General features: G+C 39.3%; 2 protein-coding genes across 2 annotated transcripts; both read right to left on the reverse strand.

The window, feature by feature from the left end:
• Positions 1-18,185: 18,185 nt before the first annotated feature.
• Positions 18,186-74,315, reverse strand: RAP1B (RAP1B, member of RAS oncogene family). Its single transcript, XM_036760181.1, has 8 exons — positions 74,030-74,315; positions 39,693-39,779; positions 38,103-38,171; positions 35,629-35,685; positions 33,985-34,125; positions 21,554-21,697; positions 20,820-20,935; positions 18,186-19,822 (listed from the first exon to the last, which is right to left on the reverse strand). The coding sequence occupies exons 2-7, from the start codon at positions 39,747-39,749 to the stop codon at positions 20,849-20,851; spliced, it is 555 nt and encodes a 184-aa protein (XP_036616076.1). The 5' UTR covers positions 39,750-39,779; positions 74,030-74,315; the 3' UTR covers positions 18,186-19,822; positions 20,820-20,848.
• Positions 74,316-101,744: 27,429 nt separating this feature from the next.
• Positions 101,745-102,086, reverse strand: LOC118851244 (60S ribosomal protein L34-like). Its single transcript, XM_036760733.1, has one exon. It carries the CDS (start codon positions 102,084-102,086, stop codon positions 101,745-101,747), a length of 342 nt encoding a protein of 113 aa, XP_036616628.1.
• Between the last annotated feature and the right edge of the window lie 42,093 nt (positions 102,087-144,179).

A 144,179-nucleotide genomic window follows, 5' to 3' on the forward strand; every position in this document is an offset into this window, starting at 1 on the left:
AGCCGTGTCATAAAAAAGCAAGAAAAATAAAGAAAGTGAAAAATCATACTTCAGTCTGCACTCAGAGTTCATCAGTTCTTTCTCTGAAGATAGACAGCATTTTTCCTCATTAATCCTTCAGAACTGTCTTGGATCATGGTAGTGATCAGAGTAGTTAAGACTTTCATAGTTGATCATCCTTAAGATGTGGCTGTTCTTGCATATAATGATCTCTTGGTTCTGATCACTTCACTCTGTTTCAGTTCTGTCAACCTCCTGAGTTCAGTCTAAGAAAGACAAACAGAATTAGTTTCTATGTGTGTTTATTTTCTCTCAAAGCAGTGGGCATGCTTGCAGAGCTGCAGTTGGACCTGAGCTCACAGATTATAAAGACAAAAAGAAACTGGAGAGCTGGGTGGGAATGCCCGTGTTATGGCCCACTTGGGTACTGCCACCATCCCTTGAGTTCAGTTTCCATTTTCCAGGGAGGGACCATTTCATAGAGATCATGAGATGCCAACATGGAACAAGGAAGAGGGTCAGGCTGAAAAGTCCCCAAGGATGCTTAAGTCAATTCTGTGGTCACCAGCACAACAGAGAGATTTCCAGGTTCAGCAAAGAAAGACTGCAAAGCACCTCTGGTATGTCAAACTTAAGGGTGGTTTGGTCTGCCTCCTGATTGACTGATTCTGATTCCCAGGTCAGTCCAGCCTCCTCTGGACAGTAAGGGAGCTCAAGCAAATCAAGGTGGTTAGGAAAGTCATTTTTCACCTTTCATATATGTCTTCCCATCATTTCATGCTAATCTTCTTAAAGAAAGTTTTTATATTTTTGTTATTATGAACTTGGCAGTCATCAACAAAAATGAACATTTCTGTATACAAAGATCAAAAAAGAAAATTACATACCAATCCACAAAACTCTATTACTTATAGATTGTTGGTTTATAAATATATATATATTCAGTGGGTTCGTTCCAAAGCTATCCTGCTTTTCTCTACCTTTTTCTGAATTTCTTTCTGTTTTCTTCTGTGTAGTAAAAAAGGGTTCCCTGATCTCTTCTTTTTTGCTCGTTATTTTTGCTATCTCTCCCTACCAACTCTTTCATCTGCCAGGAAAAGAGCCTTTCCTTGTAAGTCAAACCAACAAGCATTTATTATATGCCTACTGTGTCCCAGGCCCTCTGCTAAGTGCTGTTATTTGTAACAAATAAACAGGCCATTTCTGAAAATATACATATTTTAATTTTTTTGCTTTTTTTTTAAACTGGAAAACATCAACAAACATGAACTGCCCATATGCAAAGAACAGAAAAAAGAGAATTGCATATGAAATAGGGAATCTCTATTACATTCAGTTCTTTTAAAAAGTACACATTAAGTTTAACACAGTTCCAACACTGTCCTACCTGTGTATCCTCTTCTGAACTTACTTCTGCTCTCCTGTTATTTTTATTTTATTGAAGCTTTTTTTTTTTTGGCATCACCTTCATTAACCCCTGTTGTCCATCTATACATCCCTGTTGCTCCAAACTTCTATGATGCTAGGCTGCACCAGAGAAGCAGTTTTCCAGGAAGAGTTCAGTGGAACTCTCACTTCTCTGGTCCTTGGACTATGAGTAGCCAACAGAGAGTTAGGGGACATTTTAACAAAGGTAATACATTGTGTGAGGAAAGTCTTCAAGGATGAGTTGTATTACTTTGAGGAAAATACTTCAGTAGATCTATGATTTTACTTAAGTGGGTATTCCATCCATCGATACTAATTTCTGTCCATCCATGACTGCCCATCCATCCTATTGGACAGCTGTGCAAATCATGCCATAAGTTCACCACAGTGAAGATGGCAGGGGCCTTTTCTCACAATCTTTACATCATGAGAATACCAGCACAACACAAAAACTATCCATTAGTTACAACTTACTCTTATCCTTTCGTCATTCCATTTTAAAAATCACACATTTCTTTGGTGACATATTTTGTATTGTTTCTTGTGAGTAATTCCTTGTTTGTAATGTGCTTTAGCACATTGTACCCACCATGTACTTCTTCATTCCATGAATCACAGCCATAGTACATCGCCAGAAGATTGGTAATAAAGGGAGACATGTTTCTGTGAGAAGCTTGCTGTGATTGAAAGAACTTAGCAGTTTTCCCAAAGTCAATTAGTCTGGTTTCCTGTTCAGTTGTGAACCTAATCCACTGTCCATTTTCAGTATCTGTATAAGATACTGTATAAGATACTATGTATCTATTTAAACACATAGATACATACATACATACACATACTCTGATGGACAACATATATTATAAGCTGGCCATCCAACTGCATTGCCAGTCTGGACAATAGGTAGTTTTCATCCACTTTGTTTTTCCTGTTGTATAGTTAATCCAAACTCCTTTGAATACTTTCATGATTTACATTCAGGAGGCTCAGCCATATTCACTTAATGAGAGCAGCACAATGTCATCCACAAAAAAAGGATATTTGAAGACCCTCCTCATCTATTGAGAATCCATCCTATCTGTGTCTCTGCTCTTTCTCCTCCTTGACAGGAGCAAACACCTTTGGCAAACATATCTACTGCCCTGTTTTATGCTTTTCCTGATAATATGATTAAAAGCTTGGTAAACAAGGTTATCTCTGCTGTTATAACTTTCGAGGTAGCTTGTATAATTTTGCGTGGGAGGCAGCCAGTTAGAGTAGAACTTTTAAGGTACATTTAGCTTCACTGCAGTCAAGTTTTTTTTCATATTTCCTTTTTATTCTAAACTTAACACCAAATGAGACAAGCATTTTCATATATAATGTGGAATAGAGAAAACTGTGCATGAAAGTGAAAATTTCTGTCATATGGTACAATTATTCTTCATTTTCATTATATGATAAAATATAATTTTCAAAGTTGTCCTACTTGTCTGAGATTCCTTTGATCCTTCTCTTCTCAATTTTTTTTTAGGTGGGATTCACAGGAGGGATGCTATCCTGAGTATATTCATGTATTTTTTTCTAAATGAAGAAAAATTAGCATAGAGGTATTTTATTCTCAACCTCTTTCAGTCAGTTGTGTGAATGTAAAGGTATGTTCTCACCATGAAATATCACTTTTGAAAGCCTGCTTTATTCCTTTCTCATGTTACCCTTGGTACTTGAACAGATCATTCTTATAAATATTTTTATTATGTAAATTAGAGCTTTTCTTATGTAATTAAAAAAAATCTTGATGGCACAAAGGTATGAGTATAATAAGGACTATCCCTATTTGCAAGCAGCAGTAAATGAGCACTATTTATGGTTCCCACATAAGCTTGCAAGGGTTTTCATGTAACTATGAAGCATTAATCAATAAACATTTATTAAGCTCCTACTATATGCCAGGTACTCTACTAAGCATAGGGAATACAAAAAGAGACAAAAGACAGTTCCCGATCTGAAGGGACTCAAATCTAATGGAGGAGATAACAACTAAACATGTTGAAAACAAACTATTTATGAGGCAGCTTAGGAGATACAGTGGATAAAGTGCTAGGGCTGAAGTTGGGAAGATTTATCTTCCTGAGTTCAAATCTAGCCTCAGACACTTATTAGCTGTGTGATCCAGGGCAAGTCGCTTAAATCTGTTTGCCTAATTTTCCTCATCTGTAAAATGAGCTGTAGAAGGAAAAGACAAACCACTCTGCTATCTGCCAAGAAAACTCCAAGTGGGGTCATGCTGAACGACAACAACAAAGCTATTTACAGGATAAATGGGAAATTGTTGTTGTTGCGTTTGTCCTTCGTTTCAAAGAGGACCATGACATCAGGGAAATGGTGACTTAACTTGCAGTTGACTTGGATTTGAGTGATGGAGGGCTGTGCGAAGTCACCAGCCTCACTTTCTCCTCCAGAGCCATCTGGGTCCAGTGGCCTGATATTCACCAGGATGACTGGAGATGGCCCAAGATGCAATGGGAGACCCTGGCCCTTTCAGGCTAAGGTCTTTTCATGTATTCACTGAGAGTGATAAATAGGAAATAACAAACAGAAAGAAGGCAGAATTAAGAGGGTTTGGGGAAGCTTCCTGTGCTGACCCATATGGAGTGGAGACCCACAGTTTAAATAGCACCGAAGGGGTCTGGAGGGGTGGAAAAAGTTTAAGAAGCCCTACGTGGAAGATGGGATTTTAGTTGGGATTAGAAGAGGCAGAACATTCCTGACATCAAAGCAGTAGAATCTTCCATCACAGATGTTCAGCACTTGCTAAATTGGATTTTAATTTAGAAAATGAAAAAATCAAGATTATACGCACCAGGATCCAATCTTCTTTGTTTCCCTTTAGAACATTTAATGGCTTCAAGATTTTTCTCAAAATAGACTTTGTTAATTTGAGATAGAATCTCAGTGTTCTGGATGCTACAGTCTGGGGAGCAAATAGGTGACTTTATAATCTAATTAGCTAACACAATGATCAGCTTTTGATAGAATGATGATGACTTATCTCCCAGAGGCTTTTATATTTAGGTTTTAATGTTCCTGCTAAAGTATTACTTGCTATAAGGACTGGAGCAGTTTTATTTGGTATTGCAGTGATTATGTAACATGTTTTGAATCCCCGCCCCCCTGCCCCGCCCCGTCACGCTTCCAGAACTAGCTGGAACCAAAAATAGTATTCGCCATACAAAGGTGCCCCCAGCCTTCTCCCATTCCCCATACCCAATCCCAGCGTCACATACTATTATAAACCTATGACTTGGAGGGAGTAGGATTAGGAGTAGAGCCCTGAGGCCTAACTTACTGAGAAATTAAGTCAGTGATTTCCTATGGATCTTATTTTCTATCTGTCAAATAATATAGTCAGACGAGATGATTTTTTTTTTTTGGTGTGTGTGTGGGGGGGTGAGAGTGGGGGGAGGGGACTGGATCTCACCATCTCCTCTACATTCAAAATGGCCATTCATAGGCCCAATTCCACTGCTGAGCCTTATGGAAGCCTTTACTTGCTCCATTTCTGACCTGGGCTGGTTTGTACCTCATATGGCAGCCTGGCACATCCCTCCCTTTCACCATATTGGTATCCAACACCGGGTAGGGTTTCTGACCTGGGCTGGTTTGTACCTCATATGGCAGCCTGGCACATCCCTCCCTTTCACCATATTGGTATCCAACACCGGGTAGGGTTGGTTTTTTTTTTTTTTTGGTGGGGAATGGGGGGAAGTGGCAATCAGCGTTAAGTGACTTGTCTAGTGTCACGCAGCTTGTAAGTATCTGAGGTCAGATTTTGAACTCAGATCCTCTTGACCTCAGGACCGGTGCTTTATCTACTTTGCTCTCTAGCTGCCCCGGATAAATTTTAATTCTACCACAGTTTGAACCACTGGGCTCAAGCTCTTCCGACAGCATCAGTCTCCTCAGTAGCAGGGATTAGAAGTGTGTGCCACCACTGTGATGGCCTTTTAGATTCCTTATAGCTCTTGACGTCTATAATCAGGGATCCAAGACATTGAAACCAACACTCAGGAACTCATTCTCCCATTCCCCAGTTGAGAGCTTTTGTTCTTTATCTATAAATTCCCCAATCTTCCTAAGAGCCAGGTTGGCTTCCTAGATGAAGCAGCCCCTAGAGTTCATGGTGAAGGGCAATAGTTTCTGGGACCAAAGGCAGGTACAACTTTGAGGTTAATGTTTCAATGGGAGGACAGGGGTAGAAGCTGTGAAGACTCCATGGAGAGAGGTGTGAATGGTAAAGTTGGGGAGGAAAAATGCTAGCTGAATAGGTGAGAAGGCCTGGGTCAAGACCTTTAAAGGGTGCTGACTCAGCCAACAACAACAACAAAGATATTTACTGGATAATTAAGATGGGATTTTAGTTGGTGCTTAAAAGAAGCCAGGGAGGTCGGTAGGTGGAGAGGGGGGGGCAGAACATTCCCAGCATCAAAGCAGCAGAATCTTCCATCACAGATGTTCGCACTGGCTAAATTGGATCTTAATTGAGAACACTGGGAGCTTCTCAGTGGAAGGAGAAAAGGGATGAGTTGGATTTGGGGGGAGGCTGTTCAGGGCTCTCATGCCATCTTCCCATCTCAGTGACTTTGCATAGGACTGTCCCCTATGCCTGAAATGTATTTAGGTTTACTTCAGAATTATTTTTTACTCTACCCTACAAATCCCACTTGTCATTTATATACCTCCACAACATCTCTCGCATAAGTCCCCTTCTCTTTACTAGTTCAGGCCCTCATCACTTCCCCCTGAACCATTGCAATCAACTTACTTGGTCTCCCTTCCTGAAGTATCTCCTCACTCTACACAGCTGCTAAAATGATTTTCCCAAAGCAAAAGTCTGTGTCACTCACCTACTCAGTAAATTCCAGTGGCTCTCTCCGGTGGCCTTTTATGATCAAATATTAACTTCTGTTGGGGCTTTTAAAGGCCTTCCCAACGTGACTCCAACCAACTATTCCAGCCTCATCTAACATCATTTCCCTTTCTATGATTCATTCAAAAATTTTATTTGCTTACTTATCCATCTGTCCATCCATCTGTCTGTCCATCCATCCATCCATCCACCTGACCATCTGTCAGTCTGTCCGTCCACCTATCCATCCATTCATCTATCTCTCTATCTATCTACCCATCCATCCATCCATCCACCCGACCATCTGTCAGTCTGTCCGTCCATCTAGTGAGGAATCTTGGTAAAATGGATACAGGTTATTACCAATACATATCAAACTGGGTAAATTTCCACAATGTCAACAGAGCTACTAGAAAAGAAATAATTAACAAAGGGGTCTTCCAGGGTACAAATTCTGTCACTAGTAAGAGGAACTTTAGTGGATGAATAGCCATCCCTCCATTTCTGACTAATTGAGGGCAAGTCAGCATTAGCTTGAATTGAATTGGGCTGTCTAGTCTCGGCAAGGACCCCTATGATGTGTTTTCAAGAATCTTGGTTTCTTTTTTTTTGCAATCACCTTTCATATAAAATTGAACAAGTCTCCAATTGAAAAAGTCTCCAAAATGGAGGGAACAACCGAATAAATCAATAAATGAATGAATGAATGGAATATAAATTCTTTCCAAAATCCTATCTAAAAAGATCTTGGAGTACTGAGAGCCATATTCATATTTTAAATGTGTGAACCACACAGATGGTACGAGTCTCCTACACCATTAATTCCACTCATTAGCTGCAAGCCATTTCTGGAGAGAATCCAACTTTGTTTATGAGAAAAGATTAGAAAACAAAATAAAACAAATCATTATCCAAAAGGCTGGATACAACCAAGTAAAGACATTTGAATTTCATAAGGTGGGGGTTCTATTCCTTTCTCCTTCAACTCCCTCATTCCAAACACAGACAACTCTTTGCAATCAATATTGGCTGATCTTGTCCATCTTCTCCCACTCTGTCCCCTTTTGGAGGCCAACAGCAATGAATAGAACATCCAATTCGGCAGTCAAATGAGATAACGATGTCACTTCAATGAAGAGTCGGGTATAATGAAAAAAAAAACACCAACTCAACAACTCCAGAGATGTTTGAAAACATCAAGCAGAGAAAAGTAATTAAGCATACAAAGTGTGGGCCAAATGAAAGCAGTTCAGTGAGGTGAGAGTTATTAATTTCATTCCCTGGCTGGTTTGAGATGGCTTTGGACACAGGCTGGTTTTAGGAGTAACAGGTCCAGATTAGCCTCGAATTCCTAGAGTGGTCTCAAAGTTTAGCTTTATCTTTGGGTCACCCCATGGTAAGCTCCCATTGGGTGGAGACTCAACTTTCATATTCACATTCCCAGCACTTAGCACCAAATCTGGTACATAAGAGGTGCTTAATACTTCCTAATGGAATGACTGATAAACAGTATAGTCCACCTATAGAGTGCAGGAATTGGAGTCAGTATTCAAATTCTCTGTTCAAATCCTGCCTCAGATCTGTGACCCTCCTGATGTGTCTTAAAAATGAGAATACCATCTGTAGTACCAACTTAAGCTAGGTACTATGGTGGAATTCAGAAAAAACTGGAAAGACTTACATGAACTGATGCTGAGTGAAGTGAGCAGAACCAGGAGAACATTGTACACAATAACAGCCACACTGTGTGATGACTAATTTTGATAGACTTACCTCTTCTTAGCAATGCATGATGGGAAATGCTGTCTACATCCAGAAAAAGAACTATGGAGTCTGGATGCAGATTAGAGCATACTATTTGCTCTCTCTCTCTTTTTTTTTTTGTTTCTTCTTTCTCATGGTTCCTCCTATTGGTTCTAATTCTTCTTTACAACTAATGTGACTAATGTGAAAATATGTTTAATATGAATGTATATGTAGAGCCTATATCAGATTGCATGCCATGTTGGGGAAGGGGGAGAAAATTTGGAACTCAAAGTCTTACGGAAGTGAATGTTGAAAACTAAAATAAATAAATTAATTGATATTTAAACTTAAAAAAAGAGAGAGGTATCATGAGCCTTAGAACTGATAACAAAAGACCCTCAGGCCCCAAAGAACCCCAGGTCCAAAAGAAGCCCTGGAATGAAATAGGCTCCAATCAGTAATACTAAAAGCATTTATTGCCTGGGTAGGCAATCACACCTATGAAACACTTTGTGGACCTTACAGTACTACTAAAAAAGTAATTTACAGGACCTCTGAGATCTCATAATACCTATAGGTTCCTGAGAAGGAACTTTGGAAACCAATTAGTCCAATGCCTCCATTTACAGACAAGAAAAATGAGATCTAGTTTGAGTGATTTGCTGTGGTTCTCACAGATGTGTCAAAGGTGGGCTTTGAAGCCACGTCCTGCAGCAGTACCATGCAGCCTCCACCATACCAGGAAGTGGTATGTCTGAAGAACCCCAGGGCAATTCACTGAGACCTCCAGTAATTTTGGTCTAGAGGGCCTCTTTAGGGAAACCCCACAGTTTGACTTTATCCTGGATATCCAGTGTCACAATAAAGTGGAAAAATACCAGCTTGGCCCTAGGGGCAACCTACCTCCCCACCATTCTTTAGACTGGAATGACCTAGGGGTAGTTATGGAGAAGCAAAGAAAAGCTGTAAAATCATTCCATCTGGGGCACCTAGGTGGCGCAGTGAGTAGAACACTGGCTTTGGAGTCAGGAGAACCTGAGTTCAAATCCGGCCTCAGACACTTGACACACTTACTAGCTGTGTGACCTTGGGCAAGTCACTTAACCCCAATTGCTCTGCTTTCCCCCGTCCAAAAAAAAAATCATTCCATCTGAGGTTCAGATTATGCTATGGGGGGATATTTAAGTTAAAGATAAATTTGGGGGCAGGGAGAAGCATGATCACCATCTTCAAATAATTGAAGGACTATAACATGGAAGGATGAAATTGGGTTTGGTCTAGATATAGAGGTCAGAACTAGGAGCCATAGGCTCTGTGCCACCTTCTAGATAAAAACCTTTACTGATCCTGATCCTAATTCTTCCCTGCTCTCCCCTACCATTCCTCTCCCTCTCTTGCTATTTTCTATCTAGGATTGTAGGGACAACATGATAGTGTAAAGGATGATGAATCTTGAGTTTGAGGAATTGGGTTCAAATCTCAGCACTTACATGACCTTAACTTCTCTGGCCCTAGTTAACTCATCAGTAAAATAAAGGGGTTAGGCTGGATAGCTTTTATTTCTCAATCTGTGATCAAACAATCTGTCCTCTCCTTCATGCACAGATTGTTTCCTCCAGCTAAACTATAAACCCAAGGGCAGGGATTTCTTTTTTTTTTTTTAATTGTAATCTGCAAGTTGTTCAGTCTGTCCAACTCTTTGCAACCCCATTGGAGGTTTTCTTGGCGAAGATACTGGAGTGGTTTGCCACTTCCTTCTCCAGCTCATTTTGCAGATAAGAAAACTGAGGCAAACAGGGTTAAGTGACTTGCCCAGGGTCACACAGCTAGTATCTGAGGTTGGATTTGAACTCGTGGAGATAAGTCTTCCTGATTCCAAGCCCAGTGCTCCATCCACTACACCACATAAAGGTACTAAATAGGGTTGGTTATGCAGCCATCTGAGCCACATCGCTCATCAGACTAAGTTTGGAATCAGCGGACCCTAAAGTTAAAAATCTCAGCCCTTGCCTGACATGGCAGGGCCTGCCTGGAATCCCTGCTGAGGTAGATCCAAGAGCCCAGGAGTGCTGAACTGATGGAATAAGCCATTTTGGTGTTTTCACTAAGTTCAGCAGGAATAGGGTATGCCCCCAGGAGGGCTGGAGGGAGCACCAGATTGCCCGAGAGGTGAGGCGAACAGGCCAAAGGCTCCCATGCTGATTAGAGTGGGATAAGACTTGTGAATACTTCCAGCTTGGGACAGACTGGGAGACCCAGTCTTAAAAACGCAAAATTAAAAAAAAAAAAAACAGAACCTCTCCAAGACTCTATTTGCACATGTGTGATCTTGGGCATACTGCACAGGTGCAAAAAAGCATTTTTTTCCCCTTCTCTGTCCTAATCTACAAAGTGAAGGGGTTGGACTAGGTCATAAGTATTAAAAATGTGACCCTGGAGGATGAGGCCCATCGTTCCCAAGCGCAGCCAGAACCAGATCACAACATAATTGGAAAATATCTAACAAAGTAAATAAGATAGTTTGTGGCTTCCTGCCTGCAGGGATCTTTACGTAGGGTTTAGTAAATCTGTTTTTATTTGAGTTTGACATGAATGGACTATAGATGACCTCCCTGATCAAAATCTATGATAATCATTTTATCAAAGTTGAGGGGGATTGGGCAAACTTCAATGTTACAAAGGCATAGGGCTCTTCGTGGTTAGTTTTTGTAAAGGAGATGATTGCTTGGCTCACAATGCCAGGATTGATATTAGGCAACATTGTTCAACAGATTAATATTAATTTAGTTTTCCCTCTTCGGGCCCATTCCAAAAATTCTCTATTATAAATCACAACCTGTTTTTTGGAAAGATTCTGAGAAACTGTTCCACACAAGAGGCTTCATTTTTGCATTGTTAAGCTACAAAGTTGGGGGAAATCTTTTAGGGAGAAGAGCAGAGGCCAATTTCTGATAAGGGCCCAATGAATACGGTGGTCTAGAAGGGGCCTCCAACATCACAATCTCCAGCAGGCTCACACATCACCACACAGTTAGATTCAGAACTGGGAGTGGAAAGACTCAGTGGAAGGGGAAGTGGTTTGAAGTCATCCTGCTTGGCCTGCCTTGCCTAAGATCATACCTGAGATAAGTCCTTAGAAGCAGAGTTGTTTAACTGGTTGCCTAGGTTTCTAGGGTAAGTAAGCAGCAGCATCTGGGTTCCTTGTGGCTTAGGACATTCAGTCACCATCACATGGAAGGTAAACAAGAGTGTGGTAAGGCCTTTTGGTTTATTCCAGTCCATCTGCTCCTAAAAGCTACTACTCAGAGTATAGTTCCTATGCTGATAACATCGAGCCGTGGCCAAGTCATTAGAATTTATTACAGGATAGAAACCACAGATGGCAATCTTAAGTGACACAGCAATGTAGCAACTGTAGATAACCAAAGATTTGGGCATTTGGAACCCCTTATATATTTTCTTTCATTAGAGATCCCTACCCTCCAGGGAGAGAATAGAATTCTATTTTCTCCAAAAGGGAAAAAAAAGTCTCAGGCCATTAGACACAGCCAAAAAAGCGGCAAAAAATGACATATTTGGGAATTGCACTGTGGCCTGGGGACAGCTACTGTTTTAAATTTTTGTCAACTCTTGCTTGCTTTATGATCTCCCTAAAGCAGCCTTATTAGTCAAGTCAGTAGATTTATTAGTCCACAGAATTAAAATAAATCCAATCCAAGGAGCACCTTGTGCTAAGTAAGTGGTGGGGAACAAATAGTCCCAAGGAGCTTAGATCTGATGTGTGTATATATAACAAACAGAAAAGCATATACAAGGTGTTCCAAAGCACACGCTTAAAGCTTAGAACTACTTAGGACACCTTGTACACAATGAGGAAGAGCCCACGAACAATTCGAAGATAGCCAATATTCTTAATTAGCCCAGTGGCTTGAAAAGATTGCACAGAATTACAAATGTAGCTTTGGTTTTTCTTTCCCCAACCCTCGGTGATACCTGTATTTTCCTCCATTGCCTCATATCCCTGACTTCTGGACTTGGAGCCACCAAGACTTGGGTTCAAATCACACTTTCATGATCCTGGGCTGGTCACTTCCCAAACCGGTTTCCTTTGAGGCTAATAAAACTTGTAGGCCTGCCTGACTGCACTCGGGTTGTTATGAAATGCAAATGAGAAGTAATAAGAAATAATTCCAAAATTCTCCCTATGCCAATATATTCACAGGTTCAAGTTTGTAATGAAGCATGGAAGCCAAAATAGCATGTCTCCTATCTCACTTCCCGCTACTTAAAGCAGTTCTGTGTGAAGACATAGTAGTTTTTATAAATCACAATAGTGCTTAAGATATATTTTTACTAGCCAATGAACATATTTCCTAAGACTACTGTTAGCATCCCATGATGAGGTCAGGTCATTTCCTGCATAAAGTACACCCTCTACTCTTAAGAATCTTCCTCCACTATTTTTCTCCCCAAGGCCCAAGTTATTAGTCATAGAAATTACACGTTTAGTCATCCGTTGTCTCTAAAAAGACGAGACTATAGGAAACTGGGCATTATCAGTTGGAGCCAGAAGCCCCTAAAGTAGGAGTGAGGTATATGGAGGGTATATTTTTCTTGTTTGTTTGTGCAAGTTTTATAGAGAATACTGAAGTCAGTTGAAAGTCCATTGGTTGTGTAACTAAAAGGTCTTTAACATTCCCCTATCTGTGCCTGTAGTAGTCTTCAGAAATGACTTTCTAATGTGCTTCCACAAATAGATTAAGTTCTGTTACCACTTAGGAACAGGAAAAACCTGTAGTTGAACTGAATGAGCTCCTTACGTACTGGTGACACACAATTCTATGGAATATCAGCATCGTAAACCATATGAGTATTTAAATTCAATATATTTTTTTTAATTGAGGATCTACAGGTGCAAGTGGCTGCTTCCAAAAATTTACAACCCACTCAGAGTCAGAGGGTAAATGCACATAAATAAGGAAACCAAAGGTGTTTTGAGGAGGGAAAGAACACACTTATATGCAAAGTTTGATGAGGCTGGTTAGAGCCAGACCATGGAGGGCCTTAAATGCCAATCTTTTCAGTTTGCACTTAGACCTAGAAGCAGCAGGAAGCCAATGTAGGCATTTGGTATTTGAGGGCAGTGCCAAGGTCAAGTTTGTGTCTTACGAAGATTGTTTTAGAAGCTATACTGGAGAATGACTTGGTTGGATAAAAAGGCAGCAGGGAGATGAATGATATTATTACCACAGTTGCTCTTTTCTTGAAATCTAAAACAATTCCAATTCCCTCTATTCAGAACTAGAATTTTAAAGCTTAAAGGAGCATTTGGTCTGTAGTACAACTTCCTTGATTTAAGATCGAAGAGACTGAAGCCCAGAAGATTAACAAACTTGCCCAGGGTCTCAGAGTGATTAGCTGGGACTAGTATCCAGGTCATCTGATTGGACAATGAAGTCCAGGCTTACTTCTAAAATTTTTCTTCATATCCTTTATTTTCACAGGGGCATTAGAAATTTTTTAAAAAGTATATTGAACTTGAAATTTAGAATAAAAATGGTGATCACTTTTCAGTTCTTAGAAAAGATTAATACATCAACATGCAGAAAGACTTTCTGTTCTTCACCAGCACTCAGGGTATCAAACTAGATTCTACTGATCACATTCCTAAGACAGTTAATGAATTGGTTCACCGTTTCAAGCCTTGTCCCAACATCAGTGCCCATTGCACTTCACTTTTCAAAGGCCAGGAAATAATGTTTTAAGAAGTTGAACTCCAAAACAGATTAACTGCCAGGAACTATGCTAAGCACTAAAAAACAAAGAGGGGCATTAAATCAGACCTTGCTCGCAAGAAATATGCATTCCAATGGAAAAACAGAATGTAAGGAAATCGGGTACATAGAACACAAAGAATAAAGGTGTCTGAAAGAAAGTGTTTGTAGGGGAAGAAGGGATGGTGGAGATGGGGGGAGGAAAGAGGGAGCACAGAAAAAGTGCAGAATTTGACATGTCTTTAAGGAAGCCAGGGAAACTAAAGGTGCAGGTGGATGGACAGAGCATCCCAGTCATGATAAACCGGCTGGTTGAAAGGCACAGAGAAAAGGGAGATCTGTGAGGAACACCAAGTTAGGCCAGCATGTCTAGACTGTAGCCAAATACTTGGTAGGAGAATGAGGTATAAGGAATGGATAGGTAGGAAGGGGCCATGTCATAAAGAGCTTTAAATACCTGAGATTTAAATTTGGTTTTAGAAGTTAATAGGGCACTGGAGCTCATTTAAGCAAGAGGGAGATAAGATCAATAGAGTGGAGTGGGGAAATTTGAGGACAGCCAGGTTATGGAAGTAGGCTGGATGAGGGCCTGTATCAGGGTCCTGGTTGTATGAGTGGAGCAAAAGGTGTTATACCTTAAGAAAAGATGTTAAGGTATAAGGGATTGGCTACGTGGGATAAGAGTAAGAAGCTGTGGACAACACTAAGCTTGTGGAACAGGGGTGACTAGAAAAATGGATGGTGGTGTCTTTGATGGTAATTACGAAGGGGAAGGTTGGAGATGGACCAGGACAGAACCTTAAGGGACATTCACAGTCAGTGAGTGTTCTATGTATGAAGAACCAGCAAAAAAGACTGAGTTGATCACCAGATGGAAGTGGGTGTCATGTAACATGACATAGACAAGTGAAGGAACGTCATGATGGATAAAGGCCGTTAGAGCTGATCTGGCAATTAAGAGAGTAGTTTTGGTTTAATTGAGGTTGAAAGCTATAGAGAGAAAATGGAGAGAATTTCTAAACAGAGTAAAGAAAGAGGAGGGATGAATTGTAGATAGATGTCTATCTTAAGGTCAGGGGAGGGGATACAGGATGAGCTACTATAAATGGTCAGATTTTGTGTGTGTAGCTAGGTGACACAGTGGATAAACTAGCCCTGGAGTCAGGAGGACCCCAGTTCAAACCCAGCCTCTGACACCTACTTCTGTTACCCTAGGCAAGTCACCTCTGACTGCCCCACTCCCCAAAAGGCCAGGGTAGTCGTGGGCTTGTTTATAGGCATCAGGCAAGGAGCTAGTAGACAGGAACAGAAGATAAACAAGAAGAAATTGAGGGGATAATATCAAGTGCGTATGTAGCAAGAGAGAGTTATGTCCCTTCTCTTCAGAAAAGAGACATTGGACATCAGAAATGTGCACCCAGAGTTAAGTCAAAGGTGAAGGAATGGTGAATGTAAAGTTGAATTGGTTCACAAAGTGTAAACAGAAAGATTTGGGACAGCTAGGTGGTGCAGTGGCTAGAGCCTAGAATTCCTCCTCTTCCTGAGTTCAAATCTGGCCTTAGATATTTACTAGTTGCGTGACCCTGGGCAAGTCACTTAACCCTATCTGCCTCAGTCTCTCATTGGTAAAATGAGCTGGAGAAGGAAATGGCAAACCACTCCAGGATCTTTGCCATGAAAAAATGGGGCCACAGTCAGCCATGACTGAAATGACCAAATAACAAAAACAAAGATAGGAAAGAGAGAAGAGTCTGTAGCTATAATAAGCAGGGAAAGAAGAGTAGGGGGAATGAAGGTCCCAGTGAGGACAAAAAAATCATAAGGACATATGACAGCAAAAAAAAAAAAAAAAATTGTGAAAGGGTATTTCCTAACTTATAAATATGTAAACAGAATACTTGTGGGTGCCAGAAAAATCAAGGGTAATAGGAATCAAGTAGACCGAGGAACTGTTTAGTTAAGAATATTTAAGGGACTACCAATATGTATTGCTGAAGCCCCTAAGTATCAGGGCTGGAGAGGGGGAGAACAAAGACTGAGCCAAGCACTGAGCTTACCGAGGAAGGGAGAATAATGTCCCAAAGGACCTAGAGATAACTGCCAACAAGACCTGGAATCAGTGATAAATTTGGATAATGTGATGCTCAAAGAAGAGATTGCTTAGTAAAAGGGATTAAGAGATTGTCTGGAGGTGGCAATGTGAACCAAGGAGTAATACAAGTCCCTCACCATGACCACTAAACTGGGGGATATGAGACAAGTAAACTGTACTGGAAAGTGTATTAAGGGAACCAGTGGGGTTAGGAGGGAGTCTTGTCTCAATGAAGGCCAGAATACATAAAAGGGTGAGATAAACAGAAGATTAAATACTGTTAATTGTGGAGCAGGCATTTCAAAGAGCACAGTGGAAGGGCTGGGCAGATCTGGAATGGGACATTGGTGGCTTAGAGTTTAGGTGGATAGGCATGAGGGAATGGGAAGTCAAGGGGAATCATAGTGGGTTACTCATGTCAAAGTCTAAGTAAGTCAAACATGATCACAAGCATCACAAAAAAATGCAAGAATAACTTTTATAACTGAAGATTTTAGAACCAACTCTCTGATACTGTAATCTGGTTTGAGACTTATTGAGAAAAAGGGAAACCTGACTTATAATATTTTTTTATTATTCCAAATGTAAAATAGTTGAAAAATTGCTCAACAGAAAAAGTTAAAGTCCCTTTTATATTTTTAATATTTAAAAAGATGAGAAAGAACAAGGATAATCGGAAATTAAATTCAACTTAACAATTAAAATAAAATTTGAGCATAAAAAGATTTAACACTTCTGTTGCATCAAAAGATTGCAAGTCCTCCAAGAATTTTATAACTCAAGGTTCTCTTAAAAGAGCTCATATTAGGTGAAGTAGCTATTGTGTTCTAACAACAAAAAGCAAAGCTGTGACACATAAATTTTACTATTACATACAATTTAAAAAAACTTTTTAGTAAAATATTTCCTCCTAAAAAATGAAACTACTCCAAGTGTCCTTGGGGATCTGAACATGAATTTATGTATTTTTTTCTAGCTAGTAGAGAAATATTTTATCCATTACCAGGAGATGCCATCTCAAATAATTACTTGTATTCTTAAGCTTCAGTTACTGAGTGGTATGGGAGAGAACAGTGCTTTTTGTCAAACCACAGATCTATTACTATTAGCACTTAAACAAAAAGTTTCTAGAGTATGCAGGTTTTTCCACTTCCTTAAACAATTTGACAAAATGCTTCCTGTAACAGCGGTAGTTATACCTTTGGGTAATCCTAAATTGTAGACCTATAAAAATAGATTCAGATGATTTTAACAACTACAACGTAAGTCCATCTTCATGAACATTAATTCTTCTCCATGAGACAGGTTCTTTTTAGCCATCACTTCTACCAAAAAAAAACAAACCCCAAAACAAAAAACCTCACTATAGTTTATTTCCCCTAACAAAACTTCAGAATACCACCTTCTAAAATCAGTTCAACTATGAATAAAAAAAAAAAATCAAAGCTGTGCTCTCCTAACTTTTCATATTGAAACTTTTTTCTTGTATGGTTAAGGCAACTCCCCACCCCCCTCCCCTCTCCACCACCCAAATCACAGTATTAGTCACCTGTCATGGTAGTAAACTTAGGTTAGAAAAAAAGAGGACAGAGAGGTCACATGCTCTAAACACTCTCTAACCAATCCTATTTTAACAGATGAGGAATCCTAAGAGTTCATATGACTTGACCTTATTTGGAATACATACATTAAGAAAGACATCTGTTATTCTCCTGGGGAGCACTGGTTTTTCTTTTAAAATTTATCTTTTCAATTTGTCCCAGGTGACTGTATGTGATCTTGCTTTTAAATTAGAGCAAATCACTGATTTCTTTAACTAGGTGAACACCTCCTCTTTTTGGCTGTAGGATGGTTACATGGTGCTCAGTAGACAGAAATCCTGAGTTTGAATTTCAACTCTCCCCTCAACTACCACCACCTGGGTGGCTGTGGGAAGGTAAGGAACTTCTCTGGACTCCAAGTTCTCCATCTATAAAAATGGGAGGGTTGGAGGGGATGATTGCTAAATCCCGTCTAACTCTTACCCTATGACACCTAAGCTATGAAGACATCTTACGATGTTCTATTCCAACAGTACAGACATGGAGGCTATGCCTAAATCAGAGCATCTCTCCTAATAGGAGATGATTTTCTTAAACAGTCGACTGCTGTGAAGACTCAACTTGCAGAGCTTTTCACAAATGGGCAATAAATTACAGTGCATCTTTAACACAAAGAAAAACTTGTTTCCATCTTAAAAGAAAGCAGTACATAAGTCCACTTCATTCAAAGACCTTTATAACCGTAATAAGCTAAGTATAACGTCATCCTATATAAAAACAATAAAGTAATGTGTCAGTTATTTGTTACGGCCTATACCCATGCTGTCCAAAATAACTGCCCAACATTACCAAAAACTGTTCATATAAGTGATATTGCTTGAGTTACAAAATGCTTTCCCAGGGAAATTTAAAGGTGGCTATGTGGATACTCAAACATTACTAAGCAAAATATGACATCTTCCATTCTTGCCATTACTGAGAACTTGGCTTGCCCAAATGTTAAATTATGAAACCACACTGTGCAGAATGCACCCATTACATTTAAAAAAGTTAAACCCATATTTATTTACTAGCACTGTTAAAACATTACACAAAACATTCAAGTGGCAGATAATTATAATGCAAGCCCTTGCATGGCAATCCAAATTTATTGAACTACTGATGCTAAGTTATACAAAATTGCACCACTTTAATTAAGGCTTTTAGTTTACATTTGGCCACCTCAAAGTAGTTGTAACATTAGGTTGGTCAATTTAAATACTGTGGCTCCCTGTTGGATATACACACAATCTTTACACCCAAACGTTAAATGCATACAAAGCAACAAGGCATTGTTAAATAAATCAGCAAAAAGTTAGTTACTGCAACTTAGGCCCCGTGACCAATTACACATGATTAAAATTACTTTCCACATTCACATCCACAGTACTCTTCCACCATTTAACATCTCAACCAAAACGTTACACATGTGAAACAATCACTAACAGGCAAAAGTACTAAACCTGCATATTTGGTATTGCAAATACACTTATGCATGAGCAAGCAGGGGATTCACAGTGAGAATCTACAGCTGCAGAAGCCTGGAAATGATTTACAAAATTGTTAAATCATTAAAAAATTATCTGAAAATATACACTTCTTGTTGTAGACCCCCACTGTACACACAACTATAAACATTGTTCCCTATGTAAACAAAAAGGAAACATACAATAAAAGATTGAAAAGTCTGGACATTTCCTTCCCAACAGATATTAAAGGCAACGTCTTTTATCTAAGACATTATACTGAGAGGACTATCTTATTTTTAAAGACAAGATCACTGTCTCCACAGGTTTTTCAAAAAATTAAAAAAACTATATAGCTGTGTTAATCAAAGCGCTTTTGTACAACGATGATGACCTTGTATTTCTTTAAAAAAAATTACAATAAGCTACAAATATCAAAGAAGCAAAGTTATCTGGAGTAGTCTATATAGGAGCTCTTTGGACTTTCTTTTATTATGCTAAAATAGTGGTGCTTTTAGGATTTACATTATTGTACTCTCCAATAGAAAGCATGGGGCATGTTAAAGTATACAGTACAACATTTTCATACATGTACAACATCGGTGGATGAACAACGTCTCTTAGCAATAATACTGGATGTAGCCTCTGGTTTTACCAGTTGCATACTCAGACTACTTTAAGTACAAATCTCTCGTGACACTGCAAAGTGATTAGAATGTGCAAACTGATATAGTAGCTTTCATCCACTTCTTAAAGGGTACCACCACAGGAAAGTCCGCTGAAGATGTTGGTAGGTTTAATAAAGTTGGAATGCTGCTGGCACTGTTGAATTGGGCAACAGTTCTTCAGACCTGAAAGAGCAAAGAAAAGATCTGAAAACACCTGGAGAAAAGCTAACAGCCCTAAGTGTCACATTAAAGCAGTGACAGAAAAGGTTTCAGCAACCTGAGTACAAGAATCCTATCCTTTTTGTATTTTTGTACTTACGGTATCTACTTGTAGAGTTAACATGAAAAACTGAGTAGTTTTTTCATTATCTTACTGTCTAATCTACCCTCACTGTGATTTGGCATCATAAGCTGTCAGTGCGGCAAAGAAATAAACCTGGATTTGTATTTAGAAGACCTGGTTAAGGTACTACCCTCTACGGCCTTGGGCAAGCCAAACTCTGAGACTTAGCTTCTCCATTTCACTTCTATATCCCATTATCACAGGAAATAGTTTTCAATATTTCATACTTTGGAAGGCGGGGGTCTATATTTCTCAACATCTAAACATGATCTTAATTACTTGATTAGGTCAAATGGAAAGTTCTGGCACAGGACACAGCAAATAAATTTAAGTGCACTATCAAAGAATGTGAAATCATATATGACAATACTTAAAGGCTATTCTCCCTAAAAAGCACAATCAGCTATAGAATGTTAAAAAAAGAAAAAACCGAACCCCACCAAAACCCTTATTATGGAAATGCATGTAACTAGGAGACCATTAATAACAACTTTACAAACTCCAGAAGAACATCAGTAATATAACTGATATTACACAAGATATTTTCTATTTAAGAAATCCAGGAAGTATAGAATAAATTTTAGAAAGACTTGCAGTAATTGTTCTGGTGCCTGAATGGCTAAGCTTCAGCTATCTTATCTGGGAGATCAACTCATGCACAATACCTCAGCCTTGCCACTTGTCAGACAGGACCTCCTGCTTTGCTCTGCTGGTGAAACACCACACCAGTTTAACGATCATTATTTTTGAGGTAAAGAAATCTTTTAGTTAGGCTCTTGATATAATAGTACTTTATGAGACTAAGGCTGAAAGATAAAGAAGTGTCACTGGACATACCTGGCTCAGAGCTACAATGCATCTGTTTATTAAAGCAATTGACATGACGACTTTTTACGTGCCTTCCCAGGCACTGGAGTTTTTCTGTTAATTTGCCGGACTAGGTCATAAAAGATCTGGAAAGACAAATGTGTGACTCAGTTGACAAATAAAAAGGAAAATGATGCACAATTTGTTCATCATAATATAACTGACCCAAGAAAGCAAACATTTATTTTTAACAACATGAATGTAAAACTAAGTACTACAGCAGCCAAGTTTCTCTGAATACTCTAAGACATCCTGAAGAGATCATCCAATTCAATTAAGATGTTGCCTAGGATCATAAATTTGGCATTCTAGGGGAGTATTTATGGTCTCTTTTAAAAGAGGTCTAAGGAAAGAATTCCTTCTCTTGATGCTTCACTGCAGTGTGAACATCATCTGTTCTCACAGGCTATGCTAGACAAACTAAATCTGTTAGACCCAATCCAGGGAAGTCTGTTGGTGCTGGAGGGTAGGCTGCTGGAAGACAAACCTAGCTAAGTTCAGAGAGGATCATCACCAAGTTGAGGATGATTTTTTTTGGCCACTGCCTCTTATCCTAAGTTGCAGTACAAATTAGCTGAGGAAGCATCTACACCAACAAATCACTGATCCTTGAAGTACTGAGGTATAAGGGAAAATCCTCAAAAGCTCTCTAAAAACTTTACTGATACTTACATTAAAATCCAGAACACAGGCATCAATCTTACCTCATTAACATTTATCTTTGATTTAGCAGAAGATTCTAAGAATGCACAGTTGTTCCATTGTCTTGCTAGGTTCTGTCCTTGCTCTTTTCCTACGACTCTTTCATCTTCCAAGTCACACTTGTTACCAACAAGAATCATTGGTACCTGAAAAGACATTTTTGAGAGATTTGTCAAATGGACCCCAACAAGTATCAAAGCAATGAAGATCTCAAAGTTTTAAGTCTCTAAGCTTTTAAACATTAGTTTAGACCAAGGAGGCCTCTAAATGGACCACTGCTCTTAGAAACATTTTCACTACAGGTATAAGATTGTAGCATTTAGAGTTAGGAAGCACCTGGAGATCATTTTGTCCAAGTCCCTTCACTTTATAGATGAGGAAACTAATACCAGAGGTGAAAGTACGTCCTTCTCATCCCACTAGTAAGTAACACGGATGGAAATCAAACCCAGGCCTCACAACAACTTCAGAACATTTTCTACCATACTGTACCATTAACATGTTTTAACAAGTTCATTTGTTTTTTATTTGGATTGTAAACTACAAATCTGAGACCATACAACTTGTTAACTGACTTAGTAACTGACAAAGCCACTGGTATTTTGGTCAATGAGATGATATATTTAAAGCACCCTGGATACCATATGAATATATAGCACAATGTATAAATATTAATTATAAACAATAATAAGCCCTAAGAGTTATGGCTATTCCCTTTTTCTGTTGCAAAAGACAGAGAAGAGAGCTCCTGCCCGCAGTTGGGCACTTTTGTTGCTATGACCGACGTACAAGATCAAAGTCAGGCTGCTCCACAGCTTTGTAGGACAGTTAAAAGAGATATGCTCAATCTCAAGGTGAGGGTGGCAAACCCTCTCCCCATGCAGCTGCATTGCTTTATTGTGGCAATTAGCCTTTTCCTTTCCAGATAAGAATAAATTTGGCTAGAACAGCAGACTCCCTATCTGCAACAGGGCTATACTTCAGGGAGACTCACAGTAATTCATTCCTTCTTGAGCCTGAAGAAGTAGGCTTATTGGGCACTACTAAACTCGTAAGTGCTTAAATATATATTTATAATCTAGTAAGAAAATCCAGGGGGATTATGCAACATTATACATGAAAAATAAGCATGCCATTTATAAAACATCTGACTTGCCCTTCCCCAGTGCTGGAACTCTTTGTTGCTACGATGTGAACCAATTCACACATGGGGGGAAGCTTCTAGATACCCTGGGTTCAGGAGTGGAAGAAAGGAGGAATCTGTAAAGAATGGGAGCGTCTTAAACTAATTCTGGGGTCAGATGTCTCTATGTGATTGACCTGCCAATGGTTGGTATACTTTCTGCTTAAGGAATCCCCCGCCCCCGCCCCTCCCCCCACTCCCATTCATTAAACATTTATTTAATAGAAGAGTGTATGCTCTCATATTGCTAAAAATAAGAATTTGGGTCAATTGGCATCCTCTTTCAAGGAGTTTACTTCCATTTAATACACAGAGACAACACAAATAGGCAGTTTCCAGCTGCGAGTCAGAGGGACAAGCCCCACTGTCCTAAGGGTGGGGAGGTAAAGCAGATAGCAATCTATTAACCATATTGGTTTCTGATACCAAACTATTTGACAGTGCTGAGGGGTTTGGTGGAAACAACCTTCTCTGCCAGGTCTTTAGTAGCTGTGACTCCCTCCTCAATGATGGCTATAAGGACTGAGTCAGAAGGACTGCTGGTATGGTCAGCATGGCTACTTCTGGGGCTTGGGCTCAGTGGCTATTTCAACCAGGCTCTGAGGGGGAGGTGGTGGCTTAACCCTTCTGGCAAAAACTACCTCCTTGTCTCCCCCTCAAGATGCCTTGATATTTCAGCTAGGCTACCTTGCCTGCCCATGGGTGGCAGACGGCTTCAGTGGAGATGAGGACCTCCCTTTGATGGCATGGGCCAGTGGGGGCAGAGAGGTGCTATTTCCAGGGTTCTTGGGCTTATGTGAACATCAGTGGCAGTTGGTCAGTGGTTAGTGACAGTGTAGATGGTGCACCCTTTCCCCACAAAGGTTGGTCCCATCAAAAGTTACAAAGGCTGAACTGGAAGGTTTTCAAAAATATTGAAAAATTTTCCTTTGACTGGCCCTGTGCCTAGAAAAAAGCGGAAATCCCTCTTCCTCCTAATACTGTTCTGTGCCCAGAGAAGGGAGGAAACTACTTCTTCCTAAACTGTATGGCCTTCCTGTTTCTAGAACTCAAGTTCAACTGCTTCAAGGATTAAATAGGCTTTTGTAGACTAGCCTGGAAACCTAACCATAATTTACAACATCCTTTCTTTGAAGAAAATGCATTCAGAATCCTCACCAAATGACTTGAAATTTTCTTTTGCAATATAATTCTTGTAAATTGGGAACTGCTTATTCATTCACAATCATGTGCTTTCACCACCTCCCTGACCCCAGCAATCTGCTCTTACACAACTAGCTGGGATAAAATTCAGAGATTATTCTGGACTAGAGAAGCAAGGATACTTTGAGAGAAAATAACTTTTGAATGTAGTCAAAGAAAACAAAGATTCAAATCTAGTTCGATAGTAGAAAAGGCTTGACTAAAGTTAAAAAACAAAAAACCCAACCAACACCTCACAAAAGGAGTTTCAGAGGGAAGGGATCAGTCTGCATTAAATCTTAAGTCTAACAGTCTTTTAGGATAAAAGTCAAAGATTATTTTCAAAGGATTATTCAGTGTCTAGCAAGCTGGACAAATCAGATAAAAATTAGGCAGGACTTAGAAATGACAGTGGGGACTTGCTGAACAGTCTCCCATTAAAAAATGAAAATATACCATGTGCCTTTAGGAGGAAACCTGGTAGTGAAAAATCAACATTTCATAGTTCACATAGTTCAAGGTTAATTAATTCTTCACGTTCCTTTACCATTTAAGTTTGCTCAATGAACGATTCTTTCCACTACTCCTAACTTGATATTATGACATCCCTCCAGTAGAGGTTGGTCTTCCTAATCAAATCAGCTTTACTTCTACTTCTTCCCAGCCCCCTGCCAACTCGGTTCTTCTTCTGTGCCTTTAGATAAACTCCTCCCATATTCTTAGACTCTTATATGCTAAATGTTTCAAAACACTCCTGTTTCCCTGCTTTTAACTTTTCTCTAAAGATACCACATCTCTCAATAACCTCCTCAGTATTGGAAACAGTGCTTTCTTCCCTGAGGTAGGCCAGCAGAAGCTTATGTCATTTGTACTCCACAGCTGGAGCAATATGAATCCTTGACAATCCTTCCTCTTTCAAAGTCCATGGAATTACTGATTCATCCTGTCTCCCAACTTCCTTGTGGTAATCTTCTGCCAATGCTGCTAGCCTTCAGGTCACTGTCTGCTAGGACTTCGGCACCTAGACCATAACCTCCTCCCCTCACTACCTCTAAATCCTGATATCATCATAGGGGCTTCAGTGTTCATGTACTGGCGACCTAATAGCCTAACCAGGGGCGGGGAACCAGCCGCCTCAAGGCCACACGTGGCCTTCTAGGTCCTTGGGTGTGGCCTTCTGACTGAGTCCAAGTTTTACAGAACAAATCCTTTTATTAAGAGTATTTGTTCTATGAAGTTTGGATTCAGACAAAAGGCTGCACTTGAGGACCTAGAGGGGCACATGTGGCCTCAAGGCTGCAGATTCCCCACCCCTGCCCCAATCTGACAAATGCTCAACCTCCTTTACTCCAATGACGTACATATAACACTTGATAGCTCAGCCCCACAAACTGTACAATTGTACTAACATTCCCCATGGCTCACAACAAACCTGATTTATACCCCAACCTTGACTTCCAGACTTACTCTCTCCTCCTATTCCCAAAGTCCATTTTTTCTGCTACTCTGGCTCCATACCTAGTCTTGACTCCTTCTGCCCTAGACCTTTCATTATTTCCAACCTGCTAATGCCCCATGCCTGTGTTACCCCTAAAATTTAATTCTTCACTACAAATTTTTAGTGTATATGACCTTACTTAGAATACTCTTCAGTTTTCATAGAAACTGAGCTATAAAGGCCCTCAGTGCCCCATCTTTCCTACTGAAACTCAAACAAGAGTTCCCTATACAATACGCCTAACAAAACAGTAACAAGGGGGAATCCATTACTTCCCGAGGCAGTGCATTCCATTTTGGATGGCTCTAATTGTTAAGGTTTTTATGTTAAACAACTTCTACTCATTACTCCTAGTTTTTCTCCTCTTGAGGACAAACGAAATAAGTGGAATCCTTCTTTCATATGACAGCCCTTCAAACACGACGGCTGTCATGTTTTACTTCAAGTATTTTCCCAGCTATTCCTCCAAGTAGTCGGTCCTTCTAGCCTACTTATTAGCTCCCACAATCCATATTTTTAGCTTACTTTTCCTTTACTGAAGACTGAATGGGCTTCTTCATTTTTCCCCAGTTCTCAGCCATACAGCATATTTCTCTAATCAACAAACTATCCCACTTTGCAGGAGTTTTTCCTTAATCTTTTCATCCCCTTTCAAGCTTCCCATAGTTCTCTCAGCTGATAGCCTTACCCCATCCCACTCAGGTGACTTTTGCTACCATCTCTTCCTTCACCTATCTCACACAAAGTAATCCATTTCCTTGCCAAGGCAAACCTCTCTCCATGCAGAAGAGGCGATCCTATTCATTGCCTTCTCCAGCAGATCACCCCCTCTGTTATCTCCATTCTCTCACTTATCTTCAATCTTTCCCTGACTACAGGTTGCTTTCCTACTGTCTAAACAGCCCATGTTCTCCCCCATCCTCAAAAAACTCTTAACTTGATCGGGCTATCATTCCATATCCTTTCTCCCCTCTTCACGGCTATCTACACTCAGTGACTCTATTTCTTCTCATTCTCTTACCTCTCTACAGTCTGACTTCTGACCTCATCTTTAAAATGCAAATCTCTCCAAATACATCAGCTCTCTAACTGCCATAGCTAATGTTTTTTTTTTTTCCTAATTCTCATCCATCTTGAACTCTCTTGCAGCCTTTGATACCACTGATTGCTTTCTTCTCCTGGATATCCTTATCTTTCTAGGTTTTTGAGACCTAAATATTTATATTCTCATCTATTTACTGACACTCCCCACCCCACCCCCCCAATATTTAAAGCATATGCTTTCTTTACTGAAAGGACTGGATGAGCCCATTCGGTAGAAAACTCTTAATTTCTCCCAAGTTCTCAGCCATACATCCTATCTCCTTAATCAATTCACTATCCCATGCTGTTCTCTCTCGAGCTCTCCTCCTCCTGCATGAACACTCCTCAGTCAACTTTGCTGGATCTGCATCAATTAAAAGGTGTCTCATCAGCTTCTATGGATTAAATGATCATCTCTATGCAGATTACTCTCAGATTTGTCCAGCCCTGACCTCCTGACTTCCATTCTTTTTGTTTCCAATTGCCTAATGGGATGTCTCAACCTGATATTTTTCATAGTCATCTTAAATTCAACATTTCCCGAAGTGAACTCAGTACCTTTCCCTTCCAAACCCTTTCCTCTTTCTAACTTCCCTATCAGTATCCAAGGCAACATAAATCTCCCAGTCACCCAGGTGTCATTCAAGACACTCCATATCCAACTGTGACCAAGTCCTGTTGCTTCTGCCTTCTGACCTTGGTAACATCTCTTGTATACTCCTCCTCTGACACTGGAAGCACCACAATCCAGACCATTATCTCATGCCTGGACTATTGCAATAGACTGCTGGGTGGTCTCCCTGCCTCTTACCTCTTTCCACTCCAGAATGTGCAACCACTCAACTGTTGAAGTGATCTTCCTAATGCAAAGGTCTGTGTCACCTCCTGTGTCACCAATCACATCAGGATTAAATGTAAGATCCTATTTGGCTTCTCAAACCCTTCATAACTTGGCTCCTTTCTACCTTCCCAGTCTTCTTACACCTTAATCTTCTCTATGTTCTTAGCAACCTAGGGACAATTGGCCTTCTTGCTATTCTTCCCATCAGACGCTTTGTATCCCAGACCTGGGTATTTTTGCTGTCCCCCGTGCTCAGAATTCTCTCCTTCCTCATCAGTGACTTCCCTCTGAACTTAACTCTATACTATTTTTATCTTGTTTGTATATTGCTATTTGCATGATGGCAAATTAGACCACGCACACTTTCAGAGCAGAGACTTTCCCCCTCTCCCTTTCTTTGTATCCCCAGCACTACCACAGTGCCTAGCACACAGTAGATACTTAACTGCTGACTTGACTTTCCCCCCCCTCCTTTCTCAGGACATGAGGTATTTAAAATCCTACCATTCTTTGGGACCCAAGATGGCAGCTGGAAAGCAGGGACTTGCCTAAAGCTCTCCCCCAGGGCCCTCAACACCTATAAAAATGGCTCTGAACAAATTCTAGAACTGCAGAACCCACAAAATAGCAGAGGGAAGCAGGCTCCAGCCCAGGATAGCCTGGATGGTCGCTGGGTAAGGTCTATCACATGGCGCTGGGAGCCAGGCAGAACAAAGCCCAGTGTGGGCTGCGCCCGGACCAACCAGACTAGGAGCTGGGCAGAACAGGCCCTAGAGTCCTGAATCAGTGAGCTGTGGCAGTTACCAGACTTCTCAATCCACAAACAGCAAAGACAACAGAGAGGTTAGTGGGAAAAGCTGCAGGGACAGAGTGAAAGGAGTTCCCGGTTTGGCCAAATGGAAAAGGAGGTCTAAAGACCACTGAAGAAAGTACTGCCTTAAAAATTAGATTGGAGCAAGTGGAAGCTAGTGACTTTATGAGAAATCAAGATATTATAAAACAGAACCAAAGGAATGAAAAAATAATAGACAATGTGAAATATCTCATTGGAAAAACCTCTGACCTGGAGAATAGATCCAGGAGAAATAATTTAAAAATTATTGGACTACCTGAAAGCCATGATCAAAAAAAAGAGCCTAGAAATCATCTTTCAAGAAATTATCAAGGAGAATTGCCCTGATATTCTAGAGCCACAGGGCAAAATAAAAATTGAAAGAATCCACTGATCACCTCCTGAAAAAGATCCCCAAAAGAAAACTCCTAGGAATATTGTTGCCAAATTCCAGAGCTCCCAGATCAAGGAGAAAATACTGCAAGTAGCCAGAAAGAAACAAGTTGAGTATTGTGGAAACACAATCAGGATAACACAAGATCTAGCCCCTTCTACATTAAGGGATCGAAGGGCTTGGAATATGATATTCCAGAAGTCAATGGGGCTAGGATTAAAACCAAGAATCACCTACCCAGCAAAACTGGGTATCATGCTCCAAGGCAAAATATTGACTTTCAATAAAATAGAGGACTTTCAAGCTTTCTCAGTGAAAAGACCACAGCTGAATAGAAAATTTGACTTTCAAACACTAGAATCAAGAGAAGCATGAAAAAAGGTAAACAAGAAAGAGAAATCATAAGGGACTTACTAAAGTTGAAGTGTTTTGCTTACATTCCTACATGGAAAGATAATGTGTATAATTCATGAGACCCTACTATTAGGGTACCTGAAGGAATACACACACACACATACATACATACATACATACATACATACAGAGAGAGAGACAGAGGGCATGGGGTGAGTTGAATATGAAGGGATGATATCTAAAAAAAATAAAATCAAATTGAGGGATGAGAGAGGAATGCATTGAGAGAGGGAGAAAGGGAGAGATAGAATGGGGTAAATTAGCTCACATAAAAGTGGCAAGAAAAAGCAGTTCTGTAGGAAGGGAAGAGGGGGGCGGGTGAGGGGGAATGAGTGAATCTTAGTCTCATCGGATTTGACCTGAGGAGGGAATAACATACACACTCAATTGGGTATCTTACCCCACAGGAAAGGAGGAAGGAGATTGGGGGGGGGGGGGTGACGACAATAGAAGGGAGGGCAGATAGGGGTAGGAGGTAATCAAAAGCCAACGCTTTTGAAAAAGAACAGGGTCAAGGGAGAAAACTGAATAACATAAACAATAAACAAAGTAAGGGAAAAGGGGATGGGGGGAGTGGGGTGACAGAAGGGAGGGCTAACTGGGGAACGTGGCAATCAGAATATACGCCATCTTGGATTCGGGGGGGGGGGAAGGTAGAAATGGGGAGAAAATTTGTAATTCAAACTCTTGTGAATATCAATGCTGAAAACTAAAAATACTAAATAAAAAGAAATCCTACTACTCACTAAGCCTCATCTACTTGCAACCTTGATTCTATCTCTTCTCAACTCCACTAGAACAAGTTACTAGAGCCATTTTCTCTCATGCATTCTAAATCTCTTCCTCTCTTCTAGCTCCATTTCCATCTCTTGACTATTTACTCCACTTACCTACTTTCAACTGTGTCCTCTCACAGCCAAACTTCTTGAAAAAGCTGCTTTTCCCAGTGTCTTCAAACCTTTGCAATTTGGCTTTGTCTTTTTTATTCTTCTTCAATTGCTTTCTCAAAGGGTTGCTACAGACCTAATAATCTCAAAATTCTGTTATCCCCACTGAATAAACATCTCCGGCTGCCTTAGTTTCAAAGATACCCCATCCCTTGTTTTGTTATCTCTTTAATTCTATCTCTTCATCTTCTTTCCAAACCCCTTAATATGAATGTTACAAAGCATACAACTTCATTTTTATTTCCACAGCTTTAACCAATACCTTTAGCTAAATGACTCAAATATTTCTAGCTTCAATTGCTTGACAAACCTGTACCACCAAATTCCTATAGGACTCCTCTAACTGAATTTCCCGTTGAATTCTCATGTTCAACTTGCCAAAACTGTATTTTGGGGCAGCTAGGTGGCGCCCTGAGTAGAGCACCGGCTCTGGAGTCAGGAAGACCTGAGTTCAAATTTGACCTCAGACACTTGACACACTTAACTAGCTGTGTGACCTTGGGTAAGTCACTTAACCCCAATTGCCCTGCCTTCCTCCCTCCAAAAAACAAAACAAAAAAAAAACACCAAACTATATCTTTCTCTACTGCCAGCTCATCCTGGAAGTTCCTTTAGTTCCTAGTACCTCCTTCCCCTAGAACATCTTAACACACATATGGCCTGTTCATGCTGAATATTTCCTTCATATTATCTCCTTTCATTCTCCTCCTAACTCCCTCTCACTTTTTGGACTCCAAAATTATGCCTCCTCTACTGCTGACTAACCATGGAACTTCCCTCAGTGCCTGAGGACTCCTTGCCTAATAGTTCTGTGGCCAGGTCACCCTGAAACTCTCCTAAGACCAGCCCTTTTCTCCCATTGCTGAGTTACTTCTGGATTCTATTCATGGAAAGGCCCAGGCTAGCTCGACTTCAAAGACATGCCCCAGTGCGGGATATCTCCCCAACACAGCTTCTCTAGCTCCTGTTTGTGTTGTCTCCCCCCATGATGACGTAAGCCTCCTTGAGAGCAGGGACTGTCCTTCCATGCTTACGTTTATATTTCCAGTGCCTTATTAAGCATACTAATGAACTGTTTAAGCATTTAATAAATACTTGTTCCCTTCTTTCCACAGAAACCTTTTTTTCTATAGATTCATTTCCTTTTTACTATTAACATCTTGCACCAGTGTCCCATGTTTGAAACCTTACTGTGAATTCTTCCCTCTTCTCCCCTCTCCTATAAAAGTCACCAAATCCTTTCAATTATACCCCAACATCTCACATCTATTATATCTACTGCTTTGATAGCACCAATGGCTACCCATTCGCACAGACTATTTCAACAGCCTTCTAACATACCTTCTGTTTCCCCCTACTCCTGTCCTCCAATGCCGATAATTATTATTCATATATCTGGTCACAGTCCCCCCTCAAAGGCCCTACTGTAAAGAGAATACATTTCTAATTCAGTATGGCATTTTAGACAATTCCCAGCCTTATCTCATAAGAATAAATATTGTCTATGCCAAGCCCAACTCTTGTTGTTCCACTTAGATATTCCTAGGCTCTAGCATGACAAATTCCTATGAACACCGACCCAATGCTGTTTTTTCCAGGAAGCAATCGCTCCACTTGTAATTATACCCTGTACCCCCACCCAACTCAGCTCAGATTACATCTCTCGTTTCTTTCATGCAATAATTGTCTTTAGTCTTGTACATGTCATGAGCTAATACTATACTTTAAACTTTATTAGGGCTGGGGATATTTTATTTAAATGTCTTATTTCAACTAGCCCTTATGCTCCATGTTCCCTAATGCTTTAGTTATAGACCTTTCCAGATAAATAATTTAAAAGGTTCAGCACCATCTTACAAGAGACAAAAACAAAACACTTAAGTACATACGGAAGAGATTCCCAACTTTTTTAACAGAATCTTGCAATTTCAAGAGGTGACAGCACCAAATAAATGTTCATGATAATAGCAGAGCCAACATAAATAACCACACAAGCCTTTGCACCAGGTAAATTTTCAGCAAAAATACACAAAGTTTGTGTTAAATTTGTTTTTGCCTATGAGGTCATTAACTAGAGCTTAAGGTAAAGAAATATGAAAAACAAAAAAAAATTTGTGTGATAATTTGATAGCAAATGAATTTTCTGGAGAAATAAAACCTGTTCTTATATTTAACTTTAGTATCCAATAATTCATTTATATAGAAAAATGAATTAACCAAAAATTAGCTAGATGGTTTAAAAAGCGGAAAACAATTCCTGAATCGTTTCAGGGAAACATATTAAAACTAAATCAAAGTTAATATGAAATGAATAATAGCAATTTATATACAGTGCTTTTTAAGGTTTACAAAATGTTTCCTCACACTCAATCTCCACAATAATCTCATGAATTATTTTGTCGTCGTTCAGTCGTTTCAGACATGCCTGATTTTTTGTGACCACATTTGGAGTTTTCTCGGCAAAGATGCTAAAGTGATTTACCATTTCCTTCTCCAGCTCACTTTACAGATGAGGAAACTGAGGCAAACAGGGTTAAGTGATCTGCCCAGGGTTACACAGAGGCATCTTCCTGACTCCAGGCCCACCGCTCTTATTTTGCAAGTTGAGGAAACCAAAGTTTAACAGTTTAGAGGATCTGTCTTTGATCCTGCAGACCTGGGAATCAGACCCAAGTCTTGTGCAAGTCTAATGCTCTTCATGCACCGCCATTATGCAAAGAACAGAAAATTTTGGCCCACTAAACCTTGACTTGACTGCAAGTAAAACTAAGTAAATACGTTCTAGGAGTTAATCTCAGGATTATTTCCCATACTTTGAGTTAATTCAATCCCTGTCTTGACAATCTAAACAAAACAAATACTGTTAAGTCTATAGCATTTACCTTAATTGAAACAATTTAACCCTTAAGTTTTGGCTCATACTGCCTTTAAAGTCTTCTCTCCTTTTAATACTCCTAATAATAGATTTCACAAAGATGACACCAAAGCTAAGAAGAAAAGAGTGAAAGTACTCCCATAAGGGAAGTTAAAACTGATTTGGGTTTTAAGAAAACAAAACTATCCTATGGCAAACTTAATTTCAGGTAGTTTTCAGATTATGAAATGTCAATGTTGGAAACAAATATAAACTTGAAATAAATCCAAAAAACAGAATCATAGATTATATATTTAAAGCTGGAAGAGACCTTTGAAGCCACTGAATCAAACACCCCATTTTATAGATAAGAAATGCAACAGTTAGCATTTACATAGTACTTGAATGTTTTAAAAATCCTTTATGGATGTTATCTTCATCTGACTCTCCCAACTGTAAGGCAGCTGCTATTTACATGCGAGGAAGCAAGACCAAGAGAGCTTAGGGGACATGCCCAGGGTTACACAACTAAGAGGAGGCGGCAAAGTCTGGCCTCAGGTCCTCTTCACTTCAAGCCTAGGGCTACGCCGACTATACCTGATGATTTCTGACTCTTGTTAAATTGAACAAAATGTTTATCATGGAAAAGGAGTGAGTGCAAGGCTCCACAGTGATGGTGGAGCCCATTAGTATTTTTAAGTTTGTTACAGAAGGGTGTGACATCAGGATTTATTCCTCTCTCTTCCTGTCTTGCCTAAGATTACTACATTATATCAACTTTATAGGAGAAAAACTGTTTACTTGTAATTTAAGCCTCAAAGTGAAAACTTTTGTAATTTCTTATATAGTCATTATTAAAAAGGTTAGAAAGCTAATTTTATTTTAAAACATTGAATTATAACTTCAGGATTATAAAAAGGACTTGTGTAGTATTAAAAATTCTTTGAAATTTGCATTTAAATTGAGAGAATAAGGCTCATTATTCTGCTGCGTTTTGCTAAGAAATCTGCTATAAAATCCTTTATTCTGGCAGGAATACATCTTGGGCATTATCTTGGTCCTAAGAAATAGCAGTAACAAAAAGCCAATGCTAACACCCTTTGCAAATAAACAAAAAAGTGGTCATACTTTACAAGACCCCACATTTTAAAAATAATTTATATCAGATTTTAAAATAAAACTAATACATTTGGAAGCCATCTTACATCATCAGTGTCTTTAACTCGAAGTATCTGTTCTCGAAGATCTTGTAAATCATTAAATGTGGACTGTGCTGTGATGGAGTACACTAATGCAAAGCCTTGTCCATTTTTCATGTACAAATCTCTCATTGCTGTAAATTGTTCCTATGGTGGAGGGAAAAAGCAGTAAAATATGATACTGTCTTGACAACTGATCTTACTGCTCTAGAGTTATCAATAAAACTGCACAAATCACCAAAATACTATTATACCGCACAATATTTCTTTAAAATAGTATTTTATATGTAAATCACACAACACAATTGAAATTAAGCATGTAACAGGAAGATACTTGAATGTGAAGCAAATATCTTTATCTCCAAAAGCACTTATTTTAAATTTAACTATAACAATGTCATTAGGAGTAAAGCAACTTGACAATGCTATTTAAATACCTGACAGCTACTAGGTTAGACACCAAGTCATCCCCCAAAGACCATTTACCATTTCACCTAGAGAGGACGACAAATTGATATGAAAGAAACTAAAATTTTCAATCAATGAAGTATTTATTAGGAAACTATTAATTTAAGTACTTTGATTGTCAAGCCACAGTGAGGTAAGTGGTATGAGTATTATTTCTCTACGTGACAGATAACCCAGACCACGGATACCAGAGATCCATTACTGTTCCCGCCCTAACACCTCCAACCATGCTAGCAAACTTCTAACTCTATTACATTTTCACTTTTAACAATAAGGATAAAATCAGTCACTCAAGACTTCTCTTCTCAACAGGATCATAGTTTTAGGGCATACAGCTACCTTGGAGTTCCTTAGCAGAATTGTCATTCAAACCTAGGTCTTTTGGACCCCAAAATCCAATGAGTCTTACCTTCTAGGTATTTTCCCTTTTAGTAACATGTAATCTTATTAATAAAAATATAAAGAATTTGACTTGTTTAAAAATAAATTTTTTGTTTTGTTCCTCCATTACTACAAAATGCTATGAGGAAAATACATATGAAGAAGCAAAACACCTGTGATTATTTTCTACTTGGGGAAATCTCAGGTTAGAAAACTTTTGTTTCCAAAGCTGACCAAAACACCATCCATGAATTAGAGATGATAAACCCTGGGCCATAGAGTCTGAGGCACAAAGGGGATCAGTGAAACAGCTTTTTTGATAAGATTTATTTTAATACAATACATTTCCTTTATAATCTTAAGTACTTTATGCTTTTTAAATACACTGTTCTGACAATGGGTCCAGAGGTTTGACCTGACTAGTGAACAGGCCCATGACAAAAAAATACCTCAGCCAACGTAAGAGGCAGAATTTGAACTTAATTCTGACATGCACATTGTACTGCTGCATGCTGCCTCTGAAAGACATGTAGGAAGAAAAACTGAGGAATAATAAAACTTCAAAAAACATCAGTGCCACGAGTGATTTAAGAAGTCTATTTTAATAACTGACCAATGGCAATATAAACAATGGTAAGAACAGCCTAGTCTGGTCTAGTTGATCAAGGGGATTTCTTCACAAGGAGTTCTTAATATGATGAAGTCACAGGTCTGCACAAAAGCATCATTCAAATAACGACAAAACGAGTTTCTTTGGAATGTAGGCAAAATTGAAAAACAAAAACCAAAACCACCCCATACCGTTCCTGCAGTGTCCAAGATCTCGAGCATGCATTGTTGAGCATCTACTTCAACTTGCTGTTAAAAGAAAAAAAGCAAAAACAAAGCCCAGTTTTAGGAAAACTATTTCCATACATATGGTAATAAAACTTTTAAAAAAAGGTCACTCAACAAATATGTATTAAGCATTTACCATGTGCATAAACACAACAAATCCAACAGTCCCTGTGTCCTCAAAGAACTTCTACTATTCTATCAGTGTAAACAATCTATACCCGTAAGCATCTACAAAAGACATTAAAAGTGATGGGGGAGAGGTGTTGCTATATTCTATATAATCAGTAAGTTAACTAATAGCAGAAATACTAGCTAAATTTTAAAAGTATGTTAAAAATCTTATTTACTCATTGTATTTAGAATACTTAGGAAGCATATTTAGGGCAATTTTCTTAGGGGCTGGGAAGAGGAAGAAGGAAAATATCATTAAACACAGTATTTTGTCCCTTTTCATATTATGTCCTCTCTTTACCTAGAGTGAGCATGTGAAAACTCTGTCTATAAACTTATAATTAAACAATAGTTAAAAACAAGAGGGAGGGAGGCATAAGAAGACAGTTGCTAGGTGGTCCAAGTTTCGGATCGTCACTAATTCTAATTACAGCATGAAGACAACAAATAGCACAATCCACTTTCAGCAGGAATTACACCCCATTTAGTTATTTTATGTTGCTTATTATTTGCCATTTTAATTTACGCAGAACACAGTATTTAAAGATCTATTATTCAAGTCAGGTTAACCATTATTAGTGTTTTTGATGGAGTAGTATTGATGCTTTGAAGGGAAAACCTCCCTAAATACTAGAATTGTAAAAAAAAAATGTAAAATTTTTAAAATGTCACTATTACTAAAGCAGAGTTTTTACCTATAGTTCACCACCCCAGATCTAATTCTCTTCATGACACTGTCCCTACATGTTCTTTTATTTTTCTGTGTGATTTTAAAATCGATAATAAAACTTTGTACAAGAGAAATCTGAGGAACACCACTGAACTTCCCTGGGCTTTAGTTTCCCCATTCGTAAAGGGAGGGAGAGTTGGAATAGATGCCTGACATCCCTTTTCCAGCTCTAAATCTATGAGCTTAGTTCATAACACTCCAACTCTTTTTGTTCTTAATGAGACACTGTACAGAGAGTTTCCTTTCTTTGCAAGATACTTAAGCATTTCCTTCTCAGCCCAAAGACAGATCTTTGGTAGAAAAGGAGGCAGCCAGCGAACAACAGCTACCCAATGACTCCTATTGCTACCACTTCTCCCCTTTCTCCTTAAGAAGTATCCTTGGGTCCTATAACAAAACAAAGCATTTCCTTATTTATTCCTTCAAACATTCATTAAGCACCTCTGTGTCAGGTGCTGTATAAAATAGCTAAATCGGGTACTGAACTACTCCTGAACACTGGATGGTGATGCTGTTTTCTTCATACTGTATTGACAACTCAGAATGTTTACAATTGGTGAAGATCTGTGACTTGGATCACCTAGCAGTTGAAACCCTAGCCAAAATGGAACCATTCCTACCCTCAAGGAGCTTACATTCTACTGGTAATGTACATAAATGTGAAAAGGACACCAGACAACATTATGCATTTAAAGAAATTCAAAATAATTTTCTAGGGGGCAGGGGAAGGGGACGCAATCAACTGAAATAGAGCAGGGTAGGCAATGTACAAAGGTGGTACTCGAGTTCAGTTGTGAAAGAAAAGCTAGAGACTCTACAAAGGCAGAGGTGAAGGGGCCTGAAAACACTGATGCATAATTTCCTCACCTTGCTCAGAGAGGCTAGCCACACTACATAATAGCCAAGTGTGTTGAGAATTGACTGTCTCTCACCACCACTGTTTAAAAATATCTAAACATTCTTCCTAGTCCATCATATCTTAGTGTTTGTAGAAACAATAACATGGGAGTATCTCACCTCCATTTAAAAGCAAAACCAAAAACCACATTAAAAAAATTCTAAACAGGGGCAGCTAGGTGGTGCAGTGAGTGGAGCACCGGTCCTGGAGTCAGGAGGACCTGAGTTCAAATCCAGCCTCAGACACTTGGCACACTTACTAGCTGTGTGACCTTGGGCAAGTCACTCAACCCCAATTGCCCTGCCTTCCCCCCTCTAAAAAAAAAAATTCTAAACATACAGTTATTTCCATACACATAACACAAAGATGCTTCTAAATGAAACCATGAACCTCCATTTCACACTTTCTTCTTAAAAAAAAATAGTAAATCTTATTTTTATAAATGCCCGATGTGTCCATGCTTCCTTTTTCTTGTTATTTGTTCATATAATCAACTTTGCCTAGTCATCATGTCTATTTTGTAAACATTAAACAAACATAAAACTAGAATCAAGTACTAACTTTGAGGTATAAAGCAAAATTATTCTGAAAAATTTTGTTTAGGCCTTTTAATCGTCAAAAGCAGTAACTTCTTCCTACCTTTCTATATGAATCTTCTATTGTAGGATCATATTTTTCAACAAATATTCCTTGAACAAACTGTACAGTCTGTAAAACAAGCAATTCAATTAATTAGCTGGGTGCAATGTGTGTGTAAGAAACAGGATGCTGTAACAAAAATGGATAGTGCCTGTCCTAAAGGAGCATTCTACTAGAGGGCAGGGAAGAGGAGGGTTATAAAAGTTATACTCTATGATGTGTATGATAAAAAAGAAGATGATCTTGTCATGAAGCAATAGAGATATGAGTAATGCATTAGCATCTATGAAATAATAAAAAAATCTAGAGAAATGCATTTGGGTAGAAATAGTAAGTGACAGAGGTGGGATTCAAACTAAGGTTCTTGTAACCCTAAAAGCCAATGCTCTTTTCACAGAGTCTGGAAATCAGCTTTCCAAAGCCAAGTTTTTTTTTGGGGGGGGGGGGAGGGGGAAAGAAAACGGGTAAGCTCAGAGGTAAGAGAAAAGTGACTTCCAGGAGTAAAATCACCTTCACTTAAACCTTTTTTTCCTCAGTTAACACATAGATACTATGTAGTACTTAACTGCAAAGTCAGGAAACAGATTTGGACAGGCAGTGTGATACAATACGGAACACTGAATTTAGACTTAAGAAGACCTGGGTTTGAATCTCAGCTCTGTCACTCAACCACTAAGTGGCCATGGGAAAGTTACAAACTTTCTGAACCCCAGTTTCCATTATCTGTATGATGAGGGGGTTCTAAATCTATGACCCTATGGCAATTTGCATTAGAATCTGTTTTATTTAAGTAAAAAGAATGTTATATATCTAACTTTTTTTACAAGATGAATTCATTTGTAGACTTTCAATAGTTATATACAAAAAAACCAAAATAGCCCTATAACGTACACACTAACAATATGATTTTTCTCTACTATTGGGAACATTAGAACAATTTGCATGGTTCTAAGGGTGAAGGTTCAAGTATAACATTAAATGGTCAAGGATCTTATTCTTTTCCCTCTTGTTTAATTAAAATTTTAATTATTTAAATTTAAAAGTTTAAGTAAATTTACGACCAGAAACTATCCCTCCACTTCCCATGACTAATGAGAAAATTAAATATCCAGGCATTTATTTTTGGGCCCCTTGGTTTTCCAAAGTCCACGTTATCTTGATACAAGCTTGCTTTTGAGTGTAACAAAAGCACGAGGATAAAAATAATGTGGAACATATGCAAATATTTTAAAAATTATTCACGAATGATAAGGAAAAACATACTTCAACTCCAAACTTCCTTAACCCTACTGTCAGCAACTTGAAGCTCAGTTATGGAGATATTGAAGACTTCAGATGATACAAAGATCATATATTCACATATAATCAAAATTTGCTTTTAACAGAAAAAGAATTCAGAGAAACGTTGACTACTATTCATCTTCTGGTATTAGCCAAAAACTTGATCTGACAAACTGAATGGCAAACAATTAGAAACTTCAAAATATAACATTAAGCAAAAGCAAACACAAAAAGACAATATTCTAATCCTAAACTTTTAAAGACAGTGTTTCAAAATCAATCTGTTCCAACACAAACACTACTACTCACCAGGGCAGACTTTCCAACACCTCCTGAGCCAAGAACAACTAGCTTGTATTCACGCATGGTGGAAGGTTGTAGTAAACACTTCAGTATCTGAAATCCAAAAAATCCACTGTTTAAAATCATATACAAACAGTAACTTGCTATTCACATGTCTTTTGTAATAATTTTAATTAGTTTCTTTACTGAAGACGAAGGACATGAACTTCGGCTACACCATGACCTTAGAATTTGAAAAAAACATCTCTTTACTGTGACAATAAAGGTAATAAACTTTGGGCCCTTGTGAAACATCAGCTGAGAGAAAGAACCCACTACGGCCAAAAACGATTCTAGGGATTGATCCAATTATGGTCTTGTCATATAGCTCTCAGGTTTTAAACAAACATCGCAACCCCCACAAGTACCCAACAATCTTCTTGACTTATATGTTAGCAAAGTCTCGATACCAAGTCCTCCTTACAATGACGTGCTGGTTTTGATAGACAAGGATGAAAAAGCTGATTACCCATGAGATATGCATTACATGTATGGAACATGTACAGTATTATGTCTATAATCAAGTAAGTATATATCTGTAGCTTTATTTATTGGAAAATAAAGATTTTGGTTATTCCATTAATTCATCACAAAGGTTTTCAGACTTGCAGAACCATTTACAATTGTTTTGCATATTCTCCTCCAAATATCATTTCTATCATGTTAACAACTGCAAGTAGCACCAATGTTTCTCTTATTTAATAAGGCTTTTTTACACTGAACAATTTTGTAAGCAAGCATACATGACGGAAGCAAATCTTTTAGTATCAGGCATGGTTTTAAAAAAAGTTTGGGTTTTGTTTATTTAAAATATCTGGAAAAATGATCTTGCCAATGTCATTTAAACTGATTAGATTTCGTGTGATCTGCTGTTAAACAGCAAACACAGAGCTCTTAAATCCAAAATGATTATAACTTGTCTTGAGTTACTTCCATTAAGAAAGAAGTTGGAGGCTCTTTATTCTTTTTTTGAAGTAGGGTGATAGTGGAGGAGATAAATTTATTCTTTTGTACTTGCCAAAATTAATGTTGAGAAATAGAATATAGATAATAATCATTTTAATTTTCATGGCAATGATGATAATTTTTGCATACAGCATTAAAAAAGCAATTTGAAACAAATCTGCCATATTAATAAAGTTTGTTTCATTGGAAAAAAAAGGTAGGTGATTTTGTGTGGGAGGTGTACCTAAAGATATTTAAGGATTTAGGCCACATCTGGCTTAAGTGAATACTGGCTCAGGAGTTAAGAGTCCAGTCCAGGGTTATAGTCCTGGTTTTGCCACAAATCTTTTGTGTAACCATGAGTTGCTCATTATTCTCTGTGTCTCAGTTTCCTTATCTGAAAAGGAGGTGTTAGGATTAGATGTCTAAGGCTTCTAACATTCTATGGCATCTATGTTATTTAAAGGCTAACTCTCCTGGGTCTCAACATTTTCTCTCCACAAAACAGTGGTAAGAGAAAAAGTAAAGAAGATTGTAAAAATATTGTAGAGAGGAATCTGGACCAATGAGTCCGCTGCCAAAGTTACCGCTGTCACTCACTCTTTGAAGTTCCTCGGCTTTAGACCCTCTTTCTTAATTGGGAAAGTCAAAGAAGAACCTCAATGGCCATCTAGTTCAATACATACTTGAAACTCTCTGCAAAATACAGGTCCATCAGTCTTTGCCCAAAGACTTCCACTTTAGCTAGTTCTAATTGTTAGGACTTTTAAATTACAACAATAATTTTCATTATGTCATTAATTTGTCTATTTGCAACTTGTAATTTTACTGTTTTCAGAGAACCCAGGCAAGCTACTTCCCTGGACTTCAATTTCCTCGTCTGAAAAGATGAGCGAGTTGGACAAGATAACCTCCGAGTTCTAAATTTAATTCTCTCAAGTGACAGCCCTTAGAATACTTGGAGCATTCTTCAGCATTCTAGAGGATTTTTTTTGATTTATAGAGATTTTCCACAAAAGTAATTTAAAGTGATGACCTAAAATGGCATTCCACTTAAAGACAGCTATTCTCAGTCTAGAGATCAGTTATTATACTTCAAATGGGCAAACCACATTGCTTGTATGAATAAACTTCTAGAAAAGTCCAGCTTTATGTCTGTCCTGCTGTGATTCCCCTTTTCTTCACAACTGATATAGTCAATGTGTATTATATTATTTTATAGTTAATATTTTGGTTTGTTCAAGCTAATTCATATTTGTTTTATCTCCAAGTAGATTAGAACTCCTCAGAAAAGGGCATGTTTTCTCATTCTATTAAATTGTTCAAAACCTTTAGTAAACAGTACAAAGAATAGGCATTCAAAATGTTCTACATCATTTATTTACTGAGTTTAGAACGCTGAATTTTGGAAAAATGAAAACTTCCTAGTTTGTGGATTATGTTACGACTTCCAATTGTTGATGCATGATTTCCTGAGAAGCAGCAGCAGTATGGCATAACGGATCAAGAACTAGATTGTTATAGTTCTAAAAAACTAGCAAAGACAGGATCTCTCAAATCATAGTATTGTTAATAAATGATAATAATGATAATTAGATATAAAATAGACCATAGTAGGAACACTAGAGTATAGGAAACTTTTCTATTTCAAAGACATAAAGGGCAATATAAATATAAAGAGGAGCGTGGAAAAAATTACCTGCCCTATCTATGGTTAGGATTTGTATAAGTTTGTGGCAACAAGAGATAGGCTCACTGGAGGTAAATATGGACCATTTTGATTATATAATATTAAAAGTTTTTGCATAAACAAAACCAAAGAAGCTAACATTGTAAGAAAAATGGGTGGGGAGAGGAAGTAATCTTTGCAGCAAATTTCTTTGAGAAACATCTCGTTTTTAAAGATACTCAGGGAAAAGAGTCCAATTTCTAGGGAAAACTGAATCCCATGAAGGATATTACCTACACCACAGGAAGAACCACCTTAGGAATTCTTAGGGAAAAAGGCAGTATGAAGTAGTGAATTAAGCTTTGCACCTAGAATTAAGACCTAGGTTTTAATCCTGACTCAGATACTTTCTTGTTGTTTGATTCTGGACAAGTCACTTAAAATTCTGTCTGCTTCAGTTTCCTTATCTAGGAGATCTTATATGTACAACAGACAGTCTAGGTTTATAGAAGGTACTTTCTCTCAAAAGGTAAAAATCCAGGTAATTTAACCCTAACTTTCTTCTAACAGTCATGAGGGAAAAAAAGGAAAGGTACTTAAAGAAATCTAAGTGGCTGTGTAATGAGCTTGGGCTTTTAAAAAGCATGTACAGGGGTGGCTAGGTGGCGCAGTGATTAGAGCACTGGCCCTGGAGTGAGGAGGGCCAGAGTTCAAATCTAGTCTCAGATACTTGTACTAGCTGTGTGACCTCAGGCAAGTCACTTAACCCCAATTGCCCTGCTTTCCCCCCTCCAAAATATATATATATATATATGAAGAGCATGTACAACAAAAAAGAGAGGGACACATCATATAAAAGCCAAAAATAAAGTGGCACAAACCTGCACATAGTGTTTAAAACAGCCAGTGAGGTGAGGCTTTAAAAAAGGTGTATTATACTTTAAAACTTGTAATGTTTTCAACAATTCCAAAACACTGCAAAAGCATACCTCTCACAACATCCTTCCCAGTGTTGCTATTTGACGATTACAAATAAGCTAAATAGCAATGGAAAGACAAATGATGGACACAATCAGGCTGTTACTAATGGTGATTCATGAAAAAGTGCCAAAAATACAGTTAAAGAGAGATGTATTTATGTAACTGGAAAAGAAGGTGGGATAGCCACAGAAAAAGAAAGAAGAAAAAAATCTCAATCCTTCTATTATAGTATGTCAGAGAAGCTAAAGGAATAAGAGGGAAAGAAAGTCTCTAATTCTCTGAATAGTTCTACGAAGAATTTTTTTAAAAAAAAAAAAAAAAAAAAAAGACCAAGAGATGCAGTTGACTTTTTGGTAACTGTCATCCAGTAATAATTCTTCTGCAACTAAAGCACTGATTTTTAAAAAAACTTATGTAGGGCTATTACATATTTTACCTTATAAAATGAGCCTGTCCTAATCTGTCAGGATATTTTTGGATCCTTACTCTACAGTCCAGCTTGATAGCTTCTATCATCTTCATGGATTGATGGGTAACCTAAAATCCTTCTACTTTAATGGGAAGAGGGGACCACCTGCTATTGATGCCTTTACACCCTGCCCCACCAACTCTGCTAGAGCAGAGGGATCAACCACACGCAGCCACAACACTCTTGAGTGCCATAGAACCAGGTTAAAACGTAACTGGGAAATACTTAACAAAATGAATAAAAACAACATGCAGCCTCTGCAGGCAAATGGCCCTGTTCTTACTGGGATCGGCCCTCCTGCACCACTATCCTTTATTCTTATTCTTTTCAACAGTTTAAGATAGTACTCCACCTGTGCTCTTGATTTAATGTTACTACCACCTTTAGGATCTGGCCCCAACAATTATCCCTGTTTTTTTTTGGGGGGGGAGGCGGTCTCCACATAATTCTCCTTATCCGATTACAAAAATGCATTAACAGGCATTGTGCTAAGCCCTGGGGGATCCCAGGGTAAGCAAGTCCCTACCCCCTCCATCTTCTATATTTGCTAACACCAAATGGTCACGAATCTATATTAAAGATAATTAATGTTTAGAGGAATGAGCGTTTAATTTGGAGTCAGCCCTGCTACTAGCTACCTGTATGCCCTCAGGGAAAGTCCTCTAATTGCTCAGTCCCCTCCCCCCCAGTTTCCTAACAGTATGATTTGTAAAACATCCTTTCCATCTCTAAATTCTATGACTCAAGCAAAATAATGTATCTCTAACAATTCAGCTTAACTAAAAATATTTATCGGAAATTTCATTGTTTTAGTCATATTTAAGACCATGTCAAATTTAAGTGGCCAAAAAAATTTCATTTAAATACCCATTACTCTTGCCTCTTCAAGAGCACTATAATAAATGTAGAAGTTATCAATGTTTTGGTAACTCAAGCAATTTCGCAGAGCTCCAAAGTTGTTCAGATTTCTGCAACATACGCTCTAATTTTAAGTTATAAAGGGTGATGAAAATGCTAAGTTAAAACACTTAACTACTGGTTCCAACTGTTGGCTGACAGTTCTCACTGTACACTTTTTGTAGAAGGCAGCTCTGGAGAGCTGATTTCTCCTTTCCGCCTCCAACCCCCAAAGCAGTACTTTTAGCAGCTAGGCAAGACTGTCTCCTCCCTAACATTAGTTAAATTTCGGTCAAATTCCAGAAATATCTAGTACTGATCTTTTGGTCATAGAGGGTTCAACAAATATGAAGATGGAATTTTGGGGGGAGAAGATAAAAAAAAGATTGGGAACAGTAATCTCATTGATGTAAGAAATTCCTCATGAGGTAACTATTTATCAAAGCAGGTTGGCATCTGTTCTGTGCTTTCTAGGCACTGATGTTAAATGTCTTGTCCAGGGGGGGGTAACAAAGGCAAGTAAGTATTGGGTCAAGATGCTGGCACTTGAACCTTTCTGACTGAAGCTGTTTTTTCCATCCACTGTACTACAATGCCTCTTATAAGCATCAGCTCAAAACCTAGAAATTTTTAAAAATACCCTCAGTCAAAATGAGAATCATAAAATTCACCAAAATGCATTAAAAATGATTTATCCATCTCTTTTTTGAGTCATCTGCCTTTCTGATCAGGACAAGTAATAACCATTTCCAACCTTCAACACATTTTGCTGAGATACTGATGAATAAGATTTTAGCAAATCTTTCGTAATTAAAATTTTAGTCTACTACTACTGAAATGAGGAAGGTTACTAAGTCTCAGGCATCCATAACACTAGAGGAAGAGCAGTACCCTGAGCAATCATGCAAACTATACAGGCCTTTTTTCCTGGCCCACACTAGCAACAGCAAAAAGAGTATTTTGATCAAACACTTGTAGAATGATTTAGGAATAGTTTAATCAAAGCAAAAAGTAAATAAAAACTGTTTTTAAAAGGTACTAAATAAGCCTGGATTTCTTAAGCAAGTGGAGTAGAGAAATAAAATTCTCTCTGCTCTTATTTTTGTGGGAATATAAAAAGGTCAGACAACTACTGTTTTGTCATTTTAATATATTTAAATCCTGTCACAAACCGATGTTTGTTCCCTTTAATCAATCACTAACTCTAGAGGCAAATTCATTTGTGTCCTTGCCATTCAAGGCCCCATTTTCCAGTTTTATTATTGCAATTACATCTCCATTTCTATTACTGTTTATTAACTCCAGTATAAGGTTATCTACAATGCAGTGAATGTGGAAAAACCAGTTTTTCTTCACAAATTTCTAAGCCGATTTTCTAGATTAGCAAAGCAGTTAGCTGAAATGACAATAATGAAGAATCCTTCAAATGAAGGTTGCTTCCTTTGAAGACAAAAGAAATTTTTGGGTCTGCAATCCCCCTATTAGTTTCTAACATTCTTTCAATGTGAGACATTTGTATAAGTTATCAGCAGGTACTTTAAAAAAACACTTTCCTAATAATATTTAGGACCTAAATGTACAAGTTAAAAATTTTATTTTTACCTTACAAATTTGTAAGTTCTGCAGCTTTACATTCTTTTCACCAAATCAGTTGTTTGTGATCTCAGCCAAAAAATCCTAATATTTTACTTGAATGCTTTATCAATCAAAGAATTCTGAGACTGAAAAGAATCTGGGTAGCACATTAATCCAACCCAATCACAAAAGGAATTCCGGTAAGAATATAGCCCCAAAGTGGTTGTTCTGCTTCTGAGAACTTGCAAGGAGAGAGGACCCACCAGGAAAACCCACCCCTGGGGAGCTCTAATCATTAGGACGTTTTTCATGACATCAAACCTATACTGACCTCTTTGAAAATTTGCTTACAGCTTCTGGTTCTGCCCTCTGTGCCGAAATCTAATCTGTCCTCATAACAATCTTTCAAATACCTGATGAGAGATGTCATATGACATCCGCTTTCTTGTTCTCCTTCTTCTCCAGGCTATATAGGACTTCAACATATACTCTTAGCCAACCAGTTCTGAATGAATCTTAACTGTATTAACTTTCCTTGGTTATTATATTGAGCCATTACTCCAACTTTTACTTCACTTTCATCTCTTCACAATCAACACTATAATTAACCAATTCAATTCTACACTGTCCTCTACTCTCTAAACTCCTTGTCTGGCAGAAGCTCTGATGAACAAAGTTTCAAGTCAGTCAGGCTACCCAGATACACTACAAATTAATGTTTTCTAACCTCAATGGGTCCTACACTGAAGCAAAACTATCCTTTTGCTCCTCCCAATTCTCTCTTCTTCAAATCTTAGTTGAAGATCTCACCTTTTACTTTACAGACAAAATTCACTGGTGAGCTCTCTCATCACCTCAATCGATAAAGTTGAAGACTCCTTGACACTATCTCCCACCTTTTCTTCCGGTTTCTGATGAGGTAGGTGGTCCTCTTCTCCTTGCTGAGAGCCACCTTTTTACATGCGTCCTTGGTCTTATCCTCTAGTTTTCTCCACGACATTGCCCAAACACTGCTCCCTCTTTCTAATAATTTTCTTTTCATTTAGGGGTTACTTTTCTACTGCCTTCAAATTACAACCAAGTAACCATTAACCTTAAAAAAAAAAAAGCCTTACAAATCCTACCATCCCCTTAGAATATTATCCTATTATCCTTCCTTTTTCACTCAAACTCCTAGGGAAAAAAAAAGCTTTCTATATTCACTATCTGTACTCAGTCCCACCTCAGCCCATTACAATCTGGCTTCTGACCATCACCTGACCAAAACTCTCCAGTTACCACTGACTGCTCAATTGTCAAATCTGATGGTCTTTTCTCAGTTGTCTTCCTTCTTGAGCCCTTTGCTTTATCTGATACTGATGACCATTTTTCTTCCTGGATAATCTCTCCTTTTCGGGTTTTTGTGACCCTACCCTCCTTATTTGCCCACTATTTGAGAAGACTGTACTTTCTTTACAGACATCATCATCCACATGATGGCCCTTCTAGGTGTTCCTCTGTTTTGGGGTCCTCTTTTCTCTGAGTTATCTCAGTGACCCCAACTCCCAAGTGTCCTCCCCTCCCTAAAGTGGTATTACTTCTATATGTGAATATACAGATACGCACATTGTCTCCCTTGACAGAACATAAACTGGAGAACAGGGATTGTTTCAGTTTTTTGTCTGTGCTTCCTGTAAGCTTTGTAAAGTGCTGGGCACACTTCAGAGCTTCATAAAACACTACTGCCAAAACTCACCCTGTGACTCTCACACAGATATTGGTGTTTGTATCAGCACAAAGAAGGCGGGGGAGGATCAGGAATTTTACAAGCCCACAGGACCATGCCCATCATCTGAAGAGCCCAAGAGGCCTGGACAACTTTCTTGCTCCTTGCATTCTGTTTCTCTTCCACGATCCTGCTAGCTGTAACTAATATCATTCCATAAACATTACTATGCGTAAATTGTACATTTTATTTGGTTTCGATTTTTAGTGGTAAAAAGTTAATACTTATGACTATCCATTTAGAGAGCTTTTGCTAAAATGAATATTGAGGAACAAGGAAGAGAGCTAAATTGCATAGTTAACCTTTTAGATTTGACTCCGCACAAAACTAGGATAGGTAGGATGTGAATTTTATTTCTTCTTTTGAAAACTGTTAGTTCATATCCTTTTATCACTTAGGGAATGTATTTTATTCTTCTATGTATTTCAATCAATTTCCTACATGATGGTGGAAAGCAGACCTTTATAAGAGCTATTTGTTACAATGACAAGCCCTTCCCCCATAAAAACTGCTCCTCTTCTAATTCTGACTGCAAAGCTTTTTAATTAGGAAATTGAAATTGTAAGTTTTATCTTTTATCTTTCCCTTACTCAGTTAAGAATTCTCCCCCTTGTCCATAGTCACGAAAGAAATTTTCCATTCTCTAATTTAACATGTTGAACATATCCATTTGAAGTTAACTGTGATATACTAATCTAAATCTAATTTCTGCAAGAATGTTTTCCAGTTTTCTCAAATGATATAATTTTTAAGACCAGAAAAACTGACTTTTGTGAGGATATTCAGATTATAGTAACACAGAAAAAACCTATTGTGTCCTTCATGTTAGGATAACTTGGAAATTTTAACCTCACCTACCATGATTTGTTTCACAAGTATGCTATTCTGGCATGATATAATACAAAGAGAACACTATGAAAGGAAAGAATTCTCACTTATTTTATTCTTCCAATGGTAGCAGAAGAGATCACAGTGGAGAGCAATGAGGCATGTAGCACTGTTGTCAGAGAAGGGATCTGAACCCAAGTCTATTAAATAAGAGGTGTCAAATTCAAGCCTGCCAAACCAGATTAAAATGTAACTGGGAAAGGTTTAACAAAATAAAAAAAGATGATACAACATAATGTTGATTCGAGCTTGACACCACTGCATTACATCATGCTGCCTCTTCATGCAGATATGATGAATTTAGTAGCTATTTTGCACATAACAATTCCAGCTGTGTTATTCAGGGGAGTGTTTTCACCTGTTATATTCAGGTTTCTAATCCATAAATAAGGAAGTTGTCTAGGGCTGTGTAGCAAATAGATTATAAAAATGGGAAAAGGACCCACATATACAAAAATATTTATAGCAGCTCTTTTTGTGGTGGCAATTGAGGGGACGCCCATCAATTGGGGAATGGCTAAACAAGTTGTGGTACATGAATGTAATGGAATACTATTGTGCCATAAGAAATGATGAGCAGGTGGACTTCAGAGAAACCTGGAAAGACTTATATGAACTGATGCTGAGTGAAGTGAGCAGAACCAGGAGAATATTGTACACAGTAACAGCCACGCTGTGTGATGACTAATTTTGTTAGACTTAGCTCTTCTCAGCAATGCAAGGATCTAAGACAAGTCCAAAAGACTCATGATGGAAAATGAAAGCAGACTGAAGCATACTATTTGCTTTCTTTCTCTTTTGTTTCTCCTTTCTTGTGGTTCATCCCATTGGTTCTAATTCTTCTTCACAACATGACTAACGTGAAAATATGTTTAACATGAATGTATATGTAGAACCTATATCAGATCGCATGCCATCTTGGGGAGGAGGGATGAGAGGGAGGAAGAGAAAATTTAAAACTAAAAAGCTTGTGGAATCGAATGTTGGAAAATAAAAATTAATTAATTAAAAAATAAGAAAGTTATACCAGATGATCCCAAAGGTTCCTCTGAATTGTAAATTCTAGGATCAAAAGACTAAGCTATAGCATGTATGAATTTAAAACATAACTTTCATAGGCAAATAGGAAGAACATTTTAGCATTGTTTCTCTAATAAAGGTCTCACGTTTAAGATATATAGGAAATGGCGTCAAATTTATAAGAAATATTCCCCAATGGATAAGTGGTCAAAGGATATGAATAAGATTTTTTCTGGTATCTTTTGTGAAATTTCACATTGCCTAGATTTTTTCCTGGATTCCTCTTTATTCCAGAGCCATTCTTTATAAAAGAATTTAAGGAAAAAAACTCAGTAGAATTGATGCACACATTCAAAGACACATTAAATACTATGTTTCTACACCTGTGAATTCTGACATTTGCAAAGGAATTGGAGGTTAGGAGAGTGTCTTCATAGCTCTCTCTTTGGGGGCCAGGCTTGTTCTCAATAATTTCAGAAGATTGTTTTGTGGCTGTCTGTAGTCACTGTACATTATTTTTTCTGGCTATGCTTACTTCATTCTGTATCAGTATGTATAAATCTTTCCGTGCTTTTCTGTATGTCATGCTCTTCAGTTATTACAATAATATCCTATTGTAATAATTTAATTACCCTTTTTATAGCCAATTGATAGTTACCTATTTTGTTTCTACTTTATTATCACAAAAAAGTGCTGCTATAAAGATTTTGGTGTATATGGAGACTTTTTGTCAATGACGTACTTCGGATAAATGTCTAGCGGTGAAATCTCCAGGCTAAAAGGTATGGACGTTTTAGTCACTTCATTTGCATGTTATAAATTGCTTTAGATAACGGTTGTACCAGTTCAGAGACCCATCAAAAATGCATCGGTATGCCTTACTTTCCATGGTCCCTCCAACATTTTTTTTAATATTTAATTTAATATATTTAGTTTTCAGCAATGATTTTCAAAAGAGTTTGAATTACAAATTTTCTCCCCATTTCTACCCTCCCGCCCACTCCAAGATGGCATATATTCTGGTTGCCCCGTTCCCCAGTCAGCTCTCCCATCTGTCACCCCACACCCCTCCCATCCCCCTTTCCCTTCTTCTCTTGTAGGGCAAGATAAATTTCTACGCCCCATTGCCTGCGTACCTTATTTCCTAGTTGCATGCAAAAACTTTTTTTTTGTTGTTGTTTTTGAATGCCTGTTTTTAAAAATTTGAGTTCCAGATTCTCTCCCCTCTTCCCTCCCTGCCCACCCTCCCTAAGAAGGCAAGCAATTCAACATAGGCCACATGCGTATCATTATGTAAAACCCTTCCACAACTCATGTTGTGAAAGATTGACTATGTTTTGCTCCTTCCTAACCTATCCTCCTTTATTGAATTTTTCTCCCTTGGCCCTGTCCCTTTTTGAAAGTGTTTTCTTTTGATTACATCCTCCCCGTCTGCCCTCCCTTCTATCATCCCCCCTTTTTCATCTTCCTCCTCCTTTCCTGTGGGGCAAGATACCCAATTGAGTGTGTATGGTATTCCCTCCTCAGGTCAAATCCGATGAGAGCAAGATTTACTCATTCCTCCTCACCTGCCCCCTCTTTCCTTCCTAGAGAACCACTTTTTCTTGCCTCTTTTATGCAAGATAATTTACCCCATTCTCTCTCTCCCTTTCTCCCTCTCTCAATATATTCCTCTCTTATCCCTTAAATTGATTTTATACTTTTAGATATCATCCCTTCATATTCAACTCACCTTGTGCCCTCTGTCTATATATATATATATATAAAAATATATATATATCTGTATATATACATACATAGACACATATATGTATATGTATGCATACATATATATATATTCCTTTCAGCTACTATGATACTGAGGTCTCATGAATCATACACATCATCTATTCATGTAAGAATGTAAACAAAACACTTCAACTTTAGTAAGTCCCTTATGATTTCTCTTTCTTGTTTACCTTTTCATGCTTTTCTTGATTCTTGTGTTTGAAATTCAAATTTTCTATTCAGCTCTGGTCTTTTCATGAGAAAAGCTTGAAAGTCCTATTTTATTGAAAGTCAATATTTTGCCTTGGAGCATGATAATCAGTTTTGCTGGGTAGGTGATTCTAGGTTTTAATCCTAGCTTCATTGACCTCTGGAATATCATATTCCAAGCCCTTTGGTCCCTTAATGTGGAAGCTGCTAAATCCTGTGGTATCCTGATTGTTTTTCCATAACTCTCAAATTGTTTCTTTCTGGCTGCTTGCAGTATTTTCTCCTTGATCTGGGAGCTCTGGAATTTGGCAACAATATTCCTAGGAGTTTTCTTTTTGCGATCTTCGTCAGGAGGCAATCAGTGCATTCTTTCCATTTCTATTTTACCCTCTGGCTCTAGAATATCAGGGTAGTTCTCCTTGATAATTTCTTGAAAGATGATATCTAGGCTCTTTTTTTGATCATGGCTTTCAGGTAGTCCAATAATTTTTAAATTATCTCTCCTGGATCTATTTTCCAGGTCAGTGGTTTTTCCAATGAGATATTTCACATTGTCTTCCACTTTTTCATGCCTTTGGTTCTGTTTTATAATATCTTGATTTCCCAGAAAGTCACTAGCTTCCACTTGCTCCAATCTAATTTTTAAGGTAGTAGTTTCTTCAGTGGTCTTTTGGACCTCCTGTCCCATTTGGCTATTTCTGCCTTTCAAGACATTCTTCTCATTGGCTTTTTGGAGCTCTTTTGCTATTTGACTTAGCCTATTTTTTTAAGGTGTTGTTTTCTAAAACATTTTTTTTCAGTATTTTTTTGGTTCTCCTTTAGCAAGTCATTGACTTGTTTCTCATGGTTTTCTTCCATCATTCTCATTTCTCTTCCCAATTTTTCTTCTACTTCTCTAACTTGCTTTTCCAAGTCCTTTTTGAGCTCTTCCATGGCCTGAGACCAGTCCATGTTTTTCTTGGAGGCTTTTGATGTAGGCTCTTTGACATATTTGACTTCTTCTGGCTGTATGTTTTGGTCTTCTGTGCGTTTTCGCTGCCTGGCCATGTTCCCAGCCAACTTACTTGACCCTTGAGTTTTTCATCGAGGTATGACTGCTTGCAGAGCAAAGAGTACTTTGTTCCAAGCTTGAGGGGATGCGCCGTTGATTTCAGAGCTATTTCTGTACAGCCAGCTCTGCCACACCAGCACTCCTCCTTCCCCAAGAACCACCAGCCCGGACCACTACTCAGATCTCAAGCAGGCTCTGCACTCCTGCTCTGATCCACCACTTAATTGCTCCCACCAGGTGGGCCTGGGGCCAGAAGTAACTGCAGCTGTAGTTCTGTAGCTGCATCACCCCCGCTGCCCCTGGGGTGGTGGCCAAACCCTGAACTCTGTCCCTGCAGCTTTTCCCACTAACCTTCTCTGTTGTCTTTGGTGTTTGCGGGTTCAGAAGTCCGTTAACTGCCACAGCTCACTGATTCAAGGCGCTAGGGCCTGTTCTGCCTGGCTCCTGGTCTGGTTGGTCCTGCCGCTGCCCACGCTGAGCTATGCTCCCCTCAGTTCCGTGTGTGATAGACCCCATCCAGCGACCATCCAGGCTGTCCTGGGCTGGAGCCCTGCTTCCCTCTGCTATTTTGTGGGTTCTGCAGTTCTAGAATTTGTTCAGAGCCATTTTTTATAGGTTTTTGGAAGGGCCTGGCAGGGAGCTCACACAAGTCCCTGCTTTCCAGCCGCCATCTTGCCCTCCAACATTATTAATCTTACCTTTTGATAAGCAAACAATTTCAGTTTCTGTGTAAATGTCTAAAGTACAAAAATTCACACAGGTTTTACACCATTCTTTAAATTCCAAACTCTTTGGATTTGCTCTGTTTAGACTTTTGAAAAAAGTTTCTACTCTCTATGGGGGAAAAAATGGACACTATTGCCAATGTTCATTCCCGTTCCAGTTAAGAAGCATGTCTTGTACCCCCCCCAAACAAAACAAAAAACCCCCCAAAACCTAAAAACATCCCACACCAACAAAGCAGGTGAGCAAGATAATGAAGGATTTGTACTTTCACTGGTGTGAACACTTCTTACGCAAAAATGCAGATTAAAATCTAACCCAAAATTTAAAAACCATCCCAGAAACTTGTCAGAGTCTGGACCAAAAAACACCCCACCCATACCCTGTGGGCAATCTGGCCTCTGACCTTTGTTTGAGAATCAAACTATCAATCAGTGGACCCAGAACTCAAAATCTCTCCAGCCTGAACCTGCTAAAGCTCCAGCTCCCTTAGCAAATGCTTTGAATAAACAAGTAGCACTGCCATACCGTTGTGAAGCAGCAGAATGCTACTAAATAAAAAGCAATAATCTGTATGTAGTACTTTAAGCATTTATTGTAATGTGCTATTTAGTTATTATTTTGTGATATAATTGTAAAAGTGAGACAGTCCCTGCCCTCAAGGAGCCATTATTTTACTTGAGGATGAAAGTTCACAGATTAAGTGATTTGGGGACAGGATGGGAGAGAGAGAAAAATTACCACCTGGGGTAATCAAGAAAGTCCTCTTAAAAGAGATAGGTACTGAATTTGAGTCTTGAAAGAAGCTAGAGATTCCATGAGGGAGAGGTGAGAAAGTAGAGCAGTCCACACACATGTGAGAGGTGTGAAGAGGAGACAGAGAATCTGTGGAGATTAGTAAGCTAGCATGGATCCTGTGCATTGCGTAGGAGAAGTATATAGCTGTAGCCAGACTGCCTGGGAGAATGGAATATTCTTGCCAAAAAGAGGCAAGTTTTGGGGGAAAAGATACAGAGTTCTGCTTTGGAATGTTGAGTTTGAGATGCTTATGGGACATTTAGGTCAAGTCCAGCAGCACCTGAAGATTTATTTTGGAGGATGAGTTCCAGATATTAGGACTGGATATAGATCTGAGAGACATCTGCATAGATAACTGAAGCCAAGGAAGAGGATAAGGAGAGAGTACAGAGCACTCAGGACAGAGATGGTGCATCCACATAAGAAGACAGGAGATGAATGACAATTCTTCAAAGAAAACTAACAAAGTTGGATCAAACAGCAAAACAACCGGGAGAGAGCGGTGTTTGTCAAAACCTAGTAAGGACAGATGGTCAACAGAACCAAGTGTTACAAAGAGTCCAGGAAGAATGGTGACTAAGGTAAGGCCAATGTATTGATTTAGCAATAAAAAGTCTACAGAGAGAGCAGTTTCAGCTGAATGCTATAAATTGCTTTACATATCATCTCTGGGAAATAATCTTACTCCGTTATGACTTAGCCTCCCCAAATCGACTTATTACAAAAATTCTACAGTTTCCACAAAGTAGGACAATATTTAATCACAATTATTTGAGAAAGGAGAAAAACTAGAATTCAGAGTACATTATTTAAATCACCATGTAGTAACAGTAACTTTATTTCTAGATGGACTTTTTGGTGGATTCTCCAAGTTATAATGGACTATGTCACAGTTCTGGAGCACATTAAGAATAACTGATACATTAAACATGAAAACACAAGCTAATTACAGCAAAAAGATAGTGCAGTTAAAAGTGCACTGGATTTGGAATCAGAGGACCTGGGTTTAAATCTCACCTCTGTCAATATTCTCATGCCCCTGGTATTTCTTAACTTCTCTAGGCCTCAGTTTCCTTACCTGTAAAATGAAGGTGTTAGATTTGATTTCCTTGTAAGATTCTTGCTGGCTTTAAATCTATTAGCTCAATAAGTATGATAGCTCAGTGGGGCTAGCTCAGATGTGCCATTCACCAACTGTTTCACCCCTTTCAGATTTTAATAAGGATCTACATATTTATGAAGTTGCTTACAGAGGAATATATTCACATTTGACTGAAAATTCTGAGGCTGTTTCAGATTCTGCTAACCTACTGGTTTTGCTTTCAGGAATAACCTCTCTCTTCTATAAATATATGTGTAGGACAATGGGTTCCATTATACTATACAGCTATACCTATTAACATGTACCCAAGAAAAGTATAAATTATATGGCAAAATATTAGACAATTCAGTAGCAGATTCAGGTTCAAGACTTTCCCACAACTTATTCAGTATTTATGGAACTTTGTGATAAACTGTACATTAGCACAAGTGGTTTGATGAGGAAGCACAATATACCTGATCTCTTGGCCAGCCCTTATTTGTTTTCTATGGAATGAATCCACTTCTCTATTCCAAGACCCTTACACAAATCAAGAGTATTTATACCTAATTGAATGTGGTGCTTTGCATAGCCACTGAGTATCACAGGTGTTCAGACACACTTATCTATAAACAGTACTTACTAGTTCTTCAAAATTCGGCTTAGTAAATTGTACTTGTATCAAAAAAAAAAAAAAAAAAAAAAGGAAAAAAAATCACATTTCATGATAAATGCTATCCTCAATCTTAAGAAGAATACACCAGCATCCTGGCTTTGTTCAAAATGCCACCCTCTGAATGAAAGCCCCTCAACCCTTGTCCCAGGTGCTAGTGCCTTCTCCCTCCCAAATTACCTTTTATTTTGTATATACTTAGGACATAGTCTCCACCAACTGAATGTGAATCCTTTCAGAGCAAGGAACTTGTTACTTGATTGTCTCCCCAGTGCCCAGAAGAATGTATGACACATAGCAGGAGTATAATTCTTGTTGACTTGGAACTCTTAAGAAAATGTCCAATTGAAAAATACACTACTGGGAAGACTAAAAGAATGTAAGTTAACTTAATGAAGTTTTGCTAGCAAAAGGCTAAATGACAGAGTTCAGCATTAAAAGAATATGGTGCAATGGATACAGCATTGGTCCTCGAGTCAGAAAGACCCAAGTTCAAATCTTGACTCGGATACTAGCTGTGTGTCCCTGGGCAAGTCACTTAACCTCGGTTTGCCTCAATTTCCTCATTGGGAAAACAGTGATGATAATAATAGCACCCACCTCTAAGACTGTTGTGAAGGACCAAAAAGTGCTTAGCACAGTGCCTAATACGTAGTAAGTACTATGTAAATATTAGTTGCCACCATGGTCATACCACCAAGTAGAAAAAAATAACTGAGCCAACTATTTCCTACCTTCACTAAAATAGGTATTTCTAGGCAAAGATGCAGTGATGAGAAACGAAACTTAGTATAAATATTTCAAAGTTATGATACTGAAGTAATAGCAAGAATAAGCTTGCTATCTACTGCAATCAAATGAGAATCTCTATTATTTTCCTAATTCCCCCATCCCCCTCAGATATGTCCCACACCTGCAGGGTAAACATACAACAGAACAACAGAAATGGAAGATATACACGCATCTGCCAAACACCACTGATAAAAAGAAATTCAGAATGACTAGGACTCAGATATTTCTACTTCTGGTTTTCTGATATAAACTTCCTCTGAATTTGAATGCAATAATCTGAAGCTCAAATGTGTTATATGTTCCTAGTGTACATAAATAAAAGGGCATGTTGGTCAAACCTTATTCTGTAATTTATGTTTCCTGAAGAAATACTGCAGAACAACACTAAGTAACTACCCCAATTCTGCGGACAGAATCTATTATGAAAAAAAAATCTTACAAAAAACTAGCGCAAATAATAGATATGTCTATGATCTGGTTTGTCTTGAGTTTGGGAAATCAGAATTTCAGTGAAATTTCTCAGCCATATTTTAAAGTAAATGTCATTTAGGCTATGCACAAGAATCCAGAATCAAAAATTTCTTTATTCTTCTTAGCTATTAATTAAGTCCTTATAAAAACCACAAGTTTCTTTACCCAAGCATCTATATTGTTTGGTTAAATATTGTTGGGGAGACAGAGTAGGAAATTAATGAAATTGACTTCTCAGAAATCACAATAAAATATGGTAGAAATGCCAACCTGTGCCAGTATTCAGAAAGGAACACAGCAGTAACGTCTCTGAAATAAGAAATAAAAAACATATCCCCTTAGCTTCATTCCATTTCAAGCAAGTTTATAGGCTTTTAAACAGTTAAAAACAAAAACAAAAAAAAAATAAAAACACCCAAAAACCCCCAACACAAAAAACAACCCTCCAAGATATAATCAACTCTCATTAGGAAATTCCTTATTGCTCTGAAATTTAAGGAAAAACAAAACAACGAAAAAACAATCCAACAGCTTTTGGGGGAAAGGGAAGAAAAAAGAGAAAAGAGCCATCCCTAAAGTATTTCTCATCAATCAAGTAACTAGGTGTCAGGCACTGTGCTAGGTGCTAATATTGAAAATTATACAGTGCTCATCCTCAAAGAGGTTACATTCTACATGGAAAAAAAATACATCTAAGTATATTTAAAAAGTAATGGAGGAATGGTATAAGCAGCTAAGGTATCACATGGATACTGTGGCAGAGAGGTAGCATGGCTTAATGGATGTTGGTTTCAAAGTCAGGAAGACATAGATTTAAGTGCTGCATTGGATATAAACTGACTGTTTGACCTGGGCCAAATCTCAACCTCCAGTGCCCAGAGAACTCTATAAATTCTTCAGGTGATCTGTAAGACTACATTGAATAGCATGTGTCAATCTGTATTGGCAGAGTGTCTTCACTGTAAGTTCTATAAACCAATGAAATCAAAGGTCCAGAGCAGAAAGAAAAATGTGCTAAGAGATGAACATGTGGATTTGGGGCCTGGATTCAAACTCTAGCTCTGCTATTTACTACTTGTGTGACCTTGGGCAAACCACTAAACCTCTCCTGGATTTCACTTCCTCATTTATATAAAATGAGGAGGCTGGAGCTCAAGGTCCCGTCTCACTCTAAATCCTGAGGTCTGTGATAAATTTTGACATCAAAGGATTAAAGAACTGATATGAAGAATACTGAGTCAAGCGACTGAGAACTTCACTCAAAGGCATTTTCATAAACTTAATAAATGGTTCCAGTTTTTGCATAGTAGATGGAGAATCATTACTCATTAACAATCAATGTCAATATGCTCTTGCTGCTGTAGTAAGGAATTCTACCACCATTCTACACTTCAGAAATGTGCTAACCAACTCATAAAAACCTCTGGCTCAAACTTTTCCCTCCTCCAAATAGATTAGTTCCTGAGCAATTAGGACAAGTGAAGGATAAAGGTTTGATGAGCTGCAAACATGGTCTGTCTGCTAACTTGAATCAAAAGGGTAAAGAAGAGACAAGTGTGATCATGTGTCACTGAGCTGCTCAACTCATTACCTGCTTCACCTAGAAAACACAAGCATTTACTGCAGGGACAAACAAACTCCAGAAATTTCTTCCTAAATTAAATGCTTAAATATTTTAAAGGCAGGTATTTATCCTGCTATCCACTGAGTGTTATATCTATATCTGATACAGCAACTCATGAAGGCAAAATATTTAGATGCAGAGGATTATGCTTCATGCTAGATGGAGACAGTACCTATAGTGATAAAACCACAAACTTCTTTATTATTGAAATATTAAAGTATTATTTCTACTGCTCCACTAAGATCTACTAAACACCACAAAACCTAATTCTTGTAAATACTTTAAATAAACCCTTCAAATGAGCTGATTCAAATTCCAGTTCTAAATCCTTCTTAAATTAAGTCATCGACTACATCTTTGAACTGACCACTCATGAAATGCTGAATACTCTAAATCTCACCAGTTTCACTGTGTAATTTAAAACTCAATGGATTGCTACTCTAAAACAGAGGTGTCAAACATGTAGCATGCTGGCTGAGTGCATCCTGAACCAGATAAATAGGTAATTAAGAAATACTGAACAAAATAAATAAAAATACAATAAAACATAGATATAAGTGGTTTCCTAAGTCAATATGCAGCCAGTAGGGATCCTTATGTACAATTTAGTGTCTCCCTTTTCTATTTGAGCTTGTCGCCACTGCTCTAAAGCATATAAAAACCAGTTAAAAATTAAAATACTAAGTTAAAAATTCCCACTCCACAACCATTTGTCTTTTCAAAGAATTAAAAAGATTTTTTATTGTGAAACTATATGGTTTCTATCTCTAAATGTTCCTTTCTGTCCAGGTAGTATTCCTCCTTGAGTTAGTACTGAGCAAGGCTCTGACCCTACCCAGTTGTCAGATGATAGAGGCTTTCCTCTATGAAAACAAGTTATGCTAACAAGGAAGAACACAGAAGACCTCCACAAACCTAGACTTAATGTACTTTTCCAGCTTCATCTCTTAACTACTGATTTATTCTGTTGCTTGACCACCTGAGCCTTGTGCATTGTCCAGCCTCAGCACTTTTGCTTCAGCTCTTCCACCTTCCTGAGATGCCCACCACAGTTCTCAGTTTAGCCAAATGTTAACCCATCTTTCAAAGACCTAGTTAAATGACTATTCTGTCTGTAATCTTCGTTTCTACAGGATGTCCCAAAAGTCTTAGTGAAGTTTAAAAGGTTTAATACCTAAAAAATAAAAGCTCTACTGTATTATACAAAAAATGGCATAACAAAGCTTTAATAGCTAATAACTACACTAAGACTTTTAGGACACCCTATATTCTCAACTCCCTGCTTTTATATTGGTACGCTGCATGCCCTCTGCACAGAAGGGCACTAAAAAATGTGCTGATTTGGTAAGGGGGACTGGGCCCTGTGATTTAATGATACAGTGAGAATGCACATGAATTCTTTTGCAACTTAGTATCTGTCAAGAGCTCTGAGAAGTTAAGACACTTGGACTTGTCAGGGGTTATGCCACCTAGTACATGTCAAAGGCAGAATTGGAATCTAGGTCTTCTTTATCTACTACGTCAAGCCGCTGCCGAAGCACAGCAATGAGCAAAAAGGCCTTACTTTAAAATACTGACAGCTAAGTGTGAGTTTAGCTGGTTATGATAGTTTGCTTTGTTGCCATAAAACTGCCTAATTAGGCAATCTCTAAAGTAAAAAGTGGCCACCTGAGACCCACATATTCTTGATGACATGGGAAAGATGGACTAATATCTAAGGAAGATGCTACATAAGACTAACATCTATAGGTCATATGATATATTTAAGACATTAAACATGATCGATACATCCTTGATCAATGGGGAAATCGACCTCTCAACAAACATTTTCTTCTCTTTCCCTCCTCTGGTCAGCCTGTCATTACAGAATTAGCTTTACCCTTTTCTTTTTCATCTGGCAACCAAAGTAGCAGAAATCCCAGCCAATGGCAACTAGTAATTAGTTTTTGTGTTCTGGATTTAAGAATAATCTCAGTATGCAACGCGACAGAGCTCTGTGAAAACAGCTTAATATGAAAAGGACCAAAGTAACTTCCTCTCCCCAGTGGATTATCTCATTTAATGGAGGGTTCTAAAATATTTAAAATCACTGAAGTTCTACAGTGAAGTTAGTATTTTCACACTTGGTCTCTCAACTACTCCACACCTGTCTACTCAGAATAGTACTGTTTAGACTCGATACTCTTTTTCTGTCCTCTCTCATACAAGGAAGCACCCGTGTTACTTCCAGGGTAATGCCTCATTACAACGTAGAGGTGACCCTGGATTTTGGAAGCCCTCGGGCAGGTTCCCGCTAGCTAGAAAAGTTTTAATGTAGTTCTGACCATCTGCTAAGTTAGAGAGGACTTGTAGTCTCTATAAGCACTTCCTAAGAGCACCCTCAATACAGGTTATTTATTAAAGAGTATAAAACAACGATCATTAAATGAAGAAAATAGTTTAATAGTAGTGGGTAAACTACCTGGTGGCCAACACCAACACAACTTCAACTTTTACAGTGGAGGGCTTATCTATTTGAAGTTGGTAATCAGATTCTTAATGTGCAAAATAAACAAAAAAAACCATGAAAATCACTAGCCCAAAATTTGAAAAGTGAAACTAACAAGGATTACTCCTGAAAAGCTCACAGGAAAAAAAAAAGGTATTTCTACTTGATGAATTGGAACACCACATTCTGACCATGAAAGAGTGTATTTGGGTTGGGATATTTTGGGTGGGGGATAAAGGAGATCTATAACTTTCACTGAGAGAAGCATTAAAGCTAACCAGAATTAAAATTTATTCTATTGTCACTTAACCACTAGTATGATACACACAAGGAGTTTAAGCACACAAGAGAGCCTAGTCAATTCATAAGTACTCATGGAATAATGACAACGTTGGCAGGGAATCAGTGGACTTAAGGATATAGTTGCCACATGGGATAAAATGTGTTGGGTTGAACAAATAGAAGTATCCTCTCCAGATGAGTTACAGCTGTATTGGAAAAATCAGTATAGAGAGTCAGAATATCCATTTTCTAACAACTATGGCTAAAGTCATCAAGATCTAATTTCTGGTCCACCAAAATGATGTTACTTTTTAAGTTCCAACTGCCTTTAACTGATCTCAGTTTCACTCATTTTGATAGTGTCCTAGTTACTTTCTAGGCATTGAAGAGCTGGAGAATAAAACATGTTTAAAAACCCTGGGCTTTTGCCTCTTCATAGTATCATTTTCTGTAGCACCATCAATATAATCTGCCGCATATTCAAAGCACTGGGTATACTTTTATAGCATCTGGAATGTTTTCTTCATTTCACTCCCCCCACCTCGCCAACCCCCCCCCCATCAGATGAATTAAGGTAAAATGCAGAAAATGCCATATTTATACTGAACAAGTAGAACAGGTGTTCTTAAGCTGGTGAGCCTGTGGACCTTTCCTCAAAATGATGATTCTGAATGAACAGAGTAAGACATGTAAGACTACAAAGAAAACCAATTATACTGAAATACAGTTATCAAAATATTTAAAAAACAAGTTCACTGGCCATGGTAAAAAACACCTGCATTTCAGGGAACAGTTAAGAGGGAGTGATTGGTTTTAGGAAGGTATTTCCCTAAGGGTGCACCTATTATGACTTCGCTTACTGCTTTGTTTTACTTTGCTGGGTAATTTTGCCCTTTCTTTCATGATTACTATAAAACACAAGTGGAAACTGGGCTGGGGAAAATTCTAATTAGCAGAGGAAACTCTGAACCTCTCTTCCAACACAAATGCAGGTATTATTAATAAAACGTCTCTAGCAGACTGGCTAAAATTCAAAGTACAGCGTTGTTCTTTCATACTCTTTATATTAACTCTAGATATGTACAAGTACATATGTACTTGGCTGTCTTTCCCGTTACAATGTAAGATCCTTGAGAGCAGAGATTACCTGTTTTAATCCGTGTTTGTATCTCCAGAGTCTAGCAAAGTATCCAATCTTAAGAGACTTAATGTTTGCTGACTGACTGTGTAAGAATCCATGTAAGAACTCATGAACTACGTGAAACCTTTCCTGATCACTTGGGCTCCAGCTGCTACTGATAACAACATTAATATAGCACTTAAAGGTTTACAAGGAGCTTTACAAATATTTCATTCTGTTCTCACAACAGAGAGGTAGGTGCTATCATTAATCCCCATTTTACAGATGAGGAAATGGAGGCAGAGAGCCGTTACATGACTTGTCTAGGATCAGCTATTAAGTTTCTGGGGCTAGATTTAAACTTCAGCCTGACTGTGGAGTCAACATAACAGACAGAACGTGTGTTTGGACTTGACAGTGAAAAGCTGACCTGGGTTTGAATCTCAGTTAGAGCCCTGTGTGATTTTGGACAAAGAGGCAACCATTCTACCTCTGAATTTGTCATCTCATGGTTGGCCCTCTCCTTCACGTTCATATTGCTTCCTGCGGGGTAGACTGTAAACTCCGGAAGGCAGAACTGCTTCGCTATTCTTTTTGTCTCCCCAGTGCCCTGCACAGTTCTTGGCACGTTGGTGGGAGCTCAGTAAATGTTCAATCAGACACATCCAGAAGGTGCACACATACTCATTGTCCACCTCCCCTCAACAGTTCAAACGTACCAAGCAAATATATTCTCTAACCAAGAAATGATTTTTACTGAGTCTCTCTAGAGTTGCTCATTAGGATCAGGGAATGTGGTATAGTAGAAACAATTCAGGATCAAAGAGAGAGGAGACCCGGGCTCTGTTTCTAGCTTGAAAACTTATTAGCTAGCTGTGTTCTTGGGAAAATGAATTCATGTTCCTGGGCCTCAGTCTTCCAATCCTTACAACGGAGATACCACCAGCCCTTGGTAAGGGTTCTTGCACGGCTGAGATTCCGTGTGAAAAGTGAAGTACCCTGTTAATATAAGCACCACAGATGAGCGTGGTGTGGTACGGTATAGAGATTCTAGGCTTACTAGAGGACAGGCTTCCTTGTTATTAGAGGTTATCTAGTCTTTCAGCTTCTACCGGAATACTTCTGTTGAAGAGACCTCATAAAAATAGAAACAAAGGCTGTTCAATTCAATAAGAATTTATCTATTACGCGCCAACATGACATAGCACTCTTGCTTCAAGTGTAGTGAGAATAACACTGCCCCCCCCCGCTCCTCCAAGGTGCACACAAAGTAAGCAGGGGGGAAGTACAAATAAATGGGGTAATTTTGAACAGAATGAGGGGTTTCCAAGAGATAGCGGGTGAAGTGAGAGAACATTCTCTCTCGGGCTGTGGCACAAAGTCAGGTGATGGAATTTGAGTATGGGAAACAGCAAGTAGGCTGGCTGAAGAAGGGAAGTACTGCATAGTCAGCCTAGAAAGGCAGGCTGGAACCAGACGGACGGTTCTGAAATAGACACCATGAGTCTGTGCTCTGTCCTAAAAGCACCGGGGTCACACGGTCAGTACATACACATCATAGGGGGGGTTTGAATGGCAGGTCTCAGGCTGGCTTCTTGTCACCATACTAACAGACACAACACTTTGTTGCTTGTTTTAATTTTCTGAAGCAGCAGGTGATGAAGCTTCTTAAGCAGGGAGATAATAGATCTTTAGGATCATCAATCTGTCTGCTGTGTGGAAGACTGACTGTAAAGAGAGAAGAGGCCGGATGTAAGGAAATTAACTTAGAATGTTGTTGCAATAGTACAAGGGAAAGGCGATGAGGGCTTGAATTAAGGTGTTTGGCTAGGAGTAGAGATGAGGATTGATGGGAGAGATATGAAGATAAAATTGACAAGGCATGGCTACCAGAATTCTCCCTAGCTTAAAAACACATTTTAAGGATTTGATTTTTGTCCCTCTGCTGACAGAGATCACAATCCCTACACAATTTAATAATCTTTGAGAATCTCTGTTGCTGAAAAGTCCATCGCCCTCTAGGCAATTTAGTGTGGAACCTTTACATACTCAGTTATGTTGGTCCTTAGATGACACAAATATACTCCATTATCTCCTGGCACTCAAAGGCTTGTGAGGGCCTGCCTGGGCTTGCACTATACTGGCACAGCCTTGAAGAATGCAGGTTCATCTCCAAACCATGATAAATCATCAGAACAGGACTTTAGTAGGTACCAGTCAAATGTATACTGAGCATATATCCCAAGGAGGCCAAAGATGTAAAGACCTATGTAACCAAAAGATTCAAAGCAACACTTTTTGCAGGAGCAGTCAAACACTTATTAAGTACCTACCATATGACTATGGCAGGCCCTGTACCAAGTGCTAGGTATACAAAAAGAGGCAAAAGACAGTTCTGCCCTTAGTAGGTAACCATAAACTAAAGGATAGATAAAATTGTAGTATGTGAATTTAGTGGGACATTGTTTTCTAATAAACAACAAATGAAGAATGGTGAGAAAGATGTGAAGACTTATCTGATGTAAAACAGAACCAGGAGAACAATATACAACTATAATAATGTAAACAAAAAGAATACTAAAAAGAAAGCCCAAGTCTAAGCAATCATAATGCCCAATCTTGGTTCCTAGTAACAGACTATGAAATTTACCTTCTGCCTTTTCATACAAGTGTGGGAATTATGGAGTAGTGCTGCCTTCACTTAGACAAGGTAATTGTATAAGCCATTGTATTGGCTGTTTTTTCAATGCTGTGTGTGTGTGTGTGAGAGACAGACACAGACACACACACACACACACGTACAAAACTAAGTATAGCAACTCTTCATAGTAGCCAAAAACATAACTGAGTCAATACCTACCTACTGGAGAATGGTCAAACAGATTATTGGTTTAAGAATACAATGGAATACTATGTCATGAAAAATGACAAAATGAACAGATTCAGAGGAAACTGGGAGAACCTTTATGAACTAACGCAAAGTGAATGAATAGAACCAGTAGCCCAATTCATACAATAAGATCATAAAAAAAACAACTAAACTCTTCAATAATAAACCATAATGCCAGAGAAAATGAAGCACAATACCCAAGTGCTGCTAGCAGACAAGGGACTTAAAATGAAGAATGAAATATATTTTTTGGACATGGCCAACACATGGGACTTTGTTTTACTGGAATATGTATATCTGTTATGAGGGCTTTCTTTTTTTCAATGGGGAGGCAATGAGGAGAAATAATAAATGCTAAAACTAAGGATGGGGGTGGAGAAGAGACATAGCTAAGAATGAGACTGATGACAAAAATGACATAAAAGACATAAAAATTTATTTCGAAACCTGAATACAGTACATTATAAAGACCATAGTTGGTATGTGTTTGCTGCAGAGAAGGGCTAGGATGACCTCAGACAGCAAGATCAAACAAAATATGAAGAGAAATGAGCACCTGGATAGGAAAAATATGGGAGAGATTCAGAAAAGGAGGTTGAGATAAACACAAATTCTGCATAAGCAATTTTGGTTATAACCTTGAAAACTGAAAATAGTTCTAGAATTTGCTGATTGCCTGAGTTAAAATATTTGGTCTAAGCCAGTTCAGCTGCTTTAATTCAACTCAGTTTTCACCTATCTCATTCCAATTGTCCTTTGTCGTCCTCTGTCCTCCCCCCTCCACGGACACAGATAAACATGAAGATCCAGGTTCAAATCCCACCTTGACACTTAATTGGCTATGACCTTGGACAAGTCATTTGTTACTTTAGTGATCCAGAGAGCTCTAAGAGCATGAGTTGCCAAGCACTTGTGGACCTATGTTGGTCAAGGGAGTGCCCTACACATATGAAGTCACAGGTCTAGACCAAAAATTGCTGAACATGCTCTACTAGATCCATGTAGCCACTTTTTCCCCAGATCTACATATCCAGCTCCAATTTCATATCAATCGCCCAAGGACCATTTAGATGTCCCACAGACATCTCAAACCCAACATGTCCAAAACACAACTTATTCTTTCTTCCCAAACTCAACGCTCTTTTCAAATGTTCCCATATCTGTGGAGTTCACTACGATCCTTAGTCACCCACCAGAATCACAACCTTGGAATTCCCCTTGATGACTCCTCATCCTTCATACTGTTTCCAATTCTTACTGATTGTAATTCCCTCTTTTCTCCATTCATTCAGCCACCACCCTAGTGCAGAGGCCCTTATCACTTCTTGCCAGAATTGTGGCACAATCTTATTTCTCTGCCTTAAAGTATCTCCCCTCGCCAATTCAAATTCTACATAGTTACTAAATTGATTATCCTAAAGTAAAATGGGTCTATGCAACTGTTTAGGAAGTTCCAGGGCCTCCCTCTTGACTCAAAGACAAATATGAACTCTTATTTAGGAATCAAAACCCTTCACAAAATGGTTCTAATATACCCTCTCAGGCTTATTACACATTACTCTCCTTCATAAACTCTTGGAACCCATAAAACTGGCCTTCCTGCAGTTCTTCATACATGACATCCCATCTCCTGTCTCCATGCCCTTCTTTACATGGGCAGCTGCTCCCATGTCTGAGATACTCGTTTCCCTCAAAACCCAACTCAAGTGCCATCTCCCTCCCCTCCCAAGAGGGAAACCTTTCCTTTTTGCCCCAGCTTCCATTCCTCCCTGCCCAGCACCCTGGAAATAATTTATTTACACATGTACCTGTCTCCCCTGAGAGACTATAAATTCTAAGAATGGCAGGCTTTTTTGTATTTGTGTTTCCAGCATACTGCTTTGGCACACAGTAGATGCTTAATAAATCCTTAAATTACACACCCATATCCACCTCACCATCACTATAGTAGTCAAGATTCTCAAGGGATATTTGGAAATAGTGCCCACTTCCAACAGTTGTAAATCAGAACAACTGATTTTGATAAAGCATTTTCAAAGTGATCTACATATATTATCTCATTTCACCCTCACAAAAACAATTTGAGGTAAGCACTACAGCTATTATGAATCCCATTTTACAGATGAGGAAATTAAGGTTAGTCAGTTAACTAATGTCAAGTGGGATTTTAACACAGGACTTCCTTACTTTAAGCCCAGTGGCTCTATTCCATGCTATCTTCTGACCAAAATTTTAGGAAGGCCTAATTAAAACCACCATGAACTGTCTGCCTTTGGAGTGGTAGCTCAGTATAAGAGAAAGAATTGAGAACATAGGAACCCAGCAGACCTGGGTTCAAATCCTCGATGTCAGCAATATGACTTTGGGCAAATCACTTAACCTCAGGATAATGGGGCCTATACTTTGTAATGCTTACAGCATCCTTTGTCCCCACAAAAGGGCATCATCACCTAATTCCTAAAATAAGAGATATTAGCCTGCTGCAATACAGTTCTAACTTTTTAAAGAATTCAAAGCAGAAATGTATTTAATGAAAAAAACTGTTATACCAGTGATTTTTGTCCTTTATTTGGAGGTACCAAAGTCTCTATCAAGGAAGTCTCCGTTGATGAATTTTAATGAATCAAAAACTGTAAAAGAGGTGAATCAAGGCCCTGAAAACTCAACAAGAGTTCACTGTTTAGCCTCCAAAAATTTAATAATATTCTTGGTAAGACTTTAAATATGGTTTAATTCAACAAAAATTATGTTTCGGTGCTATGTACAATACTAGGGAAATTAGAAGATAAATTAAGAAGCAATCCTTACTTTCCATCAAGCTAGAATTTAGCTGACTTACTTTTATTTTTAAAAAATGTGTCAATGTAATTATGTCACTATAATTAAAAACATTTTTGGGCATAAGTCTGGATATTCAAATGGGTTCCCTTGTCTGAACTTAACAGTTAGAAACAAATAAGGTCACTGTTTTAAAACATGCCAAAAAGACTTCTGTAAAATAGTAGGGACTACATAGTTTAATGTCCTGAATTGAACAAAACACACTGATTACATTTGATTTTGGTGAACACCTTCCTCCCTCTAGCTCTTCAGTCTATTTGCCAGTTACAAGCATTCTTCTCATAGAAATACAATTATTCAATAATCTATATGCTTCAAGTTTACCAGAAATTAATTTAATTTTTAGTATATTATTAAACCTGCTTACTTTAGGAGATCTAACAATTTTGAAGCATAAGGTAAGATAACTGCAAGAGTGTTTTAAGTTCAATTTAGAATGATACTGTTGTTAAACCACCACTCAACACTTAAGAAATTTAACTTTTTAAATTTTGAGATGAACACATTTCTAACATCTAAATAATAAACAATGCACATGGATCAAAGAGAATTACAAACAAGTCAAAAGTAGTTCTACTCTAGAATAGTGTAAAACCCAGGGGAACTCTCTGTACCAAATTAATATTGAACATATTTTTAGATATGAAAGTAATTTTTATAAAATCATTTCCCTTAAAGGCCTAATACCTACATTCCCCCTATATGTAGCTAATACAGTTATCTTTCCCTAGAAAGACAAATTTTAAAAAATGGAAATCCCAATAATGCCAAACAACTGAAAATATTTTACAAGTGGTAGTGGAAATAATAGAGACGTATAGTACATGTTTGACCTTCATGATAACTAGATAACCAAAAGTAGTATTATTGTGGCTGGAAGTTTGGAAAGAAATGAAATTCAATTCAAAAGTTAAATTAAGCGCCCAATACATACAAAGCATCAGGTTAGCTGGGTGCTGAGAATGTAAGACAAGGCAAGACTCTACCTTGACTAAGGAGTTTACAACCTAATACAGAGAGAAATTTGAGAGAAAGGAGGGTTTCTTGGGGAAATCTTCAATTAGGAGATGTGTGTGGAATACTTGATCCTTGAAGGAAGGGAGAGGCTTCAGCTAAAGGCGAGAGGGAATCCCAAAAAAGGATTTCAGACAGAGACTATAAACTGGAAAGGGAGGTTCAAGAAAGATGAGAGATCTTTATTATCAGAATATGCAATTTCTGTTACATTCAAATGCCTTTTTGAAGGTTTTTAAAAAGAAAAGTGACATGACTGAAGGAGGGCATTAAGATTGCTTAATATTGATCATCTATAAAGTTTATAAAGTGATTTTATTTGGAATGTTACATTGGCTCCATACAAAACTTTCCTCCACGAAAGACAACTTCGTAACACCTCAAATCAAAGTTTCTGACTCTTGTACAGTATTCAATACATCTCAGAAGGAAGAGGCAGCATGACTATGGAGAGAACACTGGCTTTGGAGTTAGGGGACTAGGGCTGGAATAATGGCTGTTGCCCTTTGCTCATTACCTACCTGCCCAACATCTCAGTTTCCTAGCCTAGGTTTCCTCATGTGTAAAATGACAGGGCTTGAATAAGATGATCTTGTGGTGTCTTCTAACTCTTAATATCATCTCAGGGTGCCATCACAGATTCTAATCCTTGAAGCAATTAGACCTTGGCTTTTGTATTTACCTGGGTGTCTTATATATCTAATTGTAAGCCTAAAGATTTTTTTTAAACAAACAAGTTCTGAAATGGTAAATTGCTGTCCTATATAATGTAGTTCAGAAAACTTGATAAAATAACATATTTATGTATTTATAGAGGGTTACACTCAGGTTTATCTGATGTTATTTGCAAGAAAGAGTCAAGAAAAAGTCAATTCCCAGGCTTGCACTTTTAACTAGTATACTAGCTGGCCTGGGAAACTTTCAACAAATGTGACTGGGAGGTAAAAGCTCTCAGCCCCACTAATCCCCATAGCCATCTCGTCCCTCAACTAGCAGAAACAAAAAGTCATAAATTGTCACAGCTTAAAATAGGGTCCTTTTGCTCCTTCACTAACTAAACCCCTTTGGTGAGGGATGCAAGCAAGGCAGTCTTCTAACCCAGTATCAGCATGTATTAAAGTTTCAAAGCACAAACATATGGGATTCAAGATAGGTCTTTGAATGCTTTGATTATAAGTATCAATATATTTCCAGTGGCACTGAAATCTAGAGTACATTAACTTAGAATTGAGAGGGGGAAGGTACGGGTGGAAAGATGGTAAGCAACAGGGAGAACAACCTCTGGTATTAACATGAATAGAAATAGAAGTACATAACTGTCATTAAGAAAAAACAAGCCAGAAACAAATCAATAGGTGTTTTCATCTGTGCTAAAAGTTCATTTGTAATTTTATTAGTCAAAAACCATACAAATCTGTTAAGAAGTTTGTAATTAAAGCCAAATGATAAGGCGGAGTTGAACATTAGTTTCCTGTTCAATTTCATCAACTTTATGGTGTTAGCAGAGAATAAGAATAACAATGTAATGATACTAGTTGCTAAATTACGAATATGTCATTGGCTATGGCTGTTAAGATGCTCAAGTATATGGCTTGGGTTTTCTGCTGTTCTGACTCCTCGTCACAACTCATTTGTCAAAAAAAAAAAAACTCATTTAGTACAGGAGTAGGTTACACCAGGCACTAATTACGCATTGTTATTTTGAGGATAAAATAAAAACGTAGATGGAAAGCATTTTGAAAATTTACAGCACTGTAAACAAAGGTGAGGGTTTGGCAACCAAGTCTTCATCTGTCTCTCCATTTAAAAAGTTGCTAGCAGTTATCCCAGAATCAAACACAGAAGCTACTTTCATTCCCCAGCCAAGTGGAAAGAGGACTGACTGTGGGTCTCACATATTGGCTGGGTGATCCTGGGCGAGTCCCTAAACCACTCAGTACTCTGGGCAGCTCTCTAAGACTTATGCTGAAGAAAAAGTGCCATCTTGTATAAATAAAGGCCATTTCCTTAGCCAGAAATTCCCTCTATAAATGAAATTGCAAAATCACAAATTCAGACGTGTTCCTGATGTGCAATTTCATTTATGTCAGCCACTTCTGTCTGCAGGGCCACCCGATTTGGTACATCAGCACTGAACCCTGTATTTCTGGGTTTCAAGGCCCTTCTCCAGGCTCATCCCAGACAAGAGCTCTCTAGTTCACACATGGCCAACCTTTCAATTCCCCACCGTATGAGCATACTCAAAGATCAGTTTTGTCAGACAGAATTTGTCATTCCATCCTTTTTGGTAGAGGAGAAACAAAAATCAGGCAATGTATGACCTTGAGTAAGTCATTTCACTCGGAGGTATCTTTTCCTTACCTGGAAAATGAGGGGTTTGTACTAGATAAACTATCCAAGGTCCCTTCCAGTTCTAAAGTTTATGACTACCAATCTAATGTCCAAAGAACGTAAACTTCCCTGATATTAAGAGCAGCACTTCCTCCCAAAGACATTCATTTAAGGGAGAAAGGGGGGGGGGGGGGGAAGAGAGAGAATGAGGTAGGTTAAAAAAAGACCCAACCTATTTTGAGGCTTCGAAGAATAATAGTTTATGGCATTCCCATTTTATTGTGAGCACAGGAATTGGTTTTAATTATCTCCAGTACCTAGTAGAAGTTCTTTTCCCAAAGGACATCCATTTGTGTAAGGAAAAAAAAAAAGCAATGGATTAATACCCCCCACCTCCCTTCAGGTCTTTAAAAACCATAGTTTATCGTATCCCTTTTAGATTGTCGTCTCCTTGAGGGCAGGAATTGCTTTTCTTAGTAGCCCCAGCACCTAGCACAAGGCCTGATACATAGCAGACCCTTAACAAGTCCTGGTTGACTTGAGAGTGCAGTACTTTTTCCAAACGATATCTAGGAAAAAAAAAAGTGGCCCAGCTCTGCCGGAGCAGTTTTAAACAATCTACTTCGGACTTCGGAGCTAAGAAGAATCATAGTTCATTACCTCATTAGATTGTGAGCAGCTGGAAGGCAGGAATTGATTTTCTGAGCCATCTCCAGTACCTGGCACATAGTAGGTACTTAATAAACACTGACTTGGGAGTGCAGTACTTTGCTCAAAGGATATCCAGGAAAAAAAGTGGGCCAGCTCTACTGGAGCAGTTTTAAATAATCTACTTCAGGGCTAGGAAGAATCATAGTTCACTGCCCCCCCATTAGATTGTGAGCAGCTAGAGGACAGGAATTGGTTTTCTGTTCATCTCTGGTGCCGGGCACACAGTAGGTACTTAAACGTTGACTCGAGAGTGTAGTACTTTGCTCAAAGGATATCCAGGAAAAAAAAGTGGGCCAGCTCTGCTGGGGCAATTTTCAATAACCCACTTCAAGGCAGGGAAGGATCCTAGCTTGCTGCACAGTGCTTCCCCCTTAGACCACCAGCTCCTCGAGGGCAGGGGCTCTTGGGCCTTTGGGGGCGCCTCCTGGGCTGGGGGGGGGGGGGGTGACCTGGCTTGACCCCGGGAAGCCAGGAGGGGCAGAAGAGCGCTCGGGGCGGTCTCCCCCGGCGAGCAGGCCCCCGAGGAGGGCGCTTCCTGCCCGGCTGCAGGCGGGGAAGGCCCTTTAATCATCGCCTCCCTCTCCGGGGCTGCGGGTGCAGAGCCGGACTAGGTGGGGCTCGCTCGGCCGCCTTCCTCCTACCACTTCCCGAAACAAACGCGAGTCCTCCAGCCCCGTCGCAAGCAACCCCCACCCCATCCCTTCCCTGTCAGCCTCGCAGCCCCGAGGGGGGGGCCGGGGAGTGGTTTCCCCCGAACCTTCCCACCCCCACCCCCGGATTCGGGGACGGTCCGTCCGGTCCAAGGACAACTTTTCTCGTTTCCGCTCTCCAACTTCCACCCACAGCCCGGGTGGGGGCCGGGGGACCCCCGGCGGTGCGAGGGGGGAGGGGGCGGGCGCGGCGGGGGGTGCGGGGAGGCGGACACACGCCTCAGCCCGGCACCGTACACGCCCGCCCGCCCCGCGCCCACCACCGGGAGCGGGAGCGCGTGCGGGTGTGCGAGGAGCGGGTGTGCAAGGGGGGGTCCTCAAGCTCGCACTTCCTCCGCCATGTTTCAGACATTTGACCCCTTCCGCAGAGAGGAGCGCGGCTCCCCGGCGGCGGCGTCTCGTCCCTCCCCGGCTCTGGAGCGGGCGGCCCCGCCACCTGCACGCCCCTCTCCCGCAGCCCCGCTGCCCCGCCCGGGCCTCCTCTTCCTCCTCCTCCCCGCCGCCGGCCCCCCACTCACTCAGGGCGCTGCCACCGAGTCCCCCGGAGGGCCCCCTCCGCAGAGCCGGGCTCTCTCTCGGCGTCTCCGTCTCCGCTCTCCGGCCGCCAAGGCAGGTGGGTCGCCGGGCTGCTACTGCTACCGCCGCCGCTGCCGCCGCCGCCACCTCCCTCCTCCTCCTCTTCCTCCTCTGCCGCCGCTCCGGCTCGTTCCACGCCTGACTCTGGGCGAGGTTTGGCTGGGTCGCCTTGACGTCAGGCGTTCAGCCTCGCTTTCGGTTCCTTCCGCCGGCGGAGAGGGCGGGCGTGGAGCACGGGAGGGGGCGGGGCCGGGGAGGGGAGGGAGGAGGGAAACGAGGCTGGAGAGGCGGGGCTGGGCGGGGCGCCGATGAGCCTGACCTTTTCTCTCTTCCTCCTCCCTGCTCCCTCCCGGCCAACTTCCCCGCTCTCCTTCCTCCTCCCTACTCCCTCTGGGCCAACTCCCCCGCCCTCCTCCCAACTCCCTCCCTCCCTCCCTCCCACGGCTCCGGGAGCGGAGCGAGGCTGAGTCTGGTCCACGTGGAGCGTGAGTCCCGGTAGCAGGCGAGAAGCCTACTGCGTGCTAGGCACCAAGTGCGCTGAGTACTGGGATGGATAGAAAGAAAGGCAAAAGTCACTCTCTGCTTTCAAGGAGGTCACGGTCTAATACAAACAAGATATATGCAGGATGTATTGGAAATGATTAACAGAGGGAAGTCCCTAAAAAATCAATAAACATTTATTAAGTACCTACTGCTAACTGCTGGGAAAATAAAGACAGTCCCTGCTCACTAGGAGCTCATAGTGTAATGAATCAGTCAACATGGATTAAGCACCTACTATGTGTGTGCTAAGTGCTGGGGGTAGAAAAGCAAAAGAGAGTCCCTGCTCACTAGGAGCTCGAAGTCCAATGGAGGCTAGACAACTATATACCAACAAGTCATATTGATGAGGGCACAGTCTCTGGGAACCCCTTGAACCCTTGAACTCTCCTTGAGTCTTCCCACTCCACCTGGCCTTGGCCTGAGGCTATAACCATTAAGCCCAAATGCCTACCTTGCCCAGTCCTCTGTTGTCCAGCTGTTTCCCACCCTTAATCCTGTTTCCCATCCTTAATCCTGATCAAAATATCTATATCCTAGCTGTTACCCTAGCCCTTTATTGTCTGTCATTTCCATAACCCCAGACCACCCCTCAATCCCTCCCACAATCCTCGTGTATATAATCTCCATTTTGCCTCCATGAAGTTGGTCAGATCCAATCTAGCTCAGATTGATCTGGCTCACTTTCCTTACAGGCGTCGCAAGGGGTGGGATCTCTTGGGGCAGGCCTATTTGGCTAACTCTTAATAAACTATCTTTTCCCTGGGCTGAGAAAGCTTGAGTCGAATTCTTTCGGCAGGACCCGGTGTGTCGGTACTTTGGGGTGTCGAGCACCCCTCACCCCAAACCCTCTTCAATATTTGAGGATATATTGGAAATAATCCAGAGAAGGAAGGCGCCGGAAATGAGGGAAATGAGGAATGGCTTCTGTAGTAGGTGGGATTTTAGCAGGGACCAGAAGGAAGGGGAGGCGGGATGGGGAGGCAGTGAACATGCCCACCTAAAGCCAGAGAGATTCTCCACACCTGAATCTAGTTAATAATCACTTATTAAATTCAGAGTGCAAATGTGAAGGCCTGGGAATACAAAAAAACAAGAAAAAAATAAAGCGGTGGCCCAGAAGGAAGTTATATTCTAATGGAGACTGATAACGTATAAAAGTAAGCCGCAAGGGAGGTAGTAAGCATCGTAGGGAAAATCCAAGAAGAAAGTCTAGAACGCTTTCTGGAGAGGAAGGAACATGCGTGGCTTGGGAATCCTTAAAATGGAGCTTTGGGTAGATAACATCCTTTTTGCCTTTTTGTTCATTCCACTTCAGCTCTCCACCTGGTCAACTGGACTTGCAGATATAGCCAAGTCTAGATATATCCTCCCAGATGTTTGTGATGAATAAAAAAAATCATCGATGCCCCTGCTGGCCAAAATGACTCAAGTTGCATTGATTTGGTTTTCTTGTTTGACTTTGGATTGTATTGGGAAAGGGTGCTCCCTGTGAGAAAACTCCCTCCCTCAATTTAAATTGGATCCTGCTTCGCGACTTATACTTGGTGTCAAGGGTACTGAGGGGTTATGTGAGTCGACTAAGGTCACACGCACTCTTGAGTGAAATTCGGTCACTTCAAGCTATCCATTCATTTCTTGAACTCGAGGGAAGATGACATCTAAGACCGTGGAGATATTCACGAGACGAGCTACCCACAGAATGCTTTCTCACTCAAGCTAGTCAGTGAGTGGTTTTCCTCTTTACTTGATGATCATCTTCTACTGTCTTCTCACAGAATCTGAGTCAGAAGAGACCTCAGAAGTCTTAACAATCATAAGGAAAACTTATAGCAATACACTTAAAAATATATAAAGCACCTTTCTTATATCATTTGACTTTGAGCACCACAGCAATCAGGTGAGCTCAGACGTCTGAGGCTCAGAGAAATGTCAGAACTAGGATGGAAACCTAGGTCTTCTCGGGCAGCTCTGTGGTGCGGGGGATAGAGCACTAGTCTTGGAGTCAGGAAGATTTGAGTTTAAATCCAGACAGACACTTAGGGAGCTGTGTGACTATGGCTAAGTCAATTAACCTGTCTTCTTCAGTTTCCTCATGGGTAACATGGGGATAATACTAGCACCTACCTCCCAGGGCGGTTGTGGGGATCAAGGGAGGTAGTATTTGTAAAGTATTTGGCACAGTGCCTAGCACGTAGTAAACACAATATTGTTCTTGAGTTATTTCAGACATGTCCTACTTTCTATGACCCCATTTTCTTTTATTTTTTTTTTTGGCAAAGACACTGGAGTGGTTTGCCATTTCCTTTTACATTTTTACAGATAAGGAGCTGAGGCAAATAGGGTTAAGTGACTTGCCCAAAGTCACACAGCTAGTGTCTGTGGTTATATTTGAACTCGTGTCATCCTCACTCCTGGGCTGGTGCCACCTCGCTGCCCAGGGTTGTTTTGGGGATCAAGTGAGATAATATTTGTAAAGTGCTTAGAACAGTGCCGGATATATGGTAAACACTATATAAATGTTAGCTATTATTATAGAGCACGGACCTGGACTAAGGAAGACTTGAGTTCAAATCCAGCTTGAGACATTTAGCTAGCTGTGCGACTCTGGTCAGGTCACTTAACTTCTGTCTTAGTTTCCTCATTTGTAAAGTGGGAATAGAAATAGCACCTACTTCCCAGGGTTCTTATGAGGATCAAATAAGATAGCATTTGTAAAGGCTGGCATATAGAAGGTGCTTAATGAATATTTGTTTCTTCTTTTGTTTCTCTCCTTCTTTCCTTCCTTCCTTCCTTCCTTCCTTCCTTCCTTCCTTCCTTCCAGGCCTGTTTGCTATCCACTGTTATACTACAATCCACTCTAGACCTGAGAAGGATTCCCTGACACAACTGGCCTGACGAGTCGGTCCAGACTCTGTTTGATGACCTCCTGGTCCATAGACTAATAGGAATCTTTCTGTTGAGTTTCTTATGCATGACAATCTCAGTGGCAATCAGCCAGTCCTCTGGAAGGTACTTACCGATATGAACAGATTACACATTTAACCCCACAGTTCCAGGCTGTCATCCTCGAGTTCCTCCACAACTGTATATTTCTAGATGCCACCCAGACCCAAGTGACTGTTTAATTAGATCTAGAACATTTTGTTTATTGATATTGGATTGAGTACTCACAGATACTTCATGCTTCTAAATACTATCTGGGAGTGGAGATTTCCTTAAAGGTCCAAAGTTATCAGGGGAAGATGGCCACGCGGAACATTTGTACACGTAGAATTTGAACTCTTGAATATGGATGTCTTCTACTTGTTGGATTTAAGGTATACCACAGTTCCCCCTTTCCAGGGGTTGGTTCAATTTTTCCTACTAAGGCTAGAGGAATATTAATATTCTATTATTTTTCTCTTTTAGCTTAAAGGCTCTCATGTTTATGGGAACGTGATATTTCTTCCTCTATGGAAACCCAAACCTTTCCCCAAATCTCTATCCATTAATCACACGGATAAAGATTAGAACCTGCCAGATTTTCTTTTCTTAAAAAAAAGGGGACGGAGGGGTGTGTGCCAAATAATAGCAATAAAATGACAATGAACAAAAGCAAAAGACATTTCTGGTAGTGTATTCAATAGTTACACTGCCATATTTATTATGGGCAACATTATGTCATTGTAATTATAATGGAGCAGTTAGGTGACCCCATGGACAGAGGCCTTTTAGTCAAGAAGGCTTGAGTTTAAATCTGGCCTCAGATACGACTCTCAATGTGGCCCTGTACAAGTTGTTAACCTCAGTTTCCTCATCTGTAATATGGACATAATACTTGCACCTACATCCCAGGGTTGGTATGAGGATGATAATAATTGTAGTGAGCTTAGCATGGGACCTGGCATACAGTAAGTGCTATATGAATGTGTGTTATTTTAGCAATTTCCTTTTTAAAGTATTCATTTCCTTTATAAAGTATTTAGTTTCATTTTACTGTTCCTTCAGTTTACATTGTTACAGTGATAATCTTTGTGTATACCACTTTCCTGGTTGTGCTTACTTCTCTTTGCATAAGTTCATATATATTTTCCCCATTGCAGCTAATTTTGGGGGATAATTATTGGAGCTTTTTAAAAAAGTGTAGTTGGTAATGTATTGGGGGAAAGTGTGTTAACTTGAAGATACTATTTTTCTATAATTTTGGTTATATGAATGTGTGCATACATATAGCTGGCCACTGTCTTTTCTGATAGGAAACTCTCTATTTTGAAGTAATTGATTTTTTTCAAGAGAACACTTACAAAATATCCTTGCCACTTTAATGAATGGAAACTTTCTGAAAGGCACTTGGGGCAATATTACATATACCGAATTGTCATTTATGATCCTTTTGGAACTAAAGCACTTCAGTCCTGTGGAAATTTGACAAAGAAAATATATTCTAAATACCCGACTGAAGTGTGCTGTTAGAGCAATAGAATCACTGCCTCTTCAGAATTGAAGGAGACCTCAGAATTCATCTAGTCTGACCTGGATCTTTACAACATCCCCAACAGGTCATTCAGCCTTTACTTGGAGCCTGCAAATAAGTTTTGACATAACCACAGAAACTTCTCAAGTTACACTGTTTCTTTGAAGTTGTTTGCAGTTATTACCTTCTATACAAGTGTGACCCAGGAATATGACTCAGTATTGTCTGTCTTAGTCGAACTACAGTGGGACAAGAACTGTGTCTCTGTAACTCACATGACTAATACCCAACATAGGCAATGTCATCACAAGTGTTGGGCACTTGGTAGCCTAATTATGAGTGGAAATATTGATCGACAAACACTTACATCCTGCCCGGCACCATGCTAGGCACTGAGGATTAGTGAGGGGAGAAATCATTGTAGAGAAGAGCTCACCTTTCTCATCACTTCCACCATGTGCTGAGCAGCTGCCACCAACATGTGAATAGGCACAGGAGCCCTGAAAGTGACACCAGTAGTCCTTCAGGATTCCAGCCTTTCCCTTACAGCCATCATAAAGGGAAACAACTGTATAGAGGGGACCACTACCAACAACTCACATGGCAGGCGAGCCAGCCTACCTGAAGCAACAGGGTACCCTGGGGAAGAGATAACTCAGCATGTACAGACAAGTCAAACCACCACCACCACCTTAACTACCAGCTGCACTTAGACTTTGATACACACAGTCTAAGAACCTGAAGACTGAAAAAAAAAGTTCTTGTCTCCAGAGTCCTCAGCACTGGCAAATGGTTCAACATTAGAAACTGATATTTTTGTCAGTGGAAGTGACATTTAAAAAGAGACATTACCATCTATTTTGTTGTATTTTAAGGACCATGGGACCTTTCTGTCTGACTTGCAGCTGAGTACCCCCCATATGTGTCAAATGTATCCCTTATTAGAATGTGACCTCCTTGAGAGCAGGAACTGTCTTTTCTCCTTGTATCCCTAGAACTTAACACAGAGCATTGTACATATAAATGCTTCTTCATTCATTCATACAAAGACCAAGAAAAGAAATAATCCCCGTAAGCATGTGGATAGATGCTAAATTAAATGCATTTGAATTTGATGACCTATATTGCCTTGTAGACAAGGTAGAGTGGTAGTAGCTACCAACAAAATGACCACCAAATTACAGTATCACTTAGATTCTTTAATCAATGACAAGATAATTTCATGATGAAATTGCTTAATAGAACTAAAAAGTTTAGTTGTAGTCCAGATGGAAGTAAATATTTTAAAAAGTATATAATCCAAAAGAGAAAATAAATTAAATATGGCCCCATGCTTCCTGCCTTTGTTACTTTAACTACTAGATACTCAGTTGATTCAGTTAACATTGAGTACCCACTTTGTGTAAGGCCCTGTACTAGGCATTGTTGGAAATTTAGAAATTTAAGTGGAAAACAATTGTTACTTTAAAGATGCTTAAAAATTGAACATAGGAGATTAAATAAATGTAAGATATCTAATAGCAAAAAAAAAAAAAAAGTGATTGGAGGGAGAGTTGGAAGCAGCGAAACCAATTGGGAGGCTAATATCATGGCCAAGGAGGGAGGTATTGAGGGCTAAAACTAATGTGGATCTATGTAAGTAGAGAAAGAGAATACATTCCAGAGATGTTATTAAGGGAGAAATGTGAAGACTTTTCAGGTGATTAGATAGTGAGAGGGTAAGGATGAGGGAAGCATACAAGAAGAACCACTAAAGTTATGAACTTGGGTGACTGGAAGAATGGTATTGTTTGCAAATGAAACAGGGAAATTTGGAGGAATGGTGGGGTTGGAGGGAAGATAATGAGTTCTATTTTGAACACATTCACAGGATTGATGTGAGTAGAACAGTGGAGTCAAATTCAGATGGAAACGGGCCACTATTCTGTGTATAAAGATCATAGCAGGCCGCATACTGACTTAGTTAAAATTTAATTTTATCTATGTAGCATTTTCTATGTTTTATTGTATTTTTATGTATTTTGTTAAATATTTCCCAATTACATTTTTATCTGGTTCTGGCTGGACCAGGAGTGTTGCTCCACGTTTGACACCTCTGGTCTAGAATATTTAGACTTTTGAAGGGTAAACAAAAGAATGCAGTTTTCAAAATGGTTTTCCCTTCCTAATAAAATGTAGATTGAAATGCTAATTCTAAAGTTCTCATATTATTTAGAATCTACTTAACTCTAGTAAGTTATAGAATTATATATTTACACAGTTATGTTATATTATGTATAGGCAAGTTACATATTTACATGTTAAAATATAAATATCAAATGAGAGAATAACAACTCTAAAGGGTTTAGCACAGGGTCTGGCATACCATATGCATGTTAGTTATTTCTATTTAGCTATTTCCTTCATCCAGCATTTGGTATCATTTTATTGTTCCTTCTGTTTATATTGTTATGGTCATTATCTTTGTGTAAAATATTGTTTTCCTGGTTCTGCCCTCTATGTAGTTGCATAGAGCTATAACCATACTGTAAGTCAGTCTTTTGCAGTGGATAGAATGTTGGTCTTGGAGGCAAGAACTAGGTTCAAATTCTATCTCTGATATTTACTGTATGGTGCTGGGCCAAGTTACATACTTAACCTCTGTCTGCCTCAGGAAGCTTTCTGGCATTTATCTGCTAAATCATACAAGGGTTATTGGCTTCTCCTCTGTACTACCATCTCCCACTGATTGGATAGCTCCTCCTATAACCTTGATTGAAGGAGAGCACCCAGGGCAGATTGGTCTCATTCCTCTCCAGGATGTACTTAGGACTTCCTTTACCATGTTCCTCCCGCTGGGGTCCCTTTCTCCCTCTCACCTTCCAGCCTCCTTTTATGTATTGTCTTCACCCGTTAGAATGGAAGCTCCTTGAGGTCAGGGACTGTCTTAGTTTATTTTTTTCAGTGACTGTCTTAGAGTCAACAAGGTGGGACAGTGGATAGAGCCTGGGACTGGAGTAAGGAAGACCCGAGTTTCGATTCAGCCTCTTACTAGCTTACTAGCTGTGTGACTTTGATGAGTCATTTAACCTCTGTTTGCCTCAGTTTCCTTAGCTATAAGACGGAAATAATAATAGCGCCTCCCTCCCAGGGTCATTGTGAAGATCAGATGAGATTGTAAAGAACTTGGAATAGTACCTGGCATATAGTAAGTGCTATATAAATTTTAGCTATTCTTCTTCTTCCTTCTACTCATCTTTGTATTCCCAGTTTTTGGCATATAATAAGAGCTTAATAAATGCCAGTTGACTGACTGATTTTCGTTTGTATTGCTAGAAGGAGTTCCCACGTTGGGACTTCCCTATTTGATAAACTTATAGATCTGTCCCATATTTGCATATGATTTATTTTGGACACTTCGCCATATTTCATCCATGTGAGTCTTCCCTTCAGAGTCTAGCTTATGACCAATCCATGAGAGAAAGACACAATGTGGTGCGGAATATTAAACTGGAAAACAGAGGAACTAGGTGCAAATCCTAGCTATGCCACTTACCACCTGTATGACTCTGGGGTAAGTCACTTTACCACTCTAGACCTCAGTTTCTTCATATGTAAAATGAAGAGGTTGGACTAGCTTATCTCTGAGTCCCAAATCCATAATCCTGTTTTTCAGCTTCCTTAGAAAGTAATCTCCTTAAGGGCAGGGACTATCTTAGAAGCAGAATGGTAGCAGAAGGGATAAAGCCCTGGCCCAGAGTAAGGAAGACCTGAGCTCAAATTCAGCCTCAGATACTAGCTGTGTGACCCTGGCCAAGTCACTTAACTCTGTTTGCCTCAGTTTCCTCATCTGTAAAATGAGCTAGAGAAGGAAATGGTAAACCACTCCAGTATCTTTGCCAAGAAAACCCCAAATAGGGTCACGAAGAGTCGAACATGACTCTATAACATCTCTCATATCTTCTCAAAAATACTCTTTAGAAGATCTGACCAGGAAGCTTTCCTCTGGGATTTAAAAAATTTGTATAAGATTTTGTGGATACCAATATGATCATCAGATTATCTGTAATCATTCATTCTCACTTTAGGACTGGCCCGCGTGCTTTTCTGGTCATATAAGTCCTTGATGATGTCTCTCAGGCCACTTATGACCCACAAGTCATCTTTGCTAATGTTCTGTTGCTGTTTCACATCCATTATGCCCCTTCCCAGTGCCCTCTGGGTCATCTGCACTTGTGATTTGTTGGATATGGTGGTTGCTCATGCTTTTTGGCTATGTAGCGACACCTATAGAATGTCAGCTGTTTGAGAATATTCCAGAAATTACAGCTAACTAAATCTTTAAGGTAGCAATAATTGTCCTTGGCATAAAGTTTCTCATTTCTAATGATGTTTGTTTAAAGTCTTACATCAAATGAATTCTAAATATTTTAACCAATATAAGTGCAGTAGACTATTTTCCTATCAAATATAAGGCTGTCATAATGTAATATTTTCTGAATTAACATTTAATACAATGACAAGGAGTCATACACCTTTACTTCTTTCATTTATTTGTTTATTCATTCATTCATTCACTTATTTATTTATTTGTTTATTTATTTATTTATTTATTTATCTATTTATTTACATATTCATTCATTCATTCATTTATCTATCTATTTATTTATTTATTTAAATTTATTTATTTATTTTTAGTTTACCACACACGGTTCTACATAATTTTGAGTTCCAGATTTTCTCCCCTCCTTCCCCCCTCCCTTCCCAAGATGGCACAGAATCTCATACAACTACCATGTATAATTTCACATTGAATTAATTTATACACTAGTCAAGTTGTGGAGAAGAATTATGACCAATAGAATGAATCATGAGAAAGAAGAAACTGAACCAAAAAAAAACCCCAAAAACAAAAACAAAAGAGAAGCAAAAAAGGCGAGCTTGTGGTACGCCTCAATCTGTATTCAAACTTCATAGTTCTTTCTCTGGATGAAGATAGCATTCTCCATCGTGAGTCTCCTGGAATTGTCCTTGCACCTTAGGTTGCTGAGAAGAGCGAAGTATGTCAGGGTTGGTCCTCACGGAATCCATATATCTGTGGCTGTGTACAACATTCTCCTGGCTGTGCTCCGCTCACTCAGCATTATGTCAGTACACCTTTACTTCTATATCTATTGATGGTTTTTGGTTATCATCTTTGTTAGTATCTCATCCCCAAATGAACAATGCTAAAGTTAAATTTCATAGAGTTTGTAATATATATAAATATATATATATATACATGTATATGTATATGTATCTATACATTTTACTATTACCCATGCTTTTTTTCCTCTTTGAAAATGTTTGCCAATATACTAATACAAAAAATTAAAAATCCAGAGACTATTTTGAAATAACTTACTTTAAGTTTCCTTTTGAAGCTGAGAAAAAAAATGGATGAAATACTGAATTTTGAATTAGGAAGACCTGATTTAGTTTCCTCCCTTTAACACAGACTAGCTGTTTGACCATGGACAAATCACTTAACTTCTCTTTGAGCATAAGTTTTCTCATCTGTACCTCTGAGATAATACCTGAAATACATGTTTCATTGAGTGGTTGTGAATCTCAAATGAGATAATGTACATTAAGTACTTTGCAAACTTTGAAATGCTATAAACACCAGCTACACTAGTTATAGTGTCAGTCAAAAAGCATTTAGTAAGTGCCTCTTATGTGCCAGGCACTGTACTAAGAGGTGGGAATACAAAGAGTGACAAAAGACAGACTCTGTTCTCAAGGAACTCTGACTAATGGGTAGACAACCTGAAGATATTTACGTACCAGGTTTCCCATTGCACCCAGGGCCATCTCCACTTCTGATCTATATCTTGCCACTGGACCCAGATGACTCCAGAGGAGAAAGTGAGGCTGGTGACTTGGCACAGCCCTCACTTAAATCCAATTCACTTGCAAGTCATGGCATCACCTTCCTAATGTCATGGTCCTCTTGGAGAACAAAGGACAAACCCAACAACAATGACAACAACACATATAGACCAACAAAATATAGACAGGATAAATTAGAGATAATCAAAAGAGAGAAGGCACTAGCAACACATGCTATGTGATGTTACATCATTGAATTTGGATGGAATACTTGATGTGAACCTCCTTATCTCTGGAGAGATTTGTAACAAAGTCAAGGGAAGGAGAATGTCTGAACTTAATTTTTTGTTGTTGTTGGGTTATTTCTGTTTTTTTGTTTTGGCAAGGCAGTTGGGGTTAATGACTTTCCCAGGATCACGCAGGTAGTAAGTGTCTGAAGCTGGATTTGAAATCAGGTCCTCCTAACTCCAGGGCCGGTCCTCTATCCACTGCATCACCTAGCTGCCTCTTGTCTGAACTTGTTGAAGTCTTATCCTGGTTTAAATATACTTTGTATAAGCAAATGTGACTTTTGACAAGTTTATTGCTTTGTATCATTTGTTTTTCAGTAGGCATACCATAGTGTACAGGTAGAAAATGGAGGTTATATATATATGCACACTCACATATACACACACACACACACATATATATAAACGTACATATACAAATATACACATAAATACATATACTATATATGTATATGCTTTGTTTGGCTACCTGTAGAATGTTGGCTATTTGAGAATATTCTAGAAACTATAGGTAACTAAAATTTTATGGCAGCAATAATTGTATGCTCCCTTGGCATATAGCTTCTTAGGCTCATAGAGCCCTGAATGTCTTAAGATGTATGACTAGTGGAATTGTTTGACAATTATCCAAATTTCAGAGTAAGACATTATGTACCACAAAATATTTTCCCCCTTACCTTCCTCAGCTCCTAACATAATTTAAAATAAATTATTTCAAGACTTACAAAGTGATCCACAGTTATCCCTTCCACGTTGTGACTTCTCCCATAGCAGTTTCGATGTGTTGTGGGTCAGCATAAGAAATTCAATGGGAATTTTTTGGGAGTTTTGTGGAATCCACAGATGACACATGAAGACCAACAGATGACCCAGAACCTATGACCAAATACTTAACCCAAATTTTATAATAAGGTACTGTAAATGCCCCATAAAAGAAAAAGAAAAAAAAAGCAGACTTTTATGGTTCAAAGGGAGGGCCAAAAAATTTTATGTGAATTTTCCAGATTGCTGTGGGTGCTATACCCCTAACTCCCACAGTATGGAAGAGATAACTATATTGATTTCTCTTTCCCTACCTCCCATTTTTTCCTATTAGATCATTGGAAAACATGTTTTTGGAAAGAAAAATAAAGCACTATACCTAGTAATATGCCAAAATATAGCCTTAAAAGGAGTTCTCAGGTTGCTTTACATTACTGTAGTGATATCTCATGTCAGAATTCTTGAAGTTTCTATCTGGTTTTGCCATGCTTCTGACCCAGGCTTCCTTTAGTATCTACTTCCAAACTCTTTAGCCCAGAATTGGCTGAGGCACAGACTGCCTCAGAATTGGTGAACAGGAGGTAGGATCTGAATTGAGAAGGGAACAAGGGTAAACATAGTCAGGGGAGGTGGTTCTTCCAAGGGCCAGAATCCAAGGGAGGCAAAAAGAGCAGAGTCTTGTGTCTTGTATCGCCTTTCCTTCGATTGAAGTGTTGTAGAACTAGTTTCCAAGTCAATGTATATTAAACTATCTACTATGTTTGTTTACCCCCATCCTAGCTTGCTCAGCGATGTTAATAATAATGAAGAGAGATAAGCTGTCTTGTATAACCTTAGGAGGAACAATTTGTTTTTTTTCCCCCTTACAAGGTTAGCTTTAGGGGGAAAAAAGTTGCTTTGTGCAACTTTGCATGCAAAGATACTTAAAGACAACTTTCAAAATAAATTGTTTTCCTTAGGCTGTAGAGTCTGCTATTTTCCTCATGTGTGCATACAACCTGCTTGTGGCCTCTCTTCTCTACAGCTATAGGAGAAAGCAGTTCTATCTCTCTGCTTGTCTCCTGGTGGTAAAGTATGTGCCTAATATTGGAATGATCTTCATTCTCTTGTTCTGTTATTTTTCTAAGTGGAATGGTTTTATCCATCGCATCCTCTTTCTAAAGGATTGCTGTGGGCATTTGTTTACTAGTTATTTCTATTAAAAACAAAGAAATACTAAGAGCTATCAAATACACAATAAGTAAGTTTCATGAGAGGGGACTTTGCTCCATAAATAACCCACCCACCCCCATTCCTTCTTTATTTTTAATCTCTCCCTTTACAATAGCTTCATCCCCTCTGCCCACAAAAATGTTCACATACAAATGTCTTCCGATCTTTTAAAAAACAGCTTCCTTTAACTCTGCTGCCTTCTTGATACCATCCCATCTCTCTCCTTCCCTGCCATTGATATGTTGTTAAACATATTAATGGATTCTTTATATTGTGTTCACTTCCTCAATGACCACTACCTCCTTAAACTTTTTCACTCTGACTCCCAGTTCTACTATTCCACTGACATTGCTCTTTTGAAGGTGACCCATGACAATAAAATTTAATGGCGGTGGGGCTGTGGAAAAACAGGCACACTCTTATGCTACTTGTATATCTATGAAGTGATGCGATGTTTTTGGAAAGCAATATGGCAAGATATAAATACCCTTTGACACAAAGTTGCCATTACTAGCACGTGCCTTAAGGATGTTATTAAATGAGAAGAAACCCTACAATCATAGCAGTATTTTCATAATAGCAAAAAGCTAGAAACATTCCATATAGTCAATAATTGGGGAATAGTTTAACAGTTCATGTTATATGAGCATAATGGAGTATTCTTACTTCAGTGGGCCTGTAATATCACCAATGCAGGTACTCCTCTGGTGAGGTGTAGGGCGTTCAGGGAAGATTAGTCCCTCTGGTGTGAGGGCTTCTGAACCTTTTTCAGGGCAGCTTTCCATCTTAGGTGTCCACCTGAGTCACTTAACTGTCACCTGTGGCTCCAAGAAACCACCATGTGCAGTGGTCACATCCTAGCAAATCATTTGGACAGATGGGCTAAACCAGGTTGAGGGTAACTGAAGGGTCTCAAACCTGTCAGTGAGTTGGGGAATGTCTACCCCAAGCATGTGAATTCTTCCCTCTGCCCCACAGTAGAGTGGGTGGATGAGAATACTTTCTCCAACAGCCATGAAGGCACTGAAGCAGGCACTGGGAAGCACTTCGAGCTTGGTTAGGCATTGAAGATGCCAAGGTCATCCACTACATCCTGAGTCATCACCAGCTGTCTTGATTTTTGTCCTGACACTGGATGTTCATGACTCTGGAAGAGAGAGTGAGGTTGACAACTTCATGCAACTCTGCCTCACTTAAATCCAATTTATGCTTGTGTCAAAAGACATCATCCATGCCATTTTACCATTTTTACCTACCTCATAGTCCTGTGGTGACAGACAAGTGATGAAGTAGCAGGCGCAGAAACATTGGGAGCTGTAGCCATGACCCTGCATATAGAATGCCTAGGCCATAGGGTCTATTTTATGGAGAACTAACATAAGGCAAGTCCTCATATGGAGGTGAAAAGAAGGGATACGAGGACGCTCTCAAGGTGTCTCTAAAGAACTCTGGAATCAGTTGTGAGATATGGGAGACACTGGCGCGGGACTGCCTCGTGTGGCATGCTCTATGAGCAAAGCAGAATTGCAGTAGCTCAAAAGAAACATAAGATGCGCAAATTTAGAGACATCTCCACTCCAAGTATTCATATGGACTATTTGTGCCCAACCTGTGGTAGAGCATTCTGGGCTTGTATTGGTCTGATTAGTCACCGTCAGGCACACTGTATCTTGACCCCAACATAGTGATATCATTTTGGTCCTCTTCGAGTACAAAGGACAACAACCAACTAACTCTTCCAGGAGTGCAAATTGCAACCAATCTATACCTTCCAAATTACAGGATCTCAGAGTTGGAAGGGATTTCATAGGTCATCTAGGCCAGGGCTTCTTAAACTTTTTCTACTCTGGACCCCTTTTTGGGTTTCAGCAGCAGCAATCGTTGGCATCGTATGGCATGAGGGCTCGCACAGTGCAAAGAGTGCATGCTTTTTGTTCAGAACCAAAGCTGCGGTGAAGTCGCATGATTCAACATGGGCAAGTGCCTCCAGAAACACCTCAAATTCATCACACGTTTGACTTTCAATTAACTTTTGGTCGTTGCACGTTCAGAAACTTTTTACTGTTGCCAAATTTTTCACTACCTTATATGAGGTAACAACTCACAATTTAAGAAGCGCTGATCTAGACCAATCTATACCTGAACAATACCGTATCAGACAAGGGGTCATCCAGCATTTGCTTGCATGCTTCCAGTGAGGGTGAGCCCATTACTTTCCAGCCAATTCTACTTTTGGATAGATCTAATAGTTAGGATTTTTTTTTTGGTAAGCCAAGAGAAATATGCCTTTCCCCTTCTATCCACTGTTCCTAGTACTGTGCTCTGGGCCGGAGCAAAGAGATTCTGGTCCCTCTCCCATGTGCTAGTCCTTCGGGTATTTGAAGAGAGCTACCATATCTTCCCTAAGTTCCCCCTCCCCCGCCAGAAGAAACAAATCCATTTCCTTTAACTCTCTCTCATTTGGCATGAACTCAAATATCTTTTGGGCTAGGTGGCACAGTAGATAGAGGAATGGGCTTGCAATAAGAAAGACTCGTCTTCATGAGTTCAAATTCAATGGCAAACAATTACTAACTGTGTGACCCCAGGCAAATTACTTAACCCTGTTTGTCTCAGTTTCCTCATCTGCAAAATGAGCTGTAGAAGGAAATGGGAAACCTCTCCTGTAACTTTTCCAAGAAAACCTCAAATGGAGTCACAAAGAGTTGGACACAATTAAAATGACTAAACAAGAAGAGCATATGTTCGTTAACCTAATTACCCCTCTCTGGATGCTCTCCACTTTTCAATCTTCTTCCTAATATATTGTTCCCAGAACTTAATACAATGTTCCAGATATGGTCTGACCAGGCTATCAACTACAGATATTGGACACAAATACATGAATGCCTCTCTATATGTAGCCCAAGATTACTTTAGCTTTCATGGATGCTATATCACATTTTTGAATTATATTGAGCTTGGAGTCCACTGAAAACTCCAGATATTTTTCAGATGAACTACCAACCACTACCAACCACCACCACCACCACCACCACCACCACCACCATGTTGCCATACTCCCTCATTTCATATTTGTGAAGTTGATTTTTTTTTAATCATGAGTACAAGATTTTACAATTGACTCTATGAAATTTTATATTATTATATTTGGTCCAATTTTCTAGTCTATTAAAATCTTTTTGAATCCTGACTTTGGCATCTAGTATGTTTTCTATCCAGGGGATTGAATGTAAATATTTAACAACCAGCTCCCTGAAAAAAATTTATACACAACACACCTTTAAAGTTTAATCAGCATTCTTGACCTTTTCTTCATCATTTTCTTAACTGTAGACATTTAATAAAATAATAAATCAAATCTTGATTTGTTCCATTTGTTGATTTAATTGCTCATGCCGAAAATCTAACAATCAGCTCTCTTGAGCCTGCTAGATAGCTCTAGCAGATCCCTGTTAATATTTATTTCAGTTTTGTCTCATCTACCAATTTGGTAAGCATGCCATCTATACATTTATCCAAATCATTCATAAAAGTATTAAGTAAATAGCACAGGGCCAAGCACAGATTGCTGGGGCACTATAGTTGAGACATCCTTCATAACATCAATGATTACTCTTTGGGTCCGGCACATATAACCAGTTACAAATTCAACAAATTCTTCTAACTCACTCCCCTCCCCCTTTTTTTGTCTTTTCCCCTAGAATTAATAGCACTCAAGACTTTGTAAAATGGCATGCTAAAATCTAGGTAAGCTATATAGAGATCATTCTCTGAATTTAGAGTCTAATAAACACAGTTAGAAAATGAGGTTAGTCTGTCATCACCTGTCCTTGACAAACCATAATGGCCCTTTGAGAACACCACTTTTCTCTTCTGGATCTTCCCTCACTACTCATTTAATCATATATTTTAGTTTGGTTGGAATTGAAGTTAAACTCACCGGTATTTAATTTGCTCTCCCTTCTCTTCCCTTCTTTGAAAATTGGGCCATTTGACCTTTTCCAATCCTCTGGTATCTCTTCCGATCTCCGCAATCTTTTAGAGATCACTGATAGTGGTCTAGTAATTACATCTGTCAGCTTTTTTTCAGTCCCTGAGGATTCAACTAATTTGAGCCCAGTGACCTGAATTCATCAAGGACAGTTAGGTGCTCTCTCACCAGCTCCTTACTTATAACTTATGAGTCAACTGCCCATTACCCGTGTTAGTTCTGGGCTTTCCACTTGAAAAATCATTCTCCTTTGCAGAGAATACAGAAGCAAAATAGAAATTGAATAGCTCTTTGTTCTCTCCATCACCAGTTATCATTATCCCATATTTCCTGAGCCAGGGTCTTGTTCCTTCTTTGATTCTTCTCCTTACTGCAATATTATCTTAAAAAAAACCCCACCCTTTTTGTCATTCTCAGCTCTCTCCACAAGCTTTGGCTCATTATGAACTTTAGCACTCCTGACACTTTTCTCACAAGACTGTGACATACTTTTGTATTTGTCTTCTGTTTGTTGCCTATTTCCAACTTCTGTACATGCCTTTAAAAAAAAATTTAAGTTGGTTGGTTAATTCCCTCTGCATCTACGTCGGTCTCTTTCTACAACTCTCTCTTTTCTTCACTGAGGGGTTTTTTTTGTTCTGAACTTAAACATAAAAAAATGATTATTTCCAAACACACAATAAAATACAAAAAGATTTGCATATTAACCATGGGTTTACTTTTTGTACACTTGCTTTTTAAAAAAGTATATAAAAGTATTATGTGTCACTTTCAAAAGTTTGCTTGTCTGTTTTCTTATGAACTTCCTTCTGTACTGTGAGGTTTAATAAATTTTTCAATGGCTCTTTTTTTTTTGCCTCATTATTGCTAACTCCTCCCTCCAATTAAAAAAAATTTTGAAAAAACCCCTTTTGTTAGATAACCATAGTGTGGCTAAACACTTCCAGTGTTGCTGTATATAAAGTATGTCTTTTTCTTTTTTTTTCTTTTTTTATTATTTATTTAATATTTCTAGTTTTCGGCATTGATTTCCACAAGATTTTGAATTACAAATTTTCTCCCCATTTCTACCCTCCCCCCACTCCAAGATGGCGTATATTCTGATTGCCCCATTCCCCAGTCAGCCCTCCCTTTTGTCAGCCCATGCCCCCCATCCCATTTTCCCTTACTTTCTTGTAGGGCAAGATAGATTTCTATGCCCCATTGCCCGTATATCTTATTTCCCAGTTGCATGCAACAGCACCTTTTTTTTTTTGAATGTTTGCTTTTAAAACGTTGAGTTCCAAATTCTCTCCCCTCTTCCCTCCCCACCCACCCTCCCTAAGAAGGCAAGCAATTCAACATAGGCCACATGTGTATTATTATGTAAAACCCTTCCACACTACTCATGTTGTAAAAGACTAACTATATTTTGCTCCTTCCTATCCTATCCCCCTTTATTCAGTTTTCTTCCTTGACCCTGTTCCTTTTCAAAAGTGTTTTCTTTTAATTACCTCCACCTCCTATCTGCCCTCCCTTCTTTCGTTCCCCCTTTTTTATCTCCTTCCTCCTTCTTTCCTGTGGGGTAAGATACCCAATTGAGTGTGCATGTTATTCCCTCCTCAGGTCAAATCCAATGAGAGCAAGATTCACTCATTCCCTCTCCCCTGGCCCCTCTTACCTTCCTAAAGAACTTCTTTTTCTTGCCACTTTTATGCGAGCTAATTTACCCCATTCTATCTCTCTCTTTCTCCCTCTCTCAATATATTCCTCTCTCATCCCTCAATTTGATTTTATTTTTTTAGATATCATCCCTTCATATTCAACTCACCCTGTGCCCTCTCTCTCTCTCTCTCAGCTACCCTAATATTAGGGTCTCATGAATTATACACATCATCTTTCCATGTAGGAATGTAAACAAAACAGTTCAACTTTAGTAAGTCCCTTATGATTTCTCTTTCTTGTTTACCTTTTCATGCTTCTCTTGATTCTTGTGCTTGAAAGTCAAATTTTCTATTCAGCTCTGGTCTTTTCACTGAGAAAGCTTGAAAGGCCTCTATTTTATTGAAAATCCATATTTTGCCTTGGAGCATGATACTCAGTTTTGCTGGGTAGGTGATTCTTGGTTTTAACCCTAGCTCCATTGACCTCTGCAATATCATCTTCCAAGCCCTTCAATCCCTTAATGTAGAAGCTGCTAGATCTTGTATTATGCGGATTGTGTTTCCACAATACTCAACTTGTTTCTTTCTGGCTGCTTGTAGTATTTTCTCCTTGATCTGGGAGCTCTGGAATTTGGCAACAATATTCCTAGGAGTTTTCTTTTTGGGATCTTTTTGAGGAGGTGATCAGTAGATTCTTTCAATTTCTATTTTACCCTCTGGCTCTAGAATATCAGGGTAATTCTCCTTGATTATTTCTTGAAAGAAGATGTCTAGGCTCTTTTTTTGATCATGGCTTTCATGTTGTCCAATAATTTTTAAATTATCTCTCCTAGATCTATTCTCCAGGTCAGTGGTTTTCCCAATGAGATATTTGACATTGTCTTCCATTTTTTCATTCCTTTGGTTCTTTTTTTTTTTTTTTGGCAGAGGAAGGCATTTTATTACGCTCCTTGAGAGAGCAGGTGTAGTGTTCATTGGAACACTCACACCGATACAGCTGCAGGAGCAGGGGTAACCATTCCCTCCACTCCTGCTAGAGTTATGGTTAATTTACAATCTTTATTTTTTACATAGTTTTCCTAGGTTATGTAGTTTATACAAGTAGGATAATAAGGATACAGAAACAAAAGTGAAGTTAATTAGATTTTCCTTGTCTTAGTTTAGGATTAAACTATGTTCTTTTACTTCCCCTACTTTCCCTCTTTAACATATGCAAATTATGCAAATCAGTAGACCTGGATTCTTGACCAAGACCAGACCCTAGATAAGCTTGAACTGGTTCAAGTGGGTTTGGCCTCTCTAATTCCCCAGACTGCCTACTCAAAAAGCATGCACATGCGTACAAGCCTCTGACCTCTCACCTGACTGACCTGGAGGCCTGGTTTCTGCTAAAGCTGGGGTGGGGGAGGGGAGGGAAGTACACCTTTAGTTCTGTGGAAACAAAACTCCTCCCATCTCTTACAATTTCCCCCTCTTCTTTTATTCAAATTTTTGTTTCCACATTTTTAATATTCCCTTACTCTCTTTCTCATCTGAATTTTTCTCCTTAATCATCACCCTTTTAAATATGGGAAGGATTGATCGAGGCATTGACAAATCAAAGGGGACAGTCCCCTTTGTAAATACAGATACAGAGACCCGAAAGAAAACAATAATGCAATTGTCCCTTTAAGATTCAAAAGTCTTCTTCCCATAAGGCTGTCTGGCAGGGAACAACATCAGTGAAGTCTTCTGGTCCTTGGTATTTGTTCCAGCCGTCTCTAGCATCTTCTTCTTGCCTTTTTGTAGGAACCTGCTTTCTTTCCATTCTCCTACAAAAGTTACCTTGGCACAATTTTCTAATACTTATACCCTGATCATTTTTACAAATTCAAAATTGCCATGTTTAAGAAATTTACATCAGAACCCAGTTCCTCATACTTTACATTAACTCTTTACATACTTTACTTAACATATTTTACATTAACATTTCCTCACCAGGGGGATGATATTTCACTAAGGAATTAACAGCAGACTCCAGCACATACATAAATACATTAGATAACCAATTCTTAACACAGTACATGTAACATTATAAACTTTTAGTCATGCCATGTTTCTTTGATGGCATTTACAAAATAAACCACAAGCCATTCTTCTTTTAACATTACTAATTGTAACAAAGCTTTAGACAAGCATGATATTAACCAAATAGCAAAATAATATTCTCACAAGCCCTTGACCTAATTGTCTACACACCATTTCCAAGAAAAAAAAACCTAACTTAACACTAGTCCCAGTCCTATAGTAATCTAAGATGTTCCATAATCAATTATTTTAATAGATTTGCAAAACCTTCTGATTATAGAAATTTGCCACCAAGAGGGTAGGGACTTAGAGTAAGGGGACCATATGTTCCCCAGCTTCCTGTCAACTCCAGGCAGAAGTTGTGTCAAACTGCAAGCTGCATTGAGCCAGGCTTAGTCTGCCAGGTTTCAGTTAAGGCATCAGGTCAAAAGGGTCCCACCTCAGCACATGCTGAACAGTTGCCCCCTCAACTTTGCCAAGAAATCATACCTGCAATTCATGCCTGCCTTCCAACAGGGCTGCTGCCATCTTGGGTCAGCCTTCCTTGATACTCACACCTGGAGTTAGACTCAGAAAAACAGTCAGTTAACAGTCCCATTAAGTCTTTGAATGGCAAGTTCCAACAATCAGTGACTATTGCCTAAGGAACATCCTTAAAGCTAGCTCTAAATAGCTTGCATGCATTTCCTCCTTTGTTCATAAAATCTTCCCATTAAGATCATAACTTATTGCTCTAACACATTTGCATCAGTTTCTCCTCTATTTTTCTATTCTTCTCTAATTATGCCTGATCTGAAAGAATTCAACCATATAACTTTATCTTTATGTTTTAGACGATGAAATGAATTCAAATCCACATTTAACTTTTCTCATCAATACAAAAATATTCTACACTTTATCTCTCCTAAAGAGACTTACATTGAAATTCCTATCCCTAAACTGAAGATGTCTTTGATTTAGTTCCAGTGATTAATTACACTATTTGTATTAATACCTAATTGCTCTTATATCACTTTAAGACATCTAAAACCCTATCTCACACAGATACAATATAACTTTAAATCCCTGCCTTAGTCTATGGGATAATGATTCAGCCTTACATTTGTAAACAGTATTGTCTCATAAAACTTTTCTCTTTTTCCCAAATTATTCCCATTAATACTTTAGAGGCCATATTATCTTTCATTTGGCTATACGAGAGTACTAATGTAACCAGTCATTTGATTAAAAACAACAAGATTTCCCATATTTGCATTTATCCAATTTTCCATTTTTCCCCCATAAAACCAACTTCTTTCACAATGGTGACAGATTCTGGCAGATACCTTCCCTTTTGTCACTACTGGCTTATTTCTGATTACAGAGATCTGCCATAAAAAAAATCATCATATCATCTCACCCTGAGAATGGGTTCTTTTCCATCAGATGGCAAGTTTCACTAATGAAAACTACCAAACCAAATCCCATCTCAAATCTAATCTTATCTGCTGACTTTTCAAATCCCAGTAACTGCTGCACCTCCCCTTTCCTTCCCTTCTGACAGGTGAGCAAAAGTAAAACTTTCTTCTTATCTAAACTAAGGGCAGGGAGGAGTAAGGAATGTAGACTGCCGTTTCAAACCTCCTTACAAGATTTTACAGAACGTTTTTCAAAAGTATTTTCCCTTCTTTAAAACAGTTTAAAATTGATCCTGATATAAACAGGGATTATCACTAAACTTTCATGAAGAAAAATTATTTGGACAGCTCTAAAATGAGAAGTGTCTCCTCCTTAGAGCAAAGTAACCTTTAAACATTGGGATTCATTCACAAATTCCCCAAGTGCCATCACAAATGAGTCCATAAACCTCCAGATTAACATACATAAATATATCTTTAGATGATACAGGCTTGAAAATCATACCCCTATATTTTTCAAAGTATTATAACAACCCAATTCTTTGTTATTACAGAATTTTTAGATATCACAAAAGTTCTTTAGTCAAAAAGGTGCTGCAATGGGGAGAACACTTAGTTTCTATACATTAGGTACCCAATTAAACTAGCCCCGTCACAATAACAAAGTTTACCAGGACGTTAAAAGCTTTGTCCATAGGCATTCTTCTACACTTACACAAAGTTGAATATCCAAAAAGTCCTTGGTTCAGTTAACAACTTCAATTTCTTAATTAAGTACAATACTTAAACAACATCTGGATTACAAGAGGAATTATTTTAATCACTAGTGGTAACATTTTAATTTCTAAGGCCCAATACTCTTAGCATTGTAAAAGAAAAGATTACTGTTTATAAAACCACATTTTAACAGTTCACAATGTATCCTGAATTGACAGAGATTACAAGAGGACCCAACAAGGCCTTTGTATAAATACTTGATTTATAGCAAAAACAATTTCAACTGAACTTCCAGACAAAACTTTGAAGTTATAATTTCTTAGGTTACAGCAATTGTCCAACTTCTTAACCTAGTGCAACTCTCACAAAATTTATACTATAGAAATGCAATAATGCCCTAACCATTATGATGTATGTAAAATTTGAACTACTCATTTCAGTCTAGGTAAATACATTTCTAAACCAAATATGACAGTTTAAAATTATCAAATTTTCATCACATCCTTTAAAGGCACCCAATTCACATATACCAAACTCAGATTAAAATCACATAATGGTCTTCTCAGATTTCACAATCTAAGAGAATTTTAGAAATACAGAAACAATAAATTTCAGGTGACATCAGCTGCATTTCCAGATTACCACATATAAGAATTATTGATCCTATTACTTCTGGTATATATAAAAATTGAGTGAAAACCTGTTGACCTTTCCAATAGATAGAGGTCCATTCTAAGATCGGTACCTGGAAATCCTCACCCTTAACTCCCATAACCTTTAGGGTTTTTCTCCCAATTTTTACCCCAATGGGTTGTGTACAAAAGGAAGACCTCTCTGCCCGTGTCTACCAAGAATATTATGTCTTCTTTATGATCCCCAACCTTTAGGTTTACTAGGGGTTCTCAGCTGGGTCTGGACCCCAAAAGTCTTCTTCCTCAAAAGTGAGGAGGGGAGCTACCTGTTCTTTCTCAACTCAGGACACTCTCTCTTAAAATGTCCTTTATTACAATAGTAACAGGTTGTCCTACCTGCCCACTTACCCACATCTCTCCTATGTCCTGAAGCCCTGTGCCCTTTGAGATTCTCTGTTAAGGATTGTTTATGATCACCTCTTCCTTCTTGCTTTCTCATAACTTCCCTCATAGTACTGGCCATGACCCGAGCTTTCTGTTTCTGTCTTTCATCCTCCCGTCTCACATATCCTTTCTGAGCCTCTCTTAATAATTCGCCTGTTGGTCTCTCACACTCCATCTCTCTAATTTGTGCAATTTCTTATTTATATCTGACCACGCCCTAGTGACAAAATTTACCTTTACCATCCCTCGGGCCACAGTGATGAGGGCACAGTCTCTGGGAACCCCCTTCAATCTGGAACACAGTCTCTGGGAGCACCCTTGAACTGTCCTTGAATCTTCCAACTAGATCTGGCCTTCCCCTAAGGCCATAAGCCTTACATTATCATTAGGCCCAGATCTCTACCTAGCCTCGCCCTTTATCTTCCAGCTACTTCCCACCCTTGATACTATCAAAATCCATGCCTTCAGCTACTTCCCACCCTTAATCCCATTCTCAGTTCCTGGAGTCTGACCTCATCTTGTCCTCCTTAGACTCCTCCTCAAGACCCTCCCTAAAACCCTCCGCTAGTCACCCCAGACCACCCCTCAATCCCTCCTACAATCTTTGTGTATATAATCTCCATCTTACCTCCATGAAGGTGCTCAGATTCAATCTAGCTCAGCCCAGACTAAATCTGGCCCGCCTGACCTGGAGAATAGATCCAGGAGAGATAATTTAAAAATTATTAGACAACATGAAAGCCATGATCAAAAAAAGACAACCCATCATGGTGAACCCCCAACAAACCCCGTCCCTTCTTTTGCTGAGAAGGCCCGAGTCGAACTCCTTCGGCAGGACCCAGCACCTTGGGGTCTTGAGCACCCTCAGAAACCGATGGTTCACTAACAATCATCATTTTGATTTAACCTCTTCAACAGGATCCTGAATATCTCCTCATTCTCTCTAGGAACTGAGGAGATTCATTTTTTTCCTTTTCCTGATCTATTTCAAAAGCCCTATTTATATTCTGTGATTTTGGCACAGCTTCCCTTATCCCTTCTATTACCAATTGTCTAAGATCCTGCATATTCCTACATTATTCCTCGATATTGTTATCCCAGCTTGGATTTTCATTTGGGAATTTTCTGTCTGCAGCTACCACTCCTTGTCCTGGAGGGTGTCTCCTTTCCCATTCCTCCATGGCTGCCTTTCTAATCACACCCTTTTCTTCTCCCATAAACAGGAGGTTGAGTATGGACATTAATTCTGCCCAGGTATTAGGAATATTTGCCTGGCCAAACTTATAAAAAAAAAAGAAAACTTCATATCATTATTTGCTTTAAGAACCATCCAGATTTGAATTTGGCATCCCGCTTTCTCCAAGCTTCATCTTATGCATACTGGCAATGCCTAAGGATTCTAAGGATTTTTGAGGGGGAAGGGGTGCAGGCATTTCTCTTAAAAAAAAAAAACAAAAACCTTTTGGACTCTTAAGAAAGATAAGAGGGAGTGGTCCTTAAGAGCACATGAGTTTGCAACTCCCCCACTCATTCTTTCTACCAAGCTAAAATATTTCTCAGTTTCCCCTTCAGCCTGCTGCCTCTGATAAAGGGAAAAATCCCTTTTAGTTGCTAAAGGCTCCTCCCTAGGTGGGGCCTGGCAGCCCCCTGAACAAAGGAGCCTGCCTTTCTAAGCACTAACTAATCAGCCCTATTTTCCAATCAGGTTACAAGTTTCTTTAGCTTCAGCTCCTAATTGACACACCCAGTCTTCTAAGGTGGAGTGGGGGAGGGGGTGGCCAAGAGCACATGGCAGCTAAGAGCAGCACCCGGACTGAATTCCAGGTGGTCTCAAGCTGCCATTCTACAACTCCCTTTATCTCTAGCTTCTATCTCCCTTTCTTTCCCAATCTCTACTGAAACTTTTTACTCTCCATATTTCCAATTTCAATCTTTCTTTCCCTAATCTTGACCCAAATTACCTCAAACATTTCAAATAAATAATAAATTACATACTCACCCAGCTTTCCCTTTTCCCAGCTGCTTTCTTTTTACCTTAAAACTTAAAAATGACCAACAATTTTTAATCACATTCTAAGCAGACCACTGAACCTCTTTAAAGTGGTCGTCCAATTTTTCATACCCCTTTTACTTAGTTTTTAAAACACTTTGCTTGATGTTAGATAGACTGACTCAATACAAAATGCAGATTTTTTTTCCCTTTTAGAATCTAACCAACCCTTAATTCAGAGCCCCCAGTCCTCCCAGCTGGCAGCTTCAGCTCTGATTCCTTATCTAACTATTTTCATACCAAAGGAGCCCATTTCAGTCTCCTAGAGTTAAATATTTTTACCTGAACATAGAACAAAAAAAAAACATAGATGAAACATTAGTTAGACAGACATTTCACATGAACAATTTAGAATTTGACTCACTTCCAACATTAAACCAAATCACTTTTCCCTGGGTCGACCCACGAGTGCTTTTCTTCCAAGCACTAGGAGAAATCCATTCTCCCCACCTAGGTGCACTTTCCCTGGGTCGACTTATTGTCTTCCCAGCTAGCCAACATTCTTCCTAACGGGTGGAGGAATGTTAGGAGGATCCTTTCATCCTCCCCAGGTACCTTTTTCTTAGAGCTCTTATTTACCATTTTAGGCAAACCTTACTTCTCAACCTAGATCCCCCAGACTTGACAAGGCAGTACTACTCTTTTGTTCCTATCTTGCTCAGGTGACCTGACTTGCACAGTCTCCAGCCATTCCCTTTTGCGTTTGTCTGCACACTCTTCTTCAAACGAGGTCTCAGGTCCTTCAGAGCGTCCAGGGGGTTTTCAGCTTGGACAGTGGGACCGCTCTAACAGTGAGCGGAAGCGCTCTTCCCTCTGCCCTATCTTACTCACCCTTCCTGGGGTCTTCAGAATCCCGGACAAGCCCCCAAATTGTGAGAAACATGGTTTTGGGGATCACTGGACTTCCCCAAATTGTGAGAACATGCGTCTTTGGGGATCACTGGACTTCCTAGGCAGGGCCAAAGTCCTGAGGAAGAACCCTGTGATAATTCCTAGGGAAGGCTATACAGACCACAGGACTCCCAGATGAAGACCAAGTGGTAGCCCCCCCCTTAATCTGTGGGGATCACGGGGCCTCTTAGGGGTCAGACCCTAAGGAGGACCCAAGTGATGGCCCCGTAGGATGGCGGTAAGTTCACAAGGCTCCCGAGACAGGGCCAGAAGTCCCAAGTGATGTCCCCTTAAGAAGGCTGTGCAGACCACAGGGTTCCCCATGGGAATCCGGAGTGGTAGCCCTCTTAACACCGCAGTGGAGATCACAGGACACCTCAAGGCAAGATCCACGAGTAATCCCGGGACGAGCTTCCACTGCCCATTTCTTCCCTTCACTTGACCTTAGAAAGATCCATGTGATTTGCCCATTCTCACCCAAAGAACTCAGGACCAGAGTGGGCAGAGGAAGGCATTTTATTATGCTCCTAGAGAGGGTGGGTGTAGTGCTCATTGGAACACTCACCGGTTCTGTCTTATAATATCTTGATTTCTCATAAAGCCACTAGCTTCCACTTGCTCCAATCTAATTTTTAAGGTGGTATTTTCTTCAGTGTCCTTTTGGATCTTCTTTTCCATTTGGCTAATTCTGCCTTTCAGGGCAATCTTCTCCTCATTGGCTTTTTGGTGCCTTCAACACCTTCACAACAATTTTCTGCTCCTCAATCAGGAAAGCATGCTTGATCCTGTCACGGACACACTTAGCACACATGGAGCCACCATAAGCCCTGCTGACATGCTTTTTTGTCTTCGATAGCCTCATAAGAACTTTAGGTCTCACTGCATGAACACCTCGAAGTCTTTCTGGGCATACACCACAGGCTGATTTTGGTGCTTTTCCAACTTTCTTGGTATAAAGGTAAACAATTCTGTTACCCGGGGTTCGTGACAGCCGAGTTTTGTTGGAAGCTGTGTTGTAGGACAGCCTACGGCGATATGTCAGACGCTTAACCATTTTTAATTTCTGTCAGGTCCATCACCGGAAGAGGGAAAAGCAGTCTATTTTTTTAAGGTGTTATTTTCTTCAGTATTTTTTGGGGTCTCCTTTAGCAAGTCATTGACTTGTTTTTCATGGTTTTCTCACATCACTCTCATTTCTCTTCCCAGTTTTTCCACTACTTCTCTTACTTGCTTTTCCAAATGCTATTTGAGCTCTTCCATGGCCTGAGACCAATTCCTATTTTTCTTGGAGGCTTTTGATGTACGCGCTTTGACTTTGTTGATTTCTTCTGGGTGTATGTTTTGGTCTTCTTTGTCACCAAAAAAAGATTCCAAAGTCTGAGTCTGAATCTGAGTCTGTTTTCGCTGCCTGTTCACGTTCCCAGCCAACTACTTGACCCTTGAGCTTTCTGTCAGGGTCTGACTGCTTGTAGAGTAGAGAGTACTTTGTCCCTGGTTTCAGTCTTTTCCTTTCCCCATTGTCAGAGGAGCTGTATGAATTTTGAAGGGATGGAATATTTGGACTCAGAGTCCTAGTAGTGACCTCATGATGGCTGATGGCAATAACTGCATTGAGAGTCAAAGAAAGACTGGATTCAACGAGAATAGCAGATTCAAGACTCTGAAGCAGCACTTCTTAAACTGTGGATCGTGACTCCATATGAAGTTGAGAAAAATTTGACAACACTAAAAAGTTTCTGAATGCACAATGACAAAAAATTAATTAAAAATCAAATGCTCAATGAATCCGAGGTGTTTCTGACAGCGCTTTAAAAAAAATTATAGCTAGCTAAATTCTGTGATCAGAATATGGTCACCTTAACCAGTTGGTCATTTTTTAATCTGCCTTTCTCTGCCGAAACCCTTAACTTCAGTCTTCTGCAGAGATGAAAATCCTACTGCAGTCTCTAAGGCCTGCAGTCTCTTACCCAGTTCATCATAACACCTAGCACTGCTTTCCAAGTTTCTTCTAAAGTAGCCATTTACCTCTACATGAATCATCAAACCATAAAAAGAGGGGGTTGGACTAGAAGATCTTTAAGGTGACCTTCTGACTCTAAATCTATGATCTTACAATCCTATGATCACAAATGGCTAATGGAAGTTGGATTGGATGAGTCTAGCAAATCTCTCCTTGGTAGCGAGAAAGAACAATAAAGGCGGGCATCAGAAAAGAAGGAATGCTAAAGTAAAATTTTATTTTCTTTCCCTGTCTAGACTTCTATTTTAGACAGAGAAATTTTGCAAATACTTTATACATTTGAAATTATAGTAGAGCATGTAATTATTCAGTTCACCGCTGGGTCATGGTGACCCACTTACCATTAAAAAACAGTTAAAAAATGATGTAAGGACTTTAGATAGACCTAAAAGGACAAAAACCTTTTCTTCCCCATATAGCATATCCATTCAATTCAGCAAACATTTATTAATGTTAATTTATTATGTTGATTAATGTAAATTAATTTGGGAAAACAAAGACAAAAACAAAGCAAGTCCCCTTGAGTTTACATTTTATTGTGCGATAGATACAATTCGTACACAAGTGAGTATGATAAGAGAGTTGAGGAAGCAGTAATGACTTTCTGGGGTTGGAGTAGGAGCAGGGTGAGTATCTTAGAGGTGGTACCACCCAGGTTGGGCCTTGAAGCAAGACAAGGATTATGAGAGGCAAGAAATGAGGAGCGAGTGCATTCCAGGCATGGGTCATTACCCACCTGTGCAGATCTTGGGAGGGAGAGGGAGCTGGCGTAGTTTGGCTTGGTTGGAATTCATGAAGAGCAGTAGTATGCAACCAAGCTGGAAAGGTAGATGTGGGGGGGGGGGCTTTGAATGGCAGGCGGGGTTGATATTTTATCCTATAAGCAATGTGAAGACACAAAACTGACATCGGCAGATCTGTGTCTTAGTATGATTATTTTGGCAGGTGTGTAGAAGATGGTTGGAAGAGGGGAGAGACTGGAGACAGGGAGACCAATTAGGAGATTATTAGTCATCCAGGTGAGAGGTGATGAGGGGCTACACTTGAGACTCTGTGAGTGGAGAAGAAAGGATGGGTAGAGGAGATCTTATTGAGGCAGAGTTGCAATAAGTGATGGAGGTGAGAAAGAAGTAAGAGATATTAGAAGATATAAAAGTTATGAAGTTGGGTTATTGGAAGATATGTTGCCTTTAGGAAGTTTGGAGAAGGAAGGGGCAGCTAGGTGGCAGAGTGTAGAGTACCTGCCCTGAAGTCAGAAGGACCAGCATTCAAACCTGGCCTCAGACACTTGACACTTAGTAGCTGTGTGACCTTGGGCAAGTCACTTAACCCTAATTGCCTTGTTAAAAAAAAAAGTTTGGAGGAGGAACAGATTTATCAGGAAAGATACTGTGGAGAGATGTAACTTCTGCCAAGGATAGAGTGAAGGGAGAAGGTCAAAGCAAAGCATAGCCACCTGTTTTGCTAGGCCCAGCCCTGCCTTAAGCGATGTCTTTTTCTGAGCTCAAGCCAGAGGATTTTAGTTAGGAATAAGGAGTGATACTGAGTCATTTGTACCACTTCCTGTAAGACCCGGTTGGTTTTTAGATTTTTAAAAAAATTTTTCATTCAAATACTGGTTCAGACAGCCTAGCCCTACCTACCACACCTAATTTAGAGTAGCTGATCATAGACTTTGAGACAATGTAAACAAACAACGCCAGCCAGATGTTCCAGTGCCACTAATTTGCATTGAAGAAAATAAACATTTCAATCCAACAAAAACTTTTAAAGCACCTCCTGTTTCTGTAAACAGCACGGAATGGCGACTTGATGTAATGGACAAGGACTTTAGTCTTGGACTCTGGGAGCCTTAGGCCCAAATCCTAGGTCTGATACTCATTGACCTTGGTTACCTGGCCAAGTTATTTAAGCTCTGTGTTCCGTAGGACTTCTCTACTAAGTGAGTTGGATCTCCTTTGGTGGAGAAGTTTCTCGGGAAGTCACAAGTCAGAGCACTGCTCTAGATGATAGGAGAAGATATATAAGGTTTAGAAGAGGTACCACTCTGGGACTTCGTGGAATTTACCACTTAGTAGCAACGTTTGGTACACATACAGATGATTATAAAATAAAATAACATATAAGTTCATAAGAAAAAGGTACACACTTTACCTATCTCACACTCATGCTTTCAAGGAGCTCGGTGGCTTATGATCTGACCCACTCTAATATTTCTTCCACAGACTATGAAATAACTCCTTTTTTTCTCCTCTGCATTGAGGGGCGGTGGATAGAGGGCCCACCCTGGAGTCTGAAGGACTTGAGTTCAAATGTGACCTCAGACACTAACTAGCTGGGTGACCCTGGGCAAGTCGCTTCACCCTGTTTGCCTCAGTTTCCTCATCTGTCAAATGAGCTGGAGAAGGAAATGGCAAACCGCTCTAGTATTCTGCCAAGAAAACCCCAAATGGGGGAGAAGTCGGACATGACTGAAACTATTCAACAACCGTGGATCTATTTTGAAGCATAAGGAACTAAAAGGACTATGAAGCATCTTTGCATTAGCCCAATTTTTTTTTTTTTGCTAATTGACATTGTGACCTTAAGTAAAGTCATCTCATTATTCATCAGTTTCTACATATAAAAAATAGGGATTAAAACACCTGTTCCATCCACTTACAGAGTTATTGTGAGGATTAACACAGTAATGGGTGTGAGACTGCTTTGAAATGTATAAAGTAATACATGAAAGAGGTGTTATTACTTCTGATAGTCTAGGCCTATAATCAAGGGACTGACTTTGCTATGGCTTATATTACTAATTACAAAAGATCCCCTAATTATGATGACAGCCGCATTTATGGAACATTATAAAGCTTACAGAGTGCTTTGCATATGTGTATTGTCTCATTTGATCCTTGCAATAACCCTATTGTTATAGGTTTTATTATCACACCCATTCTATAGATGGGGAAACTGAGACCCATGGTCACATAACTAGTGTCAGAGGTGGAATTCAGTCAGTTATTCAACCTGTCAAACATTTATTTAGCATGTACTAAATGCCAGGTCCTGTGCAAAGGAACAGGGATATAAAAAGAGACAAATCAAGTCTCTCCTTTCTACTCTATTGTACTGCCCTAAATTACAAATTCTATAGCTTATGTAGTTAATATGATTTTCAGGAATTAAATCCCATTTTATGGTTAGTTAAATTTGAATAGATGTTTCAAAAAATATCTAATTTACCTTGGTTGCAGAGCTGACTAGAAATTTTTGTGTATTTTGTAACTATCACAAAGGCAAAGAAACTTGAAATACACCCTAAGTTGAGGGGGCATAGAGAGACCTGGGCCACCATCTGTGGTTTCCTATTTTAACGAATTACTTTTGCTAATTAGGTGTTAAGCTCTGTTGTTCTCTTAGAACATTGCAAATGCTGTCAACACCCTTTTAATTTGGCATCCTGGGATAAAGCTCTGATAACCCTACCCTAGTTCCAGTACTACGTGGCCTGTTTCAATAAGTGCAAGAAACAATTTGTGCTGGTTGAGAAGCAAAACATGCTGATTCTTTGATTTCACTCTCTGTGTCTAACACCAGTAGGAAAGGCAAACATTAGAAATAAAATTTGTGAATCACTATATAATACATTTTGAACCTGCAGTATTCACAGGCTGTAGTAAGGCATTAAGCATTATTCCAGATGTACTGTGCTCAATCATAATGCCCTAACACAAATAATAGCCTTTGTGGGTGAGGCAGATTCCGTGGCGCTCTACCTCATAAAAGAACAAAGGGTTTGTCCAGCATCATAGAGCAGAGGTAGTAGGACAAACACACAGTCTTCATGTGTTTTGGCATATCCTCTGTCCCCTAGAACAAAGCTTCCCATGTGAAGGAAACTTTAACCTTCTGATCCTTTCAAAAGCACCCACCTCTCCTTTGACTCAGAGCTGAAGCAAGAACTAGTGCATTTTCTAGAGACAGAGCTAAAAATACACTCCATTTCTTCTATCCTCCTCCTCCTCCTCCTTCTCTCAGCTGCAGGATTCTAACCCAATTAACAAACTGATTTAAATTAAAATAAAATTGTGATCTTTCTCTGTTTTTTCCATGCCCTCCCATCTGTTGAATCCCACCTTAAGTAACACCTTAGTTTTCAGTGTCCAACTCAAGGTGGGAAAATAAAAATTAAGACTGGGGCTGTGTTGGTCCTTAGGGTTTTCTAGGAGGTTTATGGAGCTATCGATTATTACTAGATCTTTAGCTTGTAAAATAAAAGCCATATTTCCACAATTTTGCAGTATCTGGGTTAGATTGACAGTGTTTTCTAGATAATAGATGATGCCCTAAAGATAGGACTCTTTTTATAGTGTCCTATTTATACACCTCCACACAGGGATCAAAGTACTGAATTGAATGTTTGAATTTTTAAAGCTTTGAACGATCACTGAGGACAAATAGGTCAAATAAAACTGAAAATAATGATACTGTGGGTATTTTACTTGTTTGAATCACCTCTCTAAGCTTGGTATTTCAGAAGGGCTTCACAACCAAAATCGCCGTCAAGTCCTTGTTTCTAGTTCACTAAGACAGGCTAAAGAATTATCCTCTATAACACACAGCAAATTAAATAGCAAAGCAGAAAACCCAGACTGGGATCAGAAATGTCTAGTTCTGCGCCCTAACTGGTGCCGTATGCTAATGTTTTATTGCTTGGCTGGTTTTCCAGGTCTTCAAACCTGCTGGTTCCTACCTCAAATCTTACTTAAGCAACACCATTTATTAAAAATAAATTTGCTACCTGTTCTCATTTTCATAGAACAAATCACCTTGTTCTTCTGGTCTTCAGAGCTGCCGAATTGGCCTTCGAGTTTCTTTCATCTGATTATTTCATATCCTGGAAACATATTAAAAATGTGCTCTTATTTTAGAAGAATGGCTTTCTTTTATTTTACAGGCAGTGTTGGGGGTGTATACAAACTCTGAAGTTGATTTTTAATCCTCTTTTAACTATGGCTTCCAGGTGGTGACCAGATTTATTTTACATCACTTGAGGAATTTATTGGTAGACTTTGAGATGGCCACTTAATCTGCATAAGAGGAATCATGACAGATAATTTCGCTTGGACTTAGAGTTAGGAAGACTTTTGATCAAATTTCAGATAAGTCACTTAATGGCTGTATGTGTGTATATATGTATACCATATTTCCCCATGATAAGACTCACCTTAATTTTGGTGCCTGAAATTTGAAAAAAAAAATGTATTACATAAAGTTATTGAACTCAAATTTTATTCATCATAAAATTCATATAATAATACGATGAAATTCAAAGACCTTCTGCTCATAGCTTTCAGGCGACTTTTGGGCAAGTCTGGTGCATGTATGCATGCTTAGTCCATTCCATTTCATGAACCTGAAGCACCAATTGTGTCCTCCTTTGAAATCAGTAACTTCTTTTTCATCAGCAATTCTTCTTGCCTTATGCTGAACCATCTTTGTGGACACAGGAATTCCAATTGCCCTTTGCTCTTCAATCCATATCTTCAATTCCCTCTCTAAATCAGGCCATTTTGCTAACTTGCCTCTCATGGCCTTCTTCTGCCATGGTGTTTTCAGTAGGGTTTCTTCTTCCTGTAGCCAGTCTCAGATTGTTTTCTCAGTTGGAGGAGGATCAAACTTACATTCAGCAGCACGAATTCCATTCACTTTTGCAAACTGGATCACTTTTAACTGGAATTCAGCACTGTATGAAAATCTTTTCTGAGCCATTTCTGGGCAGAATGTGGCAAAATGTAACCTAATATACTGGTAACAAATGTGAAACAATGAGTGCAAAGACAACAAGCGTGAAAAAGCGGGAAATGCAAGTAAAAAAACTACCACCACTGTATAAGATGCACCCAGTTTTTAGACCCCAAATTTTTCAAAAAAGGGTGCATCTTATACATGAGGAAATATGGTATGTACATGTACACGTATGTATGTACATACGTGTACATACATATGTGTACATGTATGTGCATGTGCATATATGTGTATAGTGTATATATACATATGCAGGCATACATATACCTACTTCACAGGTATTTTGTTCGTATAAGCCTGTGATTTCACTGGTGTTGAGTAGGAGCTACAGGCGAGGAAACTTCTAATAATGTAGATGAGAAATTGTTCTGTTTTTTATAATCTTAAAGAATTGCTTAGAGCATGGAAAGTTTAAGTGACACACCCTGGGTCACACAACCACTATTCTTTATTCTCACCATGACTTCAGTCCCCCCATCCCTCAGCACTTTCCCAGGCCCTCCTACCTGCTCTGACTAAACTCTCCTCCTTGTGCAGTCTTCAGCCATTATTGAACCAGCTCAACTCCACACTGATTTGGTCTACGAAAATGGGAACAGTGATTTTATTTTTAATAAATGACATTGCTTAAATAAGAATTGGGGTGGGAACCAGCAGGTTCAGAGACCTGGTACAATGATAGAATCCCTCGTGGTTCCATTTTCTATTGATGTCCTCATCTGCCAGTCATCAACACTGGGTTATTCTCATCATCTGATTCTTCTGTTTCTACGTATGTGCTATTGAATGGAACTAGATAAGTTCCATACAATAAATTCCATACAAGTGGGCTGACTGGGTCCTCTACAAATTTACTTATCTACGTAACTCTTCAGACAACTTTGCCGGAGAGATATCAGGCTCATGAAATGACTAAATAAACCTTATCCCAGAATTCACTGCTTTGGTAATTAAATTTTTTTTTAAATTGGCATTGAGATTTCTGGAAAAAAGCCAAAGCTGCCATTCAGAGGAAGCATTGGCTGTGTGTCTAATCTTTTGATGATCAATCCGTTGATTCCTTTCCTCTAGGATACTGTTATTGCAGGTTGGTGGAAATCAGAACTGATGGGATATTCAGAGACTATTGGCACTCTTGGGTATTGGTGAGGTTTAACTTCCAAGACCATGTTTTTGCCATTCACTGAAGGCAGTTATCACAAAGTCCCCTAAAAGATGGAATGCTCACTACCAGCCTGCTGTATTTCTTGCTTGGTTGTGGATAATAGGGGGCAGAAGAGAAAGGAGGAGGGGACAGAAATCTGTCCCTTTGGCCTACTAGCCAAAAATACTGGGTGTTGATGTTGTTTGCTTTCTGACTATAACCCTTTACATTTGTGTTTGCACATTTGTCCAATAAATGCTGAAATTTGGTGGCTGCCTATATCCTTTTTTTGTGTGTGATTAGTGCTGGTGTAGATAGGGATTTGGAAGAGCTCTTTGCCACTTTAAAAGAGATGGGAAACACATTTCCAATCCAAGACAGCTGCAAAATTATATCTGAAAATAGAAGTTAAGGGTTATATTGTTGTTTAGTTGTTTTCAGTCATGTCCAACTCTTCGTGACCCATTTTGGGGTTTTCTTGGCAAAGATGCTGGAGTGGTTTGCCATATCCTTCTCCAGGTCATTTTACAGTTGAGGAAACTGAGGCAAATGGGGTTAAATGATTTGCCTAAGGTCATATAGCTGATGAGTGTCTGAGATTGGATTTGAACTCAGCACTCTATCCACTGTGCTGTTCAGTGGCCCAAGATTTATACTTCTCACCATTGCAATTTGTCCCTTGACCCAAGATAATATCTCTCCTACCTTTGTGCTACTCATTCTGTGTTTTCCAGTCCCTTGGCTATAACCACTCCCTCCTAAGAAGTCCATCTTCAAGCAAATGAAACCATGCTTTCTTCCCCAGAGTATAATAAACCATAGGTTCCATAGAACCACCCTGCTTTGTAAATTGGTAATGATTAAAGTCAAATACCATCTTTGCTAGGAAATCAGTCCATTTAATGGAGGCCAACAAGCAAAGCTCATCTTTGAGAAGTCGATGAGGTCTTATTGCCTAGTGACGATCAAAAAAGGGAAAGCACCAGCTGATGTTAAAGGGTTTGGCCATTGCATAGCACTGGAGGTAAAGTGAATCAGGGAAACATGGATGCAAGACAACCATAAAGGAGCATGTAATTAATCAGAGCAACTATGCTAGAGGCAACTGTGACATGCCAAACAACCATGGCAATGTCATATCCTGATAAAGTCAACCATGAGGCTCTCCAAAGTATTATTCCATTAAGCTGAAGGAGTATCCAGGCATTGGTGAATACTAAAACGGAGGAATATACAATTGTTTGGCTGCCACAACCAGATTCTGCCACTGGTCCTGCCCCCACTGAGAGCCCCCCTTGATAGTTCAGCAATTGAATTTCCAAGCCCTACTCAGTGAGGCCCCAGAAGTTCGTATGAATAGTGACTTATTCTGGACCTGCCACAAATGGTAGCTTTACAAGACATCAGAGTGGCCTGAATCTCAGTCCGTTGGGAAGACTATCCAGGTCCTCTGTCCCACAGGGACTCCCTAGAAACTGGGTTGAGTGCAGCAGGGGAAACTTTATGAAGTACTAATAAATATCAATTTTTATTATATGTGACTATATCTCTTCAATGTCGGGTAAATACCTTTTTTTGAGTAGGATTTATATAATTTTATAAAATTCAACAATAGAAAAAAGAATTAAATTCAATTAAATTTAGTTCCATCAAAATTTTTCCTAAAAAGGTGCTGACCTTGATTCATATTGCTTTCTAGTGTGAGGGGCCAAGGCACCCTTTGATTATTTGGTGTCAGAGGAAGAAGCAATAACAGCAGCCTTTTATGGCAGGAAAACAAATCAGTAATGAATAAAGACTTCTGCCTTTGATGTCTAGTGAGTCTCTCTTGTTTGAAGAGCAGTTGGTGATTTCAGTATTGAATATTCCAGGGCATCCTATTTAAAGCCTCTCCATCTTAAGTGGGCTGTCTGATATCAGTAGGCAAGAATACTGTAGTTAGAAAATAAATTCAAATTCTCAGTTTCACCTTACTCTCTTTTTCTTTATATATGCATTAAAAAAAGAACAAATGGTGTATATTGTAATAAAATTCTATAATTTCCATTTTGGACTATTTCTTAAAAGTGTTAATGTGGTAAATCTCTTTTTAAAACTCAAGAAAACAAACAACAAGAAAGCTCAAATAGCAGGAATTTTTTTTGCACATACTGCATTTTTCTCTTATGTGAAAGAAATGGAAAATAAAATAACATATATGACACTAATATATTTTTAAAAGTTTTCTCTAAGCCTTTTAAAAATATCACAACAGTTTCCATCTATACCTTTCTGGTATGCTTCATTGAATCAAGCCCTCACTTATAAAAGAAAATAGCCCTAAACCAACCAACATAAATATTATATTCAATTAATCAGAACATATTCTTTTCCAGCTCTTCTAGGAATTTGCTAGTCGTTTTAGGTGAGGCTTAGCTTAGCTTGTTTAAGTGCTAGAAGAAAATGAGACACTTGTGGACCATCAAATAGTTGACAAAAGGAGGTTTACTTAGTCATAGCCTGGAGAAGATATCAAAAGATATTTTACATATGAGAAATCTGAGGCCAAGAAACATTAAGCCACTTACCTAGTCAAAAGGTAGGGACAATTATGTGACTCTTGGGGTATAGTTCTAAATTGCTTTTCTGGATGGCTGTACTCAGTTGATAATTGTTATTTTCACTTTTTGTCATCTCTTATAATTAGATGAGTACAAGAATGCCAGAATAATTTTTATTTGCATTTCTCTTATTATTAGTGATTTGGAGAATTTTTTTCAAATGGTTGTTGACAGCTTGCTTTTCTTCATCTGAGAACTATCTACTTCATAGCCTTTGACCATTTATACATTGGGGAATGGCTCTTGTACTTATATATTTGAATTAGTTCCCTAAATATTTTAGATACAGGACTTTTATCAGAGAAACTTGCTGCAAAGATTTTTCCCAATTAACAATTTACCTTCAAATTTTAGGTAATTTGATTTTGCACAGAAAAAAAAAACTTTTCAAATTTATATAATCAAAACTTTCCACTTTATTTCCTGTGATTCTTTCTTTCCCTTGTTTGGTCAACTAATCTTCCTCTATCCACAGTTATAAAAAAGTATATACTTCTTGGCTCCCCTAATTTGTTTATGTGTGACATTTTATATCTAGGCCATATATCTGTTTGGAACTTATGGTGTGAGATGTACCTAATTTCTTCCAGACTGCTTTTCCATTTTCTCAGCAGTTTTTGTCAAATAGGTACTTCTTATCCCAGCAGTTGAGGACTTTGGGTTTATCAAACATTTTGCTACTACCGTGCTTGTTGGCTTCTACATCTTGAGTTCTTAAGCCGTCCTGTTGATCAACTTTTCTGTTTTTAATGAGTGGTAAGTAGCTCTTGTAATTACTTGCTTTGTAGTATTTAATTTGAGGTCTGTTACTGATAAACCAAAGTTAGGTGGCTATAATAACAACCACACTGGCACACCCAGGATGGCTTCTATGCAGGTTCTTTTATCTGCTTTACTAGGAAAGCAACTTAAAAGGGATCAATGATCTTCTTTAATTAAACAGAAAAAATACAGAGAAGAGAAATAAAGACCAACAGACAGGGCTCTACTGCCTGAATCAAAGCTTTACATCCACTACTGAATTGAGAGAGCCTTTACCTCTGAGGAGTAGGGGAGCTCTGAGCACATGGCCACTCAGAGTTCTCGTAAGCGAGCCTCCAAAGCAAAAGCTCATATCTCAGAATATATACTCTTTCAGCTAATAGGCCCAGTGCCTAATTAAAAATTAACAAAATGTGTGTAAGCCTTCCTACAAGCAAGCGAACTTCCCTTAGTGGGCTCCACATGAGGCCTGTCGATGGGTGGGGAAGATCTTATACCCCATTAACCTTACAGTGGCTCATTGAATAGAGTGCTAAACCTGGAGTCAGGAAGTCTCATCTTCCTGAGTTCAAATCCATCCTGAGACACTTACTAGCTGTGTGACCCTGGGCAAGTTACTTTGTTTGCCTCAGTGTCTTCATCTGTAAAATGAGCTGGAGAGGGAAATGGCAAACTACTCCAGTATCTTTGCCAGAAAACCCCAAAAAGCATCATGAAGAGTTGCACATGACTGAAAAATGACTAAACAACAACTGATAAGCTCCATTTTATTCTCAATTTGTTCATTATTTCCCTTGGAATTTTTGATATTTTCTTCTTCCAGATGAATTTTTTTCATTATTTTTTAGTTCTATGAAGTATTCATTTGGTAGCTTGATTGATATGACACTGAAAAAGTAAATTAATTTAGCTGGTATCATCATTTATTGTATTGGCACACTAAACCAAACATCAACAGTGACTCTTTCTCCAATTATTAGGTACGCTTTTATTTCTGCAAAGAGAGTTTTGTAGTTGTATTCAAATAACTTCTGTGTGATCTCGGTAGGTGGACTCCCAAGTAATTTATACCCGCTATAAGTTAATTTTAAGGGAATTCCTCTTTCTATATTGTCCTGCCTAGTTTTGTTGCTAATACACAGAAAAACTCATGATTTGTGTGGATTTATTTTGTATTTTGCTACTTTGCTAAGATTATTAATTATTCCAATTAAACTATAGTTCTCTAAAGGTTCTCTAAGCAGGCCTTTCTAATATCTACAAATAGTAATAATTTTGATTCCTCTTTGCTTATGTTGACAGCCTCAATATCTTTTACTTGAAATTTCTAGCATTTCTAGAACTATATCAAATAATAATGATGATAACAGACATTCTTGCTTTACCCCTGATCTTACTGGAAAAGGGCACTAACATTTCTCTATTATATACACTTCTGGCTCTTCACTTTAGATCAATATCGTTTATTATATTAAGAAAAGCTACATTTATTCCTAATGCATTTAAATGTTGTTAATAGGAATGGGTGATGTATTTTGTCAAACCTCTTTCTATCGTCTATTGATATAATCGTGTGATTTTTGTTTTTGTTATTAATATGGTATTCAGTGTTATGGTAGCCTCTGCTAAATTTTATCCAAGATTTTTACTTTGCCATTTATTGGGGATATTTGTGCCTTCACAGTTAGGGAGCTTTTTCAAGCTTCCAGACATTTTTGTGGGTTTGTGCTGGCTTCCCTAGTGGGCACTCTTCTTTCAGTGTCTGTGGCTTCTGGCAATTTTTTTTGTGTGTGTGCAGTCCTGGACCAGATGAGGGGGCTTACTGGTGTTTTTCTTTGGATTTCTTGATCAATATTTGATCTGGAACCCTTTTAAAGTCATTGTTGAAGTACATGTGATAGAGCTTTCTTATCCCCATTTTAACTGGAGAGCCTTCCATCATCTCCTTGATGAACATATTGGTTAATTCTTCAGAGCTTGTGTTTTCTTTTTTAAGGTTATCAAGACTGTGGCTGATCCCTTAGCTAGCCTATGGTAGTCACCCTATAGTTATTAGGTTTATTGAGGAACTTCTTTATAAGTCAAATAGACAAGCATTTATTAAGCACCTTTAATGTGCCAGGCCCTGTGTGCCAAACACTGAAGCTACAAAGAAAGACAAAAGACAGTCCCTACCCTCCAGGAGCTCTCAGACTAATGGAGGAAGACAATATGCAAATGACTTTGTACAAACAAGATACATACAAGATAAATTGTAGATAATCAACAGAAAGGAGGTGTCTCCTAAAGGAATATGAGTAAAAGAAGCCTAAATACTTGGCTACATGTGTGTGTGTGTGTGTGTGTGTGTGTGTGTGTGTGTGTGTGTGTGTGTGACTTGCCCAAGGTCACACAGCTAGTAAGTGCTTGAGGTCACATTTGAACTGAGGTCTTCCTGACTCCAAGGCTGGGGTTCTATCCACTGCACCACCTAGCTGCTCTTTGGCTACATCTTTTTGAGAGGTCTTCCTACCTCTATTCTCTCCTTTTTCATTTTTATTTTCATTTTCATTTTCATTGATGAGTTGTCATCACAATAAGGACAGGTGATGGGAAGGAAGGCATCAGCTGCTGCCAGTAGTATCCCACTATGAGGTAGCCTGTAGTTAGTATATGTATATTAGAAGGGAGAGCCCAAAGCTTTGGGCTGGTGTTTCTAAACTGACCCTTTTACTGTGACTATAGGGATGAATGTATTGGAAGGAGAAAGTCAGCAAGTGACATCTCTGTGTGCAGTGCTTTGGGGAACCTGTTTACCTGGGTGACTTTCTCTCTGTCTCTGTCTCTGTTTCTCTCTGTCTCTCTGTCTCTCTGTTCTATGTCATATTCCTAGGAACACTCTTCTGTACAGGGTTGTGCTGCTCCAGCTCACTAATGTTTCAGATATAGAGTCATTCCAAAAGGTTGGGTAGTGATGGCTCTGTGACACTGGTTACTATTAGTTGTGTCCTTGTTAATATCTTTTGAACCCATCTCTTAGCCCTTGGACATTCCTGTATCAGCGGTCACAGGACCTTAGGGTCTGTGTTGGTCAGTGGTCACTATACTCTTACAATAGTCTTCATTTTGCACAGAGCTAGTCAGGTTGTTTCTCTGTTTAACAGAATTATATTAAATTATATTAATTTATTATATATTACATTCTATTATTATATTATAATATATTGTTATATATAATATAATATATTATATTCTCTGTTTAACAGAATTATATTAAATTATATTAAATTGTAGCAGTTCCCTATTGCCTCTTGAAGAAAAGTTCGAACTCCTTTATTTGGCATTCAACGCCTTCTATAATCTAACACCATTGTGCCTTTCAGACTGTACAGAATATCACTCCTTTTATTTTCTCCTGGCAACTGCTCGAAATAAACCAGACTCTTCTGTCTTTTGAACATGTGCTTTTCTACTTGTCTGTGCCTTTGCTTATATTTTCCCTATGCCTGTAATGTCCTCCCTTATTTTCAAGGACTGAAATCCCATCCATCCTTTAAAGCCCAACTCAGGTGTAATTTCCTCCCATGATGTTTGTATTATACTCACCTTTGGACCTCATACAGCACTAGGTTTTGTGCCTCTCCAATGCATATGTTATAGATTGTTATCATCTGTGTGTATCCTTATCCCCTTATTAGACTGCGAGTTTCGTGAAAGTCAGACCATGTCTCATCTGAACTTTGTATCTTCCACTGCCTGATACAGTAGGTGCTTAATAAAGGTTTGTAGCTCAAATTTTTGAATGAGGGTTATTCAAATATTATCACATAGCAAAGACTTATTTTTACTACACTTATTACATGGTACCCATCTTATTTGGAAAGTACCCATCTTCCTGGCCTTCTACTGATATTAAACCCTAGAACAATTTAAAATCTCTTCAGGGAATCAATAATAATGAAATTGTGCAATTGGTCTTGCCATCCACCTGGAAAAACAAAAGTATATGAATGTTAACACATTGCCCAAAGGATGCCATGAAGTTAGAAAGACAGATTGTTGAAGTGTGTTAGTCCATCACCCTGTGTGTATCTTTATGCGTAATGCATATATCTACATAAATACATGTACACATATAGGCCTATGTATATGCATAAGTATGTGTATGTATATGTATATGTATGAATGAATGAATGAATGGATAGCTTGGATAGTTACTAAACTGGGCTCCAAATTGAGGAGTAGTTAAGAGGAGACTGGCCTGGTTGACATTTAGGAAATTGTGCAATGTTTTCAATGATTCCAAACTACTTGCTACTGAAATAGTCCATCTGTTGAAGGCCAGTATTTTCATGATGTTATAAGGCTTTCAATATTGAAACACAAAGATCTTAGAAGAATCAAAATGACAATTAATCCAAAGGTCAGCTTTACCTGACGTAGAGTAAGGGACCAAGGAACCACCCAGGGTTTGCTGTGTCATCCCCAAGTGATCAGTCCTTCAGAAATGAGTTCATGTTTTTCCAGGAAGGACCAGGGCAATTCAACATATACTCTATGGGATTTCTCACATGTCACAACCCCACAATCCTCCATGTATCCAATCCAGTAAATTAAATAAAAGCCTAAAGCTCCTATGTCAGGCACTGATCCTGCTCTCAAATAATTTACATCCTACTGCAGGGATATAACATGCAAACTAATAAGAAATGATAATTAGGGGAGTAGGAAGGGCAGCATAAACAACTAAAGGGATCTGGAAAGGCTTCCCACGGGAAATGGCAAATATACTAAGTCTTTTTTATTTTTTTGGAGGGGGAAAGGCAGGGCAATCAGGGTTAAGTGACTTGGTAAGGTCACACAGCTAGTAAGTATGTCAAGTGTCTGAAGCCAGATTTGAACTCAGGTCCTCCTGACTCCAGGACCAGTGCTCTACTCACTACACCACCTAACTGCCCGTAAATGTACTAAGTCTTGAAGGAAGCCAGGGATACTGAGAGATGGGAATTAGAAGAGAGTGAATTCTAGACACGGGAGACAGTCAGTGCAAAAAAAAAAATAGTGTGGAAGCAAAAGTTGGCGTAATGAGTTTGGGGAATAGCAAAAAGGCCAGTTGGCTTGAACGTAGTATGTGAACATAGTATGTAACATGTTGTTAAACAAAAATCACAACTCCATAAAACATAGAGAAACTGTATTTATTACGCGAATTCCAGGGCCCCTTCACAATGTCTTTAAAGGAAGACGGATCAAATTTATAAAGGGCTCTAAATATCTTGAGGAGTTTGTATCTTATCCTAAGGCAACTGGGAACCACTGAAGCTTCTTATGGCTCAGTGGATAGGGCACTGTGCCTGTAGTCAGAAGACCTGAGTTAAAATCCAGCTTCAGACACTTACAAGCTGTGTGATCCTGGGCAAGTCATTTTACCTGTGATTGATCTACTGGAGAAGAAAATGGTTTGCCAAGAAAAATCATTTGAGGTCACGAAGGGTTGGACCCAACTGAAATGAATGAATGACAATGAAGCTTGTTGAGCAAGGAAGTAGAAGGATCATCATATTTGTACTTTGGGAGACTATTTTAGCATTTGTGTGGCAGATGAATTATGGGAGGGCAGAGACTAGAAACAACGAGTGCAATTAGGACGCTGCTGCAGTAGCATCTACAAGAAGGGATAGGGCACTGAACCAATATGGAGATCATGTGAGAAGAAAGTGATAGATAGGAGAAATGTGGAGGGAAAAATCGATTAGACTTGGCAACTGATTGGATAAAACCTGTCATGGTTGTAATTGAAACTGGTTTATGTCTGTATTCATCCTAATATTTCTTTGTCATTGTACAACTGTAGACTTTGGTAAGAGGAACAAACTTAGGATTCTGTGATTTCTTCCTGTTTCATGAGTCAAGTCCTAATGAGTACAGTCAGGAGTATGTCACAATCTTATGTATTACCTGTGAACTCTTAAAAACAGCAAAAAATAGTAATTATAGTAAGTGTGAATCAAAGTCCATGCTTTTGATTTTCAAAGCAAACCTTTCCCAGGGTTCTGAAGTTCCTGCATTTTTAATAATGCTCCAATTAATGTATCATTGCTCAGTTTGAAACTCGCTCTAGCCAGTAAGATATAACCATTGCTGGACTCCAGCATGCAATCACAGGTTTGAGCATCTCATTTTCCCCCAATTCAGTAAACATCATTAGCTTCCTATTACCTTCAGGATCAATTATAAATTCATCTGGCTATTATATAGCCTGTCATAATCTGGCCCTTTTCTCTACCTCTCTGGTCTTCTTATGCCTTACTCCCCTCCAGGTATTCTGCAACTCAGTGACACTGGTTCCTTGGTGTTCCTCACAGGACACACTATCTCCTGATTTTGGGCATTTTAACTGGCTGGAATGTTCTCCAAGAATTTCGGGAGTTCACCTTGGAATATTCTTCTACAAGGTGCATCCCACTCCCCATAGATGAGTTCCTTCTGGAGCCTCCATTTTGTAATCTGTTTTCCCCCCCTCCCCACCTTACATTTCCCTCTAGCCCTGTTCCTGACCCTCTGGCTTTCAAAATCAACTCCTTTTTGTGTGGGATCTTCACCCATCAGAATGTAAATTTCTTGAGGGCAGGGACTCTTTTTGCTCGTATTTGTATCCCCAGTATTTAGCAAACTTATCTAGAGCTTCATAAATGCTTTCTCCCTCTCTCCTTCCTTCCTTCTTTCCTTCCTTCCTCCACCCTTTCTTCCTCCTTCCCTCTTTTTCTCCCTTCTTGCTTCCTTTTTTTCTCTCCTTCTTCTCCCCTTCCTTCCCTTCCTCCCTTCCCTCCCTTCCTTACTTCAGGACTCCATCTCTTGCTTTCACACATTGCCTAGGGTCACACAGCTAGTTACTGTCTGAGGTCACGTATTCTTAACTCCATGTCTAGTGGGTGCTCTAGCCATTGGTCCACCTAGCATGTATACACACACACACACGCACCACACATATGTCATATAAAATATATGTATCTGCTGGATCTTTGATTTCATTGTGAAGAGAGCTCTCCAGGAGAACCTCCCTCTGCCAAGGCCAATCACCACCCCTCGCTCAGTACCTTATACCAATTGAGAGTTGCTTAGATCCCTGAGAAGTTAAATGATTTGTCCAGAATCACAGTCAGTATGGGTCAGAGGCATACTTGAACCCTAGATTTTCCTAACTCCAAGGTCAGATTTATACCTACTATATTACATACTGTCTCAACATATAGATTTTCTATACATTATATTCTACATTATAGATTTAACAATGGGAAATCAGTGTAACCATCTCAGCTGTTACACATTTAAACTTCAAAACCTGAATAATTAAAAAAAATACGCACAATGTGAGCCTATTGCACTGAACTGTGTCAGAATTCCAAAGCCATAGTTCTGAAAGACCTGGGATCAAATTTCTTTTTAAATTTCTTTCTTTTTTTAATGAACAAAATAGATTTTTCTTTATCCCATTCCCTTCTATTTACTGTTAAGGAAAAGAAAAAACCAAACCAAACCCTTGTTATGAATAAGCATAATGAAGCAAAACAAATGGCCACATTGGTCATGCCTTCAAAATAGACATCTCCTTCTGTTAGTCGATAGCATTTATTAAGTACCTACTGTGTTCCAGTTACTGCGCTAAGCGCTGGTGATACAAAGAAAGGCAAGACAGTCTTTGCTCTCAAGGAGCTTACAGTCTAAAATTTTTAAAAAAATTATTCTTGAAAATTGTAAAGGTTAACCATCTTCATTTTTTAGTGTGGTCCTCCAAGCTGGTGATTAGAAGTAACAACGATTTATAAAGATTATCTGCTACCATAGTTATCATACAATCTGACTTACCAAATGAGAGATCTGGTTTTGTAGTTTATTGAAATATATCTAACTTTTTATACTAGTATCCCTTTCATAGATATAAATTATTTAGTTTCTGTTTAGTTAATGCAGCCTCAGTCTATCACTTCTCTGTTAGGAGGCAGATAGCATGCTTCATCATTGGGGTCTTCGGGAGCATGGTTGGTTGCCGTGTTGATCAGCATTCTTAAGACTTTCAAGGTTGTTTGTTCTTACAAGGTTGTTGTTACTGTTTATTCTGGGGTGGGGAACCTGCGGCCTTGAGGCCACATGTGGCCTTCTAGATCCTTAAGTGCGGCTTTTTGACTGAATCCAAATTTTGCATGTGGCCTTAAAGCCACAGGGTCCCCACCCCCGGTTTATATTGTTTACCTTGCTCTGCTCACTTGGCTCTGCATCAGCATTTGCAAGTCTTCCCAGGTCTTCCTAAAACCATCCCTTTCAAATGAGATAATATTTATAAAGTGCTTAGCATGGTACCTGGCACACAGTAGGCACTTCATAAATGTTTGTCTCCTCACTCCTTCATCATTTCTTACAACATAATAGCATTCTATTACACTGATACAACACAGCTTTTGTTGTTGTTGTTGTTGTTAAATCATTTCATTTGTGTCCAACTCTTCGTGACCCCATTTAGAGTTTTGTTGGCAGAGATACTGGAATGGTTTGCCGTTTCCTTCTCTAGCTCATTTTTACAGATAAAGAAACTGAGGCAAACAGGGTTAAGTGACTTGCCCAGGGTCACCCAGCTAATAAGTGTCTGAGGTCGGATTTGAACTCATGAAGATGAGTCTTCCTGACTCCAGGTCTGGCACTCTATCCTAACTACCCCCACCTAGCTGCACTACCTAGCTGCCCCTACAATTTGTTTAGCTATTCCTCAATTGATGGGCACCCTCTTAGTGCCCATTTCTTTGACTTTACAAAAATTGCTGCTAAAGTATTTTTTTGTATGTATGGGTCCTTTTCCTCTTTCTTTGATATCTTTAGAGGATAGGCCTCATAGTACATCAAAGGATAGAGATCATCTAATAACTTCCGGGGAATAGTTCTAAATTGCTTTCCAGAATGGCTGGACCAATTCATAGTTTCACCGACAGTACCAATAGACTTGTTTTTTTTCCACTGCTGAGCTTTACTTTTGATTATTACCCAAAGTCACCACACCCTCTAGGGTTGGGCCTTTTGAGATCACTTAGTTCAATCCCCACAATTCTTGGGGGAGGGGAGTAGGGCCCAGAGAAATTAAGTGACTATAGATAAGTTACTTTAAAATATTATATACCTTTCAGGGTTGTCGTGAAGAGAGCGCTTTGCAAGTCCTTAATCATGGCATAGAAATGTGAATTTCAAATGATTTGCTCATTTACTCGTAGTTCATAGTAAACCTTAAATTTGAACCTAGGTCCTTTGACACCAAATGCCATTGTATCATCATCATCATCACCACCACCACCATCACCATCACCATCATCATCACCACCGCCACCACCACCACCATCATCATCATCACCACCACCATCACCATCATCATCACCACCACCACCATCACCACCATCATCATCATCACCACCACCACCATCGCCACCATCATCATCATCACCATCACCCTCACCATCACAACAACCACAGTAACTAGATTTTATAAAATGCTTTCAGGTTTGCAAAGTGGATTATGCTTATTATCTCATTTGGCCTTCATGATAACCCTGTAGCTATGGAGCTTTTATCATTTGCGTTTTATCCCTTGATCACCACTTTGATGATATGTTTTTTTCCAAAAGATTTGCTACTATTGCCTTATATATTCTTAATGGAGAAGCTGTCCACTGATGAAGAACATGTGTTTTTGCAGGAAGGGTGGAGCTAATGCAAATAAGAAGTGCAAACAAGGAACACATAAAGAGAAAAGCATTTGTGAAAGAAAGAGAAAGATGAGTGTAGCAAAGGGCTGTATCACATTTCTTTCTGTTGCTATAATAGCAATCCGGCTCACTTGGCCAGCCAGCCCTAAAGAGTGCACATCCTGTTTTCCAATTACAGGAAGACAAGTTAATGTCTCTCTCACATTACGCAATGACATTTTTGGTTATTTAGCTAACTCCTTTGCACAGGTTACCTACCTTAATCAATGCCATAAAATGGGACTGACAGCAGCATTTGCTGTTCCTGCACCTGGTGCAGAGTCCTAATGAGCCTCTAAGATACGAACACATTCAATCTGGTTGCTCAGCATTTTTAGCTAGGCTGAAAAAGTAAAAGAAAAAAAATGGAATATGTGAATTGTAAACAGAGGAAAAAAAAGAAACAGGATGTGTTCCTGGCTAGAACAAGAAGTTATTGATTCATCATGTGAAAAAGACGAGCAAACTAACACATAATACCGCACTTCTAATATGGGATAAGATGGAGTCATAATACATATCAGCCGGCAAAGAGACCGAATTCTCTGGAACAGTAAAAGTATGCAGAATTTCCCCCTGGAAATTTATTTCATAGGCTATTTATTTTAAAATATGATACTTTTGTGTTTTGATAGTATAAGAAAAAAAGATGAACATTTATGTTATCAAATGAAACCTTCATGCCGCTGGAGTCGTACTGGAGAAAAGACCTGAGTTTCAGTCCAGATTCTGACACGTGCTATGTGACCTTGAATAAGTCACTTTACTTTGTCTTCATACCTTTCCCGTAAAATGGGCTTAATGGTACTTGCTTTGTCCACCTCACAGGACAGCTATGGGGAGAATGTTTTCAAAACTACAAACTGCTAGTATTACTAGGACTTTGATACTTCTCAGCTTTAACGATTGCCTGCGTTGATAGGACACTTTGAGGTTTGCAAAGTGCTTTACGGATATTATGTAACGACAATAATAATAACTAACGTTTATGCAGTGCTTACTATGTGCCAGGAAGTGTGCTAAGCGCTTTACAATTATTATCTCATTTGATCATCACAACAACCCTCAGAAGTGGAGGCTGTTATTATCCTTGTCTTGAAGAAACTGAGGCAGGCTGAAGTTAGGTGACTTGCTCAGGGTCACACATATAATATATGTCTGAGGCTGAATTTGAACTCAGATCTTCCTAATTCCAGGCCAAGCACTCTATCTACTGTGCCATGGGAGGTAGAGACTATTATTATCCTCCATGGCTTTACCAGGGTGTGGCTGCTGCACCTGCTATAGCTTCTTGGAGCCACAGGTGAGAGTTGAGTGACAGGTGGACACCAAAGGTGGATGACCAGAGGTGCTAGTCCTCCCTGGGCACCCCATACACCTTGGGCATTGTGGTATTTAAGAGGCAATGTGGTAAAGTGGAAAGAATTCTGGAGACAGAAGACCTGGGTTCAAATCCTACTTTTGATGTTACTGCCTTTCAATTTTCTCAATGGTTAAATGACAGGGGTTAGACTAGATGGCTTCTGAGCTCCCTTCCAGAACTTGGTCTACAATCCTCTGATTGATAATAATCTATACTAGCTATATGAACCATTTGACCTCTTACAGCCCTGGGCAATACTCTAAGATTATGGATTTGTTATTGTTGAGTCACCTATCTGCATCTGTGGAGGAAGTTCATTTATTTATTTATTTCTCTTATCCTATTTATTTATTTTTGTGGAGGGAGTTTTTACAGCAGGATTTCCCCACACGGTTAAAATCACAATTTTAGACATTTCCCATCCCCCCTTCCCAAATCCATATGATTATCCTTTTTTTCTTTTGCTTCTCGAAGCATTTTGTCAATGAACCAATATCTTCCAGTGATCCTAGTGAGCCAAGGAAGAGTCCTTTTTGCAAAGCAGATCTAAGATTATGTTTCAGTGAAAGAACCCTACTAGAAACACTGTTTCCAAGTTGGAGATCAGGGAAGATGCTCCTTTCCTACCCAATTCATCAGGCATCTAAAAAAAATGTTCAGAGCTTTCCAATACACTGTGAAGGAGATAAAATTTGTTTATGTGCCCTCCCATTATGCCTATCCAGTCCCTTTTCACTTTCATTAAGCTTTTCTTCCCACAGGTGCCCAGCATTCTCATTCTGTTTCCTTTCTGTGCATGGTCTCTCATCTACACTCACCTCTTGGATAATGCCCCATACTCTGTGCCTATCTTTCCATTTTCTCTTTGTCTCGTGTTAGAGGAGAGATGGTAAGGTGTAGTGGGAACAACATTGGAGCTCACTCAGTTTCCTTGTTTGTTTATTGGGAGGGGTTGTATTAGATGATCTCTAAGGTCCCCGTCAAGCTTTAAAATTTATGTTGAAATATTTAATACAATGATTTAGACTAATGTGATAAGGAATGAAATATATCGCTTTCAGAATTGTTTTCATTTTCACAGGGGACAGACATGTCAAAGAAAATGAAATCCCTAGAACAACACTCATTTATTATTTTTGTAGGATTTAGTCTTTTTGAGGCAGGGTTGGGGGAGGAGTATCTGGGATAGAACCTATGCCATATTTATAGAAGGAAGAAAATAGATAAAGAGGCAAAATGAACAAAAAAGCTTTTGATCACTTTTAGTTAAGAATACAATATTTTGCATTGATGGAAGAAACATCGAAAGGGTGTAAAAACTGAAATGTTTAGTAAGATTTTTACCCAGATATGGGAACATATCTTATAGTAGGTAGAAAGAGGATTTCTCCGAATGTGCCTGTTTGAATAGAATCATTTGCATTCATATCTTTTTCTTCTGCCTCCCAAGGATTTACAATCTCCAAAACCATAAAGCTGTACCTGAAGTTCGAAAGGACAAAAAGAAAATCAAGATTACCAGCAGTTAGGCATCATACCAACATCATAATTGACCTTAATGTTTTCTATTTGGGCTATCATCCAGGTGCTTCACTTGGGACCAAAACCCATGGCACTGCAATGATTTAGAATGGCTGGCCCAAGTCCAGAATTATGTTCAGAATTACAAAATACAGTAACTCTTTTCCCTTATACAGCATTTTCTGTCCGAGGCTATCAAAGCACCGTGCAAACATTTGTCTGTCTTAGCAACACCCTCCTTGAAGAGACATAAAATACCTTATATGGACAGGCTGATGGGAAAGGGGGGGAAAGAAATCTAATGATTATGTGTGGCCTTACTGATCTCCAATCTCCCACTCTAACCTTGCCCTTCACTGGCTCTGCCCTAGATCACAGATGAAAAGAATTTTAGAGTCTAGGATTTGATTAACTTCTTTGTTGAAGGAAGTGATCACTGACGGGCTTAGGAAAAATTTAGAGCCTCCTGTAAGAAAATAAAACAGGAAATAGATGGGAAGGAGCTGGAATAGAATAGGCAGAAACCAGAAAATATTCAACAGACAGTGGGGGAAAAGCTTTGCTAAAAGGGGGAGGAGGTAAGTCCCTGGGCTATCACAATGCCAGCAGGAGACCTGAATGAGGAGTCTAGGGACAAAAGAAGGGAGAATGTAGCGAAGTGGTATTTGCAAGAACCTGAATCTTAATTCCAAATAAAATGTTGCTTAAACATTTAAAAGCCTAAACCTCTGAGCTATAAAACTTTAGCTGATCAAATGTAAATACCACATTCTTTTCTCCCAGGGCTTTCAAAGGAATTCTACAAAGGACTGGGCATGGGTTAGATCTCAGAACTTAACAAACACAACCTAGATAAATGTCAAATGCTTCTTATTATGCCACCTAAGTAATACAGCTAAACAAGATGGAATAGAGGCTGGAAGCCTGTGAGCAATGAAAAGGAAACTTGACATTATGAAGCTAAAGCCCAGGTCATAAAGTGAAGGCGTTTCTTTTTCTTATCCCAGAACAGGTATGATTAACATAAAAAGAAGCCTTTCTCCGCTTTGCCATTATCCAACTAAATGACCCTAGGCAAGTCATTTAGCCCCTTTTGACCTCAATTTCCCTATATGTTGTTTTTCACTAATGGGAATTCACACTCACTCCTTGGTCCCAGCAGTTGCCTAGGCCTGTTGTTCTCCCTCTTTAATATTTTTTAGAGGGCCATCTCCAGTCCTCCTGATCTATATCTTGCCACTGGACCCAGATGGCTCTGGAGAAGAAAGTGAGGCTGGTGCACAGCCTTCTGTCACTTAATTATAATTCACTTGCAAGTCATGTCATCACCTCCCTGATGTCACGCTCCTCTTTGGGAACGAAGGACAAATACAACAACAGCAACATGTCTTAGATTCCCCCTCCCTTCTTTCCACTCACATCACAACCCCCGAGTTCAGGCCCTCATCACCTCTTCCTTACACTATTACAATAGTCTTCTAATTTAGCTTGCTCTATCCAGTCTCAGCCCTCTCCAACCCATCTTTGCAACTGCCAAATCGATATTCCTGAAGTGATTTCTCCTTAAGAAGTTTCTTTTTTTTAAACTTTGATACTATTTTATTATTTTCCCCAATTACATGTAAAAAGAAATTTTGATATACATTTTTAAAAATTTTGAATTCCAAGTTCTCTCTCTCTTTTCCTTCCTTCCCCCTTCCCTGAGACAGTAAGCAATTTAATATAGGTTATACATGTGTAATCATGCAAAATATATTTCCATATTAGTCATGTTGTAAAAGAAAACACAGACTAAAAAAAAACCCACAAAAAAGAGAAAGAAAGTGAAAAATAGTATGCTTTGATCTGCATTGAGACTCTATTAGTTTTTTCTCTGGAGGTGGATACCTTTTTTCATCATGAGTCCTTTGGAATTGTCTTCCATCATTGGATTCCTGAGAATACTAAGTCATTTCACAGATCATCCTTACAATTGTTGCTGTGTACAATGTTCTCCTGGTTTTGCTCACTTCACTTTGCATCAGTTCATGTAAGTCTTTCCAGGTTTTTCTGAAATCATCTCATCCCGCTTGTCATTTCTTTTTTTTTTTTTTTTTTTTTTTTTCCGCTTGTCATTTCTTATAGCATAATAGTATTCCATTACAATCACATACCACAACTTGGTCAGCCCTTCCCCATTAGATCCTCCTGAAGAAGTTTCAATGATTCCCCATTGTCTCTCAGATAAAATGCAAATTCCTAATTTGGTCTCATTCCAGGCTGATTACACATTACTTCCTTCACCTTACCCCCATAGCTCTGTGCCCCAGCTAACTTGACTGATTTGCCTTTTCCATATATGGCATGCCATCTCAGACTTCCCTGATGTGCTGTAGCCCAAGGATCAGGTAAGCTCAGATATGCTCATTGCCAAAAGGTTTGTTATCAGGTGATCAAAGTTTTGGCCACAGGAACTCATGACTTAGAGGGATTGAGCCCTAAGTTTGTACATGCTCACTTGTGTCATTACTCACATCCCAAGGGAGGAATGTTCACTTGAACACTTACACTGACGAAATCACAGATCTTTTAAATTGTCGAAATACCGCATTAACATCAATCATATTAGCTAGCGATGGGGTAGAGGGAGGACAGATTCGTTCTGCTAAGAACAAGGAAAGATGAGGAAAATTTCAGAAAAAAGATGTGCTTTCTGGAAAGGGAAATCTCATAAGCGGGGCTGCATTTGGGATAACTGGGCAGATATGGGATAACAAGAGAAGGGAGAGCCTTATGGAAAGCAGAGAGCTATTTAATCCTGGAAGAGAGGTACCAAAAGTTAAGATGAGAGAATTGTCAAATATAAATGCTGCCTATTTCCCAGTTTGGTCCAGGGTCACAGGATCATTCTAATTCAAATCCAGCCTCAGAGACTTACTATGTGATCCTAGGCAAGTCACTTAATCTCTATTTACCTTAATCCACTGGAGGAAGAAATAGGAAACCACTCCAGTATCATCTGCCAAGAAAACCCCATGGACAATATTGATGTACCGTGGTCCATGGAGTCATGAAGGGTCAGACATGACTGAAGGACTGCAGGACAACAACATTACCACCACCACCACTAACAACAACAACAACACACACACACACACACACACACACACACACACACTGGGGCAGTTATGTGGTGCAGTGGATAGATGCTGGGCCTGGAGTCAGGAAGAGTTTAAAACTGGCCTCATGTTTATTTAGCTGTATGACCTTGGGTGAATGACTTAAATCTGTTTGCCTCAGTTTCCTCATCTGTAAAATGAACCTGAAAGGGAGATGGCAAACCACTCTAGTAGTTTTTCCAAGAAAACCCCAAATGGGGTCATGAAGAGTCAGATCTGACTGAAAACAACTGAATAACAAAACCTAGGATCGTAGATTTGGGCTGGGTTGTCATTAGATGTTATTGAGGTCAAACCTTTCATTTTACAGATGAGAAAACTAAGGCAGGGAGAAATTAAAGACTTGTCCAGGGTCACATAGCTAGTAACTGTTTGAGATGGGATCTGAAGCCAAGTCCTTCTGGCTCCAACTCCCAGCGATCTATCCAATGCACTGCCATGTCAACTCTGCCTGATAATGATCATGGGGTGAGATGTGCTGGATGAATTTCTGGGTAGGATATGGATATAAGCAGCCACAATTGTTTTTGGTATACCCCCTACAGTAGAAATAGGTAGGAATAATGGATCTGTGCAACTGTCCCATTTGGGCCACAAAGACAAGGTTACCTGAGGAAGCTGTCAGCCCATTTTGTTTACCTCACTTATTGTAGATCTGTGGGGCGAAAAATCAGTTTAAGCAAAAAGTGAAAAATAGTTAACTGTGGGCAATGTAGAAACATAAACATGTCTATATGGCATTCAGTTTCTTTTAACTGTTAGGATATAATCAATGGTTTTGACTGTTATTTAAGTTAATATATATGTCAAAAAAATGGAAACAGTAGGGATGTAGGCTGGGTGCCTAGAGACCGCTACTAGTCTTGTTTATTTATTATTCTTTGTTGTCATGGCATATATCTCCTTGAGCCTTTTTTCCTTTAAAAAAAATCACATGCCAATATTGTAATTTATATTAACTAAATACCTGGATGTTTGAATCCAAGGCACCCAAGAAGTCATAAATAACTTCAGTAGCAAATCTTGGTACTGAATTAATTGAATGAAATCTAACACTTTCTTCTGAAGTACCTACCATATTTGCTTAATGAAATCAGTTTCAAAATCTTAATTTATACCTAAGTATTGAATTCAATAAAACACTCCTGTCAATCCAGCAGTCAGTCCATTTGAGTAAATTTTATATACACATACACACACTCACACACAGACACACAGACACACATGAGGAATTTGTTCATGGAATTTGGAGCAATAATTGGGAATCATTGCTTGATGGTTTTGGAATATGTGATAATTTCCAGGACAAAATGATCACAATTAAAATGATTTCTATTCCACAGAGCTGGGTTTTAAAATTTTATTACAGAAGTTAGCAGGGAGGGAGGCCACTGATAGACAAAGGGAAGGAGAGGAACCTTGTGGGTTTACATGTGTAATGGAGGACCGATCAATGAGAACCCAGTCCTTATGAATATGAGCAGTGTGCGCTGCCTTATACAGTTCGTTACATTGACTTCAGAGCGCTGCACTGGCATTCTATGACTTTTCTAGCTGCTGAGCCAGAACTGAGAGTGATACAAAATGGACTAACTGGCCACATGTTCTCCCTTTCTCCTGATGGTGATGGTGGCAAAATCTACTGTAAACCTTCAAGCAGAGGGAGAGGAAGTACCAAGAATAGAGACCTATTGTCCCTACCCAGACCCACAAATAGCTGTGAATATATAAATCCCCTGTTCCTTGCTTCTTTGCATTTGCCCTTTCTTGCTTTTAGATAGAATATTGGAGATGTAACAGACTAACTGTGACCCTGTGAGCTTTAAAATATCAGAAGAGCATCAGGGATCCAGAAAATGGAATCCATATTGGAGTTTGATGGCAGCAAACCTGGTGAAGAACATTACACTACAGGACTGATCAGCTTAGCAGTGGGTCAGTGGCAGATAAGAGGGAGCAACCTGTCCAGATGTACCATACCTGGGAGTGAATTCGGTGGGGCTGTTATTTGTAGTACCTGTGTGTTTAAACCCATTCACTCTAGGGACTGAGGTGCTTTATGGGAGAGTGAACCCCTAGGTGTTGGGGGTGGGAGTACAAATGCTTCATAACCTCTATTCTTGTTATATATTCTCAGTAAATAAACCTTTATAAAAGCTAATGGATGTTAATTTGTTAAATTATGCAAGGGACCTTAATTGGATCAATGATATAAAGGAGATACTAACTAGCATTGATAATTGATATTGAGAACATACTGTAATGGGGGCTTGAGCTTAGAGCATTTAAAAGGAACTTAAACCTAGAGAGATTTACCTAGAACTCTGAGGAAGGGATGTAGGCAGCCTTGCTCTGGGGTACTTGATAAGGACTCTCAGAGCTTATAAGGGTTATACATTCGAAGTGGAAATCTTAAGCAAATATCTCGATAACTTGCATTAAAAAAACCAAACAAACCCCAGCCCAAAACAAACCACCAAACCCTTCTCACCTGAAATAATCTAATGGATAAAAGTGATATATACACATATATATATATACATACATATATATATATACATATACATATATACATATACATATATATATACATATACATATATATATATATATATATATATATATATATATATATATATATATATATATATATATATATATATGTTTGACCTGAATTATGCACACATAAGCTTTTTTTTTTTTTTTTGAATGGGGAAGGCAGGGCAATTGGGGTTAAGCGACTTGCCTAAGGTCACACAGCTAGTTAAGTATATTGAGTGTCTGAGGCCAAATTTAAACTCAGGCTTTCCTGACTCCAGAGCCAGTGCTCTACTCACTGCACCACCTAGCTGCCCCCCACATAAGCTTTTAAATTCATTACTTCATGTGGATAGTCCTTGTTGGATGGGGTATATAGGGTGTTCAGGGAGGATCTGGTGTGAGGGCTCACTGAACCCTTTTTAGGGCTGCTCACCCATTTTTGGTGTCCACCTTCACCCAACTCTCACCTGTGGCTCCAAGAAGCTGTAGCATGTGCAGTGGCACACCCTAGTAAAAAACCATCTTGGCAGTTGGGCTAAACTAGGTTGAGGGTAACCAACAGGCCTCAAACTCATTGCTGAGAAAAATATACAAAATGATTCTAATAATGAGTTTTTATGTCCCTGCCAAGTCTTTCCTTCTCCAGGCTAAACATTTCTGGTTCCTTCAAATGATCTTCATAGAGAACGATTTCCATTTCTTCCATCTTTTTTGTTCTCTTCTATGCAAATTTCAGTTCTGTTTATTTCTCCTCTAAGACATGGCTCCTACAAGTAGGTAAATTATTCCGGTGTGCTCTAGCTAGGGCAGAGTACATACAGCAGTACTGTCACGTCCCTTGATGTGAACACTGTATTTCTCTTGCTGCTGTCTAAGATCTCATTAGTTTTTTTTGGTTGCCACATCATTTTGCTGACTAATATTGATCTTTCAGTCCAATAAAAGCCCTAGGTCTTTTTCACATGAGCTCTTTTCTGCCCATATCTTTGTATTCTATATTTGCACAGTAGGTTTGTTGAGTCGAACTACAGGATTTAACATTTATACCTATTAAATTTCATCTTGTTAGCTTTAGCACAGCATTCTAGCCTGTTGCTTTTGAATTTTAAACCAGTCATCTAATGTATCAGCGAGTGTTTCCAATTTCATGTCTTGTGTAAAATTGGCAAGCATGTCATCTGTGCCTTCATCCATGTTATGAGTGGAAATGTTGAACTGAACAGGGCTATGATACGACCAATATTTCCCTGAGACAACTTCGTTCCTCCCACCCTTGGGGAGGATTTACCTGAAAGAAAACAAAGTTGCTCCTGGGGACCTGATGGCCTCAGTTTTCCTGACCCCGCTTCCTGGTCCTCTAGGGCCATAAAAAGTCCCAGCAGTCTTTAGTCTGCTTCTTAAACTTGGTGAGTGCCTAAGGCCACTAGAGTCATCATACCCTGATCAGATGAAGGAGACCTCATTCAAAAAAATGTGCTACTGTATCCTTATTGTGTGCTCTTGCTGTGTTAGGGCAAAATAAACCATCTTTGTTAAATGTTCAGTGACTGGAAAGTACCTCATTTTAACCTCAAGTGCCAACATCAGCACCAACATCGAACCTGGCATTATAGGGTGTTGACATTAAAACTGCTCTTCCAACAAGGGCCTCATGGCACTCCACTAAGAGCATGAGATTGTAGATTTAGAGTCGGAAAGGACCTTAGAAATGATCTAGTCCAATCCCTTTTTATTTATTTAAAATAAGTTCTATTCACACATTTTGTTTTTTTACATCACAACTATTTCACCTCCTCTTTTCCTCTAAACTGAACCTTCCCTTGTAAAAGAACGAAAGTTGGTTAAACAGAAACAACTGACAATGCATACAAAATTCTGCCTCCTTCTGTCTCCTACTCTTTGACAGGTAGAGAGAGATATTTGTCATTATCTATCCTCCGAGACCAAGTATGGTTATTACAATTACTCCAAGTTCAGATATAATTCCATGAAACATTTATTAATCATCTACTATCTTCTAGATACTGAGGACATGAAGACAAAAAAAAGAAAAAAAAACAATTCCTATTCTCAGGGAGTCTATATTCTACTATAAAAGTAACCTTTTTTTTTTTTTGGTGTTGTATTCATTTATACTGTTATGATGAGGGTTTGGGGTGAGGGGTGCTCGACACCCCAAAGTACCGACACACCGGGTCCTGCCGAAAGAATTCGACTCAAGCTTTCTCAGCCAAGGGAAAAGATAAAGTTTATTAAGAGTTAGCCAAATAGGCCTGCCCCAAGAGATCCCACCCCTTGCGAGGCCTGTAAGGAAAGCGGGCCAGACCAATCTGAGCTAGATTGGATCTGACCAACTTCATGGAGGCAAGAAGGAGATTATATACACAAAGATTGTGGGAGGGATTGAGGGGTGGTCTGGGGTGATGGAAATGACAGACAATAAAGGGCTAGGGTAACAGAGCTAGGGTATAGATATTTTGATCAGGATTAGGGATGGGAAACAGATTAAGGGTGGGAAACAGCTGGACAATAGAGGACTGGGCAAGGTAGGCATTTGGGCCTAATGGTTATAGCCTCAGGCCAAGGCCAGATCAAATGGGAAGATTCAAGGAGAGTTCAAGGGTTCAAGGGGTTCCCAGAGACTGTGCCCTCATCAGTTAGTCATTGTGTATATGTTTCTTCTAGCTCTACTTAACTCACATTGTATCAGTTCATACAAATCTCCCCATGTTTCTCTGAATATCTCATATTTATCATTACTTATTGCACAATTTTTGTTGTTTTTGAATCGTTTTAGTCATGTCTGACTCTTAGCGACTCCATTTTGGGGTTTTCTTGGCAAATATACAGGAATGGTTTGCCATTTCCTTCTCCAGCTCATTTTACAGATGAGGAAACTGAGACAAACAGGGTTAAGTGACTTTCCTAGGGTCACACAGCTAGTAAGTGTCTAAGGCTGGATTTGAACTCATGCGAATAAATCCTCCTGATTCCATGATCAGTCCTTTATTCATTGTGCCACCTAGTTGCCCCTGTTGCACAATAATATGTCATTAATTCATTTCTAACTAGCAGAAATGAAGAGGGTTTGGGGTGAGGGGTGCTGGACACCCCAAAGTACCGACACACCGGGTCCTGCTGAAAGAATTCGACTCAAGCTTTCTCAGGCAAGGGAAAAGATAAAGTTTATAGAGAGTTAGCCAAATAGGCCTGCCCCAAGAGATCCCACCCCTTGTGAGGCCTGTAAGGAAAGCGGGCCAGACCAATCTGAGCTAGATTGGATCTGACCAACTTCATGGAGGCAAGAAGGAGATTATATACACAAAGATTGTGGGAGGGATTGAGGGGTGGTCTGGGGTGATGGAAATGACAGACAATAAAGGGCTAGGGTAACAGCTAGGATATAGATATTTTGATCAGGATTAAGGATGGGAAACAGGATTAAGGGTGGGAAACAGCTGGACAATAGAGGACTGGGCAAGGTAGGCATTTGGGCTTAATGGTTATAGCCTCAGGCCAAGGCCAGGTGGAGTGGGAAGATTCAAGGAGAGTTTAAGGGTTCAAGGGGTTCCCAGAGACTGTACCCTCATCAGAACTACTACTAGGCCCAAGGGTTGGGGTGCTGTATTCTTTCTGTGTCCACACAATAACTGGTTTAAGTTCCAGATGAGCCTAGACTCTAATGAGAGGGGTTAGATTCTGTTTTGGTTCTACATATGTCTACCCTAGAGTTCCAGGGCAAAAATAAATTCTTAAAGATTAGGTTTGGCTCACGTCCAGGTTTTCCTCAAAGTGTGGAGTTGAAAGGTACTCCATGTACAATATGAATCGGGTATGGGAAAGTTATTTATTTTCTACACACACACACACACACACACACACACGCATTAACAAAACTTAAAACAGGATATAGTAACATAACTACTGTCATATACTCCTGGGATATTAATACTTAAAACATTAAAAAATAATCCAAACTGCTCTACACTATCTCAACAATCCCTTCTGTGTCCATGTCTTCTGGCCATCTTTAACAACAATGTTGCTACTTGCCACTACTGTGGCTGTGTACTGCCGATAACACCAGCACACAGGAGGGCTGCTAGCACAGGCTCTTTGATTTGCTTTTCTAGGGAAAGCAACTTTAAAGAGTTAATAATCTTACTTTAATTAAACATACATATGCCATTTACTTAGTTCAGGGGAAAAGTTAGCACCCTGAACTTCAGAAAGAATGCAAACAGAAATTACAAGCATACATTATATAAACAGAACAAATAAACATGAATCAGCAGACAGGCTTCTAGCTGTCTGTCCAAGCAGTATACAAACAGTCACCAGAGAGAGAAGCACCAACATCTGGGTTTTCAAAGCTAGGGGTACTGCTTCAATGGCTACTCAGAGTATCAACACCAACACTCTTTCAATGAGTGTGCACCCAAAGGCAAAACATTAACCTTTGAGTTTATATACTTCTTCAGGGTCAAAGGGCATCATAACCATGCCACTCAAACCCATGTGACTTAGGCCTTCCCTTGACATAAGCAGGTCATCAAAGACTCCCTATTCAATCAAAGATTCCTTAGTGCTAAGAAGCACTTCCAAAACAAAGACAAAAAAAAGGTCCACAGTGCTTGCCATTACATTTGAAAGGCAAGACTCATCCAAGGTACTTGAGTACCTCAGCATTCCAAAAGAGAAAACAGTAAGAAAGTCCCACCCTAATTGCCATAACACCACCCAGGTGAAGTTGAACTACTCTCCCTGACCATGGTCATTTTCTCTAGTGCAGAAACTCCCTCTTATCACTTGTCAGCTCAAAATGAGGAATGTAAGATCACTGGACTTCTTATATTCCCAAAGATGACTTCAAAACTGGACATGTGCATCTCAGGGTTGTTGTTGGTTACCTGTGATGATGGAATGAAACACAGAAAGAAAAGAAGGGCAGGTTCTTAGTGCCCACTAGCCACATGCCTATTCTAGCAGTTGCCACATGGAAACAGCTACCGTACTGCCAGTAAAGTGGTCAATCAGGGGATTACTCCATTATTTTAAAGCAAATGACTCTTCAGCTTTGAGTTACACATGTCCCTGGAATCCCTAGGCAACTGTATTCTGCCTCTGTGCCATCTTTGTAGGTCGCCATTGAGATCTCATAATCTATTTTCTTCAGGGGACCTGGTGGTTCGTATATTCCTATCATGACATTACCTGTTTCTTTCCCCTCTGATCCTCATCTAAGTACTTTCTATCATGATTCCTCTTTTAGGGTCATGGATCTCCTATATTCTTTTCTAAAAATCTTCAATCAACAACAGTGATGAAAACAATCCTTATATCCCTAAGTTCTTCAGTTTCCTGCTTAGGTTTAAAAAAATCATTGATATAATTTCAATTACATCACCTACATTTTCCAGTGTATCCCTTTCCCAACCCCTGCCACAGAACTGTTCTACACAACTAATCCATACATCAAAAAAATCTGACAGTGTTTCACAACTATGGTCCCAGCTTCTTCAAAGAAGTGGGGATATGCATCAACCAATCAATTAACAAGCGTTTATTATAGCCAGGCACTCTGCTAGGCACTGGGGGTACATATACAATGAATGAAACAATTCTGCTCAATAGGAGCTTATATTTTAACAGGTGACAAAAGTACATATTATAAAATGTAGACAAAATAAAGCAAATAAATGCAAATAAACACAAGATACTTAAAAACAATGTAATTTGAGAGGGAGGATGCCAACAGTCACATCTATTTTTGGGAAAAAGCTTGAACATTAAAATATCAAAGTATTCATTTTGGATTGCTTTGTCCTATCTTTCTTTCTATTTGTGTTGTTATAGTTAGTCACTGTGTATGTTGTTTTCTTGGTTCTGCTTACTTCATTTTGCATCAGTTCGAGTAAATCCATGTTTCTCTCTAGTTATCATATTTATTTTTTCTTATAGCAAAGTAATATTCCATTATTTCATATTCCATAGTTTGTTAAGCAATTTACCAGTTGATGGGTATTTACTTTTTTCCCAATTCTTTGCTACCTGAAATGTGCTGGTAGAAATATGTTGATGTGTATAGTCTTTTTTTTTTTTTAATCTTTGACCTTTTGGGGGTAAACACCTATCCTCCTTAGGTCTTCACAGTCAGAAATTTCTTCCAGGTTCCTTCCTAATACTCTTTCCAGGAGTATTATTTGTTTCCATATGAAACACTAGAAATGGATATTGGTCCTCAACTTCACAAGTCTTAAAGTCTCTCAGTCACATCCTAAATACATACCGAAAGAAGATAGAATACTTGCTAAATGTCCTGTTTGCCAATATAGTTATTGTAACACACACACACACACACACACACACACACACACACACACACACACACACACAGAATGTAGACTTGGCTGGCCTGTACTCAATCCTTTCTGCTCTCTCTTCCCTGATGTATAAGGTTGGAGTTGAATCCTTTCTAAGCCTTACTTATATCCTTCCTGGGGCACAGAGGGGCACATATTTAGAGTAGGATTTTTTTTTCTGCCACTGTCCTCTCCTTCCTAGCCTCCTTTCCTTTGGTGATTTAGTAAACCACGCCATGTTACAATAGTTAGGGGCAGTATGATGACCCTCAAGTCCATCTGGTCCCTTCTACTGTTTTATGAAATTCGCATCAGATGAAAAGTTAGTATTACATAACAATAGCTCAGAGCCCCCAGCTGGAAAACTTCCCAGCATTCAGATGCCCCTGTGCCACTAATGTGCCACTTTTCAGTTCTGCTTATTAAGTCCTCTGAAGGCACGGAGATGCTGTCTTCCCACTTCTTCTTAGTCTGCTCTATTAGAGTAATACTCCAGGATATGACTCAAATCCTTCTATCAGCTCAAAGATCTCAGAGGTTCAAATTGCTCTCAGGACTCTGAGTCATTACTCATACCTCTGAACTTACAAGTCCCAGAATGCCAAGAAGACCGCTCTTCCTCTGTGTCATTTTCTTTCACCTTCCAATTTCTTAACCTGGTCTTTGTCTTCCTTTCCCACTACTTCCCCTCATCTTACTGGGGAACACTTCATCCTTCCCGAAAAACTGAAGAATACAAAAGCATTGTTCCCGTCCTTTCAACATAATCTTCCAGCAGGGACATGGACTCATCCTTAGTAAGCACATAACTGTTGATTGTTAGTGGTGGAAACACCAGCATGGGACAATCTCTGTAGGTCATTGGAATTGTTCCCCACCTAGGAGGCAGGAGGACCTGCCTCAGAAATCCAGCCTCAGCAAGTCACTTAACCTCTGTTTGCCTCAGTTTCCTCAACCATAAAATGGGGATAATATTAGTACCTATCTCATTAGGTTGTTGGATCATTAAGTTGTTGAGGATCAAATGAGTTAATGTTTGTAAAGCGCTTAGCATGTAGTAGGCACTTAATAAATGTTTATTTGTTTACCTTTATACCTGCTGAAGCTGAGATTATTTGTGGTTCCAATTCCTTTTGCTGTAATCTCCCTTTATTGAATGCCAGTGTAGGTTGAGCTGATTGTTTGTTGCCAGATGACTTACATGGTGTTGACCAATCCAGTGGGGGTACTGTCTTTATGGGGGCTGTTCATACCAAGTTGTCTGTCCAGAGAGAGACTGGAGAGAGTTGAGGTGATGGCCCAAACAGCATTGTCCTGTGAGGAAGATGCCAAAAAAATATGGCTGGTGACAGGAAGTAAAGAATAGGAAAGAAAGATGCCTCTGGAATGGGAAACCAGATAAGGATGTCTCAGGAGGCAGACTGAAAGAGTGGGAAACAGGTATAGAAGCCAAGAAATTAAATGCCGGTGAGACATCCACAGCTTGTTTCATTTCTCGGACTCTGATAATTATGGTATTTGTATGCCCAAAATTTTGTCATTTAAAGGCTTTCTTGATTGAAAAAGCAGCCTTCCCCACTGTCAGGCTTGTACTATCCTTCAAGCTTACTGGGTTTGGGGGTGGGAAGGAAGAAGGGCATCAAAGGTGGAAAGCAGGTACTAATTCAGGAACTCAGGGTCTCTCTTGCTCTCCTTGCTCATAGACTTCCCAGTTCATGGGGTATTGGAGTTCAGTACCTCTTTGACTATAAACTCTTATTGGCCACCAGTCGCTACTGGAAGGGACTGTGGCATCTGGGTAGGGAGGTGAATATTCTCACGGACCTCCTGACTCAGTGACTGGTGGAAAACAGGTAGAACTTCATGGTGTTGGGGAAACTACCAGATTCGCTGCCTATGTTATTAAGAAGGGCAAAGTATCCTCATCCTTTAGCTTCTAAGAAGATGGAAAACACAGGGAGTTCTGGGCTATGGGCCAGATCTGGCCATTGACCTTTAGGGATCCACCTGTAGTCCAGTAGTGGTCAGCTGTGCATTGGCCTGTGGGCTTGGCAGCCTCTGGACAGTTTGTGGATCTACTCGGGCACTTTCCTACTCTTCCAAGTAGTATTGGGCAGGCAGTCTGGTGATGTGAAGAATGAGAGATGAGAAGAAATCTTTAGTTTCTATAGGGTATAACCTGTACTTAGGAAAAAAGTGCTGGGTTCTGGGTAAGTATATGAATGGGATTGTTAAAAAAGCATTTATCAGTAGCAATTCTATTGGTGTTCTGGTGTTCCTCTCTTCCTTTGCATGGGCCGTCCTGATTCCTGGACTCCTTATGTCAGCCTCTTAGAACCCCTTTCTTTATTTATAACGCAACTTATGTGTTCATTTCTATGGCAAGCCTTTCCTAATGCCCCTAGATAATGCTCTCTCTTTCTTCAAGTTACGGAGAATATGCCTAATTGTTTACTGTTGTATCCCCTTAGTAGAAAATAAACTCCTCATAGACAAGGATTGTTATTTCTGTAAGGTGTAGGTTATATATGTCCTCAAAGGTTGCCTAAATGCAGCTTGTGAGAGGCATTTGAATCTTGTCCACCTTTTTTTAAGGGACCTGTGATTTCCTGTCTTGAGGCGACCAAAAGAAGGAGGAGGTTGGCTGTACTGTTCTTTAGCCCCTGAGACAGGTATAGGAGTAAAATTATACCTATCCATCCCCAAATTTATTGCTGGCCTAGGGGCACAATTTCTTAGTTTCAGAACAAAACTCACTTCCTGGTTGTTAGCCCTCAGGAAGATATATTTCCACAACCCCTTCAACCTTGACTGTTTCCATCATTTGTCATTTTTTTTTTTTTGCCAATTTGCTGGGTAAGAGATGAAGCCTCAGGGTTGTTTAGATTTGCATTCCTTTTATTTTGAGTGATATAGAGAATTCTTTTATATGGTGATTGATAGTTTACATTTTTTTTGAGAACTGTTCATACCCTTTGATGATTTGTTTATCAAGAAATATCTTGTAGCTTTATGTATTTCAGTTATTTGTCTATATAGCTCAAGTATAAGACCATTATCAGAGATATTTTATACAAAGATTTTTTCCCAGGTAGCCGTGTCCCTGCTTATCTTAGTTACATTAGTTTTGTTAATGTAAAAGCTTTGCAATTTTATGTAATTGAAATTGTCTGCTTTATCTCTTGCAACCACCTCTATCTCTAGTTTGGTTAGGCATTTATCCTCTACCCATACCTATGAAAGTTATGTGATCTGTTTCTCTTCTAATTTTTTTTATTGGTATGACTTTTAATATTCAGGTTACATATCCATTTTGAATTTGTTGTAGAATATGGTACTAGATGTTAGTTTAAGCCTGATTTCTGCCAGATTGTGTTCTGGTTTTTTCCAGCAACTCTTGTCAAAAGGAGAATTCTTTCCTTAGTAAATTATGTTTTCAGATTTATTGGACACAGTGTTATTGAGTTCAGTTATTTCTGATCCTTCTTTGTCTTGTATCGCCTGTTGATTTATTTTTCTATTTTTTTAACCAATATCAAATGCTTTCTAAATAATTACTGCTTTATAAAATATTTTTGAGGCCTGGAAATGCTATCTCCCTTTTGTTCCTACCTTTTTTTACATCATTTTCCTTGATATTCTAGGTCTTTTGCCTCCAAATGCCTTTTGTTATTTTCCTGTGTGGTAGAGTATCCCTTGGTTGTTTGACTGGCCTAGCACTAAATCTATAAAGTAATTTCATAAGTATTTTCATTTTTATTGTATTGGCATAGCTTGGCCACAAGCACTGAATATTCCTTAAGCTATTTTAATTGTTCTTTATTTAAGGAGTGTTTTATAATTGTATCTATTCAGGTACTGTGTGTGCTTTCTTTTGCTGACTTCCAAACAATCAGTCAAGAGGTTTTTATTAAGCACTTACTGTGTGCTAGACCCCTACTATGTGCTACTGCATTTACTTTGTGCCAGACTCTTACACTGCTAAGCACTGGGGATACAAAGAAAGGTAAAAATGGTCTTTGTCCTTGGGGAGCTCACATTTTATTGGACTTCCATATCCTGAATTGGGGGTAAGGGGAAAACAATTTGTACCAGGAAACAGTTTATACCAGTGGGAGTGGGGATGATGAGGGTTTGGGGTGAGGGGTGCTCAACACCCCAAAGTACCGACACACCGGGTCCTGCCGAAAGAATTCGACTCAAGCTTTCTCAGCCAAGGGAAAAGGTAAAGTTTATTAAGAGTTAGCCAAATAGGCCTGCCCCAAGAGATCCCACCCCTTGTGAGGCCTGTAAGGAAAGCGGGCCAGATCAATCTGAGCTAGATTGGATCTGACCAACTTCATGGAGGCAAAATGGAGATTATATACACAAAGATTGTGGGAGGGATTGAGGGGTGGTCTGGGGTTATGGAAATGACAGACAATAAAAGGCTAGGGTAACAGAGCTAGGGTATAGATATTTTGATCAGGATTAAGGATGGGAAACAGGATTAAGGGTGGGAAACAGCTGGACAATAGAGGACTGGGCAAGGTAGGCATTTGGGCTTAATGGTTATAGCCTCAGGCCAAGGCCAGGTGGAGTGGGAAGATTCAAGGAGAGTTCAAGGGTTCAAGGGGTTCCCAGAGACTGTGCCCTCATCATTCCTCCCTCAAACAAATGGGAACCAAATTCTTTTGGGGTCAGGGAAGAAGGTCTCAGCTTCTGAAATTGCTTCCTGCTGGCAAGGGGCATAGAGTTTGTCCCTGCGTGGATGGGTCCTGGTCTGAGCAGTTATCTTGAAGTTGATGGCTTGGAGCCTGGTGGCAAAGAGGTTAAGCAAACAAGCAGCAAACAGGCAGTATAGGAGCACTGAGAAAAGACAATTTCCCCAGAGGGAATTAAAGATGACTATTTCATACCTAGCTCCCCTAACCACTTGTTCTGTGTACCACATTGCTTCGGGGTTCATGAGTGTGTAGCACATCCAAATTAGATCGGGGGTATCTAAGAGCAAGGTTTGATGTTTGGTGAGCCTGTGGTTAGCCAGGCACTGGTGGCTCTCTGCTTCCAGGGTGCTCTGGCAAGTCAGAGCTTCTAGGGGCTGGTCTGCTAGAGGCTTAGAAGCTTCCTCAATTGGAATGGCTGTAGCAGCCAGAGAATCTAAGTGTTTTGGAAAACAGGGGTCAGATCCTAAGGACTGGGTTAGGATTCCCAAAGCCTGTCCTGTCCTTTCATCAGCAGAGTGAGTGAAAGGTTTTTCTAGATTAGGTAAAGCTAATGCTGGAGTGGTGGTCAGTTTAGTTTTCAAAGTCCCAAAAGCTTGCGGTGGGTAGGGGCCCCACTCTAGAGGGAGTGAGTCAGGGCCTTGAGTGCCAATTAATGGTTGCAGTGCCTCCCAAGCCTTGGGCTTAATTGGATATTGAAGGCTATGGAGGGGAACTATGGCTGGGGTGGCAGAAGTAGCTTGCCCAGGAATTCCGATTCCAAATAATTGGCTCAACCCTCTCCCACACCTCTGGGGGAACATGGGGAGGTCTGGTAAACTGAGGGAAAAGGGAGTTATGAGGTTTAACTAGAGAAAATTGGCTCCCCAATTTCACCATCAGGTCCCTTCCCAACAATGGGGCAGGGCCAGAGAAGGAGTGTTCAAACAACATATCCTTGATGCCCATGACCTGATGGGTCGAGGGGCATGTAGGGCCAGAGCAACTAGTTAAAACAAGAGAACGTAGCCGTGATAAAGCGGGTAACCTCACCTTCAGCCTCAATTTCGCCCAGGGCTCCGCAAGAGAAGTGGAGAAAAGTGGGAGCACTGCCAAGCACCAGGCTTTCCCCTCCTTCCGAGTCTTGAGAAGACTGGAGGACAGGGTACTGGGAGGAGGCTCTACCACTTTTCCAACCTCGGGGATAATCTTTCCTCCAATGTCCCTCCTGGTTACATGCTGGGCATGGTCCTGGAGGCGTGGATCCTGGGGGCTTCCTCCAGGGGGGTGCCCTAGAGGGACACTCCTTGGACCAGTGACCTTGTGGCATCGAAGGCAGGTTTCCCCACTGCCCAAGCCAGTGGGCTTCCAAGGGGACTCCCTGGAGGGGCGCTCCTCGGTTCTTTTCCTGGCCATGGCAGCAGCCAAGAATAG

The sequence above is a fragment of the Trichosurus vulpecula genome, chromosome 5 (genome assembly GCF_011100635.1).
Source record: "Trichosurus vulpecula isolate mTriVul1 chromosome 5, mTriVul1.pri, whole genome shotgun sequence".
NCBI lineage: Eukaryota > Metazoa > Chordata > Mammalia > Diprotodontia > Phalangeridae > Trichosurus > Trichosurus vulpecula.

Coding starts and splice junctions, on each gene's coding strand:
- RAP1B (XM_036760181.1), bottom strand. CDS start 39,749: ATGCGTGAATACAAGCTAGTTGTTCTTGGCTCAGGAGGTGTTGGAAAG. Junction 38,172..39,692: donor GTGTTGGAAAGTCTGCCCTG/GTGAGTAGTAGT, acceptor CTTGTTTTACAG/ACTGTACAGTTTGTTCAAGG. Junction 35,686..38,102: donor TAGAAGATTCATATAGAAAG/GTAGGAAGAAGT, acceptor TTCTTTTAACAG/CAAGTTGAAGTAGATGCTCA.
- LOC118851244 (XM_036760733.1), bottom strand. CDS start 102,086: ATGGTTAAGCGTCTGACATATCGCCGTAGGCTGTCCTACAACACAGCT.